At 37.9% G+C, this 141,963-nt stretch overlaps 6 protein-coding genes and 1 non-coding gene across 8 annotated transcripts; 1 reads left to right on the plus strand and 6 right to left on the minus strand.

Annotated features, from left to right (window-relative positions):
- Positions 1-1,397: 1,397 nt before the first annotated feature.
- LOC133526213 (myeloid leukemia factor) lies at positions 1,398-38,315 on the plus strand. Its single transcript, XM_061862740.1, has 9 exons — positions 1,398-1,607; positions 4,453-4,634; positions 5,819-5,907; positions 10,896-10,998; positions 16,658-16,778; positions 17,895-17,914; positions 17,972-18,041; positions 34,004-34,099; positions 37,739-38,315. The coding sequence occupies exons 1-9, from the start codon at positions 1,555-1,557 to the stop codon at positions 37,830-37,832; spliced, it is 828 nt and encodes a 275-aa protein (XP_061718724.1). The 5' UTR covers positions 1,398-1,554; the 3' UTR covers positions 37,833-38,315.
- Positions 38,316-42,233: 3,918 nt separating this feature from the next.
- LOC133526215 (uncharacterized) lies at positions 42,234-77,783 on the minus strand. The gene is made up of 5 exons (XM_061862742.1): positions 77,649-77,783; positions 45,734-46,468; positions 45,195-45,396; positions 44,056-44,215; positions 42,234-42,704 (listed from the first exon to the last, which is right to left on the minus strand). The coding sequence occupies exons 2-5, from the start codon at positions 45,981-45,983 to the stop codon at positions 42,537-42,539; spliced, it is 780 nt and encodes a 259-aa protein (XP_061718726.1). The 5' UTR covers positions 45,984-46,468; positions 77,649-77,783; the 3' UTR covers positions 42,234-42,536.
- A 14,871-nt stretch (positions 77,784-92,654) lies between these two features.
- Positions 92,655-98,812, minus strand: LOC133526724 (uncharacterized). Its single transcript, XM_061863448.1, has 5 exons — positions 98,713-98,812; positions 95,587-96,333; positions 94,893-95,097; positions 94,559-94,712; positions 92,655-93,374 (listed from the first exon to the last, which is right to left on the minus strand). Exons 2-5 carry the CDS (start codon positions 95,954-95,956, stop codon positions 93,201-93,203), a joined length of 903 nt encoding a protein of 300 aa, XP_061719432.1. The 5' UTR covers positions 95,957-96,333; positions 98,713-98,812; the 3' UTR covers positions 92,655-93,200.
- Positions 98,813-113,684: 14,872 nt separating this feature from the next.
- Positions 113,685-113,768, minus strand: Trnal-uaa (transfer RNA leucine (anticodon UAA)). Its single transcript has one exon. It is a non-coding gene; the product is annotated as a tRNA-Leu (tRNA).
- Positions 113,769-118,585: 4,817 nt separating this feature from the next.
- LOC133526317 (uncharacterized) lies at positions 118,586-121,193 on the minus strand. The gene is made up of 3 exons (XM_061862872.1): positions 120,661-121,193; positions 119,544-119,708; positions 118,586-118,808 (listed from the first exon to the last, which is right to left on the minus strand). The coding sequence occupies exons 1-3, from the start codon at positions 120,710-120,712 to the stop codon at positions 118,591-118,593; spliced, it is 435 nt and encodes a 144-aa protein (XP_061718856.1). The 5' UTR covers positions 120,713-121,193; the 3' UTR covers positions 118,586-118,590.
- A 731-nt stretch (positions 121,194-121,924) lies between these two features.
- On the minus strand, positions 121,925-127,895 carry LOC133526318 (uncharacterized). 2 transcript variants are annotated; one of them, XM_061862873.1, is made up of 3 exons: positions 127,687-127,895; positions 126,235-126,393; positions 121,925-122,142 (listed from the first exon to the last, which is right to left on the minus strand). In XM_061862873.1, exons 1-3 carry the CDS (start codon positions 127,736-127,738, stop codon positions 121,931-121,933), a joined length of 423 nt encoding a protein of 140 aa, XP_061718857.1. In that variant the 5' UTR covers positions 127,739-127,895; the 3' UTR covers positions 121,925-121,930. The 2 variants fall into 2 exon arrangements, with proteins under 2 accessions (XP_061718857.1, XP_061718858.1); XM_061862874.1 differs by lacking the exon at positions 127,687-127,895 and adding an exon at positions 127,281-127,429.
- Positions 127,896-128,961: 1,066 nt separating this feature from the next.
- LOC133526569 (uncharacterized) lies at positions 128,962-133,438 on the minus strand. Its single transcript, XM_061863248.1, has 3 exons — positions 133,157-133,438; positions 132,105-132,266; positions 128,962-129,306 (listed from the first exon to the last, which is right to left on the minus strand). Exons 1-3 carry the CDS (start codon positions 133,215-133,217, stop codon positions 129,083-129,085), a joined length of 447 nt encoding a protein of 148 aa, XP_061719232.1. The 5' UTR covers positions 133,218-133,438; the 3' UTR covers positions 128,962-129,082.
- Positions 133,439-141,963: the final 8,525 nt, after the last annotated feature.

Below are 141,963 nucleotides of genomic sequence, written 5' to 3' on the forward strand. Positions count from 1 at the left end.
TACTATCAGAAACATGTTCCGAAACTGTGGTAGTAAATGCTTATTACGGAAGTGTGTATCCACTACTTACATATGGAGTTATTATCTATTGGGGCAATTCTGTCGATGTGCACAAAACATTTAAACTACAAAAAAGATGCTTAAAAACTATATATCGTATGCACACCGAGGAATCGCTTCGTAACGTATTTAGAGAAAAACGTTTTTTAACTTTAACCTGTATTTACATCCTAGAACTATGTATTTTTATTAAACGTCAATCTGCATTTTTTGTTAATAAGTCATCATTAAAAAACAACATACGTGACCAGTACAAATATGATATTTACCTTCCAAAGGTAAACAACTCTTTGTACAAAAAAAACACTTTTATTATGGCTATCCGCATTTTCAACCATCTTCCTCTAGATTTAAAAGCGCTAGATGGAATTATGTTCAAACGGAGGCTCAAGAACTGGCTAATCGATAAAGTATTTTATGATATTAATGAATTCTTTGCCAATTAATATGTAACAGTCTGTCAAGCCATTTCCGTCGGTGGAGAGGGGCGGCGGGTTTAGAAAATGTGCGCAGGCTAATAGAATATTTGGATTTCGCGCCTTTTTCTACTGGCACAGTGGTTTTACCGGCTATACCATGTACTTAAGTTTAAGCTTAGTTTTAGGATAGGTAGGTTACCTACCATAAAAAAATTGTACGCCCTAGCAGGCAACTGTTGACACGTATAATGTAAAAATAGACCACCTTTGTATGTACACAGTTATACAATAAAATTCTATTCTATTCTATTCTATTCATCAACTCTCAAATAGTCCTTACACCCTGGTGGGTGCTGCCTCTGCGTGCGTCCCATGACACGGGCAAGGGCAACATAATTCATAATTCATAATTGATTTATTTTAACATCCGCTAGGTGTACCCCTTACATTTCATTAAAGTGTCAAAAGGGACTCTACGTGTTGGCTTCGGCTCCGCGCACGCCTCCCAAAGGTCCGGAACACCATTGTTCCGTGATGGGAAAGACATACAAATAATTTCACAAAAGGATCGTCAAAAACCAAAATTGTATAAAAATACTCGTCTAGAAACTTTCTAGAATGAAATCTAAATGTAAAAAAAAACGGTATATATACATTGTATTATCAATTTTCATCATTATTAACATAGTAATAAATAATTCCTTATTTACGATCACATTCATGGTGTTTCATCATTCATGTAATCTTGTGTGCTATAATAGGCTTTAGAGATAAGCTTACGTTCGCCCCCTATAGGTGGATTTTTCCATAACGATGCAAGTTGGAATCGATTTTGTAATCGTCCGGAATCGAAGCGTAGCAATCGTCATTCCAACCAAAGATCCCAACAATATTGTATGTCTATGTCCCAACACTATTTGAGTTTGACATTTACTTGTGCGTGTTTGGAGACTCGCGAATTACCAGAGATTTCGATTTTCTGAGACGTGAATTTGGCGTGATCACCTGTTAAATACCACGTTAGAAGTGTTTTTATTAAATTAAGATTATTACTGTGACTTGAAGAAGTCGAAACATGTCTCTCTTTGGGTCTCTGATGGGGGATGTTGAAGATGATCCGTTTTTCGGGTAAGTTGATAATTTTGTTACTCAAATTTTCCACAATTTGGCAATTAAAATAGCGATTGATTTGATCCTCTATTAACTTTATCAAGTCGAGGATTGTAACCACGTAATGGTTGCTAATTGAATGTGAAGTTTTTTGTCCTTTTTTGCATATAGGCTGACGTGACATACGTTTTTTTTTTTGTCAGGGATGAAGCAATCTTTTCGAAAGCATGGTTGTATGAATATGTTGAAATAATTGTAGTTTTCCAGTTCTAATTCCAATTATTGATCTTCTAATTCCTATAGGTATTTGTATTTTATTATTCATCTTTTATGATTTTACCCCTGTTTGCAATCTACATTTTTTAAATGTTATTGCAATCTACCTACAGAAAAAAAATTGTTTTAGATTAAACTGTAGTAAAGTTCGGAATTTTTCTGTATTTTATTAGAGAATTGGTTACTGGTCTTTATAAACAATATCTCTTCAAGTGAAATATGTTGTTTTTGAGTTGATGGAATTTTGATTATATTTCAATTAATGAAATTTGAAATTTAACCCTTTAACGGCCAAACTTCAATTTTATATGGCAAAAATGACCACCTTATAATGATTTTAAACTTTATTTCAAAATTACAGGGTTCAATTTTTCGTAATTTCTGATACTTGTCTCACAGCTAAAGGGTTAAATGATGTAATTTCATTCATTCATATGTTCATTCTTCCTACATTCATTCATTCAATCGGTTGGGAGCCGACGGCCTACCACTCCAAGGGATAAGTTATACTGACAGTTAATGAATTGTTGTTTTTTTTAAATAGCATATCCCACTGCTGGGCAAAGGCCCTCTCTTTCTTCTGGCACTCGTTACAGTTTGGTGCAGCTTCTGCCAGTTGCTGCGAAATATGTTGAGGTCTTAACTACAAAACTTCTGTGAGACTCGAACATATTAAAATTATTTTAAACATATTAATAACTCACATATTCTTTAGTCAAATAAGTGCTTGACATGTTTCAATCCAATTTCCAAGGATCTTTGAGGAACAACGGATGTAAATATTTTAGAATGAATTATTTTATATTGTATTGTAGGAAAACCTTTACAGTTATATAACAATCTTACACAAATCAACATACTGCCATCAGCTCGCACAGGTTTGAAGGTCTTTTTGATTTATATCCATTCCTTTAGTTACTGTTGCTTCAACTTTTAAAAAGATTCTGGCTTTTATTTATTTACACTTAATTGCACAAAATATATACAACAATGTACAAATGGGTAATACCAAATGGCTTGTTATTAGCTTTTGCCCGCAACTTTGTCTGTGTGAAAGTAGTAATTTGGGTAGCTTATTTTTTGTCCAATCTACTTTTTTATTCCTCATACAAACTTCCACCCCCTTTTCACCCCCTAAAGTGATGCTCATTGGTCAAAAATGCATAAACATTCTTTATTTCTCATAAAAAGGTAAATGATGAAAATTTTATAGTGCTTTAAAGAAGTTATTGATACCCGTCACAAACTTTCACCTTTTTACACCCTTACGGATGATTCGGGAATAATAACTTTTTATATAGAATAGCTATAGTTTGAGTTGTGGGGAAGGCCCCACAACTATGCATATAGCAAACAATCAATAGATGTACACAAAAGATAATGTAGTGAGAATAAAGCGTCACGAAATGGCCTCATCTCAGCAGCTGGCTGGTATTTGTTTCCCTATACAAACTTCCACCCCCTCAAGGGATGACTTCTGGGATAACACTATCCTATGTCCTTCCCCAGGACTCATCTATACCAAATTTCAATTACAAATTGGTGTGAGAGTCAGAATAGTGGGGGTACCTAAATAAAATTAAATGAAAACCGTACCATATTTTTGTACCTAATTTGTACTATTTACTACCTCCTTTGAAAAAAATTGTACCTCACGGTACTTAAAGTTATCACCAAAAAACAGTACACCCGTCATCCTGACAGTCAAAATGGCGGGTATCTTATACCTTTAAACGAGCAATTCTTGTATATATATATATATATGTATGTATATTTCTGTGATCTCGGAAACGGCTCTAACGATTTCGCAGAAATTTGGTATATGGGGGTTTTTGGGGGTATACAATCTATCTAGATTAGTCTTATGTTTGGGAATACGCGTGTTTTCGAGTTTTCATGCGTTTTTCTTTCGACGCAGAAAATGGTCGCTAATTTTGTGCTATCGGCCACTGTCCGTCTGGTCCAGCGGGTTAAGACGCGGACTGCTAAACGAGTGGTACGGGTTCGAATCTCGCCCGGTGACTAACATTTGTTTTTTTTATGTGTTCAAGTTTATATATAATTTTTTAATTTTTATTGTTTTAGACAAGTTTAATTTAGTAAAAAAATGTAGTTAAGATTATCACCTATAAACCACCATATTACAATAAATAGTTATAACCGAGCAAAGCTCGGTCGCCCAGGTACTACTTTATTATGCTATATTCCCGTGGTTATTGGTAAATACTATAAAAGCCAAATTTTTGTACCTTTTATGTACCTTCATATTTAATTATAATATGAGCCATTTTATTTGTGGTTTCCAAGTTTTACTCATTTATATTTTGCTTGCTATTACACTTTTGCAGGCGTTTAGTATTTAGTACCTTTAATGTTTAATCTGTTAAGTTCAAATAACTCAGAAAATCATGTCATGTCATGGATTTATAATGTTTTTCAAATATTGTTTTTTGTAGATTTAAATTAAACAACCGTGATTACCTTTTATATTGTTTTTAAATATCGGGAGCTCAAAAATCCTCCCAGTCGATTTAAGTCTAGTGAAACTAATCATGAATCATTCAAAACTGTTAGTTTTTTTCTACAGCTCGCACATGCGTCACATGCGTCAAATGAACAACATGATGAACTCTCTCTTCTCGGACCCATTCGGCATGCTGGGCGGCCCGCTGTCCCTCATGCCGCGGTCCAACATGGGCATGGCCATGGGCGGCATGAGCATGATGCCATTCATGCCGCAGATGCCTCAGATGAACAGATTGTTTACTGGTAAGTTAATAGTCCTAACTAATTTGGCATGCAAATTATAGACAGGTGAATGAAGGTTTACTTACAATGTTTTATTTTACTAACAAGCACCATAATTTACGACCATGAATGACGTCAGGCACTTATCATAAGAGTCATTTATACTCTTGAAAGACCAATAATATCTACTTTAACGGAAATAGTTTAAGTTTAAGAGGAAAGTATAGGATAGGAAGCATATGATCGTCCAAACAAAAAGAGAAAATGATTTTCCATTTCTAAATATTTTCCATTCTACATGATTTTTTGTCTGTTATTGACACAATTAATTAGGTTTAAAGGTATCACTTTTTATCAAAATTTGCAAAAAATAAAAATGGTTTTTCAAAAAGCGAAACCTATTAACCTAGAATATATTGTGGTGAAGCGATCAACATCAAAATCAAAGTGATTTGTTAAGATTAAGTTAGTGGACATGGAAAAAGAACGGTTGTTTTGTTAGGATCGCAATTCTTCCCTCTTAAGAGCCACTACAAAGCACTTCATATAAGGAGACGGCAAGCATCTTCGGACCACGCGCATACATTTTTGGTATGTATTCCAAAATGTAGCTTTATTTGACGTTCATAAGCGCATTGTAATGTCTAATCTGCCTACTTGAACAATAAACTATCTTTATCTTATCTTTATATTGTATATTTATTGAGTGACTAAGAAACCTTATTATTATTTATTATTATTTATTTTTCAAATATTTACACGGCATTACAGCATATGCCAATACACCGAATAATTAGACTATACAAATACAAAACATATATAAAATAAAAAACAGATATTCATTAATAATCACATGCAAGTGCTGGAAAGCCTATTATCCATCATCTCACAGAACCTCAGACACGCCTGGCACACATTATGACTTAGAGGCCGAGCTCTCTCATGCATCCGAGGAGGCCTGTGCCCAGCAGTGGGATGTATTTTTTTTTAATTTCAAGGGTGCATTGCTGAGCTTAAATTAAGTTACTTTCTCAAAGACACTTGTATTCTAATTGACTCCATTTCGGAGATAATCAATAAATATTTTTATTTGGTAAGGCCCCTACGAACCTACTGGCCTTAGGGCCTGTTTACACATTTATACATTTGCTGCTTTGGTGCTCTGAGTGCAATAGTAAATATTTGGTATGTTTTGAATATCACAGCAGACCTGGACGGCCCGATGGCCGCCGGCAGCTCCTTCAGCAGCAGTACCGTGGTCATGTCTTCTGGTGGACCCAATGGAAAACCTCAGGTATCTTTACAAGCTTTTATTTAACTTGCCCTGTTAGTGTGTGTTTTTTTGGGTCAAATCTTGGTAGCTAAATTTGACCCGCTTCCCGGTTTCCAATTGAGCTGATTGGATACATAAGTCGGGTGACAGTGCAATATTATGGTACCATCGAGCTGATCTGATGATGGAGAGAGGAGGTGGCTATGGGTACTCTGGTGATAAAACAACGCAAACTATTTGTGTTAGGGGTTTTTAGAATTGTCTCGATGAGTATTAGTTGCCTGTGGAAATAAAAGTACAGTCAACGATAAAAGCTTGTACCAAAAACGTATTTTTTTTGCTAAAAACTTATTTGCCTATTTTCTTATGTAACTTCTAAACTATTTATCTATTTTAGTATTTACGTTCTCACAATGAGCCCTTTCATATCATAGGTATTGAACACGATATGGTATGCAAAGTTATTTTTCTAACGTTTTCACTGCCAACGTTTTCTCGCTTTCTTGAGGAAAGCGACTACGAACAGAGAACTCGCCGAGCGGGTTCCCTACACTTTTCTCATTTATACGCCAAAAGTGACCCCTATGTTTAAAATTCATTTATTTACGTTACATGCCCGCTTTTGGGTCACAGACTTTCATATGTCTACCAAATTGTAACTTCTTTGGTCCAGCAGATAGGTTGTGACACGCACGAGTGATGCTGTAAGGGTCCCCTTTCGAGGTACGGTACCCTAAAAAATCCATTATAACTTGGAGCAAACTTGGAGAAATATTCTTACATTTTATGGTTGCTTGGATTGGAAGCCCCACTACGTTTGAAGTTTCGAAACGGGTCGTCTAAAGAGTATTTCTTTTAGAAATTATTTACTGACTTTCGTAACTTTAAAAAATAAGCTGTGATTTTTGCACACGTTCTACGTGTTTTTAATAGAACATCCTTTTTGGAAGTCATTTGGAAATGTTATTGCTGAAAATCGGCACGATTCATCACCCGATCTCGTTGAACAATATATGTATTCACGCAAATTTCGTTTAAAATTAACCTAAGTATATTATATGCAGTTTGTTCTGTACTCTGTAAGTACCTACTATAAGGCTCAGAGTACTTATAATACTCTAACTGAGAGCGCACTATTCGCCAACAAACTGTCTTCAGTTTGGCGAAACTTTTCTACAGTCACGTTTGAAAATATCGATACGGACAAAGTGCCAAAAATATGTATACGCGATCTTATTGCCCATATATTAAGGTAGTGTATACAATATTTTTGGCACCTTGTCCGTATTGATATTTTAGGACGTGACTGTATACAGTCATTTTTTTGATGTAAAAAAATCGGCACGTCTCATTAGAAGAGAGAATAAACAAAACACACTCAAAGGAATGAATATTTAGGTATAAGTATCTGCCTCTGAGACGATGACGGCCGAGTGGATCTGACGTCCGACTTTCAATCCGGAGGTGGCGGATTCAAATCCTGGCTCGTACCGATGAGTTTTTCGGAACTTATGTATGGAATATCATTTGATATTAGATTTTCGGTGAAGGAAAACATCGTAAGAAAACTTGCATACATCTGCACAGAAATTCAAGGTGTATGTGAAGTCCCCAACCCGCTTGGCCCGACATTTGGACTATAACCCAAGTCTTCTCACGCTTGAGAGGAGTCCTGTGTCTAGCAGTGGAACGTGTAGAGAGTAACCCCCTTATTCATAAACGTCTACTAAAGATAACAAGCCGCTAATAATCGTTTGTCCCTTTCCATTATACTAGTACGTCGGAAAGGATTATTAGCGGCTATAAAAAACCTTACCATGAGTGCCGCCAGCAGCGAGGCAGGGCGCAAGCTGCCGGTGGTCAGGGCCGCAGAGAGAGGAACCGACGTACTATACGCGCCGTGTCCAAGATCACCGCCTTCTGCATCTGACCCTTGATCCAACCACCTAGCGAGTCTCTAGGTGTTGGTCGAGACTCTTCACTATGAGACCCTTCGCTGACACGACTACCGGGACAATGATCGTCGAGCCAACATCCCTGACGGTTATCTCGTGAGCCAGATACTTTATTATTATTATTTGTCTGTCTTTATCGCTCGAATGTGCAAGAACGATAGAAAAAAAAATATTATAGGACATTATTATACAAATTGACTAAGTCCCACAGTAAGCTCAATAAGGCTTGTGTTGAGGGTACTTAGACAACGATATATATAATATATAAATATTTATAAATACTTAAATAGATAGAAAACACCCATGACTCAGGAACAAATATCCATGCTCATCACACGAATAAATGCCCTTACCAGGATTTGAACCTGGGACCATCGGCTTCATAGGCAGGGTCACTACCCACTAGGCCAGACCGGTCGTCTAATATATAGATAGAGGGCCAGGTAACGAAATTTCGACTTAGGTACGATATTTGCAGTAGACGCCGAAATTAGAAATTATTTATTTGCGTCGATACAGTATAGGGATGTTGCAATACATTGTGTTACAGTTCATTATAAAAAAGTTTTGTCTTTTCCGTAGTAGCGTATCTAAGTTTTCGGAATTAATCGGACCACGCTAAGTTTTCATGCCAACTGCTACGTCAAGTATTTCTATCAAACCATTACAAATATTACAATGGCTGGTTTGTAAATAACTTACAAGGAGACACAGGAGGAGTATGCATGCATAGTTACTGCCAAGTTCGTGCAAAGTTACCGTGGTCAGAGTCTACAAAATAGCGATTTGAGCACAAAACACAAGCACTAGGCATGTCTAATATGAATTATGTAGTTGTGCTAATGAGTTGTGTTATACGTACGGGCATGAACCGGGGTCACGGCCGGTCAGCAGCGTAGGCACTTTGCCAATGCCGTGTGTTTGGTTTTGAATCTAATGATAAATGACGATCATTTTACTGATAAAACTTCATATAGTACATTACGATACAAGTGCGAAAAATAGGAAATTCGAAACGAGTGGCGATAAATTAAAACACGACCGAAGGGAGTGTTTTAAATCGACACGAGTTGCGAATTACCTATTCGCACATGTATCGTACAACGTTTTACAGTACATATGGCCCTTTAAATGTTCGACACAGTAACGTAATATGCTACTTCTCGCACTAGTGCTATAAAGTAGCCCCATATGTACTGTAAAGTATATACTATGTATGTACTAGTAACTACAGCACAATGGGCTTTCAAGTGTTTGTTGCTACGCAGTTTGCTAAACTTCATGTCATCCACGATGACGCGTAGATTTGTCGAATATAACCTTTAATTACATGACAATACGAGTCAAGGCACGCGTCTTCGTGAATGATACGATCTATACGGTGATTGTTCAAAAATATCATGTAAACAATGATTGTCATCATCATCACGCCCATATTATATTACATACTTACGTCCCACTGCACGTGGCAAAGTGGGCAGCCACGCTAGCCCAATGCGGATTGGGGACTTCACAAACACCAATGAATGTATAAATATAGATTTTTTTTATTTGATATTAAAATACTCAAAAGTGAATTCTACTAACAATACAAGATGCCCGCGAGGAAACTGGAAAAAATTAACCACGTATTCCTGAGGACTTAAGAAGGTAAAAATCTTATACATTTTTTTTTTACTTTTTGTATATTTTTAAACATACGTCACGGTAGACCTCGTCGGAGATGGCGGGACGAACTTGATGCCATCGACAGAGACTGGTGGGAGACTTCCGAGGATAGGGACACGTGGAAGAATAAGAGGGAGGCCTTTGCCCAGCAGTGGGACAGTATGGGCTCATAATAATAATAATTTAAACATAAGTACATGTTCTTGGAAAATTTATGGATTTTTTTCGTATTTCTAGTTTATTCAAAGGGTTCCTTGTCACTTTAATATCTGTCAATAAGGCAGTCTAGACTAGGTCCCATAGGGAGCGTGCATGAACTGTAGGAGGCAGCACAGGAGCCGTCAGATTTTTGGCGCGAGGCGTAAATGTGATGTTTATTGTTCCGATGTAGCCCACAAGATGGCAGAACCTACTATGCACAAGAAAACACGTGACGTGTAAATGTACATGTTTATGGTTCCGATTCAGGCCACACGATAGCAGACCTATAGTGGCGACATAGCCATCAAAAAGGCGTTATGCACTAAAACATAATAAAATAAAGTTTTTTAAAATTGGTATTTACTCTGAGACTAGGTCAAAATCAATTAATCAATCAATCAGGCGAATAAAAAAAAAGTTAATATGACATTTTTGTCTCTAAATACGATCTGGAATATACTGTTAAAATATTTCCGTTTCCTTGCGGGCACCATGTATAACCTCGTTAGTCTCTGGGTCATTTCATTACTTTACATTTTAATACCCACCGGGCTGCCGCGAAAACTTGGGTAAACTAATTATTTAAAACCGGCCAAAAGCATTTCGGGCCATGCTCAGAGTAGGGTTCCGTAGTTACTTTTCCATCACAATAAGCTAAAATGGAGCTTAAAGTATGGTAGATTGTTAACCAAGGGATGAACTGTGGATGTACGTCTTTTTACTATGAAGAGTAAACTTTTTGTAATAACTCAAAAACAGCTAGTTTTCATATAATGTCTTTCTTAAGCTCTACTTCCACGATTTTTTTCATATTTTTTGGATCTATGGTTCAAAAGTTAGGGGGGGGGGGACACATTTTTTTTCTTTCGGAGCGATTATCTCCGCACATATTCATTTTATCCAAAAATGTTTGTTGAAGACCCCTATTAGTTTTGAAAGACCTTTCCAACGATACCCCACGCAGTAATGCTGAAGCAAAAAAAAAAAAAAATCACCCCCACTTTACGTAAAGGGGAGGTACCGTACAAAAAATATTTATATTATAATTATAGGTTGAAAAATGCGATGTTTTTCGACAAAAAATTTTTTTGACCAGGCTCAAATGGAGATCCTCCTCTCGATTAATAAAAAAAGCAGCAATAGCAGTCGGAGATTAAATGTAATAAATATGAAACTTGACTTCAGGTATTCAGCTCGACCAGCAGCACGAAGATCGGCCCCAACGGCATCAAGGAGACCCGCAAGACGTTGCAAGACTCGCGCACCGGCACCAAGAAGATGTCCATCGGTAAGTTAAATATGTTTAAAATTCTTTATATGTATAGATAGTAAGGTACAATAAGTGTATTGAAAGTGAGTGCATTAATCGCCAGTAAACACTATGTTTGGCGAAACAAATGTAAAAACCATGTACCAGACTTATTTTAGGAAAATAAATTAAATAAAAAAAAGTAACCGCTCATGTCATGTCGGTTTCGCAACGATAATATTTTTCCGTGGGAGGGGTGTTAACCCGCCGCACACCTACGGATGCGAAGCATGGACACTAACACTCAAGGTAGAAAACATGCTGCTAGTTGCCGAGAGGAAAATCCTCCGTAAAATACTGGGCCCCAAACGAAGACCGGATGGAAGTTGGACGGTCCTTAAGAACCGTGAGATTGAAGACCTAGTGGCTGAACCTAACATCATGGGAGAAAGTAAAGCCCACAGACTCCGTTGGTTGGGCCACCTTGAGAGAATGGACGAAGATCGGAACGTAAAAAGAGCGTACCTGGGTCGCCTAGCAGGAGGACGTCCTATCGGACGCCCTAGGTATCGCTGGAGCGACATGGTGGAGGCGGATCTGCGCGAGCTTCGAGTCGACAATTGGCGAGAGGTCGCACAGGACCGAGAAAAGTGGCGCTGTCTTGTGTCGGAGGCCAAGTCTCATTTTGGGTCGCTGAGCCAACGGAGTGAGTAAGTAAGTAAGTCATGTCATGTAATCGCAAGATGCGTTACGAAGTAGTGCTGGTTAAGACATAGGAGGCCCGCTAGATGCTGCAAGACTCGCGCACCGGCACCAAGATGTCCATCGGTGAGTAACCGTTCATATGATGTATTTGCATAAGGGAATATCGAGTACCGTCGCAGCGCTTTGTACGTCTTTTTACTTAGAAGAGAAGACTTTTTGGAATAACTCAAAAACGGCTGGACCGATCAGGTTTACTATAGTTTTCATTAAATAAATGAAATAAACTTTATTTAGTACCATAAAAGTAACAACTGCTTACATTTAGACAACGCTAATTTAGGTATACATATATTATATATGCACTAAAGGCTAAAGGTACACATCATTTAATTTGGGAGTAGGTAAGCGTCTTCTGTTCCCCGTACTAGTTATATAACTGTATCACGGTGGAACAGCATTCGCCGTTCTATTAGTTTTCTCTAGATGTAATCTGTAAGTGTTTGACAAAAAATAATAATATTATTATTTTTCTCAGACCGTGGGGACCTTATACATCTCCAAACTTAATGTATTAACCGTGGAGACTATACGTCTCTGTCATATTGTATAATATACTTGACTTGGTACATACTAGTTATGTACAGAATGTAGCATTAGTTTATGAGACTGCTAGTTTAACAGTCCAGACGCGGTTTATTTATTTAGTATAGATTTTATTTTGACACTTGGAGAGACTTTACACCTCCAAATTTTATTAGCATTAGTACTCTGACATTGGGGACCTTTTACATCTCCAGATTTAATGTGTTTTTAACCATAGAGACTATACATCTCTATTGTATTGTAGTAATTATTTATTTTAAGATTATTATACTTAATCTAATGTTTACCCAGGTATTGGCTGTTGTATTTATAAAATGTTGTTATGTATTTTTCATGTCACTATATGATGTTACTATAAATGTTGTATTGACTTGTAAAAGAGCCCTTGAGGCCTACTTGCAGAATATTTTATTTTTATTTTTTTATTTTATATAAAACAAATATAATTCATTTCTAATAACGATTACCCAAACACGGGTGATCCTAACTTAATGAGTTCATAACAAAAAAGAGGGTTACTTAACAACCATGTGCGCTTGCAATGCAGTAGGACATTGAAAGTAGTTATTACGTTTATGTTTTACGTTTTACACCATTGGCTTAAAAAAATTCTAAATATATATATATATACACTCGGCGTCACGGAAATCGCACACCCACCGATTTTTGTTTCAAGCGAATATAGCTCTTATAATATGTATTATACTGTATCAATATTAATATCATTTAAAAGCACAATTAATAAGCTTTAAAACATGAATAAAGCATTTTCTGAAAAAATTATAATAATCACGAAATTATGGCGTTCTGAAAGAACACCTAGAATACGCGTTGTAAGGGTCGCTAGTTGGGTTACCTTGGGTAGGTATAAAAGGGGGGGTAAAAGTGAAATATGGGTCACCGTTACCGCGCAGAAGATCGAGCGGAGATTTTCGCTGACCACCTGGAGACGCAGTTCAGACCGAATCCGTCCGACGACACCGAGCACGAAGCAGCTGTAAAGCAGCACCTGGCGGACTACTTCGCCACGTCCATAGCTCCAGACGAAGATCCCATCATCCTCACACCGGGCCAAGTCCAGAGGATGATAAGACGCATCCCGCTGAAGAAGGCACCCGGCCCCGACCGCATACCGAACGAGGCGCTGCGCCACCTGCCCCCGCGAGCCATCGCCACGTTGGCGCGGCTCTTCACCGGAGTCCTGCGGACCGGCCACTTCCCGCGCCCCTGGAAGCAGGGTCGCGTCATCATGATTCCCAAGCCCGGGAAGAATATTCTTCGTCCTGAGAGCTATCGACCCATCACGCTGCTGCCTACTATCTCGAAAGTTTTCGAGAAGCTGCTTCTGCCTCACCTGACGCCCCACATTCAGCCACGCGACGAACAGTTCGGCTTCCGCCCGGAACACTCGACGACGCTCCAGCTTGCCCGCGTGCTGCACCTCGCTGCAGCAGCTTACAACAAGAGGGAGCACACGGTCGCTGTTCTTCTGGACATGGAGAAGGCGTTCGATCGCGTATGGCACCCCGGCCTCCTCTACAAGCTGTCCACGTCTACTACTCCGCGTCGAGTAGTCAAGACTGTGGCCACCTTCCTGGAAGACCGCCGCTTCCACGTGGCGGTAGAAGACGCCGTATCATCCGACCGCACCATCCTTGCCGGAGTGCCCCAAGGGAGCTGCCTCTCGCCCGTGTGTTATGGGCGCTACACCGATGACATCCCGGTCAGCGAGGGCGTTACGCTCGCGCTATATGCCGACGACGCTGCCTACATCACGTCATCCATCCGCCTATCACACGCAGCGCACAAAGCCCAGTGCGCCCTAGAGGCTCTCCCTCAATGGCTGAAGAAGTGGAGACTATCAGTCAACGTGTCGAAGACCCAGGCGATTGCTATATCCCGTAAGGTGCTGATGCCGCCGCGTCTCACACTCCTGGGGCAGGCCATCGAGTGGTCCCCGATGGTGAAATACCTGGGGGTGACCATAGACCGCCACCTCACCATGGCCCCTCACGTCAAGAACGTGATCGCCCAGACGCGTGCCGCTCGCATCTTACTTGCCCCGGTTCTGAAGTCCCGGCTATCGCTACGCGTGAAGCTAGGCGTGTACAAGACTTACGTCCGAACACGCCTAACATATGCAGCCCCCGCGTGGTACGCGCTAGTGGGAGAGTGCAACAGGAAGCGACTGGACGCTCAGCAGTCGCTCTCTCTACGCACCATCGTCGAAGCCCCTCGCTATGTGAGGAACGACGTTATAGCCCGGGACCTGAGAGCAGAACCGCTACGTGATTTCGTAGCTCGCCTGGCGGGTCGGATGTTCGAGCGCGCGGACCAGTCGCGCTGGAGCCACCTCCGTGGCATAGCGCCGTACCACGCGCGCCCGCCCGACCACAGGGGTCTGCCGCGCGAGCTCGCGCCTGCAACCCCTGCCACACCGGACTGACCACACCACAGACTGACACCACCCTGACACCGGTTGACGATCGCTGGCTGGGCCTCCCCCAACGGGTTCCCACCTGGCTGGCTTGATCTCGCCGGTGTGAGAAGACCCGGACACGACCACTGGGGCCTCACCCGAGGCCCCACCCCGACGACCCAGCCATATTCATGGCTGGCGGTTTGACACCGCTGCAGGGGGCCAACGCCCCGAACAGCATCCCCAATCCCCTGAGGGGGAATTGAGAAGACGTCCACTGCTGAATATGGGTCATTCGGTATCCAAAGTTGACACAGGTCACACCGGAACAACTGGAGAAAGAAAACACCCCAAGAAATGGATACCACGGAAGCAGTAGCAGCTCAAGCAGTAGCCCTGGTGGAATCAGGAATGACGAAGTCTGCGGTTGCTCGGCAGCTCAACATAAGCCGTTTCCGAGTTCTCCGAGCAGTTCATCGATTCCAGAGAACTGGAAACTTCACCAGGAAGCCCGGATCCGGAGGACAGCGCTGCACTTCCGAGAGAGACGACCGCTTTGTGTCGTCTTCTTTGCGGAACCGTTTCTCCAACGCTGTTCAGCTGCAGCAGCAGCTACGAGCAGTTCGGAGAACCGTTGTGAGCGTCTCTACAGTAAGAAAAAGGTTGCGGGAGAAGAAGATCATGCCCCATAGAGCAGCTATGGGTCCCAAATTGACAGCAGAGCATCGGCGAATCAGACGTGAGTTTGCTCGCGAACACAAGGATTGGACGGTCGACCAGTGGAAGGCTGTCCTCTTCTCCGATGAGACCAGGGTGTGTCTTTTCTGCAACGATAGGCGCAGAAGAGTGTACAGGAGGCAAGGGGAACATTATTCACGGGCATGTCTTGAAGAAACCGTCGGATACGGAGGAGGATCCTGCATGTTCTGGGGTGGCATTTCCCTCGCCGGCAAAACCGAGCTCGTCTGTGTCTCCCGCACTGGTGGTGGTCGAGGCCAGGGATCCATGACTGCTCATCGGTACATCACGGAGATCCTGGAGGACCATGTGGTTCCATACGCCGCATTTGTCGGTTCTGGCTTCACATTCATGCAGGATAACGCCCGCTCCCACACAGCGTTGATTGTTCGGGACTACCTTGATCAGGTTGGGATCACCGTTATGCAGTGGCCAGCAAGGAGTCCGGACCTGAATCCCATCGAACACCTTTGGAATCAGCTAAAACGGAAGGTGCGGTCACGTGATCCTGCACCGGCGACCCTGGAACAGCTTCGAGATGCCGTCATTGAGGAGTGGGAAGCTATTCCTCAAGAGCACATCGTAACGCTCGTGAAGTCCATGAGGGCTCGCATGGTGGCAGTAATTAAGGCCAAAGGAGGGAACACTAGGTTTTAAGTTTAGTTTTAGCCATTTGTGTTCCAATATTTGTTGATTTTATTGTGTTTTAATTTGTTGATTTTTTTGCATGAATATACGATTTTTGTTTCTGATTAAAAAGTTTTTTTTTTTTAACTCTTTAGTAACTTTTGATTTTTTTTTAAATGAAGGGTTAAATTATCTTTAAAATGAACCCACACACTCATACTTTACCTTCAACAACATAAGGTCTATAACGGCTTGAATCAAAAACCCGTGGGTGTGCGATTTCCGTGACGCCGAGTGTATTTTGTAGTTTTTTTTATTTTACCGTTCTGTCGCTATACTTAATAAATAATAAATAAATAAATATTATAGGACATTATTACATAAATTGACTAAGTCCCACAGTAAGCTCAATAAGTATCCATACCAAATTGCATCTTTCTAGCACTAACGATCACGGAGCAAAGCCGCGGACGGACAGACGGACATGGCGAAACTATAAGGGTTCCTAATTGACTACGGAACCCTAAAAATGATATCAATATGTTTAATATTACATATCCAAAACTAGTACATATTTAGTAATACGTGTGTTCTTTGTGTTTATAGGCCATCATATCGGCGAGCGAGCTCACGTGGTTGAAAAAGAACAGAATGTGTATTCAGGGGACCAGGAGGAAAGGCAGGAGTTCATCAATCTGGATGAAGACGAGGCGGAGGATTTCGACAGGTAAGGTTGTATTTATTTAACCCTTTACCAGGCTAAGGGAGATATATTTCCCACATACTGCAATCCCGTATTTAGAGGTCTGGAGGCCTTAAACTACGTCCAAAAGAGAGGTATGGGCATTGTGAATTTCATCTCGCTTTGTGTGGTAGGGCACAGCCAGTGGATGTCATTCCAGATCTAGAGCAGAGCCCAACTGGGGAAGTACCTTCACCTTACAGAAAACAGCAGCCAAATAACACTAGACCCTGCTCATAGTGTTGTGTTCCTGTCGGTGAGTAAGGTTGCCAGAGCTCAACGAGGGGGGGGCGGGGTTACGGTCGGCAACGCGCATGTAACTCCTCTGGAGTTACAGGCGTACATAGGCTACGGAGACTGCTTACCATCAGGCGGGCCGTATGCTTGTTTGCCACCGACGTAGTATAAAAAAAAAAATAGCCCCCTGGCCCCAAATTTTTTTCAAATAAAATGGTAAATTTTTCGAATTCTCTATTGTGGGGGTCCCTCTTTTGTGGAGGCCCCGGTTGCCCTCCCCTAAATCCGGCCCTCGGCACTTCAAACTTGTGTTCTATTTTCGATGAGTAAGACTGACATTCGATTTTCATTTTTGGACTGTCAGCCTGATAAAGGGTTTTTTTTTTTTTTTAATGGCTTCGCGCTCTTGGCGCATTCATCCAGAGATAAAGGGTTAATGCTATGTATTTATCCAGTGTTTTCCGGTTATTTGGGTAATCTGTTTCTGTTTCTTTATTTGCTTTTATAAGATACAAGTGTAATATTTTTATTTTATTTATTTAAATATATTAAAACGGGTTTAAAACATACCAAGTTTGAGCTTCTCCAGATACGATACCGTTGATTTATTTTTTGTAAAATATACCTCAAGTAATACCTAATATCCTCATATTTAACCCCAACACTATATTTTTTTACTTTCATATTTCAAGTCGAAAAACGCTTGATAAAAAAATTTCCATACAAAAAAGATGACGTCATATTCATATCTCAAAAAAAAAAATCTTTTTGGTGGCCTCGGGCCGATTTTTATGTTTTTAACACAATTTGCAGCGTTTTTAGACGTATCGCTAGCACTACTATACGTGTAACGTTGTCCGACAGAGAGTTCCAACAGAAGGCCGGCGCGTACAGCGGCGCGCGCGCCGCGCTGGCCGCCGCCGCCGGGCCCGCGCCCGCGCGCGCGCCGCGCCTCGCCATCGAGCCCGCGCCCGCGCACGCGCACGCGCACGAGCCCGCCACACTACCCAAGTCAGTATACTTTTTTTTTAATACCACGATCCGGGGTTTGAACCCGCTTTTTTTTAAATAGGTGGTAAAGTAAAAACTAAAATAGGTGGCGCCACAAATTTTTGTATTTGATAAAATAAAACAAATCACTGACAGCGCACTTCACTCCGTCAATAACGTCTAAATTTATATAATGTCCTTGTGCTACCCTAGCGCCACCAAAGAGATTTCGAACTATTATTTATAACAATTCTCCCATAAGAGATTGTTCTCCTTACCTCTACCCTCCATATTCCTACTCTTAGAGGTACCCCACACTAGCGTCTTGAGCGTCGGCGTCTAGTCGGCGCTAAGTAAAATGGCGTCGTTGTGCAGTTGCGCCAACATGAAGCAGCAGCCATAGAGTTGACTAGACGCCGACGCTCGGGAGACGCTAGTGTGGAGTGGCTCCTAACCGATGTTGATTACTTGAACACGATATATTTGTCGAGGTAATTTTAAACTTACTACAAAATTTATAAAACTATTGTTAAATGTAAATTTTTCTACTCGTCGACTTTAATAATTGAATTAAGACTTCGTATCCCAAACTGTAATCGCATACTTTTCAATATGAACTTCCGGACTCGACTATAATGACTCTTTTTCAACGCTTTAATCAACTGTAATGAATTCAACCAATTACGTGTCTCCGCAATTAAAAGGAAATTAATAATAATTAATAATCTTAATAATCTTACCTAAACCTACTTTACAATTTCATAGAAGTGAAACCAAATTGTATAAGTCTGGGCCCTTATTCGACATGCTAAAAGTGACGTTTCGTGTTGATTTCCATTTGATGTGAGAAATATTGTGACTTGTCGAATTGCTATTATCACCACCTGTCAGTGAACAATATCCACACTAGAGGCGGGGCGTTGTACCGGAATAGTTTTTGGAACAGGTTATTTGTAATAGACTACTTTTAGCTTGTCGAGTATTTAAAAGTACGGACTTTGATTTCTGAAATAAAACAAATATGAAACTTTTATCACCTCGTACCTCCATTCTTACCGTTACTTTAGGTAAAATAAAATTTTGTTAACAGATGGTCGTCTGGGTGTCTGTTGTATCTAAAAATAATGTAATAATATATAACAAAAATATGACAATAGATTCATAGCCTTCACTCAAAACGTCACCATATTTCCGACCCTTACCGAAATAATAAGTCGATATTTGTATAAATAATCCTTATTTGTAAGACGCCTAAGCACGGCAAATACGTAAACTGCCTATTGGGGGTCATACTCGTAAAACTGGTATATTAGACGTACTTTTGGTACGAGTAACAGAGACGTACTTTTGGTACGCAGTCCCAGCTCTAGTCAGGATTCTAGTTGTCAAATATAAGCGTGTCGAATACGTATTAGTTAACTGTCAAATGAAATTAGATCAACGGTAGACTTTTTTGTCGATGGGTATGGCTGCCATGTTTGGATTTATGACATTTAAAAGGGGATCCTAAGGCAAAGAGTAGTTTTACCTGTACGATTTTGATTCTTCTACTGGACGCAAGATGGAGTTAGCTGCCAAATTCCGATCAGGCTGACGCAACTAGGAAGAAAAAAGTTTTGTATGGAATTTGTTTCGCAAATCATTGCCAAGAAAAAGAAAACGTCAGTGCTATTTATTCTGTCAAGTTTACATCAAGTCTACTGTCAGCCTAATTGCTTTGTTTGTTTTGAAGGCTTCAATGTTTTGTTCGGGTATTTCGTGTAATTTCTTTATTATTTAGTGCAAAAATCGAAAATAGTCAACCGTGATCAGAGTAAAGAGCGAGTTTGTTACAATGCCAGCGAGAAAACGGTTTACTAAGTGTGAAATATGTGGCAAGCGAGCCACTCGAGAAAATCACGAAAAAAGGGATTTTATGGCGAAATTTCCCTTGGATGAAGACTGGTAAGTATTGCTTTAGATACTTTTGACCTTATTTTGGGTCAGCAGGCTATAAACACATCGAAAATTAGATATTTTACATTATTTTTTGTTGTGAACTAGGGATGTACTATAACTATCGATAACTGTAGTTTTATTTGTATATCAGTGTAAATAATTAAATTAAATATGTGAAATTTCCTTAGAACTAGCATGCAATATGACCATAATTAATTCGTCGAAGATTAATAATGCATAAATTATCTATTACTTATGCATTAATGGTCATTAGTTAACATATTTTTTTATCTAGCGATTATTTAATATATTAACCTAAAATGTAAGAAAATTAATCTTTGTTTTTATGATAAATAAAGAAATATTATAGGACATTATTACACAAACTGACTTAGTACTAAAGTATGAGTGGCATGTGTTGTGGGTACTTAGACAACGATATATATATATATATACCCACAACACATGCTATTCATACTTTAGTACTAAGTCAGTTTCAGATTTCAGATTTCAGATGATTTATTGATAAATGTACATCTCATTTACATGTCCAACAAAAATACAATATATTAAAAATTAAATAAAAAATTAGATTAAATTATTAAGCTAAGTATACATCACGTGAATTTTAATACACATTATTATATTATTTTTATTTACAGAGTTTGAATACTCGTAGTGCTAGGATCAATGATCTTTTTGCCGAAACTCGTTTACATCGTAGCACGCAAGGTCAGTAAGGAGTGCCTTTAGTCCTTTTGTAAATGAGGCAATACTATCCTGTCTCTTTATGTGTTCAGGAACACAGTTGTACAAATGGATCCCCGCAACGCTGAGAGCCGCGCGAGCCTTAGCTAGACGTCTGCGTGGGGGCATCAGCAGGTGCCGACTGCGTGTAGGTCTTTGGGTAGATTGCCCGTATGTTTTATAGTTATGTAGGTTGCTACGAATGTATGTACAAGCAGTCAGTATGTAAACACTTGGTAAGGTAAGGATTTTATGAAGTCTGAAAATGTCTTTAGCGGGATGGTCTACCGGTTTTCGGCCTATGATGCGCAAAGCTCGCTTTTGGATTTTAAAAACCCTGTCACGATTAGCAGACGTTGCCCATAAATCAACCCCTTGAATTAAAATTGAGTGAAAGTAGCCAAAGTATGCTTTCCTCAAGTTGCTGGGAGACAAGGTAGGTGCGAGCCTAGACAGTGCATAGCAAGCGGCGGAGAGTTTATCGCACATATAGTCAATGTGTGACGACCATGTCAGCCCCGAATCTATTACGAAGCCCAGGTACCTAGCCGAGTCAACCTGAGGTACAATGGTGTTATTGGTGGTTACATTTAGAGGGCTGTATTTCTTTTTTAAACTAAAATGTAAAATGTTTGTTTTTTCCACATTTAATAACATGCCGTTGGAAGAGAACCACCGAGACATGTGTTCCATGACTAGGTGAAGCTTCAATTTCAAAGCTTCCAGTTCGTCAGCATGAACTATGATGCAAGTATCGTCAGCAAATATCACATATTCCGGCTCATTACAGGCAGTCGTAATGTCATTAATTAAAATCAAAAACAGGTTATTTCCCATAACCGATCCTTGGGGCACGGCGCAGTCACCAATCGGTTCCAGATCTGACCCCGTATTGAGGACGTAGGTGCGCTGCTTTCGATTTTCCAGGAACGACGCAATTGCTTTGTGGAAACTACCTGTAAAGCCGTAACGTGCGAGCTTGGTAAGAAGAAGCGAATGGTCGATCATCTCGAAGGCGCGCGACAAGTCGCAGAATACCGCTGCGACCTGCCGCCCGCCCTCCAGGTGCGCCGTCACTCGCTCCACTACTTCACGCGCCGCGTCTGTGGTAGAACGTCCCGGCTGGTACGCAAATTGCTGGCGATTTAAAAGATTTTTTGACATGATATGTTTCATTATTCTATCACTAATTAAGCGTTCGAAGATTTTTGATAATATAGGTATTAATGATATTGGCCTATAATTTTTTGGCAAGTGCATTTCCCCTTTCTTTTTATAAATAGGCTGAACTTTAATTTGTTTCAATACGTCAGGATAAATCCCAATATGCATGCAATTATTTAACAGTAAAAGTAACAGTGAAATAACGGTCGGGGGCAGGCAATCTATGATCCGAGTAGACATGTCATTGATATCTTTCGATTCCTTTCTTTTAATCCGTTTGCACGCAATGATCATTTCCTTAAGGGTAAACGGCTCGAAATGATACGGAAGTGGGGCAACAGGTAAATATAGCGAGAGATAAGCTAGCGCTGCGCTAGCGCACGGCGGCTCGTTGTTTACATTCGTATCTATGTAGTACCGGTTAAGCTGAGCGGCTGCGTGCGCGGCGCGGGCGGCAGGGGAATCGCCAGCTGATTTACTGACAAGTACATCTAGTGCACTGCATTTTTTATTTTTGCATGTCTCAGCGGAGATAACGCGCCATACGCTCCTACACATATCATCACTGCTGTTTGATATCATATTATTAATAAAACTACTTCGAACTTCCTTTAATTTAGACCAGTATTGTGATTCTAAGCTGAGCAAATCGGCACGACACTCAGCGTTATCGGGGCTCGAAGATAAAATACATTTAGTTTTATAAATAAGTTTACGGAGTTTCTTAATGGAATCATTGACCCACACACTTACATTATTTTTGACATGTTGTTTTTTCAATGGAAAATATATTTCATAATAATGTTTTATGACATTCATGACTAGTTCAGTTTGTTTACCGGGACATATTGTCTTCTTTAGAATTGAATTCCAGTCATATGATTCTAAACATTGGATAAAGTTTTGTTTTCGTTGCACAGTAACAGTTCTTTTTAGCACATGACTACTTTGGGTGATATTAGGTTTCATGTTAATGTTAACGCTCAAGTGAATACATAAATGATCAGATAGATGCATATTATATGAGGACACAGATTTAATGTAAGATTTATTTATATTGGAGTAGGCATGATCTATACAAGTGGCCGAGCTATCGGTTAATCTGGTAGGTGTATTTACTAGATGCCTGAGGCCACATTGTTTAAGAATATTTAATAAATATTTTGAATTACAATTTTTTATTAGTATGTCAATATTTATATCACCAATTACTATAACATTATAATTTTGAATGGAATTAAGATTTAATAATTTACTCAACATATCTAAATAAAATAATATGTCACCACTTGGCGGTCTGTAAACACATACCACTATAAGATCCAGTCCTATGCACTCAACACCACATACCTCGAACTGGGATTCTACTGACAAGTCCGTTATTTCTTTCCTTTCCATGCAGGGGATGTCGGATTTAACATATATGCAGCTTCCTCCTCCAGTCTTGGACGGCCGGCAAAAGTGAGCACGGAGATGGTAGTTACATATGTTGACGGTAGGTATTTGGTTGTTTTGTAGCCAGTGTTCGGTTAGGCACAGTACATCAATTTGGTCACGTAACTGGAGTTCCGATTCTAACCTGTAGGTTTTGTTTGCTAGTCTGTTGATATTTTGGTGTAAAATACCTATCGACACAGGTTCATGGGAGATTTTATTTTCCTGTACTGTTGGTGTCTTGTTTGTTTTGGCTGGTTCTGGGAGACCTGGTCTCCCGGGGCCGGAGAAACGGCTGCCATTCAGTAATACAGGTGTTCAAGGGCCATGCAGTCGTTGTTAGAAAATCATCATAAACACTGAGAGGTATGCCTATTTTGTACGATTTGTAAGTATTCCTTTTTGCAGGTATTAGTTCGGCTGTGTAGTGGTAACCGTCACGAATACTTTTTAAGTGGCTGATTACATTTTCTGGAGTTGAGTCGTTTTTAAAGAAACACCCGTGGAGGTACTTGAGTATCTCGACTCCTCCAACCTCTGTATTTTTGGCGGACCCTTTGATTGATGTAGGGATAATTTTGCGGCTACGGCGGCGCTGTTGACGACTGGTTACAGTCTCCCATTCTTGATTAGCTGTCTGATCGGTCAGGGAAGTTGTTTTGAGCTCAAACTGGTCGTTGTCAGTTGTGTCGTTTACAATATTGTTTTGTGTCTCTTCGTGTGTTTTCTGCAGGTTTATAATCCCGTTGTCAGTATTTAAATTGTTTTCGTTTGAAACACATATTTCTGATTTGGCGGTCGGTATTTACGGGAGCACTTTCTTAGCTGGCAAACGTTTGAATTTCGACGGTTGCTTGGTCATCGCTGCGAGCTTCTCTTTCGTGCGCACGGCAGCGGCGCGCTGTTTGCGCGGCGCTGAGGCGGTCGCGGGAGCAGGACGGCTAGATGGTGTGGAGTGTCTACTGGCGGGCGTAGACGTTGCACTATTGTTTACCGCGTTTTGCGTCACTTTGGTTGAGTTATCGGTTTTGTTTGTCATTATAACAGATTTTATTTCACGCATTTCGTTACATATTTCTTGTAATTTGGCACTTAAATCACTCACTTTTTGCTCGAGTGGATGTAAGAGGTCTATGAGTAGGTTTTTCACTGCACTGCTGTCTATTTGTACCATTTTCACAAGCGAAACTTGTTTTTACCGAGGAGCAACCATTAGTGACGTGTGGCCGACCGCCGACGACTGACGACGAGTTAGTGCAATAATGTATATATATATGTACATAGACCTAATTTATAAGTATTTATAAATACATAGAAAATACCCATGTCTCAGGAACAAATATTCATGCTCATCACACTAATAAATGCCCGTTCCAGGATTTGAACCTGGGACTATCGGCTTCATAGGCAGGGTCGCTGCCAACAAGGCCAGACTCGTTCTCATGATTAACAGACATATAAATACATAAAAAGTTAAAGCATTGATAAAGGGTTGTTGATAATTGGATGCTGAAAAACATGATTTATAGATGCATATTATATTAGCGCGAAATAATCAGTTGATCATCTCATTAGCAAACACATGGAACATAAACTGTAGATAAAGTCATGTTTTTCCAAGGCTGTATGTTTTCAGATGCAGGCAGTGGGCCAAATTTGTTGGGAACGAAGACCTGATACATCTTCCCATAGAAAAGTTACATTTATTCAAACATGTATGTGCACATCATTATGAAAATCAAGCATTTAATAAAAAAAAAAAAACACGACTTAAAAACTGTATTAAAATAATTCGGGTCCACATTAAGCCCGACCAGATAGTAGTCCAATTAAGAACTATCCACTATATAACATACAATTTAAATGTGGACTCGATGCTAACCTGATTTCGAGTACAAAATTTGTAGACAGGAGCCTATGTTTCAACCCTCCCCATTTTATCGATATCGATAAGAATCGTAAGCGTGTAGCGTACTACACTATTTAAATCGCTTATGTTGGTACTATGGTTCTTTGACAGTTCTTTGTCGTACATTTTGGTAATGATTTGCGAAACAAACTGATTCCACTCGCTAGTATGGAAGTCCCGTCTCTTAAAACGTAGTGATTATATGCTCTTTGACAATGACATGCAGTTGCGTCGATGTAGATCTATCATAAAAACGTACATGTGACGCATGTGACAATTGTCCAGGATGAAAGAAATATCTTGACAATTAACATAAAGCAATACAATACCACAAAATGTCAACAAGAAAACAGATTTATTATAAAAATACAAATTATATACAAAGCTTCATTTTGAAACCGGTCGTGGGTTCTAACCCCGGATCTTAACAATGTGCATCTTGTAACATGTACCGATTGCTTTTCAGTAAAGTAAAATATATTATCATGAGGAAGATGGAGTAGCCCCAATAAGGTATATTTTCCCCTCTGGGTTAGAAGGTCAGATAGTAGTGAGACAGGGAGATATAGTGAAGAATGCGGAAAAACAAGCATTTATTGTGTTGTTAGGCTAGTTCTTTTTTTTTTCAAAATTTGAAAACGAACGAAACAACATGCTCAAAGCCCCCTGTGAGTCAGAATCTGTTAAATTCAGGCTTAAGACGAAACAGGAGCTGAGCCCGTACACAAATTTGAGATTTTTAAGTAAAAGGTAAAAAATATTGACGTCGCGCTGACGAGTGTGGCACCCCGTACCTAGCTAGAGACTATCCCTTGTGTGTGTACCAACAAACCAAATTTTAGACAAATATGATACGTCTTCTTCTTCTTTGTCGTTGTACTCTTTGCAGAGCGTTGTGGTCAACTGCTGATATCAGGCGCAGATGTTGCTTGCCGTACGATTTCTCGCCATTTTTCGCGGTTGGAGGCCATTCTGGCAAATGCGTTCAGGGGACCCTTCATGGCAGATTTAATTTGGTCAGTCCATCGCATAGGTGGCCTTTTGCGCGGTCTTTTTTCGTTTGCTCTACCCTGCACCACTAAACGCTCTATGGAGTAGTTGTTCCTCCTCGAGACGTGACCGAAAAAACTGAGTATGCGGGTCTTTACGAGAGTCGAAAGGCGCTGCTTGATACGGAGTTCTTTAAGGATGGAGACATTAGTCCGAAACTCGGTCCAGGATATCCCCAGCATTTTCCTCCAGCACCATTTTTCTAGGGCGTCTATCGTCTTCTCCTCTGTCTTTCGGATAGTCCAGGTCTCCGCAACGTATAAGAATATAGGAAAAACGAGGGCCCGTACAAGCCGAACCTTCGTGGTGTTTGTGACGTTTCGGTGATACGTAGCCTATACGTAAAAACTAGCCAAGACAAATCCTTTATAATTTCAGGATTTTCTACACAGCACAGAACATGGCACCCATATAGATCTCAATTCCGTTGTCGGCGAGTCAACAACGACACATATTCTTAATATTGAACTTAATTGGCTCTCATTTCACATTTATGTTTTAAATTAATTATAGGCATAGACATACCATGTCCTATTGTAAGTACAAAGTTTCAGAGCAATCTAGCAAGTCATTTTAAAATGAGAGCGTAACTACATTTGTATGGAGAACCGAATTTGCTGCGGACGCACAATGTAGCATAATCGGATTAGGACCAACCTCGAAATCTCTGTAACAGTCATGAAATTTATTATGTATATAAATTAAAGGCCCCTTTTTCATGCCCAAACCATTTAACATTTGGGGACCTCGAGGAATCCGAGCCATCTTGGAAAATGTGTACCATCAACACAACAGTCAACATTAAAACTTATTAAATTCTACACAAATAAGTTCTCGATATCTTTGCAGAACAATACATCTTGTTATAGAGAATACTTGCTGAATCTAAGTTTAACGCTTATACACTTCCAGGGGACATTCTCTTAAAAGGAAACTCGGAGGAATATGAATTCTATTTTGTAACTATACATTTGTACGTGGTCTACCCCAATATTAACATTTTACTCTACTGTGACTAAACCAGAAAGAAGGGTTATGGGTGTAAGTACTGATGATTCAGTACACCCAGTAGCTAGGTATTAGGATACTGGACGGATTTTTTTAAATGACGTATCGTTAGATTCCTCTTGCCATTCACAACCTACTTTTACTTGTTCTATTAAAGAAAAATCAATACAGCCGCCTTGAGAGGACTCCGAATATTAAATCATATTTCTTCTTCTAGCGCCTAAACTATTGAGCGGAGTACAGTAAAACAGACATCAGTAGATCCACAGTTAGTATACAAGTGCTATGCAATACAAAGTTACTGAAATTAACGGAAGAAAAAAGTTTAGGGCTAAATAAAAGTCATTTAAAAAATCCGTCCAGTATCCTAAGCTACAGGGTGTCCTGAATCCTCAGTACTTATACCCATAACCCTACTTTCTGGTTAAGTTGCAGTCAAGTAAAATATTGATATTGGGGTAGATTATGTACAAATGTATAGTTAAAAGGGGAATTTTTATTCTTCCAAGTTTCCTATTAAGAGAATATCCCATGAAAGGGTATAAGGGCTAAATCTGGGTTTAGCAAGTATTTTTTAAAGCAAGATCATTTTTTTTTCGCAAACATGTCTAAAACTATTTTATGTAGAATTTTATAAGCTTGAATGTTGCCTTACACGATTATTGAATAAAGAACGTAGATTTAGAGTAAAACGCGAATTTCTCCTGGATGGTCCACATTTTCCAAGATGGCTGCGGTTCCTCGAGGTCCCCAAATAGTTAAATGGTGTGGGCATGAAAAAGGGGCCTTTAAGGGGCGTATATACATACCAAATTTCATGACTGTTCAGACATTTCGAGTTTGGTCCTAATCCGACTGTGCTAATGCCACTATGTACGTAAACTGTAACTGTACTGCGGACTCAACCTTCACGTTATAATTTTTTAAGTATTAACGTTGACATAGTAACGAAAATAATAAACACGTCAATTGAAGTAAACAATATTATTATATGCAAGAAAATTTTGCAAAATAGGTACATTAATGATTAATATGTAAAACACCATTAATTATTGAATTAAAATTATGATTTTGTGTTAAAAAATATGAGACCAATTATACAGCCCGATTACACGGGCTACATATTAAAAATGATTATCATGGAAACAGTAAATATACACAGGTGAACAAAGTTATAGTAAAATAGGTGCATAATTTCAGAGCTTGCCTGGCCCACCTGTACCACCTACCATGACCACGGCCGTCTCCTACTATTATTTTTTTCTAATACCTATGGCCTTACTAGCGAATAGTATTCCATGTTCTTGATCCAGAATTTAAACCCTTAACTACATATTTGTGCCACTTGGGGTTGAATTTGAAACTCTATGGCACTAGCGTGGCTCTATGAGAGCGCCTTATATAGGCTTCTGGTGACCAGAGGATCAGCATTGTTAACCAGCGCGGAAATGCACCCAGCCTTCTGGGCACCCTACCGAGCGACCAGAATATAGGGCAAATATTTTATGTATACGTTTTTGACTTAAGTGTTTTTATCATGTTTTATATTTAAACTTACAGATGTCGAACTACCAGCAAAGTTTTTGAAGAGGTGTAGTTTTTATATTTCCTGGTACCAAACTGATACAGGAAATTGGAACATCAGTAAATAATCTACACCGAAGACAATGAAATATAGTCACATAATACTTTAATGTTTTATTTTATTAAAGAAATCGGTAAAAAAATGTGTTAACTGAAAAAGATAAATTTTATTTTATTTGTAGTTGAATAACAAAATATGTATTTAATCTCCTTTTAACATAGGAATTCTCTTTGTGTAGGTCTAGTCACATAATAATAGGTACTTAGGTCTTGGTAAGTAATATAGACAGTACAGTAGGTCTTATCTTAATAATTTGAGATCTCATACATGCGTTCCGATATATCTGATGGCGACTGTACATACAATGGGGTCGCGTATACGAGTACAAAGAGCATTAAAATAGTTGTTGATAGACCAAGTGAGCGAGCTACTATGGTACCTATCTTTATATCAATTTTATGCATTATGTAATAGCGCAATACAGAATTTTTTTTTGACAAATGTAGTATTATTTTTATAGTAATAAAGGTTATTCATGAACCATCTCGTAATTTAATAAAAACGGACTTTATCTCTAAATCATATGCCTTATATTTACAGATGTGTTAGGTTACAACTTGGTTCGTGACGTGAACGTGGTTTAGAAGCAACTTGAGACTGGGTGGGGAGTAAATTGCATCAATTTTTTTTACAATTTTGAGCGTTTATAGGAGAATATGTGGAGCGAGCATTATTCGACGTGTAGGTGTGGGTTCAACAAAAAGATCGCATGTCAATAGTTCTTTATTGTCGTTAAAATTCAATTAATAATCGCCTTTATCGACCATCAACTGTGTGGTCACTTTTTAATTGATTGACGTTGTCAGGTACAGTTTCACTACTCGCCGCCGCATTGTTCATAGCGCATTACTTATCCTATCGAATACAAGATGTCGCTGATTCCTGTAAACTTATGTTTTAAAAAAAAAGACGCTTTACTCTATGCCATATATTGTAGGAAAGGAAGGGTATTCCCTGTCGTACGTCAAAAAATCCAAGATGGTGCCCAAGCCCATGGACAAAAAAGTCTAGCAATAAAATCAACACTTGTCAAAATTTGACATTAGCAATCCACAGTCAGGTGACAATCAAATCAAACCGAACCACTTCGAGTTCAGAGCCATTTCAAACTATATAGTAGTAATAAACAAAGTTGATTTTTGTTTGATTATTTTTTCTATGAATGAGTTTTGATTTTTCCAAATGATAATATCCACAGTTGATAGAATCAACACTTGATACAATCAACATGCGATAGAATCAAGTGTTGATTTGATGTGGACGCGAAATTTGACAGTTGTGCATCTCGAATAAGGCCCCTGGTTTGAGCAGCAAAGAATGTTATTATTCTATAAGTGGAAACTGTTATGGCTTGTGTGTATTCTATATTTGTTTAAACATATGTATTATTTTTCGCTGTTTGTTTCCCAATAAAGAATAAAAAAAAATAAAAAAAAAAAAAAAAAGACACCAACAAATAAGAAATGCGTCTTTTGTACTATCTAAAACTTCTTAGAAAAAGTATTGTATACAAAAATGATAAAATCAAACTGTTCAATCTCGTACCTACTTACCAGCAAGCTTAGTGGCCTAATTACAGTACTTGACTGAAAAGCTCTCTACTACACATATCGCGATTGTATTAAATACAATTTTCTAATAATTTTTATTTACTTTATTCTATAAAAATGATTTATCCATTATATAAAACAAACATTCATGTTAAGTGTGGTATGAGCACCAAATGCTCCCCACGCGAGCACTCGCGTTTCACGGAAAGGCACGACTACTCAAGGATTAAGGCCGATTAAAACTTACATTCCGATCAAAATGATATCATTTTATTATCATTCACGCGCATTTCGCTCGTACTATGGCTCCGTAAATGTAGATCCGATGCATAGCACAAGCAAAACGCATAAGTTAATTGACCAAAAATGCCTTCTTATATTCGGACGACCGGTTTGGTCTAGTGGGTAGTGACCCTGCCTACGAAACTGATGGTCCCGGGTTCAAATCCTGGTAAGGGCATGTATTTGTGTGATGAGCATGGATATTTGTTCCTGAGTCATGGGTGTTTTCTATGTATTTAAGTATTTATAAATATTTATATATTATATATATCGTTGTCTAAGTACCCTCAACACAAGCCTTATTGAGCTTACTGTGGGACTTAGTCAATTTGTGTACTAATGTCCTATATTATTTATTTTATTATATTATTTATTATTCGGATGTTCTCTACAGGTCGCAATTCTTAATTTTATGAGCGAATTCGGTAGTTAGATAGAATATTAAGTATTTTGTTAATATTTTTAGGGTTCCGTACCCAAAGGGTCAAACGGCACCCTATTACTGAGACTCCGCTGTCTGTCTGTCTGTCTGAAAAAAAAAATAAAAAAAAAAAAAAAAAATAAAAAAAAAAAGTTAGCTAGTTGAAAATTCTACAGATTATGTATTTCTGTTGCCGCTATAACAACAAATACTAAAAACAGAATAAAATAAATCACTCACAGAGCCGCTAGTAATGACAAAATTACATCGTTTTCATATCGGAATGTAATTCAGATTGACTGTCTTGTTTTATTACACCACACACACCTTTATCTGTAAATGTACTGCCATCTTTCCACATATAATTAAAACTTTTAGAACGCCATTTGACTTAGATCCTTATTCTTTCACTGATATGTGTTAAATATCAAAAAGTGGCGCCATCTTACCGGGAATAGGCCAAAGGTTGTGGCGCCTTCGCTCGGAACGATGCCGCCTACCTTTACATATATCTTTGATCTATTAGATGGCACCACTTTTTGATATTTAACAAATTTAAATTTGCATATCAGTAAAAAAATAAGGATCATAGTCAAAAGGCGTTCTAAAAGTTTTAATCACGTGTCGAAAGAAAGCAGTAAATTTACGGCTTTTTTTTCATTTATTCTCATTGTATAGGTGACAGCTCAGGTAAGAAAGCACATCAAATATTTTTTTGTAGGTATAGCAATCTGTCAGATTTATATAATGTATATTCTCATTTCTTTATTCATTTTATTTTTCTTTTCCTTTTGTAAGAATTCGATATGTTTTCTGAAAGAGCTACGTATTTGTATGGTTTGATATGACATATATCAAATTTCTATAAAGAAAAGTAGCTACTGTATGTAATTGCATGTTTTCTATAGTAATCTGTATTTTTTTTTCTTATTTAATGCATGTTAATTATAAGATGTAATGTTTTGAAAAGATGTGTCCCGCCGAGTTTCTTGCCGGTCCATATTGGGATACCCTCCTCCAATTGAGGGGGGATTTAAATCTTCTCGGGTCAGAGGTGTAGGGTTAGCTTTATTTGACGTTCATAAGCGCATTGTAATATGCCTACTTGAATAATAAACGTCGGTGCAAAGTTTTCTTTAACAATACACCTCTGTTTCAAATTGTCTTTGCTCAGAATAAGCTATATTTTCGTAAAGTAAAAAATATTTGTACATAACCTACAAATCTAGAATTTAGTTTTAGTATTTTGCTCTATTCTTCATATGTATTTCGTATAATAATATCTCTATTATCTTGATTAGAAACTCATGATTTAAGGGAAAAATACAATATTAAATAGCGGTCTCGAAATGTATTAAAAAAATAAGACGAATATTGAGACTAATTCCTTTTTACTATATTTATAGACATACTAATAATGAATACTGTATTTTCACAAGCTTTTATTCAACTTGACCTGTTAGTGTGTGTGTATGTGTGGGTCAAATCTTGTAAGCTAATTTTGACCCACGTCCCGATATCTTCCCGATGAAGCTGAAAATTTGCAAATATATGTAAGTCTATACCATCCAGCTGATCTGAAGATGGACTTGATGGAGTCAGGAAGTGGCCATAGGAACTCTGATGAAACAACGCAATCAGTCAGTAGCGATAAAAGCTTGTACCAAAAATGAACTTATTGCTAAAATAGTACATTTCGATGCTAGTGCGGAAAGTATGTCATTACTTCACGAGTACCGAGATATTGATTATGTTGATTATGACTTAAAGGAAACTAACATTAACACTCAGCAATAAGTAGTCATGAATTGGAACAAGTGGAAAAGTAAAAAGCACTAGTTCGCGAAATGCAACTTTCCGCACGCTAAACAGCTACGTAAAGTAGCACTTTTTGAGCAACTGTATTAAGAACTTATTTTTAATTAATATTATTGCCTCAAGTAATGAGTTTCTAATTAGAATATAGGACGTAGCTGGCATGTGTGGTGGTGTTGATTCTCGCCTTTTGCACTGATTACTGTATATTTATGTTGGCACTATCTACACTGATTATATTTTTATCTATGTATGTGGCTGTATGTTTGTAACATAAGGCATTTTACAAAACACAATTTTTTTTACAAGCTTTTTATCAAAATCAAATCTTGCAAGTTAATTTTGACCCACCTTCGGGTTTCCGATGAAGCTAAAAATTTGCATACATATGTAAGTTGGGTGACAATGCAATATTACGGTACCATTGAGCTGATCTGATGATGGAGACAGCGGCACAGGAGGTTGCCACAGGGACTTTGTGAAACAACGCAGTGTTTGGGGTTTTTGGAATTGTCTCCATGAGTATTACAAAAAGTAATGGTGTGGTTTAATTAAAAGCGTCCATATTATCAGTTGACAATAAGGAAATATGGTATAATGATTCAATTAGAAACCGACCTTATTGACAACCATCATTATGGTGCCTTTTATGTTCCAAATGTTTTACGTTACAAAAACCTCAGCCATCGAAAAAGTTTGTATCAATTTAAACACAATCTTAATCTCTTGAATTTAAGGTTGAATTTTCGTGGTAATGGATACAAGCTTGTTCTAAGTTGTTAGAGCCGCCATCTTGTAAAATAAAGTAGGAAAAATGGACAAGACAGATATAAAACTAAGTGTCCTGTAAATTCCCCATTTCATTTAAAACAATCGTTAAAAACATTTCAAAAACTTAATTACACTTTTAATTAAAATGGATCACTTTGCATGGAATTATTAATCCATCTTTTATGTTTTAAAAATCTAGTAAAAAACCAAGATGGCGGCCCTTATCTGTAGCTAGCGCATGTATTTCAGTTCGAATAGCGAACGAGTCGAAAGACGCGCCGTTCGGCCCGCGCCGCGCCGCCCGCTGAGAACTACTGCCAGCCCGCTCGCGCAGGGCGCCAACAGGTGAGCCAAAGCGAGATGACTGATAACCTCAGGCACTGGGTTGATTAGTTAGGACAGGGATCGGCAAACTTTTCTTATCGCAGTACAAATCACCAATTTTGGGAATCTCAAAGAGTCAAACTTTGTGTTAGACCTCGGACCAGGGCCATATTTCGTCAGTCGTCGCCTTCCGGCTGATACTTCATCAGATGATAATTTAGATGAGAATTTTAAATTTAAAAAAAAGTCAGGCGGTTGTATCGCGGCGGAAAGACCGTCAGCTGTAAAATTAACATGTAAAAAGTACGCGCCTTATGACTTTATGTCCGCAAAGTATTCGTAATGTGTAAATTGCGTAAAACGTTTTTGGCCTTTCAGGCGTTTCACCTGACGAAATGTCACATACAAAGATTCATTATTTGTTAATGCTATTATAAAAAGGTCGAGGTCTCGACCTAAGCCGTCCTACGCATACACGTATTATGACCAAGGGCAGCTTTTTTGTGCACAGTGCGACCGGACATTTAAGACTTAAGTTCGGTTTTGCGAGCCATATACGTGCACATCAGAGATTAAAAAAATATATATTTCTGAACTCTCATCTGCCAAAGTATCAGACAGGAGGCGATGACAATTTTTTTTACGTGTTTCGGTGGCTGCCGTTCCTCAACCCGCCAACGGAGCGGCAACTGACGTCCACGAGGGTTCATCATACATAACCGTTAACCACTATACGAGTTTTCGCCCGGGAGGCGATTGGTCATAGAAATCTGTTCCTGGCTCGCGTTCTATGAGTGGTCTATGAATTCTACATGTTAATTTTATAGGTGACTTGAAGAGTCACTACTGTACGTCTAAAGAGCTGCAACTGTATATCTTAACCTCTGACTAAGAGACCCAAGGACAATTAGTCGTCTTATAATTGACCAAAAATTTGAGTTACTAAAATTGCGGCGAAAAAATTTACGGTCAACTTTTCTGTCTAGAATTTTTGTATTTGTCCCTTTTCGAGGTAAAAAAAAATGGTGGGCCAGATTAACTTAATTTACAACACGTAACTATATCGAAAATTTAAACTGTAAAACGTACGATACATGTGCGAATAGGTAATTCGCAACTCGTGTCGATTTAAACACTCCCATCGGTCGTGTTTTAATTTATCGCACTTGTATCGCTATTAAAACCTGAACATTAGGGCGCATTTTGACGTATGGCGGCCATCTTCATAGACCGCGAGCCAGGAACAGATTTCCATGATCATTCGCCCTCCCTCGTGGACGTCAGCTGCCGCTCCGTTGGTGGGTTGACGAATGGCAGCCACCGAAACACTTACAACATTTTCGTCATCGCCTCCCATTTGATACGTTGTCAGAGGATAGTTTAGATTCTATTGTGAAATAAAAAATCGCCAGCCGGCTGTATCGCGGTGGAAAGAACGTCAGCTGGTCGCATGAACATGTAAAAAATAAGCGCTTTACATTTTTATGATAGTTATAACTAATTCAATCAGGCGTTTTTAACAAACGGATTACGCATTACGAATACTTTGCGGACATAAGTGGTATCTAAGGCACGTATTTTTTATGTTTATGTGACCAGCTGACGGTCTTTCCACCGCGATACATTGGCTGACGGTTTTTTTATTCATGTTAGCATCTAAACTATCATCTGACTATAAGCCGGGATGCGATGACTGACGATATATGCTCCTGGTCCGCGGTCTATCAGTTTAGCCATAAAAGTGTGACTCGAAATTTTCCTTGAATCCCTACTTCTACAAAACCCAGTGTTCTGTGATAAAAACTCACCTCCGATACTAATGGGCATCAAGTAAAAATTCTAAAATATCTACATCATTCACTAAAAAACACATGAAATTATATAAAATCATTATTTGATTTCATTTTATGCAGCTAAACGTTTATTTGAATCATGCAGTAAAATAATAAATTGCTTGTTTAATTAAAAAACATTTACAAAAGTCACTAACCAAATTCAAAGCATCTTTAACCATTTATAAAAATCAATAATTATTTACTTGTACTTGCTATTACTAACTATCTTAATTTTATTAGAAACAATCCCCAAAAACCCCCAAACAACAAATTTTATTGAAAACTTCACAATAATATTATTTCTCTTTCGCTTTCAGATCCCAAAAGAGACGTCACTATTAGATGTATCGTAATAAATAATTATTTTATTACGTTGTACATACGTTTGCTATGTTAGTTTTTTGTACAGTTAGTTTAAACGTCTTCCAAAATTGAGAAATGGTTGGCAGAGAAAACAACTGAAATACAATAATTTTACACTAGCATGTGTCCATGTCATTATATAAGTATGCTAACATAATACTTGCACGCAATTTCATATTACAATTTATTATTGCTTTATATTTGTAGTTATGTTTAAGCTTCATGGCATGAGGATCAACTGCACGTGTTTTTGCATCCATGGTTATGTTTCTTCCAAACCACAAGTCATACATGATTTAATTTTGTGTATGACAAAACCAAAGTCTTCGGCTTTCGATAACGCTATAATTCCTAGCCCACCCGCCTCCGAGAGTCATCAGCTTGGGATATGCGAACAGTCAGTTAGATCTATCTAGATTATCTATTAGCAGATGTATCTCGCATTCAAATCTGTCAACGCATGGCAGGGTAAAGCACGGATGTGTCTTTGGACAGATATCCGCCAGGTACATCTGTGACTAATCCGACATTAGAGATCTCCGATATTTGAGATAGGATAATCTTCAATTCAATTCAATTCAATGCATTTATTTGTCGAAAAGCAGGTAGTGTTACAAACAGGTGTTACATACAGATAATTAAGTGCTCCACTTTTGGCCATATTATGAGGCATACAAATATTTAACGTGAGTGGCGGTGTAGCTCATGATCTTCAGACAGATCTGACGGTATGTACGTATATTACTAGCTATTTGTTATTCTTAAGTATGTGGGTGGATCACAATTTCTTCTTATTTTGTTAACAGTGACAGTTTATTTGAAGAAGTGTTGTATTTACAACGTATCCTACTAAAAAACTTAGTACGTAAGAACTTATAATTTCCTTGAAAAATCATGTCTAGCTAATTTAAACAAAATTAACTTATCGTCTTGATTCCCCAATTCTGCGTTTTATCCCTGGCTTAGCAATATAACAAGCTTATTATAATAATAGTACATTACTATAGAGGCCGGCAACCCCGTTTCTCGCCGAGATATGTATAGTGCTTTTCTCAACTTGCAATTAAAACAAAAAATTGTAGTCAATTTGTTTTGTGGCGCCCTACTTGGCTCGCCACTCTACCAGCGGTGTACAACCTTACGCGCGTAAGTCCGTGCGCCAGCTCGATGCGACACCGCCGTTGCTTAGCAACGAATATGCACAACAGATCACCGTACCAAGCTAACTGATGGTAGAAGCTAGTTGATGATGGTTGGATGCCAAGACTTTGTGTCACAATTTGACGTTAAAAAACTGAAGAAGGTTGCTTTACAGTCCTAGGTTACACACCAGGCAGTATGAAATTCCTTTACATATCATCTTCACTCATCGCACCTGATATGTAGTATTTCCGGACCTAATTTGAAGTAAGTCATGTCATCATTTCATAACAAGTTTGAGAAAACGTAATTTCCATTCCAGTTCGTCCGTACGCTCCGTGTACGGCGGCTCGCACCCGCAGCGGCACCGGCACGAGCGCCCGCGCAACAAGCGGCACTCCCCCGCTGAGCAATAGCGCCACCACTAGAAACCACAGGAACTGACGGACGGTAACATCTGGTATTATGCCAACGAATAAGACATATGGCACGATATTTTGGGGAAACATTGACATGTATGACGAATGCGGCTGTTCGCACGTCACCGCCACGACCGTCCCGAGACTACAGGCAGTAACCTCTGGTATTATGCTAACTTAACATTAAATAACGTATATGGCGCGGGTTTATGGAGAAACAGTTTATATATAATTCTTCAAATCTTCCTCTAGTGAGGTATACGCATAATAACAGTCAAAAGATGCCGGAACCAACAAGCGACGGCAAAATCATTCTTTTTATGCGAATAATATATATGGCGCGATATTTTGGGAATGTTTTTTTAGGTCTTCTTATACGTCACTTGATAATAATAACTATAAGCGATATAACGCCGGGACCGACAGACAGTAACATCAATATTACGGTAACGTCACTTTGAATAAGGTACACGGCGCTATGTTGTGTTGCGCTATGGGAAACATTGGATACGTTTTGAAGACCAATAGACTACGAGATACTAACGATATATCAGATAAAGACAAATTTATCTGGCTATTATCTCACTTTTTAATTGGCGTATCTAACAAAACCACAAATAAATGAATGTAACAGTGCAAATAAATGAATGTGACAAATGAGTGTACAGCTGCGTTCGTGACCCACAAATGGTCTCGCCGGAAGATCAGCGCTGACTTTTGAGTTAGCATTAATGCTGAGGCGGGACCATTTCAGTGGTAAACTATTTATTTATTCTATGTTTCTTTCTTTTGTTATGTTGTTATACTTTTGTATGTCATAGTTTATCACGAATAAATGCTATGATTTCTGATTTCTAATGCGCGCCATTATAATTGTTATCATAAAAGAGATTTTATCCTTACAGTAAGGACATACATGTGGTCACTTGTATTATTTGGCGTAAAAATAATAACAAGCCAAAATATAAGAGACCGTGTAAAAATTGAATATAGTAATATTCTGTGTTCAAATTAAGACAAAATTCCCAATTAAAAATATTTCCTTAGAATTAAATGATTGCTTGTCTAGAATTTAAATATGTTTTTATTTTGTCGTTTTTTAAAGTATAATAGAAGCGAAGCGAATGCAAGCGAGAAATAAACATGAATCATATAAATAAATATTTGAGGACAGCTTTCCTGTTGAAATATTTTGACAACTTTTCCATCCGGTAATAGATTACTTCTAACCGATAAGACCAACTATTTATCGTTGCTTGTCAAGTCGCGCTTCTGTTGTACAATCGAGAGTAATAAAATGGGTCGTCATGTATAAATATTCCATACAAAGAGACGCGTTTTAATTGCTCTTGACTGTATTTAGTATACTAGTGTCCAATACTCGTATCGACCGTCAGCAACAGAAGTAGTTAAATGGGTAAGTAGCTCAAATAAGTTCCTACCAGAGATGTGCGAGAATGCGTGGCGAGGGATGTGTTTGTTAAGGAGCTACCAGGCCAAATTATCTGTTTTTACGTCGCTATAGCATGCTTGAACGTTGTATAAACAATTAAGACACATTATTTGATAATTGTTCTTTAATTATGTGTACCTACTGATATTTCAAAAAACAGACCGTATCACAAGTAAATAATTTTTCCGTGAACCTTTTTCTCAAGTTAAAATTCGTATAAACTCCCTTATTCTGCAACGCCTTATTATGTCTTAAATGAAACTTTAACCAATAGTGAATAATGACGTACACTTCAATTATATAAATAGTTTCTGAAAAATTGATACAATTCAACCCTCTCGCAGGCGACGCGGAGAGGAGCCTCTCGGCCGTCGGACGGGGACCTGTGTCACTCGATGCGACGCGCAATTATTCTCTGTGAATTGATCGTCCGATTTTGAGTGATAGGATACTGTTTATTTAAATTTCAAGCGAGTGAGTGAGTTTTAAGTGAGCGAACGGATGCAATAATTTGTTTGCTTGTGCAAATTCAAGTTGTCACGGTGAAACACGAAGGTCGAGGGAGTTGGAACGCACGAGGTCAGATAGGAGACGACCTTAAGAGCGAATATAATCACTTCATTTACCTATACTCGCTCAGCGCAGCTTAATAGACAATATTCTGTCGGTTCATTCTCGCACATCTCTGGTGGAAATGCAGCCTTAATCTTTGAACAATGCAATTATGTTCATATCTTTTTGAACACCTCACCTGCTTAGCTACTTTTGCTGTTACTTATCTGACCGTAGGTATCCATAGTAACGCAGTTAGGTTAGTTATTCCATGTCATGGATCGTTATTTTTGTATGGATTCGGTGTAATTTATAGAATATGTGTATGATAGACGATTAGATTTCATGACCATAAGTGTGTTGATATGTATTATTGTAATATTGTACTATGGGGCGGTAGCATGGTCGCATTATTATCGCCTATCATCATGCCGTCACGTTCTAACAAGTATGTAAGTGCGAAAGTGACGGGTATATGTACAGGGGATAAAAGTGGAACCATGCTGCCATCGCTGATTTACATAAGTGGCGCTTAAAAATGCCACTCAAGGCTTCGTAACCTTTTTTCTTACCCACTATCTTAGTTAAGGGGTAGATATTTTGATTTTCGGAAAAAACGAGTAGACCTATTCGTATTCCAATTAAAAAAGTGTGAGACTAGACTGTGAGCCTTCATTTTAATTGTATTTACCCAGGCCGGACTTGGGTAGAATTGTATGTTTCTAATGTTACAATTTAATTTTTCCGTACCTTTTCTTTATTGCTCGAAAAAGTGAGTTTGCCCCTAGCAAAGATACATTGATTAACATGTGTAACATCTAAGACAATTTCGTGCTTCGAATTTGACAGACAAACGAGATGGTACTGTATGTACAGCTACATACATTTTGGTAACTTTTGGTTTCGGTAACTCCGACTGTCAAAGGTTGACGTTTGACAATTCAGTGAACGCAGAAAATATGGCGCAGTATGACCATCCGCTTTGGACGTCAAAATATATTGATTGTAATATAGAGGATATCTCTCTATTACAATCAATTTTCTTTGTCCCTAGCAAGTCTAAAAAGCCACCAAACAAGAAATGGCGTATTCCAATGCTTTTGGTATGATATGAAGAAATTATTGCGGTTTGTGAGACTATAGTTTGACTTTTGAGAGCAAATAATGACGAGAAAGTGATCTGGGGCAATCTGGGTAATCCCCCAGAAGTGGGACGGTTGCGAACTACACACGCACAAGTCTACGGTAATATATATTTACGGGGATAAGAATATTGCAAATTCGGGTCTTTAATTCCACTCCCGTTTCCAAAATTTCACTTACCGCCCTCGTTGGCGCCACCAGGGATTGTTTTTCACATAAATATGGTCGTAATGTGTTGTAAGATGATTGGGGACTACAAATTCTACAGATTTCCAAAAGTATGGTGGACGAAATAAGTGGAATTGCCGCAAGAAGAAAAAGTGAGTAAGTCTCCTAACCTTTTGAAAAATAAACAAGCAAGTTAATTTTAAGCAGTAAACAACAATGTTAATGTAATTGCCAACGCTACCATCGTGCAAAATTGTCTTAGATAGTATGATATGACATAGATAGTTACGCTTGACAGTTGTAACAAAATATGCCTTAACCGGTCTGTCTTTTTATGCCCCAGTTCACGTTCTTGGCATTTATTTTTCCAAACCTAAAAAAAGACGGTTTCTAATGAGAACCATAAACTTACTGTTTATTTTAACAGCAGTTAAAATAAATGTTATTTTCTCCTACCGATCACGATTAATATTCATATACAGTTGGTGGGAGTGAACACGGCTAATATTACCCCGTGTCTGGAATGTTCTTAAAGACGGTTTTGTCCCAAGTTTATTCCCAACTGATCTAAAACGGGTAAACTAACCCAATCTCATTTGTAAGTTCACAAATAAGTATAAGTTAAGTAATTAGAAATACTTAAGACTAGATTATTTATATGTATATGTTAACTGAACACTTCGTTTTTCTTTAAATTCTCATTTTAAAACATTAAATTCGCACAAAACCGATCATCAGCTAGCACGGTCGCATTTTATCGGCTATCACGTTCTAACATACTAAGCGCAAAAGTGACAGGCATAGTGACTAACGATAAAAATGCAACCATGCTGCCACCTGTATTGACGTGTTCAGTAAAGTACTTTAATTTATTTAATAGTTGTTTATTCAGCTCTTATCTTATTATAAAATTCCATTTAATGTAATACAGGAACGGTAAAAATATTTTTAGATGTATTATTGATGTTAGGTTTAATTTTCATCTTTGTGTGATCACTAGGATTAAATAGTAAATTATATACCATAAATAGTGTCTTTTATTTATGCGATTATATAGGTAAGCGTCAAATGAAACAAAAATATGTCCGTCAAATAAATTGTATTGCTAAAGCAAGTAAAACATTCACCAATCCCAATAAATAATATAAATTTTAATCTACAAAGTATAAGTAAGAATTTAAAATTGTAAAATAATCCCATCACCAAAATTCTACATTAAATTTAAATGAATCTTTAAAATACAATAATAAATATACCTATAAATATAGAGGAACTAATCTAAAAAGAAGCGGGGGATATAGTTTGGCGTCCGCCATCTTGCGGACGCCATGTTGGCTGCATATTTAGTCTGTGGCGTCGGCCATCTTGCGGACGCCATATTGTCGTCAGAGGCTCATGCGGCAGATGTCCTCGTTGATCTCGAGCATCTGCTCGATGAAGGGCTGGTGGGAGACGACCTTGGCGAGCTTGGTAAGGATGCGACGGAGTTCGCCTTGAGGGTAGTTCATTTGGCTGTTGCAGAGCTCGATCTCGTCGGACAGGGTTTGTGAGATCTGGAAATAATCGTTAGAGTTATGCTTCTGATGGTTTGTTTCTGTATGTGATTGCTTGCGTATGATTAGAAACTGACCTATATTGTTTAGAACAGGTCTCTACTTGTTTATCTAGAATCAGTAATTTTGTAGGTTTAGTACCTATTCAGGTATAAAACACAAGAGTAAAAAAACCCTTTGAACTCCTCTCCTCATACTTAACTTTGTCGTAGAAATAATGAACAAAAAGATGTAAGAAAGTAGTCGGCTATTCCGTGAAAGGAATTGAAATAACGAATAATGTAATCAATTATAATGTTGTATTTTCAGAGGGAAATTTCAGTAAAATACAATGTCTTAATAGTTTATTCAAACTCAGCATACGTTATTTCTGTAATTTAGACACAAAGGCCACAAATTATGTATTGAATAGACAGTACAATTTAAAAATCGTCGATCAATTATTCTGTTCTTCTGTCTGGCTATGTAAAATTAAATAGTTACCACGTTTAGGTAAATTGACAGTAATGGACAGTAAAATGTAGAGGACCGTTTGTTCAGGTAAAAATAAGTACAGGGTAATTTGAAATACTAATGAATAAATAGTTTCAAACGGACATTCCGTTTGTAGCTATGTTATTAATTATTAGCGACCATTGTCCGTTATCGTTTGCTTCTGGCTTTGTTAGCGGAAACTACTAAAATTTTTGGCTAGATAGTAATTGTGACAAATAATTTATAAAATATAACAAAATTTAGTTAAATGTATAGAAAATGTGCCATCCGTTATAAAAAAGTGGAATTTAAAAAATTATATTGAGATTATAAAAAAAATACAAGGCTCCGAAATCCCAAAAAAAAAAAAATTTTTTTGTCTTTCAAAAATAGAAAAGAAAATGGTACCATTCGATTTCTTACATTTTATTGAAAAATAAATTGTATGACAACTATACACATAAACGCAATATTTCAGGGTCAAAATGGCAATTTCCAAACGATCTTGATTTTCCTGAGGATCAAATGTCTATATAGGACTCATGGCATTTAAGCAACACAAAGATCAGAAATGAGAGCTAAAGTCTGACGCTCGCACTCGACGATTGAAACGTCTCTAACAAAATGATAAGGTGATGTGACGTCACATCATATAAGTCTGTTCTAAATGCATGGAAGATCAAATGATCTTCCATGCATTTAGGACAGTACAATTTAAGTGTAAGTACAGTGTTGTCTTCCTCTTCTCGGCCCCGATGTCGAAGAACAGTGTGAAGGAGGCTTCCTTTCCTTGTCGTGCCGACGGGAGTACAGCCCTACTACCTAGCCTGTTGTCTCTGTCTAGCACAGCCATACTAGCTTGCCTGATCTGTCTTACCTCAATCTCGTCAGTGAACAAGCTGAACTTGTGTTTAGTCTTCCTCTTCTCAGCCCCGGTGTCGAAGAACAGTGTGAAGGAGGCGTCCTTGCCGCGCGCGCCGACGGGGAAGTACAGGCCGGCCACGAGCTGGCCTTTCTGGTCGCGGGCTAGGAGGCTCCTGGAAATAGTAGATTTCGATTATGAAAATGTCAAGTACAAGACAGCTTGATCAACGAGTCGTGATACATTTTTAAAATTACTCAGTGGACATTTCATTACAAAAGTAGGTAGTTACTTTATAGCCAGGTAAGGCTGTGTCAGTTTGTATTAGGTAATGTACGTCATAATTGATTTATTGTGAGAACTAGTAATATGTAAGTAGTAGTTCTTCATTATTTAATTATAACGTAGAAATCGCACCTTTGGATCCTTTGGTCTTTAAGATTATTTTTACCATAATTTGAATCTGAGTCGGATAGCGAGTCGTAAATGGTTCCAAAAGACTTGACTAGCTTTAGGTACAAGGGAAGTTTTTATCATAGACAAGCTTAGCAAGGCAACAGAAGGCTTATGGTCAGGGGCGTAGCTACCGCCGTATCTGCCGTATCGATTATACGGGGCCCCCGGGCCACGGGGGCCCCCAACGTGCGGTTTTGTGAGAAATCTTTACCCTTCCTAAGGGCCCCCAAACAAATTTTTATACGGGGCCCCGCCAAGGCACGCTACGCCACTGCTTATGGTTAATGGCTGTCTCACTCATTTTGGGTATATTCTTACAGGCTGTGAGCAAACTCCACGGAACGTTATAGCTATACCATTCCAACTAAAGTTTAATTTACTTGTCTCACCTGAAATTGCAGACCAGGTTTTTCTTTTCGATAACATTGACACCATCCAAATACGGGCTCGGGGTCTAAACTAGCGATGTCTGGAGCTTCGCGTTGCCTTCTCGAGTGGTCCGCTCCCGCCATTCGACATGGTTGGAATGAACTGAACTTATCTAAAGTTGTAGACCAGGTTCCTCCTTTCGGTAACATTGACGCCATCCAGATGTGGTCTCGCGGTGTAAACTAGCGATGTCTGGCGCGGCGATTCACGTTGCCGTCTCGAGTGGTCCGCTCTCGCCATTCGACATAGTTGGAGTTAACTGAACTAACCTAAAGTTGTAGACCAGGTTCCTCCTTTCGGTAACATTGACGCCATCCAGATACGGCCTCGAGGTGTAAACTAGTGAGGTCTGGCGCTTCACATTGCCGTCCCGAGTGGTCCGCTCCCGCCATTCGACGTAGTTGGAGTTGTGGGGGCTAAACGCGTAGCTGTACTCTTTGAGGAACTGATCGTCGGTTTGTGTGAACCAGCCTGTGGGTAAAAATGAAATGTTGAGTCTTTTTAACAGTAGTAACCTTGAACTGCTTATTAACCTACCGTAAACTGAGGTAGTTTGAATTGCCGAATGGTCTATTGCAGCAGGCCTGTTGATTATGGAGAATAGAAATAATTGATTCTTTTTGGAGGGGACGAGATTTTACATTTCGGACTCTGAAAGAGAGCGTATAAAATATATATAGAAGAGATCAAGAAGTAGAAGGTGAGTACTGCCTGTTGTCTTCGACCCATAAGATAAGACTTAATGCTTTATGAGATTCAGGTATAATTATTGGCCAGTGGCTACCTGTGAGTAGGCGAGTAGACTTACCGGTGTGAGGATAAAGTCCATCCTGCATGACAGTGACAACCCTAGGCACGTGGTACCCCGGATCGGCTAGCAGCAGCCCCGGTCTTCCATCCACCCGGATCTGGACTCCCACCATAACGTGTTCCTTCTCGGCCTCCACTACCGCCGTCGGACAGTCTCCACTGGTGACATAACCCCGGACATCCACCACTGCCTCTTCGCAGGAGAGTAAAGCGGTCGCTATAGCCAAGCCAGGGAATTCAGGGTCCATGGCGCGCCAACGCCTGATCAACTCGAAGCCTAAGCCCACACATGTGTGTTTCTTCGCTCTTATCGGCGGCTTGTAGCTCTCATAGACGTCGTACAGCGGTTCCCTCCGCTTCTCAAATGCATCGAACAGCGAAATGAAGTTGCTGACGGAGTCATAGTTGTCAGTGACGAGGAGGCGGCGGAGCTCGGCCTCGGCGACCGTGACTAGCTCCTCATGGGTCGAGGAGGTTAGTTCCAGCGGGTTCCGCTGGAGGCCCCACCGCGCGGGCGGCAGGGGCAGGCGGGTCACATCGCGGGCCGGGGCCCGCGGCTCCGAAGCGAGTCAACTCGGCCACTCGGCGCCCCAGCGGCCCACGGCCGGCTCGGCGGGCTCGGCCTCGGCGCCGTGCTCCTCATCGCGCCGCACAGAGAAGCCATCGACGCTCTGCGCGTGCGCGAGCGCCTCACGCTGCCTCTCTAGCACGAATGGTGACAATTGTTCAAGCTCTAGAAAAAAGAAGGTCTTATTTAGCATGACGTACATCGATATAGTATATATATTAGATCGATGATACCCTGTTAGTAAGTTTATTAGTACAATAAACAATACCTAATGCTTAACTTATAAAATACCTAGACCCGGGCCAAGCTAACTCTGCATGACATCTACAATGACAAAATATGGGAATGTTATTGTTAATGTCAAATTTCTATGAAAATATGACGTTCATAATGACACTACCAATTTTGCTTTGTTTAAGTCGGTGCAAAGTCGATGGACTCTACGTATTGTACAGTCGCCATCAGATATATCGGAGCTGCCAAGGTGCTCACAAATATCTGAACACGCCTCTATTGTCAAGGCGTTAGGTGCGTGTTCAGATATTTTTGACCACCTCTGCCGCTCCGATATATCTGATGGCGACTGTACTTACGTCACAAGTTATATAAAATATAGTACCTACAATGATGATTAACAATATGGTTTGATGGAGTTCACAAAGAGCGATGTTATATGTATAAGTTATGTAATTAGTTTAATAATTGATGAATTAGTTCAAAGTGGAGTAATAATCAGTGTAAACGCGTAATGATATATTATGTCGATAACAAACTACAAACAAACAATATTATGCTCTTCCTAGAACAAATCATTACCTAACTCGCTAATTATTTCAATCTAAACTAAACCGCTTCAAACTACATATGTACCAAGAAGCTACGTTCAATGCGTTCAAAGTAAATTAGGCAATTTACATTTCACAACGCTTCGCTGTGATCCTGAACCAATAACAGAAAGGTTGTAAGTTGTAAGGGCATAAAGGTAAAAGGCCAATAGGGTTGTTTCCAATTTTTTGAAACGCTTGTATTACGTTCTATATTAACTAAAAGTTGGCCTAAAATTCAACTTTTATACTAAAAACTGCTTTAAATATGTTAAATTAACAAAATATATTTTGACAGATGCTTTCGCGCCCAAAACGCTCTTTGAAAATTGTGTGACGTCACAGTTTACGTTTTGACACATAACTACATACACACGTAGAAGATAGGAACTGTCAACTGACATTTGTCATTTGTTGTTTATCGCCTAACTGTCAACAGTGTCAATCCGAGATTTGTGACGTCATCAGAATCTTCAATGACGTTTCAAGTTTGGTAACGTGACGTGTGCCAAAAGATATTTTAAATTAATTATTTACAAAAATATGGTCATTACAGGTCCCCTAAAAGTAGTTTAATATGTTCTTATAATCCAAAAGAATTTATTGGGATACAATGCTGCCCTAAGATTTGTAGATGGAATTTTAAAGACCATCCGTCATTTAACATTTTACTGCTAAGATAGTCTAATGATCTCACTCCAAAGATATTTGTTCGCTATCAGTTCGTATCTTCAGGAAGACGTTTCAAGGCTTCTTTACCTACTCATGTTTACGATACCGTACTTTGGAGTAAAACGTCTTATTTAGGCCTGATAAAATCGCTCCTAACAGAATGCGCAAACGTGAAGACACGGGACAGGCTTAGCCTGTGACCTACTATAAAAATAAAACTTTACTTTAAGATACTTTACCTATTTGATTAATTCAAAAACGTGGAAATTCGCTAATTTCTTTTATTATAGCTTAGCATTAGTGCAACACTGACACAACTAAATTGTGGCGAATTAAAATGAGGTCCAGTTCAATTTGGGGTTCTATGAGTCGCTTCTTCAGTTTTAACTTTTCTAGCAGAATAATATGGAAAACCAATATTAAATAACACATTTTTCATGAGATTTGCCATTTGCTTTTAAATCTTCAGGTACAGCGTGATATTAAATAGTAGAAAATAAATAAGGGCGCCACTTTTTTTCCTAACTCACATTTTTGACGTAAAATGCTTAAACGTGGCAACAATTTTGTATGGAAATTGTTTTTTTTTTCTGTTCTTTCATGTCGCACTGTACGTGTCCATGTTCTACTTTCAAACATTTTTATATTCACTGCAGGTACGCCGGCAGTACCGGCACCGTAAAGTACATCTTCGATACGAGTGGCATCTTGAATTTATAGCCGCACCTCGAGTAGGATGGATTGCACTGGAAAAGGTTTTTTATGGAGCGGGTAAAACACTAGGTTACGTCCATTCGATTCGGTAAAGTGACAGTGATAGGCTACAGCCTTGATCTAGGTACTCTAAAATATAGGTACTTTGTAGAGTTAACTTTATGTATCTGTCATTCTGTCAAGTCAAATAAGCCACTTGATAAAAATAATGAAAGTACTAGCGCATAAAATATTTTGGAACGAGTTACTCACGTAATTTGAATCGGTTGATAATTCAAACTCGACATGTTTTTTGGCGTGAGTGACTCGTTTTAAAATTAGTTTGATATCTATGTTTAAATGTCACGCGGGTTTTACGGATACAAAAACTGATATAGATGTAGGTAACCAGAATTAACAATCTTAAGAACTTATAAGTTCGTATTCAACAAATCGGTAAGTACAAGTTGCAGTTTTCATAGGTATAACCTCAAAAATCCAAAATACATATATTATGTCGTTGCTTTAAAATATTCAATATGTAAGTGCATTCCAATAATCAATTTGGCATCAGCTGAAAGTACTCTGCTGTATGTAAAACGTGTCTCTGATTCCACACAATCAAAATAACTGACGTTTAAAATAGTGATGAGTAGACGAATTGGTTTGGGTTTGGCATGCGGCCTGACGGACAGACGAACTATTTTTATGGATTCTAGGTCATTGAAATTGAGACAAGTGAGCTAAGGAATAGGTATCTTGTTGGACGAAAAAGATGTTCAACTTACTTTGATTGGTGCTTTAAAGGTCATTTTCAGCACTTAAATATTGCTAGTGGCTATAGTTGAAATGGGCAATTATTTTATATATATAGAAAACAACCCGTTGTTATGCAAGAATTTATTGGAATTGTCTTAAATATTTCAGAAAACGACCGCTTTAATTGAATGGAACTTTTTTCATTCATAATTCGAGCGTAGGTTCAGTAGATAAGTAAGTAGTAATTCCACGAAATTATTCCAGAACAGGTATGTCTTTCTAGAACACAGAAAATCGACAATAAATACGCTTTCGGGGAATATCCTCATTTAAACGAATTAAGTACTAAGCTATGTCCTTTTTAGCACGCTAACAATAATTCGTCTTAACGGAAATGCAGCCATTCTAACACAGTAATTTAGCGATAAGCAGTAAGTGGGTCAGGTCAGTGGGTTTGTGGGTGGTGATGGCTTAACCCTGGACAGGTCTTATGGCCTGAAAAATTGTCTTAGCACACGTAGGCGCCGTGTAATCAACTGCCAAGTTAAATAGATATTATACTTAATTTCAAAAGTTTTCAGATACTAATACACTTGGAGGCGGAAAGCATTAGGTACCTAATATCTTCTGCCATGCGCTATGTTTTAGAAGAAATATATATCTACTTAAGAGATATCTAGAGTAATAAAAAATACATTTAATTTCTTACATACTTAGGTATGCCGAATTCAAAAAGAAGTTAAAATTAGCCTAGTTCCTAAATAGCAGGCACATTTTGGAGATGCCGTCAGTTTCATTTGGATTGGCAGATGTCTGCCTTATACGAATCGTGATAATACACACCCAACATTATACTCAGGCAAATATTCTATTTATTAGGCTGATTTCATGCGAGAACCGGGCCAATGTTAACTCGAGGTGCCTCGCACTGATGCGAGCCAGATACGGCAGGATTTGGCTTCGAGTTCGGAGAAAGGACATTATTTAGATTCACATTTCAATTGTACATTTTCAAAGCCTATTTTATATTTTGAATTGAGTAAGATTCATATTTAGAACTTTACCTCAATTATACAACCATGAGAGACCTTTTTTCTACATTTTTAATAATGTATACCTAGAAATTTTCGCATTCACGGTACAACAAATTTAAATTTACGCCTCTAGCTGTAGCATTATTTTTAACATTAACTAAAACTGCACAGTAATTATTTTGCGTTACGAATATGCAAGGTAAAGCAAACCGTCAACATAATTCACAGACCTAATTAAAATAGTGTTGGCAACGCAGCAAGGCTACCATTACTATCATTACAGGGCACGATTAGAAAGGCAAGGCTGCTGAGTTAGGGCCGATTTAGACGGCACGCGAACTCGCATGCGATTTTAGTTACATTGCGGACTATTGAGATTACAACTAATTCGGCGACCGATCAAATACCGCAATGTAATGAAACTCGCATGCGAGTTCTCGCACCGTGTAAATAAGCCCTTATACCGGGTGTTTCCTGTAACACGAGCAAATAATTAAACCATATATTGTACTCCTAAAACGATATAACTTGATTAACACCTTTTAAAAATTATGAAATCTTTAGATTTTATCTTTTTCATACAAAGGACAATGGGCACTTTTGTATGGGGAGTGTCCCATGGATGTATACTGTTGAGACATATGTCGTTTTAAAGCTCTTAATCGTAGTATTATTTTATTGTATGGCACCAACCTTGGACCACTTGCAGGGACCGAGCTATATAAAAAAAGAAGTTGCGCATATAAGCAGTTATATTTCCTTATACGCGGGATATAAAAAGTTTTAGCGTATTTTATTCGAAAGAATATAAAAAATGCTTTATGTTTTTTGTATCAACACCAATGATAAAGTATTTAAAGGGACACAATGAACAGTTTTAAAAAATCGTCATTCTAAAAATTACTTGATACACAGCGAAATAAGAGTGTATACAAATGCCATGTATATCATGTGAAAAGTATTTTTATAAGCTATTTTTCGTATAATATAACTGGGGTCAAATCGTTGCAGGGACCAAAATAAAACAATTTAATGAGTTAATTAATTGTAGTTAATTACGCCTTAACTTTTCTACTCAACGCCAGATGTCGCTCTAAAGCAAAATTCTTCTTGACGTAAAACATTTATACATCGCGGTAATCTCGTCAGTCTTACTCCATCATTTTAAAAAGTATAGACTAGTTTATGGATTTCTAAAGTTATGTCAAGATGACTCTGAATGTAATATTGTCAACAATAATTGTCAAAACACGCAATTTAAAATATTCAACATTGTAATTACAAAATAGTATATTTCTAATACGCTATAATTTTCTCCAATCGAAAGGCACTCCATTCCATTGATCTCAGAGAGTATGCTCCTTGATCATCTTCACTATTCATGGGGTAGGTAAGATCAAAGTATTATTTTTTCTCGTATAGCTGCTATATAGCGTTCGACTTCATGGAAAATAAAGGCTCCAAATTATATAAAAAATGTAGCATATATACAAAGTGTAATTTAGATAGTATTCCAGAAAAAAATGCGCCAATGTAAATGCTGAAAAGTTTCCTATCGTATTGTCGAACAAATTCATATCTACTTCTGATCTACGCGACCTTAGAAGTTTGGATTGTCCTACCTAATCATTTTACATTTTATTGTTTTCAGAACAAGAATTATTTTACTTCCCACTGTCTATGTAAGGGGACTTAGAGCGGATTCATACTTTACTATACGTGTCGTGTCGAATGAGAGTCCCTATGTCAGTTTCTCCAATTCTATTTTGCGTAGGATAAGTTAAAAAAATAATTAAAAATATGTGTTACCGTATTTTTATTCGTGAAATGTTACCTATATTTATAAGTTAATGATTATACTATACTTCCAAAAATATGTCTGACAAACATTTTATATGAAAGCCATTTTTCCATGTAAAAATGAACTGTTATAGGGACCATCTTTTGAATTTATGATAATTTATTCATATTTTAATGTACTCGGGTAGGTAATATTGCAGGCATTATATCAGCACCAAATAAATGCTGTGAACCAGATATATATTAAGTGGCGAATAACGTTTCCAAATCGCATTTTCTTTTGACATATTTTTCTTTTTTTTTGCTCTTTTTTCACGACCGGTTTGGCCTAGTAAGTCGATGATCCTGGGTTTGAATCCCAGTAAGGGCATTTATTTGTGTGATGAGCACAGATATTTGTTCCTGAGTCATGGATGTTTTCTATGTATTTAAGTATTTGTATATTATATATTATTATGTCGTTGTATGAGTACCCACAAAACAAGCCTTCTCGGCTTGCCGTGGGACTCAGTTAATTTGTGTAAGAATGTCCCTATAATATTTATTTATTGTTATTATTATTGTATGTCCGGTAACAGAACTCCCCAGGAGCACTCGGGTGTGTAAGGTCGCTACTCCCCAACTTATTATAATTGTTATTACTTTCAGCATTTTTAAGTTGTTCATCGGACACTGAGGCCATTGAAGTTTCAAGCTGGCGGCATCAAAATGGAGTACCTAGGTACTGTTTTAAATAAATGGGTGGTAAGTAAGTACATTTGGTGAAGTGGAACTGCTGATGTTGATCAGAAACAGAACTCTTCCACGCGCGTGATTTGTCTTCTTTGTTAAGTTTGTAGCGAGTAAGTTTCAAGTACCAAGGTTTTTAGGAACCTTTGTGTCAAGGTAAAGGTCTGACGATGGGTTCCATGAGGAAGCGAGGGAACACCTCAAATCTTATAGGCATATAGTCATTTTGGATTTTCATCAATACCTTAAGCTTTTTCATTCCCACTAGTGGCATTTAATGAAGTGGAACTACTGATGTTGACCAAAACGGAACTCTTGAACGCGCGAGATTTTTCTTCTTTGTTTTTTTTTTATGATATAAGAGGCAAACGAGCAGACGTCACACCTGATGGTAAGCGATTACCGCCGCCCATGGACACCTGCTAAACCATAGGGGTTGTAAGTTCGGTGCTGGCCTTTAAGATTGGAAAACGCTGTTTTCTTAAAGTTTTAAATGTCGTATTGGTCCGGAAATACCGCAGGCGACAGATCATTTCATAGTTTAGCTGTATGAGGCAGGAAGTTTCTAGAGAAATGCACAGTTGAGGACTGCCAACCATCTAAGTGGTGAAAATAAAAATGTTGTAGCGTAGAGCGATGACGAAAAGAGGCGGCAAGGATTAATCCGAGCAATTCGATGGAACACTCGCCGTAATAGATTTGTCCTGATAAGTTTGTAGAAAGTAAGGTTGTTAAGAAACATCTGTGTCTAGATCCAGGTCTGATAGATACCTCAAACCTTATAGAAATACATATAGTTTTTTTTGGATTTACATCAATATCTTTGGGCGTTTTATTAAAAAAAAGCTACATTTAATCAAGTGGAACTGCTGATATGTTCCAGAACGGAACTTTTCAACGCACACGTTTTGTATTCTTTATTAAGCTTGTAGTGAGTAAGGTTCTTAAGGTGTACTTAATACATCAATGTCCAGTTCTGATGATGGGTTTCATGAAGAATCGAGGGAATTCCTAAAATCTTTTAGGCATACATGTAATAATTTCTGGGATTTTATTTACATATCAAACATTATTATTAAAAAAGTGTCATTTGACTAAAAGTAACAGCTGATGTTGACCAGAATGGAACACACCAACTCGCGCGCGATTTGTTTTATTAGTTAAGTTTGTAGCAAGTAAGTTTTAAGTATTAAGGTTTTTAGGAACATTTGTGTCAAGGTAAAGGTCTGATGATGGGTCCCATGAAGAATCGAGGGAATTTCTTAAATGCTATAGGCATATATGTAGTACTTATGGGATTTTCATCACAAAAGTGACATATGATGATGTGGAACTACTGATGTTGACCAGAATGGAACTCCAACGCGTGCAATTTTTCTTCGTCAAGTTTGTAGCAAGTAAGGTTCTTAAGAAACATTTTTGTCAAAGTACAGTTCTGATGATGGGTTTCATGAAGAATCGAGGGAATTCCTAAAATCTTATAGGCATACATGTAATAATTTCTGGGATTTTATTTACATATCAAGCATTTTTATTAAAAAATTGTCATTTGACTAAGTGTAACAGCTGATGTTGACCCGAATGGAACTCGCCAACTCGTGCGCGATTTGTTTTATTAGTTAAGTTTGTAGCAAGTAAGTTTTAAGTACTAAGGTTTTTAGGAACATTCGTGTCAAGGTAAAGGTCTGATGATGGGTCCCATGAAGAATCGAGGGAATTTCTTAAATGTTATAGGTATATATATATAGTACTTATTGGATTTTCATCAACATATTATCAAGTCTTATTCACAAAAGTGACATTTGATGATGTGGAACTACTGATGTTGACCAAAACGGAACTCCAACGCGCGCAATTTTTCTTCGTTGTTAAGTTTGTAGCGAGTAAGATTCTCAAGAAACATTTTTGTCGAAGTACAGTTCTGATGATGTGTTTCATGAGAAAGCGAGGGAACTCCTCATTCTCCTCAATTCTTATAGGCATATAGTCATTTTGGATTTTCATCAATATCTTTAGCTTTTTTTATTCACATTAGTGGCATTTGATGAAGTGGAACTAGTGATGTTGACTAAAACGGAACTCTTCAACGCGTGAGATTTTTTCTTTTTTTGTTTGTTGTGATATAAGAGGCAAACTAGCAGACGAATCAACTGATGGTAAGCAATTACCGCTGGCCATGGACATCTGTTACACCATAGGGATTGTAAGTGCGGTGCTGGCATTTAAGATAGGAACACGCTCTTTCCTTAAAGTTTGAAAGATCGTATTGGGCCGGAAATACCGCATGCGACAGATCATTTCATAGTTTAGCTGTATGAGGCAGGAAGTTTCTAGAGAAATGCACAGTTGAGGATTGCCAACCATCTAAGTGGTGAAGATATAAATGATGTAGCGTAAAGCGGTGACGGAAAGAGGCGGCAGAGATTAATCCGAACAATTCCTCGGAACTTTTAAGTTTGTAGAAAGTAAGGTTCTTAAGAAATATCTGTGCTAGACACCAGTGTCTAGTGTCTAGGTCTGATGATGGACACCTCAAACTTTATAGAAATACATATAGTTTTTTTTTCATCAATATCTCTAGGTGTTTTATTTAAAAAAAAGTTATATTTGATCAAGTGGAACTGCTGATGTTGTCCAGAACGTAACTTTTTAACGCACGCGTTTTGTATTCTTTATTAAGCTTGTAGCGAGTAACGTTCTTAAGGTGTATTTATATCAATGTTCAGTTCTGATGATGGGTTTCATAAATAATCGAGGGAATTCCTGACATCTTATAATTTCTGGATTTTTATTTACATATCAAGCATTTTTATTAAAAAGTGACATTTGACGAAATGCAACAGCTGATGCTGGCCAAAATGGAACTCGCCAATTCGCGCGCGATATGTTTTATTTGTTTATTTTGTAGCAAGTAAAGTTCTTGAAGACATTTGTGTCATAAGGTCTAGTTCTGAGGATGGGTTCCATGAGAAATCGAAGAAATTCCTCAAATCTTATAGGCATACAATACATACAGTAATGTTTGGATTCTCGTCAACATATCAAGCATTTTTATTTAAACAAGTTAGTGATATTGACCAGAACGGAACTCTTCAACGCGCGCGATTCTTATTCTTTGTTAAGTTTGTAGCAAGCTAGGTTCTTAGGAAACATTTGTGTCAAGGTCCAGTTATGTTGATGGATTCAATGAGGAATTGAGGATTTTAAATCGATTTGAATTCACAATTGGGAGGAATTGAGGATTTTCGTCAACATATCAAGTTTTTTTTATTTGAACAAGTGACATTTGATGAAGTGAAACTGCTGATATTGAGCAAAATGGAACTCTTCAACGACAAGTATTTTACCTTAGGCGTGTTTTTTATTTTATTTCGTTTATAGCATGTAAGGCTTTTAAGGAACATTTGTGTCAAGGTCTAGTTCTGATGATAGGTTCTATGAGAAACCGAAGGAGCTTCTTATATTGTATAGGATAGGCATACATATAGTCATTTTAGGATTTTCATCAATATTACAAGCAATTTTACTCAATAAAGTGACATTTGTTGAAGTAGAATTGCTGATGAAGAACGGAACACCTCAACGACTTCCAGATTCTTTATTTTTATTACTCTTCTTTCTTTTTCATTATTCTTAGAACAGGTATTTCTACTAAGTGAACCGAACTGCTACTATTAAAAGTAGGTAGGTAGGTAGGTTAAATAGGTTAAAACTGTAAGGATTATTATGTATAAGTAGTCTTTCTTTTAATTAAACATAGGTAAGTAATTCTATTAAAGTATAAGTGTCTTTAAAAAAAACATCAATCGACTCTTATCTGTCACTAGTTCCAGTTTCAGAGTATAAAATCCGGGTACACAGCCACGGCCAGCCGGGTAGCCAGACAGTTCGAATACGGACAAGTTATTGTGAATAAAAAATCTTATCGTCTTGCAAAAGTTATTGTCATAAATGTATAGGTTTCGAATACATGAATATAAAGTTAAAATGCTGGTAAAAGTATTAGTTTTTATCATTAACCATTTTATATCCCAACAAAACTGTTACCCTTACAAAAATAAAATGCTTTCATTACCTAATGTAGGTTACGTTAGGTAATAAATAAATAAATAGGTAGGGACAATCTTACACAGATTGGCCCCAAACTAATCAAAGCTTGTACTATGGGTACTAGGCGACGTTAAACATACTTATTTAGATAAATATATATTTACGTATATACATAGAAAACACGCATGCCTTAGGAACAAATATCTGTATTCATCACACAAAGAAATGCCCTAACGCGATTCAAACTCGGGACCATCGGCTTCATACTTCATAGGCAGGGTCACTACCCACTAGGCCAAACCGGTCGGCAAAAGGTAAAGATAATTAGGTAAAGACAATGAATAATTAAACGTATTATAAATTGACACCAATATCCATCAAATAGTATAACTAGGCATACCTAGTACTCTTAGCATACTAAGAGCGGGCTTCAGGCCATTACGTCGCACCTTTAGAATTAAACTAATTTGACTCAAAAAGTACGACTACTTTATATATGTAGTTTGGTAGAACAGTAAGAACTCACTATATGTGTCTCTTTTTCATGCGGTGAAATCCCCCCCACCCGGAAAGGGTAGCGACGCCCATTTTATCGACTCTCGAGTCGACTCCAATCTGATACTAATAGTAAGTAAGTAGTTACTTAGTAAGCAAATTGTAGTAGTCATCCCTTCTTAGTAAAAGGAAAGTATTGTAAAGATACTACTTTTTAACCGACTTCAAAAACTTTCTGAACCAATGTTGAAAATTAGTTATCGTTTGAAAGTGGGTATATAGTTCCAAGATGGTCCTATTTTTGACAAAACCACGAGGAATTAAGGGAACTCCCCAAATCTTATAGGCGTTTTTTAGTTTCATCAACAGACCAGGCATTGCCATTCAAAAAAGTGCTATTTGAAGAAGTGGAACTTCTGATCAGGACCAGAAAATAACTCTTTAACGATGCGTATTTCACGCTAGACGATTTGTCTTCTTTGTTATGTTTGTAAAGAAGCTAATTGCTTAACGAGGTTTAAGGAATATTTGTGTAAAGGTCTAGCTTACATCATGGGTTCCATGAGGAATTGAGGCAACCTCTCAATTCTTGATGGAACGTAAAACTGTTTATTGACATAATTGTCGATAGGTATCCCATCTGCTCTAATTTACCCCACTTGACGGTACTTACATGAAAAAAAAAACTTCTCTTAAAAATAGGAAACCGACTTCAAACATAGGTATTAGAAAACAATACAAAAACTGTTATTGTATTTTCAGAAACCATACGGAAATAATGAGGATGCATCGACATAAGAAGAATCGAACATGGGCAAGATAAAGTTCAAGAAAAAAGCAAATATAATGTGTACTTGTGTGTAGTCAAAGAAAGTTGAAAAATAAAGCATAATTAATGGCCATAGAATACAGAACCGATACACGAACATTAAGACTATTAAAAATAGACATATAGGTTGATCGTAATAGTCGTACTAATGTATTTCTTTTGTTCAATTATATTATTGCATTAAAGTTAGATTCTCTAGATATATATTATTCATAGGTTCTGTATTCTATACGAATTGTTTCAGTGTAATTATTGTACTAAATACCGTTGACCGCCTGTCAACAGTATTTATTTCTACATTACTATCACAGAAGATTTTAGGCCCTACAGTAGTTTTTGAATTAGTATTTACTATGGACAAATATAGCGAAATGTGAGTTTTTACCTAAAATATCAATCTTTTGTGAACGTGGTGTAGATTATATACCGCCTAAGACTGAAGTAGCTACGCGGGCAACGTTTTCAAAACAGAATCGTGTTCATGGTCGGCCCATGGTAAAAATAATTTGGTACCCGTAGACCCGCTAAATAAACCCCGTGGACCCACCAGGAGGACATATTGGAGAGACTAGAGATAATACACCGCTTTAAGGGCGGTCGCACTCGGCATTGACATCTGGCGTCTAGATGGCGGGTGGACCTCAGCGAATTTCAAAGAAATATTTATAAACATCCAATGACGTCCGGCTCGGACACCAGATCTTCAATCTCCTGATTCCTGTGGAGTCTCCAGGTTCCATCCTCTCCACGCGTGAGTCCTAGGATTTTTCGCGCTGCCAGACTCCGATGGCTCAGGCACGTAGTCCAGATGGGTGAGGATCGTGCAGCCTGGAGGGCGTACTCTGAAGTTCCAAATGGCCAAAGACCGTCTAGACATCCTAGGTAGGTCCCGCTGGAGAGATAAAATGCAAAAAGACCTTAGCGAACTCGGCGCCGTCGACTACATGGAAACGGTTTTGGACAGAGAAGCATGGCGGTCTTTGGTGTCGGAGGCCAAGATCCACTTCGGGTCGCTGCGCCATAGCAGTAAGTATGTATTTATAAACATACTGTACCTTCTGTGTACCTAACCCAAAACGAGATATTTAAGAAAAAGTCCACCCGCCATTCTGACGTCAGGATTGCGGTTGGACCTATGAAATCTTGCATTATACCGCACTAAAAGTATGCAGTTATATGGTACAGTCGCCATCAGATATATCGGAGTGGCCGAGGTGCTCAAAGATCTCTAAACACGCACTCTAACCTCTTGACAGTAGAGGCATGTTCAGATATTCGTGGGTACCTTGGCCGCTCCGATATATATGATGGTGACTGTACCTTCAGTGTACCTCTGTAAATAGAAATAGAAACCGGTGTACCTCTCCCCAAAACAAGCTAGGCTAAGCTCATGCACAATATAACTGCATACTTTTAGTGCGGTATAATGCAAGATTTCATAGGTCCACCCGCCATCCTGACGTCAAGTTGGCGGGTGGAACGTTTTGTAAAATATCTCGTTTTGGGGAAAGGTACACTGGTTTATATTAAAGGTACACAGAAGGTACAATATGTTTATAAATATTTCTTTGAAATTCGCTGAGGTCCACCGCCATCCTGACGCTTACCATATATCTAACGACCGACCTTAGGGGCAATAACGATAGTGCTAGTTCAGTTGTGTCATTCACAAATTCGAGCCAATCGTGCTGTCTAACGCAACTAGATGCGATCAATCGCGTGCATAATGCGAACTCATCAACCAATCACGTTGTGGTACTTGTGGCGTTAGACTGCACGATTGGCTCAAACTCGTGTGCGTAACACCGCTGTACTGGCCCCATTCTTATTGCCCGTAAGGCCCGTCCTCAGATATATTATGTCAACGACACAGTCGCGATTTTAAAAAATCACATCGCTTCTGCTACCAAATTGTTGAGCATAACGTTTTCCTATCCATAGGTTCCATCTGTCCAGTAGGATCCACCATCTCGATCCACCAGATTGAAGAGATTGTTACTTAACTGATGGATCGAGATAATGAAACCTACTGAATAGAGCGGGTCGATTGGATATAACAAAGTACGCTTATATGAAACGCTACTCCGGTGTGCGAGTGAGACAGTCAGGCCAATTTGAACTTGCATTTGACAGAAAACTGTCTCCATCAAACGCTACCAGTTCCATTGCCGGCCTCTTCGCTGCCTTCTATAGTGGTTCAATTCAATCTTACCTTGCTTATGAATACGAGTAAAAAGGGGCGTGCACACCGATATTAGAGTAATATTGGAATCATATCAGTTAGTTGCGGGCGTCTCGCTCGCACAAATACATGCGTATAAGTGCGAAATGAACACACGAATGACAGCTAACTGGTATCATTCCAATATTATTCTAAAATTGGTTTAATGTCAGTTGCACTTTCGAATTGGCCTACATAGCGATTTCCTTAGCCTGCACACCGGATCGGCGTGTGGGCCGGCATCTAGCTAATGTAAAGCCACCTCATTAGGTGCTTTTAGCCTTTTGAACGGCAAGAACACCTAAAGATGTGGTGAGAGAAAGCCGCGCGTCCCTCATGCACTGCACTAGCTTTACAGCTTGCATTGCGACCAATGTATGCCGCTCACCGCCCCGCCGGTCGCGTGGGTCCAATCCACGGCCCTAGAAGACATACTTTACATATAAACAAGAGCACGCGAGCATTTTGCGAGTTGTGTATGTGTACTTGTGTTATCTAGGCGCACAAACGGTTACAATAACAAGAAGTGTACACCGCGTGTGCAGTCCAACACGGGAGCACGGGTGCGATTCGAAAATAACGCGCTAGCGACGCATTACGACATTGATATTTTACCCTTTGAACGCCATAACAAAAACGTTACTCACATGCCAAGGTCACGGGCGCAAGTGAGCTTCAAAGTGCATGAGTATTACATTAGGGACTTTGACAGCGATTATAACAGCTATAATCATTAATGTGTTCATGGCCCTTAAATCATGTCTAGTGACGGCGCCTTTAGGTGTTCTTGACGTTCAAAAGGTTAAGGGCGTTTGCTAGCTGGCGCTAGACGGAGCGGGCAAACTCGCGCAGGTGCCTTTGTAAGTAAAATCAGTCGCACGCGTCCGCGCCAGTTAGCGTTGCTCATACTGTAAGAGCTCGTTCCCACTATGTCGGATGTCGTGGCGATTTTTAATCGTACGTTCCACTGGCAGAACATTTTATATGAAGCTGTTCACACTCGTCCGACAACGATTTTGTGTCGGATACGACATAAAATGTCGTGCGTTTTGCCAGCCCTCCCAGCCCGGAAAAAAATCGTGTCGTGTCTCGCTCGCGTACGAGTGAATATAGCGCTGTTCACATTTTGTCGGATGTCGGAACGATTTCGCCCGCGCCGCCCGCGGCACCCCCTCACACACCCGCGCGTCGCTGCCGCGTCGTTGCGATCGCTTCTTAATTCAGCTATCAAATTCTGAAATATTCATAAGGTAAATCTTTCCCTGAGAATTGGGTGTACCCAATATCTCCTTTTTTTAACTGCCTCTAATCGTTTCTTTCGCAAATAATACAAAACCACAAACATTTCGTCGACGTTCATCTTGTACTAAGCCTCGCTACCCACTCGAAAAATACACGCCAGCTGCGATCGTGCACGACAGACGACTAGTGGGAACAGTACCGCCGACACCCGATTGAAATCCGGATCCGACATCCGACATAGTGAGAACAGCGGCAACGACACACGATTAAAAATCGCCACGACATCCGACATAGTGGGAACGAGCTCTAAGCCGCACGCCCGCTCCATGCACACGCGCGACGTTGCGGACGCCCTATGCCCTAAACCTTACTTGAAAGTGTGAAGGTTACTCTGACAGCGGCTATATCAGCTATAATGTATTTATGACGCTTTGAGCATAGCTAGTTACGACGCCTTAAGGTATTCTTGGCGTTCAAAAGGTTAACCCTTTACCAGGCCCCGAAGAACCAGCGTGTCTTAATACGTACTTTATATTCTGTTGCAACAGTATTGAACGCCTTGTAAAAAATGTATTTATGAACGTCGGAGATCTTCCTTTAAACCAGAAATAAAAATGTGGGTTAAGGTTATCCCATCGCCTGTCTAAGTAATGAACTGTCATACTAGATTTTGTCTTATTATATTCTTGATCAGGCCAAGGGATATATTCCACCCACATCTTATATCGGTTATAATAGTCAAGGTTTAACTCCAAATCTCCTACGAAACATTATATCAATCACTGAAAAAAAAATCACTTACTTACGTGAGTTTTTATGACATGACAAGACAATTTACCGGGCCATGGGAAATATAGCTCCCACACAGTTAAACTCTAATAAGGCCATGGGATAATGTCAACCCACATCCTAATTCTGGTCATACATAATAATGCATGAATATTTAGCAATGTTTCCGATTACATTAGCTTTCAACACTCAAAATCTACAAAATATCAAAAAATTGTTCGACCTATGTACTTCTGTTTCATAGAAATTATGAAAAGTGATCGAATTTCTCCGTAGTTTACTGAAATTAGCGTTCAAGTGAATTTAAACGGCTGCCAAAGATATATTACGCAATTTAGAAGCGTGTTGTGAATGAAGATCATAAAATAATATTTTCAGGGATTGACAAAATATTTTGTAGGTGGTTTGGAGTTAAAACCTGACTACGGTAACCGATATAAGATGTGGGTGAAATATATCCCTTGGCCTGGTAAAGGGTTAAGGGCGTTTGCTAGCTGGCGCGAGTGCACGTGCCCGGGTGCCTTTGTAGGTAAAATTCGTCGCACGCGTCCGCGCCAGCTAGCGTCGCCAGTTACTGTTTTTCGTTAACCCGCTTCAGCTAGCAAACTAATCGCAAACGGTCCGAGATTGGCGCAATAACCATGCATTCCCTTATCTGGATCTGGATGCACCTATTCACCAATGCTTGCTTTAAAGTAACTTGTCGACTCGTCCTGATAATATTTGTGCGACCGTGAAGAAAATCTATGCCGTCACTTATTTTTCAATTTATATGAAATAAAGATGTTAAATGTATTCAAAAGTGTTTATTTAATAAAGTATGTATAAGTGCTCTGTGCATCCGCACCAGCTAGCGGTGCCCTTAGCAAACCAATCGCAAATGGTCCGAGATTGGCGCAATAACCATGCATTCTCTTATCTGGATCTGGATGCACCTATTCACCAATGCTTGCTTTAAATTAACTTGTCGACTTATCCTGCTAATATTTGTGCGACCGTGAAGAAAATGTATGCCGTCAGTTATTTTTCAATTTATATGAAATAAAGGTGTTAAATGTATTCAAAAGTTTTTATTTCATATGTATATATAATGGAACGAAATACAGCTACTATCTTAGCTTGGCAAGCAGTTAAGAGTCGCTGATGCTTTTAATGTATTCACTGCGTTAATTTTAGGTTTAAGATTCTTTATTCTCACTAAGAATTTGACAATTCACTTACATGAGAACTTAAAACTACACAATTTAATCCTGCTTCATATGGCAAACGAAGGAAACGTTGCTTTGAACCGCGACGCAATCTCAAATGTTTCACTTTTACACAATTTTCCTGCAGAGAGACAAAACAAGTATGTACATAGTACCTTTTTACGATTTATTTTATCGTAACATATAAACTTAGATTTATTTTCTTGCTGCTAATTATGGTACTCCAACTACTCCATAAATACATTTACTTACCTACTTATTGCTTAGGAATCTTATTTCATGTTTAATAATAAGTTTATATAACGTTTCTAGCGGGACATAACGCGAACTTTAAAAAATGTAATGCTTTTTCTACCTTTATCCCTCGAATATGTAAGAGCAAGAGAGATAAATAGACGAAACTTACTAGTTCAAGGTAACCACTCGTTTTATTGTCAAAGTTCCGAATTAAACAAACTTATTCTTCGGTGACGTTTTTTAGCGTTTATAAGCGACTATACGGATCCAGCATTTGCCGCTCATTCGGTTCTCCTATTGCACGCAAGATGTCAGTACTAGAGAGGATTTGAAAAATCATAATTAAGTAGTTTAGTGCCATTTATTGAGCAGTAATAATTTAAGAAAATATATAAATTACTTTTTCATTATATTTCAGGCATGCAAAGTGATGTAAATGGTTACAAAAGTAACTCTATATGAATGACATTTTTTAGTTCCAGTTTACGCCGCAGCGCATGATCAAAATTATTAATATCATCTTCCCTGGACACTTTCGGTCTTTGGTGTCATATAAGTAATTAATGCTTAATTGAAGACCTTCCAAATAGGATATGACTCAATTGTATATACCAATAGTAAAAATTACTCAAACTGCTACCAAGGCTCCATCTAGTGCCAGGTAGAACAAACAAAGCGGCATTTACCACAATTAATTAACGAAAAAAACTCGTTTTATTACCGCCCCTGCAAGCATTTGAGTGCAAGTATATATATATTAAAATACCTTATAAAAATGTCTTTTAAATGATATATATGGCTTGAGTATACAAGCAAGTTTCAGTGTTTAATAGCAGTATTTTTAATTCAAGCATATGTTACATCAACTAATTCCAGCCCTGTACGTACTTAAACGTAAGTAGTGGTAAACAGAAATCTAGAATTTCTCATATTCTTTCATACAAAACACCTAACAACCGGCTACGTAACAAGTACTTTGTAAAACAACAGTTTATATTCGCCACTCTTTTTTTTAAATTGCTCAGTCCCTGCACGTTATCCAAAGTTGGTGTCATACAATAAAATAATGCTAAGAGTAAACCCTTTCAAACGAGATATGTCTCAACAGTATACATCCATGGGACAAATTGCCCATTCTCCTTTAATATTATTTTCATTGTACGCTGACATCAGTGTGTTTGACGTTGATTTGTCACGATTTAAACGTTACAAAATTCGCAATACATTGCGTCTTAGAGTTAACTTCAATGTGTAATAAAAATTAAAACCTAAGTTATTTTTAAAAGTTGCTGAACAAATATTGGTGAGTTTGAGGAGTTCAGCCTACAGTTTAATTTATTGCTACCCGGTATGTTTAAGGTGGGGTCTTGTAATTGCAACTATTCGGTAAATGCAACTAACTTCAATAACTCCCTCTAGGGTTACTTTATTGTAAAACGACAGACTCGTTCAATTTAATACTAAAAGTTCTACCTCAAAAATGTAGATGGCGCTGCAAGCTCAAGAATTGTGGGAGTTATAAAGCTTTTTGTCATCCGCCATTTTGAGTCTGCTGGCGTCGGATGGACACGGTGCGCATTTTTATTCTAAAAAATAGTTTTTAGTGGTTCCTCGCAAGTTTTTTCACAAGAAAAGTTGTAACTAATCACGGTAAGTCATTTTGTTTGTATTTGTTTTATTCTACGATGAATATTTTCCGAGTTTTCTCTGTAGTTACATTTACCAGACAAAAAATGCAAAGTCTGGTAAATGCAACTATTTTGCAATTTTTAGGTTAGTTACAATTAGCTGCCAATTTTTGTATGAAATTTGAAAAAGCTAGTGATGTGGCAGTGAACACGAATATATCGGTACAATCACTAATAACATAACACACCGGCACATTTAGCGTAACTTAAGAAAAGGGTGGTTACAAGATAATTACGTTTATTTTTCATGAAAATGTTATCAGATACAACGTACCAAATTAATATGTCCATGGTTTAATATTAAATTTGTTGTATGATTTTGCTTATTTTTATTAAAAGCATGGAAATTTAAAAATATGCAATTATTATTAATTATGCTGATATGAACAGTTTCACAAAAAAAAGATCCAAAATTGGTAATATTGTTAAATTTTGTTCTTCTTACCCACGACGGACCGGGTGTACATTATTTTGGGGTACAAAGATTCCGCTAATTGTGCCGGTATGTATACATATTTATCCGCCTTTTTATTTGTATCCGCGTATCTTTTATTGCCTTTTCACTTACTTAGTTCTGCTGTAACAGGTTTTTTTGTAGAAATAAGCAGGGCCTGCTGTGTCGTTTTTCTACATGTAGTTTTTGTTCATAAGTTTATTGTGTACAACGAATGGTTAAATAAATAAATAAGTATCGCCTGTTTGCTATTTTCTATGTTTCTACCGCTTAATGATCGAATGGAATTTGATGAAACTAGGCACTATACTTACTTGATTCATACAACTGGTTTTTAATATATTATAAAAAATATTTTTTTAGATGTCAACACGTAAAAAAAAAGCAAAATATTCTCTTAATGACTTAATGGAAGCAATCGAAAATGTACAAAACAAAAAAATGAACAGCTATCAAGCTTCAGAAAGATATAATATACCAAGATCAACTATAATTCACCGTGTATACGGAACGCGTGGTGCCAAAAAAACGACGCCTGGCAGGCCTACTGAATTATCTACAGCTTGGGAAAGCAGAGTGGCTGCTCTTATAATCTGCATAAAAAACTTTTTTCTTGGCATTAATTAAAGCTAGGAAACGTAACTTTGCAACCTTACTAATTAGTAAATAGTTTGATAAAAGTTAAAAAAGGCTGTTTGATTAAGTTACTTATTTAGATTAATAAAGATAAAGCTAGATAAAATAGTTTAAGTATGCATAAAATACTTATTTCTTGTCATTAGTTGAAGCTAGGAAACGTAACTACGTAACATTACTAATTATTTAGTAGTCTGATAAAAGTAAAAAGGCTGTTTGATTAAGCATAAGTAAACTATTTTATGATTATTAATAAAAATATAGCTATTATTTTTTAGTCTGTTTAACAACTAAAAAACATTGCATAAAAAATATATGATTTTAAAAATAACAGTTTATCCCTGAGTTTTATTTCTGCTACCATGGTCTTCTTGGCGTGTCGATGGCAGACACTACATGACTGTCGATAAAATTGCGGTAAGGTTCCCATCACTATTTTTGAGAAATTAGTTGCAATTACCAGACCCACGGCAAAAAAGTATGTTTATGCGAAATTGGTCGTAGTTACAAGGAGATATGTGTCACAATCCTATGAAGATTCTCTTAGTCTTTGTGTTTAAAATACACACATAGACAATACACATAGAAAAATGTGGAGATAAAACGATTAGTTGCAATTACTGGTCAGGAGGGGTAATTGCAACTATTGCTGCCTTTGTCAGAACTATTGGCAATAGCTCTTTATTCTTCAGAGTTTTTCTTTGTTATGACAGTAGAATAAAATCTACATAAAATTTGACTTATGCATAATTTTACAGAAAAACATATTTCCCTATATATATATAGAATTATCAGATGATGAAGTTATGACTTCAATATTTTTAGTTGCAATTACAAGACCCCACCTTAAACCCAAGAGAAATGATAATGGGAGGCCACGTGAGTACGACACGAGGTAGCGTGGGACGGCTGATCGGAATTCTCTTTGAAATCAGATACAATCAATTAAAATGAAGGTTGGTTATGTAGAAACACTGCGTTAAATATATTCGTATTTAATGTATTTTCTCTCATAGCCATAATAATTGCCTTTAACTGTTTATAATGCCCGTGCAGTTTGGTGGATTTCATCTCTTAAAAAACAGAGAGACAACAGAGAGAACCTTTTCTTTTGGACTCCGTCACACCTTCTCAACTCCTTTAAATTTGATCAGAATCCCTTGAGGTTGGTAATATTATGTGAGCTAAGTAATTGTACTATGGAAAAGATCTTTTGTTTTGGTTCTGCGAAGTATACAGAACAGATATTCAAATTATTGCCGCGCATATATTTTAGTCTAATTGTAAATGTGCAGCATATACCCGACGTCCTTAGTTCAATATTCAATAGCGAACAAGTATCTGAAGTATCGACACACAATGTTATTATAATTAATATTGTACTCGTATTAATGAATGTATGCGACACGTTTATGCTAATCAAATGACACGCACGAGCGGTTGAATCGAACATTGTTTAAGTGTTATATCGATTATATCAAATCATAAATCTATCGGTGCAACCGACTAAGATTAAGATGAAGTTGTTAATATCGAACTGGTCTCCTCTTAGTTAAATTTAGCTACGTCTAAAGGCTTCAGGAACAGCAATCGTCCATCAGTCGCAATCGAATTGAAGTAAATATTTGATCTAACATTTTCTGTTATTTTTAACACAATAATTTTACCACCAGGGGTCTAACCTAACCTCAAATATTAACTGACAATTCGTAGACTTAACTGAAAAGGTCACCATTGATCAGATGGATGGTGGGACTCTATACTAGATCCTTATCAAAAATTAGGGATTATCTACAAATGGTTTATAAGTGATGAATAAGATTCCCGATAATAATAGGTAAAGTTGTTTCAGATAGATTTTAAAGAAAAAGTGAATTATAATTATTTTCTTGTTCAAGTTATCATGTTTCAGTAGCTGCCGATTTATAGAATAGAATAGAAGCGTTTATTTGCAAGAATACGTAGGTATAAGGTGTTACATTACATGCAAATGTTAAAATGTACTAACAATCTAATTATTCCAATCCCTATATATATTATAATAAACCCAAAACGCAACTATTATCACCTCTAATATTGCTCTTGCGAGTTGCGATAAACGGGGAACAATTCGAGTAGTCTAGAAAAAACTTGAAACGAAGCTCAAGCTTTCAAAGCATTGTTTGAAGGGATACTCGACCCGACGGCCCGTGGCTTGAGATATTCTTCAGCTTTTACAATCAACTTTCATTGTTACCTTAAGTTGATAATTATTCTGTACTTTTGTGAAGCGCGGGAAAAAAGAGCAAGCAGCAAGACTTATTTAGGAGCATAGCTTTGACTTTTTGAGGCGTAACGATAATGTCTGGGGACCAAGCTTTGCACAAAAATTACTTGTTATAGAACAAGTAATTTTAGACCTTTATTACTTTCTGTTTAAAAACACGGAATAACGAATATCTAAAAAAATTTGATGAACGAATGACCGAACCTTTGTACACCTAGATTTTTGTTGATAAACCTAATTAAATCGGGAGCCGTTTCGGAAACCTGTAGGTTACTCTTAATTACCTACCTATCAACTCATGTAATTCGATAACATATTACAAGACCTGGCGAAGCGCACATAATTATTCTTACACTTTCATACATTGCTCATTTAAAAGTGTAGAATAGTTATAAGTTATCTTAATACCTAGTTCATCTTAGAAAATATCAAATGTTTACTAAATTGCCAAAATCAACTGCAGTGCGGCGTTTGTCGCATCGCCGCCATGTTTAACGAGTAAACGAGTAGGGATCAGCCCCAGCATCCCTCACCCTCCGACTGGACCCTCTTTAGCTATCTATGTTCAGTAATTTAGACCAAATTTTACTGTCTCAATTAGTGTGCCCTCTCACAGCTGAAATTTTGTAGACTTGGTTATACATTTTTAACCGGCTTTAAAAATACGAAAATACGAATACTGAAATATGAAAAAACCAAAACCATTCAAGTTTCTCATATGCCTTACACAAAAAACTGTCAGTATGAACTTTCTGTCTGTCACATTTATTTGAATGACAATTTTTCCTTTTCGTTTACCTACGTCCAAATATATAGCGGGTCACTCCAGTTGTAAATAACCGTGAGTGACCCGTATAAATATATTAATTCTCCAAGTCTATTTTTTGTAACTTATTTTCATGTTTAACTTCGTTTAGTTATTTTTATGAACGATTTGAATGTCGTATCATATACGAAACTAGTAAGATAATAAATAACTGACCTTGTAATTACTTCAAGTGCTATTCATTATCAATTCACTTTCATTATTAAACCTATCTTATCTTTTTAATTACCTTTCGATGAAAGACCTTGCTGTTGCCAATTGAATCGAGTGTCATTTGCCTTATCTTATCGGAACTCCAAGTAATATTTTGAATACGTTTCTTTGATAGATGTTTTTAAATAACGTCGAAAATTTAAAGAGCCATAGGTACCGTAAAACGTAGTACGATACATGTGCGAATAGGTAATTTGCAACTCCTGTCGATTTAAGTACACTCCCTTCGGTCATTTTTTAATTTATCGCCACCCATTCGGAATTTCCTATTGTCTCTTAGGAGAGTATAGATTCATACGTTGAGGAACTAGAAACCTACCGAGAATAAACAACAAGGAATGTATAATAGGAACAAATATTTATGACACATCCATAATGTATTGATACGTGCAAGTGACGTCTGGTAGTTTACGCATAATTTTATTATTGAACTGAATATAACAAAGGAAATAATAATTGCGTAGCTTAGTCCATTGCTCATTCTCTAATAACCGAACAAAAAGAGATATAGTAAACGCCCCTATGCTGGAACTGGCACCAGTAATGGGATGGTATAGACAAATCCTGTAAAACGAGTATTTAAAATCAGATTTTAAACGCTGGCAACATTTTACCATAAACAAGAGCCAAAGAGCTGCTTAGTTTTATTTTTCATTGATATTTGTTAGTTTGAATATTAATGGCGCCATACATCCCATGACTGGAGCAAAAACGATAGTTTTAATTTGTTAGTAATATTGAAACAAAATGCAGTAGCTTTCATTAAATACAATGAAAGCAAAGGATGAATAGGACATTGAACGTTTAGTAGTAGTAAACACTTTATTGCACAAACAAGTACATAACACAGAGAGAATACAATAAGTGTGTACAAAGGCGAACTTATTCTAAAGCTGTAGAAATTTTACAGGTGTTGGTGAAATACCAAAAATACTCCAAATTTTTTTTTTTTGGTGTCGTTACCATATGTCTCTATAAGTAGAACAATTAAACTGTGACAAATACTTTTGAACACGAACTGTAGATTTATGTCTCTATTTGGAAGAGTACTCCAGGGTAGCAGACACTTTTGGTCTGTTGTTTCATCCGCCACTATTTTGATGCTGACTGTACTACCACAAAATAAATAATAGAGACCTGGGGGCCTAGCCAAGATGACAATCTTTGATAGAAATGCTAATCGAAACTTAAAAAGTCGCGGGACTTTTCGTAGTATCTGTCATCTCGATACATTTTTACTTTTCGCTTTGCGTTTGTCGATGATTGTTATCTGGGCTTGGCCCCCTGACATGTTAGACCTAACTAATTAGGTGACACCTGTATTTGTAGTAGCACAATGTAAAATGCAGAGTAACACGCCGGAACATAGCGATCAACAGAGCTGTAATCAGATCTAGTAAATTATAGCCAGTGTACGTACATTCCATGATTCACTCCACAAGTACGAGGATCGGCTGTCGTCATGCCTACGAGCCATTTCCTCTAACTAACTGACTCATGACATTGGAACTGTTTCAGTCATGTGAGGGTATTGTTACTGTACTAGGTTACCTAATTCATGCCTTTTCATTGCATTTATGAGAATTGCGAGGCAGCTGAAGGATGATATTGATCCAAAACCTAAATCTACATAGTCATTGGCAGAATCTACCTTGTTAAAATCGGTAAGAAATAAACAAACAAATTCAGGAAGAAAAATGATAAAAAAAATTATCTAAAACTATCGATTATCAGGACCACTACGTAAATTATGAATACATAGTACATTATTAATGATGACCACTTCTTGCGTTTTGTACTAAGGATTATACATAGGTATAGTAACGTGCCCAAAGTGGTGATAATTGTAGCATTATTTGTCAACGCAATATTATATCTAATCTGATTGCATATTCTTTTTGATTGATTAAAAATCATGATGATAATGTGCGTTTGCTAAAATACTACATGTCCTAAAATAGACGCAGTGATTTAAAATAACTCTTTCAAAGAACCATCTAATCCGCATCCACCTTCAAATTGCATCATAGAGTGATCTTATTGTCGTTGATAAAATGATTAAACACCCGTCAAGCGTGATATGTTAGTGCGGCAGTTAAGATTATCAATAGCGATAACGATAACGATAAAACGCGATTATTTTTGATCCGGAGATTCTTGTCAATCTGCCAAGCGTTAAGTCGAGATAATTGCTAGTCAATCTATCGAATGACTGAGAGTTCATGCTATGATATGATATTACGAAACTACAACTTGTCATGTTCTTTGAGAAATACAGAATACTTATTAATTTTCTTGTCATTTTCAGAATTGACTTTTCCATTCAGTATCAGTACTATCGGTCACTATCACTGCCTACGTATAAATAGTACTGTGTTGTATACTCTGACAAACCCACTTGTCTGTAGACAAAGGCGCAAAATTAAAAATTTCTATGGGGGGCTCGCCCTTGACGCCCACATTTTTTAATTTTGGTGCCTTTTTGTACTGACTTGCAATACTATAATTTTTTTTTCTGGAAATTAATTTCAGGTACTATACCGTGTATTATTACAAAATGATTTTCCAAATCTTGTAGATATGGAACTTAAAACAGTACAGAAGTGATTTGAAAACGATATGAAATTCCTAAATACCATTCGTCTAACAATACGAATACTATTAAAAATGTTTAGATATTGGTAAACAATATATCTGTCAACTACGTCATTAGTCACATAACGATTAAACAGCTGATTGCCTAACCAACTGCCCTTCAATGGCCGTTCTAATGTAGTCGCCGTTTCCGGACGAAACCACGAAACGTGACTTTTAGGCCACGCACGTGACTGCTAAGTGGATCATACACGACACGTGTTTTTGTGAACTGCTGTTGTAATACTCAAAATAATGTAATAAACAAATAAACAAATAATATATATTAGCTGTCAAATTCGTAGCACGACAGTCTTCAACTTTTTCATATATAAATCATCTTATATTGGCAAGGTGCTAAGTCGGTGGATGGAGCAGGGCCGCTGATTGTCACAAACACACGTAATCTTATGTTATGTCAAACGTTAATGCTATCGGCATCTGTTGGAACTAATTTTACCCCATAATATTTTACTTAGAAAAGCCAACAAAATGGGGGCAGTAACAGTCGTGCACCTAGCGAATAGACAATGAATTAGGATCATATCAAGATGGAATAACCTCAGCTGTTGTACAGTCAGCGTCAAATACTTTTTAGCAACCAAAGTAGCCAAATAGTTCGGTACACCATATATTTAGTATGGTGTACCGAACTATTTGGCCACTTTGACTGCTACAAAGTATTTGACGCTGACTGTACTTACAACAACACTTTTAACTTATCATCAGTGGCATCGATGGACCTTATATCTTTGCAAGAAGGTTTATAAATGTTACTTAATAGTGTGGACGATGATACAATAGACTGAACTAGCGCGAACTGATTTGGATGAGTAATTTCAAATATACGCACACCGTGACAAGTTTTGGGCCTATGATGACCTCATCTACGTAATAATTCTACTTATTCTCACCTACTTCTTATAATTTGATGGATTGGTTGGTTGTTTTATGTAAGGAAAGCAACATGATAATGTCAAGAAATAGGTCTTTTAAAAATCTTATATATGTATACTGCTTTAAAATAATGACCCGCATAAATTATTCAGTCCTACGAGGTCTTGACTCAGCTAGCTACGTATGTAGGTACAATCTATTTCAGTGGCCTTAGGTTGGTATATAGAAAATTCTCTTAATATTAAAGTATGTCTGGGAAATCTAGTGTACCTGAATAATTTTAGGTAAAGTCTAAATTTTTGATGAAACCTCGCGTTGCGGAGGTCGGAATTGAGGTTTTAAGGAAACAAAACTCTGGTAAATGACTTTCTAAAAAACTTAGCTAGGCACAGGCACGCGTTCGCTTCCATACTGCGTTGGTACTTTGGTACAGTAACAGGATTTTATTTTCTTTTATAAAAAGTTTGGTCAGAATAAAGTATCCTGGTAGCCCTTTAGCTTATTGGTAACAAGAAATCGAAGTGAAATCTGACTAAACTTACATTTTTTCCCTTTTCGACAAGTAAATAGTTATCTCAGAAACTATGTTATAAACATTATCACTTAGTCTAATGATGATGTCAGATGTAAAGGCTTTCTTCAATTAATTGATACATAAATAAAATATTTTAATAATAAAACTTTCTTGAGACTCAAGTACATTAAATAGGTATATTAAAACAATTTAACACGAGTCACTCACGTTCAAGAAGCTAGACTCGTGAGTGACCCGTACATTCAATAATAGTACAAGCTACGTATAGATAGAAAGTAATATGACGCGGAAGGGTTTGCACGTTAGCTGCTCTATTTGCGTACGTATGTGAGACATCACCTAAACCAAAAGGTCATAACTCAAGTCCAATTTAATATGAAAACGGTCTTTTAGTTTCAGAATGCGTCGGCTCGTGTCGTGTCGGTATGAGGCCATTGTTCCGCTGTGGATCAATTTCCATGACGATAATTGGCAACGGGTGTGATTTTAGATGTTAATTCGATCTTAACGTTCTGTTTATGTAGAACAGAACACAGAATTACAATTCTGAGCCCCTAGTGTAAATTTCTTCGATTTTGTGACGTGACGAACGCGTTTGCGTTAAGTCTCATTTAGTATGGGATTTAGAAACAGCGCGCCAAGCGGAACGTTTTGGAAACTCAAAATCTCATACAAAATGAGACTTAACGCAAACGCGTACGTTGCGTTTCGCTATCGAATAAATTTACACTAGAGATACTGACCTGTTTTCCTGTCCTTGTACTTTGATTGCATGCATGACTTTTTGATAATAATGCATAGCTGCAACACTAAAGCCAACTGTAAAACATCCAGGCAGTTACCTATTGCAATTTTCACCATAAAACGGCAACTGGATTTGCTAACAGAAATAATCAGAAAACATTAAATATAAATGAGTTTTACTTTTAAAATACTGACGTTCATAATTTATTTTTATTGTTTAGGTATGTTAAAAAATATTTCATTGGATTAATTTAATAGCCGTTTCAAATATTTTAACAACATTTTATATCATGGCTGAATGCCGGATAGGTCTGTGCCTACGAATATGGTGGACGAATGTTTTAAATGTACTTAAGAATTATTTCGCTTAAAATATAGTTTTTTTCGCAAGTATGATGAAAAACATTGCGTTTAACTCCGGGGGTAAGAATATTGCAAACTTATTTCACTTACCGCCCCATTCTTACATTGCATAGGCCTATTTTATTCAACTTGTGTTCGTGACGTGGCCCATATGGCCACCAATAATTAGGATAAGGACTTTTTACTTTATTTTATCTTCCGGCTATTTCTGCTAATAGAGACAGAGAGAAATCTTATAGGTGTATCTTTCTCTGTTCCTCTCAGCAGAAAGTGTCCTTGACAATACCTAGAATCCTGTAGGACGACGTGGCAAGTAATTTCTCGGCGTCGGTGAAAGTCCTTGAAACTTTGATTAGGTTGTGTCTCGTCATATCTCAGGTGACCGATAATAAGTTGGTTGACGACAGGCTCTATCTTAAATACATTAACTAAACTAATTTCAAGTTTTCTTAATTTGGAGAAAAATGTTTAACCTGTTAAGTTCATAAAGCGATTAGTTTTGAAACATGTGAACGAAATTTTGACCTTTCCGCCAGAAACGGGTCCTTTTACACATGGAGCATAAGCATAAGGACATTAAGGACCCTTTTCTGTTGGAAAGTTCAAAATTTTGTTCATATGCCTCAAAAATAATACTGTAGTGCACCAATTTGTCAAGAGATGGCGCCACCTCCGAGATAGAACGCGCTAACAATGTGTCGACGTAGAAACATGACCTCCGAGATGCAAATTACCGATCGATGTCAAAAGCTAGGAGCGGATTAGTGCTTGGTTGGCTGCATTCAAGCCATTGAACACCTTCTAACATTAATCTTGCGAACTATTCCGATAGCAGCACGGCGGTGTCTCGGTCGAAACGCCTGCTGCCGTCACGATAGTTTCGTCAGTCTTAAGTTATATTAGTAGTTCTTGTAATTAAACCGACTAGGATAATTACGTTGTTTCGTCCGCGGAGCGTAACCCTCACTACAATACTAATATAGTGAATAATTATGTTCTTTTTTTAAATGTATTTTACTCAACGTAATTTCAAGGATAGCGATATTGAAAAGAAATTAACACTGATAGTTTCCCAATAGCCTACATTATTTTACACAAAACAAAAACCTACTTACTTTACCTACTAAGGAACAACATAATTCTCAAAACATCCACTAACGTTTAAAAATTATATTGAACTAATATTGCCTGCGATATTTGTATTGATGTTTCGTTTCCGAATTCGGTCCCTGATCACCCCCAATAAATGAAGTCACTCACGCGTCACTTTCACCCAATTTTCCATGGGTAAGTGGGCGTGTGACCTTTGCACCCACACCTAAGATGACAACGTCACTACACGTCACAATTGTCTTAGCTTAGTTGGCTTTTGGCTGTGTGACGTCAAGCTTTGTGTTGGGACGCTTTTTGAAAGTTTATTTAATGTATACGTCGGCGGCTGATCGTAAGATCAGGTAGATTGTAATGTTCCTGTGTAATGTTTTGACGGTAGCCACATTTAACCAATAGATAGGTAGAATAGGTTCCTTGGATTTAGATGCCCCAAGGGCAAACTGTCCAGGAACGAAAACGTGAAAATCTTTGTCTCAGGGAACGAGATAAAGATTTCCACGTTTCATGGACTACGGCAATGCCTAGGATTTTCACGATCTGCCCGATCTTACGTTTGGCAGTTGAAGACGTGTTAAAACTAAAGATTAGCTCAAGAAGGTGGCCAGGTGGGATTATATTAGACAATACGTTGTATAAAAAAATTAAACAATAATAATTTAGGTACAGGTACCTAACTAAAGTAGGTAACTACATTAAAAATAAGGCAATCATTAATATTACCTATAATATTTTTGTCAAGCGAATCATTCTGGACATTTTATAACACCTAATTATCTAAGTACCTACATATATTAATTATTCTTGTCGCTTTAAATCTGCAAAACGTTATTTAACGTTAACGAGTTTTGAAGGAAATAAATTAATAACACGTTGGTTAATTATTACGTTATTGCGTCTCATTACGAAATCTTTATAATTTTAAATAGGTAGTTACTATTTAACTATTGGGAAAGAATGAATAAGCACTAAAATAAATAATAATTATTAAAGTAGCCGATGAACGTAGTGAAAACAATCAATACTTACTTTTACTTTTCCTAATCTGGTAATAGAAATCACCCCCTATCCACCTTCAAGACAACATACGCACAAAATACACGCACAGCCGTAACGTACCGCATTGTGCTCAAAATGATTACGATAAAATACTTAAACATTCCATGAATATACTGAATAAAGCGCACTGTGTTTCTTGCTAATGTATTTAAGGGAGGAATCCGCAACAGATGACTAACATTTTCACAAAGAAATAAACATGGCTTTGTTTACGTGTCAAGTCGAGTCAAACATTTCGTTTTACGGATCATTACGCATGTACACTGCTTTTATTAACAAAACCATGTGTTAATATTTATTTACACATGTAATACTAATTATAAATGAGTATGACTTACCCATACAACGGCTAGAAGCCAAATAAAAAAGAAAAATAGATCGACTGCGCTGTCGTTCGCTATCCAAGCGTCTGTACTCTAGCCCGACTCCGATACAAACTGATCGTTGTTCAGCGTTGTGCACGTGCGTTTATATTTGCGGCGCGTTAGGGCTGCGGATAACGAGGTCGTTACTAATTATTTGATAACGTCGTTTTTTGTAACCGTTAAATTAATTTAAAATCTCTATTATTCTAAATTACTATTTGCACCGACTTAAATAGAACAAAGTGTAATATAAATATGTAAAGCCTGACCAGTAATTGCGCCATATTGCGAAATTTCAATGGAACTAAATTTTTCATACTAAAATGAACTGTCACCCTATACATGAGAATAAAAGCGCCCTCTTGACAATGATCATATATTTCTGGTCGGGCTTTAACGTTCAATAGTAATAACAAATATGTAAAGTAAACAAATATGACAGATTTTGTTAGCATTTCACCTAAAAGTTTTGCGATCGCTGCTTTCATTGAAATATTAATATTTAATAATTAACATATATTTTATAGTTATAAATAAACATAGTAATTGATATAAATAAAATATTTAAGTATATAAATGGTTGATAAATTCATAGTTGTCCACAAAAAGTGCAAGATTACGAAGAAATGAAGGTAAATTGTTTACATTATTTGCAAAGTTTGAACTTCATCTATATGTTTATTAAATTCTTGTGTGTTTAGTTTTGAGTTGGTCTTAGGCTGCACCGTACAAGTTACGAATGTTTCCGTGGTATCACTGTAGGTATGGGCAGATGTATTAAATTATCCAAAAATGCAGGTTTTAATATTGTATTGACCACCTACCATAATAAGTAGATTCGAATTAAACGGCTCTGAATAGTTACCATAAAACGTTATTTTCCCACTACCAATAACGGTACCTTCCCGTTATCGTTTCGTTATCGACAAGGCGTCATGCCTTGTGCGCATGACAGAAGCCCGCGTCGTCCCCTCTCCACCACCGCCATCTTTACTGGTAAAACAAAACGAATTTTAGTAGTTGAGACGTTCATCTTTTGAATTGTACAATCAGCTGACGCGTCCGTCATATTGAAATACCGTGGCGAGTGTTTGCCGAACTAAACGGAACCAGTAAAGCTGAGTATCATATCACATGTCTTCCTAAAGCTTGTTAGTATCTCATTTAGTCTGGTTTTATCTATATGCTTTGGGTCTTGAAACGTTCGGAATAACTGAATATTGTGACACTGGATATTTTTTTATCTGTGGCAGTGAATCACGCACAGCTAAAGTACAATATGCGACGCATAAATGACCCGTAATGAGTCTTAATCTCGTTGCAATAAGATTGAAGAATGTTCAATAAGTTGTGTCGATAGTGTTACTGAATAGGTCAGTGGCACGACATATCCGCATAGGGCAATCACGAGTCGACGTTTACCCTACAGTACAGAGTACAATGTAGCTGAGAAACCATGCAGGGCTATTTCGTCTACCTCCTTCTCTGTGCAAGAGCAACAAAGTGGCAAATAGATGAAAATATGATGTTCGCGTTGAATTTGCCACTGGAAAAACATTCGCTAACTTTTCGCGCACTACACGCGCGTTGCAAATCGTAGACTTCGTAGAGGTTCCTACTTATTACACGTTCACTACCTACATGTACGCGGGCAGTTAGTGATGCTTTCGTATATTTTCTAGTGTTCGACCGAAACATGTTTTTTCCGAAACCGAAACGGAAGGTTCGGCTTTAGCTCTACTTTCGGTCGGAACCGAAACTTCTGTAGACTTGTTGAAATCGTTGATTTTTTTACACATATTTAGACCGTCGACCCTCCAGTGGCGGCCTCATTAGGGAAATTGTGTTTTCTAATAAACCAATTAATTTGCTGTAGAAACTATGAGTCCTTGGTCGTCCGACACCAACATTTTTGTTAAAAAGGTGTCTCGGGGGACTACAGAGCGAGCTCCTTTGCTCAGAGGTTGAGTCCGGCGGTGCAAAGAGGTAACGCCTCCAGCGTTAGGGTCTATGCCGGAAGCAGGGGATTTGGAGGAGGTATTTTATATTTAGTGGTAGTCGTAGTTTTAGTTTAGTTACTTAGTTTTTAAGGTATAGTTTTAAGTTTTCTCACTTAAGAATTCTTGAATAATTAAATTAAATTTTTTATTGTTACTTATTACTTAGAGAAGTACTTAAACTATAGATTCTATAGAAGATACCTACCTCCTTAAGTAGGTACGAATATAAGTTTTAATTGTCAAACTAGTATTAGAACTTGCCATTAGGTGTATAAAAGGATAGCGTAAAATAAGTATGAGCTAATTTGTCGTAAAAATATTACATCCTTAAATAAATTCAATACCACCTACGTAGCTTGCAAGTAAGTATGGTAATTAAAAATAATAATAATAACAATGGATGTTCTTATATTGAGAATGTCTACTTACTTTTCCTATCTATCGGAAGAGCTAAAACGATATTTTTTATTAGTTATGTTGTTGTTGCATCCATCCACACTACAAACTATATTATTTGTTCGTGACGAAGACATTGCTTTCGCATACATTTTGGCATATTCGAGCGCGCGGCGACGCGACGTGCGTACGCGAGCGCGTGTGACAACCAACTGGCTTGCTTTTGTTTTTGTACCGTGAACGGGACGAGATTCGTAGGTATAAATATAAATCCGAGCTCGCGCGGAGAGTTCCATAGGCCTGCCCATAGTACAAGCTCTGCTTAGTTTGGGGCTTGGATCTGTATCAGATTGTCCCCAAATATTTTACTATTTCCTTAGCTTAAGTCTCGATCTCGTCTCGACGCATTTAACCATGCAATTACTTAATACGTATCCACCATTTCGCTGAAACTATTTCCTTGGAGAATAACCTATATTAGCCTATATAGCCACACACCCACTGCGTCCACCTACGCGAATGCGTGCTGCAAACTTGTCAATGTCACCACACAATTCTGTAAAGTGCTATTTACTCGTAGCACCTTCATTTATTTATGTGTGCGTGGGTGATACTAGGAAAAAGATGATGTAATAGCTGTGTATTAGGTAAGAGGACAGTGAAGGACCCGCGCGAAATCACCTTTTCATACAAACGTAGTCCTCATTTTCCTCTCTGGATACGAATATTAATGAAAATATTTTGACGTAATTTGATGTACATCAACCACAGCTATGCTCCTACGTTTGATTTTTTCGAATTTTCAATATTTATGACAGTTAGAAGCATTTAAAAAAATGTATGAAATCTGTTTATCGCTCCTAACTTTCAAAAAATTTAAAAAAGTCAAACACAAAGGCTATGGTTAATGTACATTAAATTATGTAGAAATATTTTCTATAACTGTTTCTAGCAGGCGATAGTGACCACCGACTACGCTCTAGCACCGATCTTTCCCTCTCTATCCCGATTCATAAACAACGATCATATCACAAATCATTCACCGTAAATTCTGTTAAACTTTGGAACGCGCTTTCTATAATGTCAATCCAGAGAGGAGAATGGGGGCTACGTTTAAACGGCCGTCCCCTTTCCTCTTAAAGGCACCGCGATATAGCCTCTGCCCTAGGGGGTAGCAGCCCAACTCAATTTTCCTCATAATAACCAACTTCCCAGGAACCTCTTGCGTGGTTTAAAGTTTTTACATAAAACATATTAGTAAAAGTAACGATCAAGTTCTAGGTCACAATCACAAATACAACTTAATAAAAACGTGGGTGGGTGTGTCTGTGATACGATAACACCAAAGGATATCGCGTGATTTCATAATCATCGATGAAATTATATAAAGACACATTCATGCCAAAAAAACATTCAGTTGAATTGAGAATCTTTTTTATTTTATTTCAATGGGTGAACTCGATTAAACCAAGACAAGCAGGCAGGAGCGTATTTATTTACCAAAAGGGTCCATAATGGCCCGGCCCAGGAAATGAAAATTTGCTATTCTAATTTGGCCATTAGTTTAACATACTTAAATGGGAAGAATAGCTTTTCGAATCTAACGAAATAACGGTAATTTTTCTATGAAATTTCATATCAGGAGAAAACTGTTTCCACCAACTACCTAAATCTTAACAAATCACTTTGATTTTGATGTCAATACCTTCAGCATAATATATTCTAGGTTTGTAGGTTTTGCCTTAAAAAGTTTTTTGTTTTGTTTTTTAAATTTTGAAAAAAGAAGGAAAACCTATAAACCTAGTTTTTAATTGTGTCGGTAGCGTCCCACACCAACGCACGGCCCATCCTCCAGGGGATCAACGACATCCCGTTTTTTTTGTGTCATCCATGATGACGCGCAGAATTGTGAAATGTAACCTTTAATAACATAACATTACGTGTCAAGGCAGGCGTCTTCGTGAATGACACGATGTATAAAGACACCCATAGTTACCTGCTGTACTCTCAAACACCTATTCAAACAGGTAGAATTCAGGGGAAATATGGTTTTTGTTATATTATATTTTACAACGTAATACTTTATAGAATCAAAACATTATTTTTTATACAATTTCGCTGTTCTAACCTAACCTAACCCACCTTTTCTGAATATTTATTTGTGTGGGATCACAGTTTTAACCTAACTTAACCCACTTTTCTAGGAGCCTTTTATTTCTATTGAGACCTACATATAATTATATAATATCACTAATTGTGACAAATATGTTTTAGAGTATGTAATAATTTTGGCAGTGTATATTAGTCGAAGTATTAATGTACCCTATAATCATTATACCAAGAATAACATTATGTATGTCGTTGATTAGATAATATAGTAGTATGCCTTTTATTTCGTTATTCAAAATGACGATATATCAAACTATAATATATGCAAAGTAATTATAAAAAACGTAGTGCACCCCTAGCCAAGATTACTCATACTCATAATCTTTATTGCATATCACATTGTATCTAAACCTATGACATAGAATTGTATACAACATGACACCCTGTAGGGCGCAGCAAACAGTTTATTCAAGAGGAGATCGAGTTTTTTGTACAATATATTATATAATTATTATTTATTGTATAGATTACAATCATTCGCTTCGTAGCGAAGGATAATCTTACGTCTTTTGACGCACTCTTATGTAAGAGGAATAGAGAGATACCGTTTCGTTCGCTACGGCGCAAATGATAGTCATCTTGGCTAAGCCCCCTGAGCAGAGTTGAACCAGGTACAGCCTGATAACAAATCACGTGGCTTGCAAACGTGACAGCTATCGTCATATGATTGCCGTGTGGATTCAACCTGCGGGTAATCGGGCCGTTTCGGATATTTTAGCGGGCAGTGAGTCAATGACTGGACTCATTGAGATTGAACAAAGTTAAAAGTTAAATTTAAGGTTATTATAAAAAAAAAAAATTTGGCACGTTTGGATCAGGTGACAGTCGGAACGGGACATAGGGCTTTTGATATACAGTTAGTTTGTTATAATTTAATTTTTAGGTATATTTCTAGTTTTAATTTTTTATCAGAATGCATTTTGGACCTACGTTTACAATGAAATTATAATACTTTATATTGTTAATATATACTATTACATTAAAAGTATATTGTTACTTTTATCGCTGATTTTATGTACTTTGCTTTTAAAAAGCAGCTTAGTATTAACTAGATAATTCTAACATAAACCAAACGCAAATTAGCTTGCGTTGTTTTATCACAGAGTTCCCGTGGCCACCTCCTGTGTCCGTCATCGCATCAGCTCGATGGTACCATAATTGCATTATCAACTCACAGATGCATGTGAAGTTTCAGCTCAAACAAGTAATGGGAAGTGGGTCTAATTCAGCTTGCGAGATTTGGCCGAATTGGGTCGACTGAAATAGTGTGATAAACACGAGTGTTTCCGAGAAAATACGACGGAAAATTATTTCTCTCCAATATGCTCGGCAATGTTCACCTTATTGTAGCAAAAATAGTACGGGAAGTTCTTCGTTATGGTCAAACAAAAATTTTAAAAATTCAAACCATTATTGTCGTGTTTTAGCGGACGGGAAAGTTATTATTGTATTGATTTTTACTTTTTAAAAACATGTATCCATTAAGTAAAACGCATACAACCAATTAATATAATAGCGGGCTACGTCTACACATCATTTCAAGCTATAGGATAGAGTCGTGTAAGACCGACGTGTAAGATCGTGCGAATACTGCTTAATAAAATCAAAGACTATATAACTTTTATATTTTTTTAAGGATCTCACGCGTGCAAATACAGCTTATATTGCACAATTATATTGAATGAGCGAATATTGAATGGTACTGAATGGCAGAATAGTTGTGCCTTTAACTTTTAAAAAATAATTAAAGAGGGAAATTGTTTTTGACGTTTTTGATGTGAAGGTTCGATTTGAGTGCTGTACCCCTAGTGTAAATAAATTCGATTTCCAAACGTGACGTACGCGTTTGCGTTTAGTCTCATTTTGTATTGAATTTCGAAAGAGCGCGCCAAGCGGGACGTTTTGGAAACTCAAAATCCTATACAAAATGACACTTAACGCAAACGCGTTCGTCACGTTATGATGTCGATCACAGTTACACTAGGGGTACTGGTTCATGTTTAAATTATAATTATTTTACCTGATTTCCTAGCATGTTTGGAGAAAAGCACTATATATGCCTCGGCAGGAACAGCAATTCGTGCATTCGTCTTAAATCGAAACTCATCCACAAATTGCCCTTTCCCGGCCTCTGCAATAATATACTAATGTACATGTTATTAAAGAGAATTGAGTATAGAGGTATATCGTCAAAGTACATTTTGTAGTCCACTAAAACTGCCATCTTTTGACACAAGACTAAAACTCTTAGAATGACATGGCTATTTGACCCATGTTCTTTCACTGATGTGTTAAATATCAAACGGTGTCGCCATCTACTCTAGTATAGGCCAAAGATATACCGCCATCTATTCCAGCATATTTTTTTCTTATACACTTTATTTATCTTATACGGAGTATAAGATATAATCTTTGATGTTATTCATTCAGAAACCCCAAAACATAAATTAAAACAATTGATCGTTGATTGCATATCATTTTATTATTGTAGCTGGAAAAGTACAATTTGTGGTAATGGCATGACGTCAATTGTATTACAATACATGATCATCTATTTTCCTGCCTGGTTACTTGGTACATAAGCATTGACGTAGTTATGTATGAAACAAGTACACCTCGGATCTATAAGATTTGTAATTACACGTATTGATGTGGACAAATAAGTACATTTTTCTACTCGTTGACTGTAATGGTTGAATTAACATTTCGTATAACAAACTGTAATTGAGTCCTTTTCATGTATGGGCTCCCAACTCAACTATAATATTCATTTCGAAACGGTTTAGTCAACTATAATGAAATGGACCAAGCTCAAATTAATTATTTATTTTAGTTTGTATAGTAGAAACAATTGCTTCATACGTCATAAACGCACATGTGACACCCTTAATATAGCAACATCCATAGACTACGAAAACCGCTTACCATTGCTTGTTAGTCTCCATAGGCTGCGGTGGCCAAAATCGAGAAGAAACTGTCTAAAAATTGAATTAAGCAAGGAGCAAGTACCAGGGCCTCATGAGTTACGAGAAGGTGTCGCTGACCACCCAGCCGGATCCCGGCGGCCGGGGTGCGTACGAGTATGAAGGTATCGCGGCTGGTCGCGTATCTTAAACAGCTGTATACTATTGGCTTGTTTGCCTGTATGATTTCATTAGTTTAAAGTATTATTTTTATTGACTCGTAAAAAAAGTATTATATACAATAGTGATATAATCAAGCTTTTCAATCTCGTACTTCACTTCGGCAACTCAGCAAGCTTCGTTGCCAAAACACGGTACTCGACTGAAAAGCTCTCTTTTATATCATGATTATACTATTATTTATTAATCAAAACAGAACAAAAGACATGAACGAGCGTCTAGCCTGCGTATCTGAACTTCGTTTAGGCAAGATATAGACTTCAATAGATAGGTATCTAGTTTAATTATTTCGGTGAACTTGTAGGAAAACTATTGTGCTATAGTACCTACAACTGGCATTAACTTCAAACTTATCAGTTGCTAGCGCATGTAAAACGAGATGATATTTTATTTTAGCCTTTTTGAAGTTGGTTTTTTATTTTCTATCTCGAATGACTCTGAAAATATACATCTGTTAAAATTGTTGCTCGTCGGATATATCACTAGCTATTTTGTTCTAAAATGACTGCTATGGTATACAGAGTAACGATGTTCAAATGAAAATACATACATACATACATATAATCACGCCTATTTCCCGGAGGGGTAGGCAGAGACCACGGATTTCCACAAGGCCGGAGCCAGGTCAAGAGCACCCTAAACCGACGAGCGTGTATGAGGAATGTCATGAAAGTGAAGGAAGCGAAAGAGGTATGTCAGGATCGTAGCAAGTGGAAATCCGTGGGAAAATAAATGACCATTATAATTATTTTAGTGATACTTTCTATCAATCCAACTTTCGGCCCGATTCGAAGAATGATTAAGACACGTTCAAGATCTTTAAAAGATCGATGACTAAACGACATGTCTAAATTGATGTTTGTTTCGATTCCGCTGCGATCCCAATAAGATCTATCTACGATATTTCTAACGTCAAAGTGACATTGGTTGCCCGAATCGAGATGCTTTTGTCAATTATACGACATACAAACGATATCTAAATGAGAACTTATCTAAACCAGAACTTATCGTTATCGTTTCTCATTTTTCGAATCGGGCCGTTTAAGTTTTAAGGTTTTGATTGGAGTATACCCTTGCAAATATTGCGGATATTTCGCACGGAACCTAGGTTATAAAATGGGTCTTTTCTTAGGGGGCAACTACACAAAATATCCCTATGGGTCGAAGTGTATCCGCAAGGGCCCCCGGTAATTAGAAGATAAGATAAGATAGGTTATAAAACATCCAACTCTGTCGCTTGTCTTGTCGGATGCCTTAACTGGTTATTCGAGTAAAGATATAAGCAAATCTCGTCCTTATGGCAAGCGACAAAGTGGGACGTTTTGCCGGCCGCGGTCACATATAAACTATTATAAACCTAGTTTCCGTGCGAAATGTCCGTGTGTTCAATATAAACTAGATTTCTCTCCCTCATAATTTACCATCACTGGCGCTTTCCTATATTTATACCTAGGTGATATTTCACACTATAAATAAACTTTATACGGTTTATAAAACAAAATCCCCCGCCGCGTCTGACTGTGTACGTTCGCAATAAACTCAAAAACTACTGAACGGATTGTCATGCTGTTTTTATTCACCAATAGAGTGACTCTTGATGAATGTTTGGATGTATAATTTGTTAAGGTTTTGTGTAAATTGGTTGAGTTATGATACTATCCGCGCGAAGCCGGGGCGGGTCGCCAATACCTATATCATAAAGTAAACAAAGACCATTGTTAGAGTGCTTAGGTATGACACGTGCATCGATTAAGGTTTGTTATTAATATATTAGCCTGAAACAGTAAATGGACACGTTTAACATGGAACCAATGATAACATAGTTATTCAACAGTTTCAATATGGTTTCAAGTGTTCCGGATTTTAAATTAAGAGTCCCCGGCAAGCTCGGCCGAATTGTACAGTCAGCATCAAAATTAACAGCATTCTCTAACAGCTTAACAAAAAGTGATGGTTCTATATCTAGAACAATTGACATTATAAAATACATAAGTAAGTAAAGTAAGTAAGTAAATATTCTTTATTGCACCACAAAGAAAACAAATTTAAAAAAGTGGCGGTGACATAATCGGACAGACAGACGGACATGACGAATCTATAAGGGTTCCGTTTTTTGCCATTTGGCTACGGAACCCTAAAAACAGATTTACAATGTAAAGAAAGGTAGCAACAGGCGGTCTGTAATAAGGTAGAAGTACTACTGCTCGACGCTGCACTTAGTCACCGACATGGGCACTTTATTTCATGGAAATTTAGGTTAAATTTGAACAACAAAGATTTTTCTGTATTCGAACTTAATCCTTGTCAATTTGACATAAAGTGCCCATGTCGAGTACTAGTGCAGCGTCGAGCACTAGTTAGGGGTCACAAAACCGGTTTCACCGAAACCGAAAAAACCGGAAAACCGGGTTTTTCGTCGATTGAGAAAACCGGCTTTCAAATTTGAAAAAACCGGTTTTTCGAGTTTTTCGGTTTTACACTTAAATACTTGATAGTTGTAAGTATTACTTTGATTATCAGTTTATTACTACTTATAACTTCTTCTTCTATTTGTAATTTCTACTTTTTAGTTTATCAGTAAATATAGAACATATAATTGAATTAATAAAAATTAGCTAATTGCCATACCCTACGTATAGTGATGATACATTAGACATTCTCTCTATCCTAAGATCCCATTATCAATTCGTAAAGAAAAACCAAAAATAATCGCTTGCCTTGATAGTTGATTTAGCCTACCAATTAGTAAAGTTATTAGCAATAGTCTAATACTAGCAGTCGAACTTTTTATTATACGAACCACAAGGTAAATGCAAACTATGAAAAATTGAAAATTATATGTGTGCAAACAAATCTGAACTTATCCCTGCAACGAATATCTCTATATGTGGGTTATTATAATGATTTATTCTTAATTGCCTGGCTGAAAGAAGGCGAGAAGAGGGATTATAATTACATTATTTTTTTCACTGATCTCCAATTTAGTAACTTAACCTATGAAAACAATTAATATTGATCTCAAATGTTAAGTGTATTTAATAAGTATTTACTTTCGTAAAAGAAATATACGATGTTTTGCGTTTTGTCTTATTATGATAACTATTTGTAGTTAATTTTGCGTTCCAGAAGTGCATGGAGGTTATTAGTTGTTATTTTGTTTTTAATTTTTGTTCCTAATAATTATAAGATACAAAAAAGGTTTTATATCCATTGTTAAATGACTGAATATTAAAGTTTAAATTCATAAAATGCAGTTTTTTCACTTTTTATATGTAAAACCGAAAAATCACCGAAAAACCGGAAAACCCGGTTTTGTAATATACAAAAACCGGTTTTCAAAAATACTAGCGGTTTTGTGACCACTAGTACGAACCACAAGGTAAATGCAAACTATGAACAATTGAAAATTATATGTGTGCAAACAAATGTGAACTTATCCCTGCAACGAATATCTCTATATGTGGGTTATTATAATGATTTATTCTTAATTGCCTGGCTGAAAGAAGGCGAGAAGAGGGATTATAATTACATTATTTTTTTCACTGTCTCTCCATTTTATTAACTTAACCTATGAAAGAAATTAATATTGATCTCAAATGTTAAGTGTATTTAATAAGTATTTACTTTCGTAAAAGGAATATACGATGTTTTGTGTTTTGTGTTATAATGATAACTATTTGTAGTTAATTTTGCGTTCCAGAAGTGAATGGAGGTTATTATTTTAGTTATTTTTTTTAATTTTTGTTCCCAATAATTATAAGATATAAAAAAGGTTTTATATCCATTGTTAAATGACTGAATATTAAAGTATAAATTCATAAAATGCAGTTTGTTTCACTTTTTATATGTAAAACCGAAAAATCACCGAAAAACCGGAAAACCCGGTTTTGTAATGTACAAAAACCGAAAAACCGGTTTTCAAAAATACTAGCGGTTTTGTGACCCCTAGCACTAGTACTTCTACCTTACTTTTGAACGTGAATTTTAGAGATTTATGTACATTTGGAAAAGTTATCAGATAGGTACTTTTGGCGCGTTGTTTCATCCGTTACTATTGATGCTGAGTAGTCTTTCTCATACAAACGGAGTTTTGAGTCTTGGGTTGTAATGAAACTGCACATACAACGACATGAAGTATATCTAGTCCTGTGATTAGTTTATATAGCTCCAGTTTATAAAACAAACACAATAGAGCAAAAACAAGTTTTGTATGAAAAATTTAAATTCGCTGTATTTTTTTAACTATGGTATCTGAAGCTACATAAAATAAGTACAGGATTAGATATATCATATCTCAATATAAGTACAAGCAGAGTTCAGAGCAACCTTTTTGTGTTTTTGTTTCACACAATGTTTTTCATCACACTTGTGAAGAAAAAACTAAATTTTAAGCGAAATAATTCATAAATACGGTGACATATCAAACATTCGTCCGCCATTTTGTAATTTCTTGACATCGTTAGGCATCGAAGGCACAGACCTATTCGGCATTCAGCCACGACTGAAAATTATGTAAAAATATTTTAAACGGCTGTTAAATTAATCAAATTAAATAATTTTAAATATAAACAAAATTATTAAATTATAAACGTCAGTATTTTAAAAGTAATTCATGCTACTTGGTTTGTATGAATAAGTGGCATAATAAAATAAAACCTGTAACTCCCTAGGGAGTTGTAGCTTTTTTTTCACAATCCGTAACGCCGTTCCCGCGGGAACAATATAGGACTTTATCCTCCAGTACACCTGCATAAAATAAGATCTTTTTCGAGCAAGTGTGATGAAAAAGTCATTATCTCATAAAATACACGCCTGCAATCGGCAGCCTGTCTAATTCTAGAAGAGACAATATCCAAATAAATTTTCGTACCCGCCTGTTGCTATCTCTATTGCACTCGCATATTTATTGACGACCGGTTTGGCCTAGTGGGTAGTGACCCTGCCTACGAAGCTGACGGTCCCGGGTCCAAATCCTGGTAAGGGTATTTATTCGTGTGATGATATGTTTGTTCCTGCGTCATGGGTGTTTTCTATGTATTTAAGTATTTTTAAACATTTATATATTATATATATCGTTGTCTAAGTACCCTCAACGCAAGCCTTATTGAGCTTACTGAGGGACTTTTGTAATAATGTCCTATAATATTTATTTATTTGTTATATTTATTTTGTTATATTGCTGTCAAACTCGCACAGTGACAACCGGCATCATGGGCGGGACAGCAATATAACTATGCGCGTGTAATAGAGATAGCAACAGGCAGCTCGGTAGGTCAATGTACGGAAATCTATCTGGAAAGCGTCTCTGCTTTTTGTAGTCTTCTGGAAGTCTATTTTAGGACTAGGTATACGTGCGTACATAATAGAAGTGTATACGGATTATGTATAGGTATCATAATACTATACTGTGGTACCTATAGGAAGTACCTATGTGAGGATGGCTCGCTGTTAAATAAATAATGCTTATGACAGGACTGCTTTTACCTAGTATCGATTGTGATAATTGTGGATTGCCTGCCTAGGACTAAGTTACACGTGCGTATACAAAACTTAGCTAAATGGATGGACAATGAGCCATCCATTATAAAGAAGTGGAATTTAAAAAGACATATTGACATTATAAAAAATACAAGGCTCCAAAACCTCCAAAAAAGATTTTTTTTTTATCTTTCAAAAAGTAAATGGTTCCATTCGATTCCTTACAGTTTATTGAAAAATAAATTGTATGTTAACTATATACAGAAACGCAATATTTCAGGGTCAAAATGATCTTCCTTTGCTTAGGATAGACTAATGTGATGTGCCGACAATATCATTTTGTTAGAGGCGTTTCAATCGTCGAGTCGAGCGTCAGACTTTAACTCTCATTTCTGACCTTTGTGTTGCTTAAATGCCATGAGTCCTATCCTATATAGAGATTTGATCAGTTTGATCCTCAGGAAAATTAAGATTGATTAACATTTTTTTCAAAAAACTGTCAGGTAGCCAATTTTAGCATGTCCGAATCAGTGGCAGAAATAACTACGGAATATTAAATTCAACAACCAGGAGGCAGATTCTAATTGAACAACTTGTTATGGTGTTGAATTGGTTTTGACATGACCTTGACGATTTTGGTGGTTGGTGAAAAAGGAATATGACACTATTAGGTCATTGACAGTTGAAACGTATGGTGGCGCCATCTGTTAAGTACTTCAACCTCATCTGTTCTACCGATCTGTCAATTTTACAATATTAGTACAAAAGCTAGATTATTGGACTGTAAATTGCCCTATTTTGTAGTATCTGTGATATAAAAAAAAGAAAGCGTTATATTTTACCGGTTAATAGGGAATATTATGCAAAATTCTGCGTAGAGGGCGCCATTACCACAATCCATCATAATAGCTTAAGTCTAAATGTCTTACTGTACTTATATTGTTCATCCTAAGATACTGGAATAAGCTGTGGTTACCTATAATTGGACAAACATCTACCCTTAATGTTATGTAAGCTACAGATTATTTTTTCTCTGATGTATTGTCTGTTGGTGATCCTAAATAAATAAAAAAAAAAAAAACACAATCTGAGGGTCTACCGCAAAACAAGAAAATCGAAATTTCGTTATCTAATCTCTCTATCACTCTTGCATATTCGAGCGATAAAGAGGCATAATAACTAAATTTAGATTTTCGCGTTTCTCGGTAGGCCCTTTGTAAACAAGCCGCCTTGATGCATTAATGCCATATTTTATTATCTGTGGAAACTTTTCAAAATACAGTTTAAGACACAGTATGTATAAGTTACTCTATAGCTTACGATAGGTGCTAGTGCTGCACTCTGGCGGCAGAACATTGCAGTAAAAGTCCCTATTGTTTTTGTAATAAGGTAAGATAAGACTAACCTTTTTACAAGCTTTTATTTACTTTCACCTGACCGTTCTCTGCTTGTAATCAAATCTTGCAAGTTAAATTTGATCCACTTCCCGGTTTCCGATGAAGCTGAAAATTTGCATACATATGTAAGTCGAGTGACAATGCAATATTATGGTACCGTCGAGCTGATCTGATGATGGAGACAAGAGGTGGACATAGGAACTCTGTGATAAAACAACGCAACCTAATTGTCTTTGGGGTTTTTAGAATTGTCTCGATGAGTATTAGTTGCCTGTGGAAAGAAAAGTACAGTCAGCGATAAAAGCTTGTACCAAAAATGAAATTTTTGCCAAAAACTTATTCATTATAAGATATATAGTAAGAAAAGTGTGTATGTAAAATAAAACAAAACAGATATTAAATTTTTTATAATTTTATTTTCCGATAAGCCTTATCGTTTTACACGTCTCACTACTAAACACTAGTAACTACATACCCCTAATGGTCTCTAAATGAATAAGAATCTAATGAAACTAATGAACATTAGTACATATCTAATAAAATATTGAATTTAGAGAATCTCTCTACAACATTGGTATTGCTATAAGGCCGCTGATATAATTGACATATACTAAATTTTGTTTTTAAAATGTTCGCAATGTGGAAGCATAAATATTCGAAAATTTTGTGGTAAAATGGAAGCATAGCTTTTCCGGACGGAGCAGATTTCAAACTTCTTGATGACTGACTTCAGATGTTCTTTCTGCAGTTTATGTTGCAAACAACGGCTCAAGAAAAACAAAACATGTTGGTAATACCGCACGTTCTTAATTTTCCAACCAGTGATTTTACTGTTCAGATCTCTTCCTACTTGTAGTCGGTTATTTTTTTTTAATTTCTTGACGGCCAGCGCATTGAGACTTGTGACCAGATGTTCTTTTTTTTTCTAAACGGCCAGTATGTTTACTGTCCAGCAGACAGCTGTACGATCTTGTTGTTAACAGCCAGGACTTCAGCCATGTACTCCTCGTCGGTGACGACGGTGGCCAGTCGTTTGAGGATGGAAAGGAGCTCACCGTCCTTGAGACGGAGCTGCTCGTTGCACTCGTCCACTTCTTCTACCACTTCGTCGGGGATCTGTGGAAGAATAGAAACGTTAGTGGTATGTTTAGAAGGAAGTTTTGGTTTCAGATGTTACAAATGTAAACAGTTAGGACTAGTGACGTATGATGTCTTGTCGCATCGAACGGTATCGAGTAAGTATTAAATTATTTGGAATACATTTTCAATTTCAAAAGATGTTAAATATATGTTTAGAAATTTTTGTACATCTACTTTACAACCTAGCGCATCTAAACATAAGACAAAAACCTGACTTGTGACCTGTAATCCGTGTTATAAGTGATAACACAGTCTATAAACATGTTTGTTATGTCAAGTAGCTTGAAGAAAAAAGGTGTGTGAGATTTCGATCGAATTGGATTCGGTCAGAGCTTTGTGTTTTTTGTGGCCTATGGGATGACTAGTGTTTTTATATTTAAATCAGAAGTGCAGGTAAGAAAAAGGTTCTCATTCCTTAAGATGCTGCGAAAAAATAACCTAGGTACTAGGGAGTATTAAATTTCCAAATATTTACAGATATAGGTGGGTTTCTTTTCTATAATAAACTCGTATTTTGCGATTATTTTTGGGAGACCCGGTACCAAACTGATTAAAACCAGATTATTACAAAGATAGTCCAGACAGCATTGACGTCATACCGCCCGAATTGGGATTCCATCCGTTTTGGATGTGCGCCAGAGATTTATCGCAATTTATAATCCCACTTCCAGATCCCATTCCATTTAATATTTTTCATGATTAACAGCTCGATCCTGTTGCCATCCGCATGTTAAATGTTCCAGTAATTGACACTGACCCAACTGTTGCCACATAATATATATTATTATTTCTAGCAATCGTCAACTATTACAAACAGGCTGTCAAATACCTTGTATATATTGTGTATCTCATATAGCTGTCTTCGATGCGAACTATATTGATATTTCTGCTAATACGTCTATCATACGGTATGTAAAGAAAATTCCAGTCATCAAGACGATGAAAAATAGCCTTTTCGTACGTTTCTATTGGTAGATCTTTGAGACTAATTAGAGCGTGTGAGACTATAGTACTTATTTAAGTGGCGAAAAAATTGCGGTACTGTATAAAATGTAAAGCTCAATATTAAATGTAACGTTTTCCAGTGTAACTCTTTTGTAAAGACTATTTATACCAAAATCACGACAAAAAAGTTTCGGTAAAAAACAAGAATGAATTACCTTCTGAAGCTCCAAGAAGGTTTGGAATTTGAGCTTCTTCCTCTGCTTGCCGTTGTTGCTATCGAAGAACATGGTGAACTCCTGGGTCTTGGGCTTCAGAGGGAAGTAGATACCGGCGGTCAGACGGCCCTTGGGATCCCTGGCTAGAAGACTCCTAAAACGTACAGATTAAGGTTTTAAAAATACGTCATAAATATTCTTTGAAGTTTTTACAAGTTGACCAGTATAGAAAGAGTTAGAAAAGAGATTTTCTCTAGGTTGACAAGGAATTTAATAAGTATGAGGATGAAGAAATGCTATTTTACTTCATGACGAGATCATAATTTCCTCTTACCTAAGATCCCACACCAAGTTCCTCTTCTCCGTGACCTCAACAGCCGTCAGATACGGCTTGGCGACATACATGAGCGACACCTGGGCCTTGGTCTTGTCGCCCCTGGTCTCCCGCTCGTGCCACTCCACATAGTTGGGGTTCTGCAGGTTGAACTGGTAGTTGTAGTCCTTGCGGCAATGGGGCTCGTCCGACTGCGTGAACCAGCCTGGAAAGAAGAACAGAAAGATTGTAGGAAGAATCTTTAAGAACAATCCTGCTAACATGAATTATTTAACCTTTTAGAACGTAAAAAATAGGCGAGGTAGTGAGTCCTCTACGACCCTCGATTGTACTAATTATTCTGGTTAGGCGGAAATGCAAAAAGAGGATCAAAAGTTATGTCAATTCAAATTTGCATTCCGAATTAAACTGTTATTGCTACAACGCCAGAGTGAGAAAGTAATATAATATAGGTGTAGGGATCTTCTCACTTTCAGTAGAAAGCCGTTGTCTCATGCAGGACTCAAGCAAGATATTAATTTAGTTATCTACCAATAGCAGATTGAAGACACCGGAGAGAGGTTTCATGACATTTATGATGACGTTTATAAAGAAATGGGTCTCACTATATATCGATCACGTCTTCATGGACTGTATTATGAGCTCCTAGGAAGTTAAAATAGAGAAAAATCGATATAAGAAATAACACACTTACCAGTATGTGGATAGCAACGATCAGCCATAGCAGTGACGACACGGGAGATGTGGTAACCCAGATCTGACAGGAATATACCCGGTCTGCCGTCGATCTTCACGTGGATAGCGGCCATCACGTGGTCCTTCTCAGTCTCGATCAGGAACCCTTGAGGTCCAGGGAACGAGGTGGTGTAGTCCACCAAGTCCTGGATATTCTCATCGCAAGATATCAACATCATAGACTTGCTGATACCGGGGAAGTCCTTCTCTAAAACTTTCAAACGCTTGATGACTTCCATCCCGAGACCGACACAAGTATGCTTATGCGCTCTGATCGGAGGATTGTACTTCGGGAAGAACTCTTCAAGATACTGATCCGGAGCAGCCATATAGGCGTCGTAAAGAGACAGGAAATTATTAACGGAGTCATAGTTTTCTGAGACGACGATTCGGCTTATCAGCGCCTCGGCCTTCGCCACCAGGTCCTCGTATTGGTGGAGGGTGAGGTGGAGCGCCGGGCGCGCGGCCCCCCAGCGCGGCGGCGGCAGGGGGTGTTCGGCCGGCCATTGTGGACCGGCGTTCTTAGGCCCTGTGCCGAGTCAGCTCAACCACTCGGCGCCCCAGCGGCCCACGACGCGGCGCAGGAGGCGCTCCTCGGACGAGGTGGACGCGACGAGGCCCGCCTCGCGGACCTCGGTGGTCTCCGCTCCCTGCGCATCCGGAGACCACTCTTGACACTTACTTAACGGTTTTAAATTTAACGTTTCTGAAAAGGAAAACGATTTGTTAGCACGGAAGAAAATTAGAGCTGAACGTATGCTATCAATTAACTTGTGACGAAAGAGATATTGAACATTGAGTGGTAATTATAATTATGAGGAAAAACTAAATTGAATAACGTAACAAACTATTTTGTGACAATGAGTTATTTTGCTATTATTACTTTATCCTTCAATGAAATGGGAAAACCGAACAGTAGGTAAGCAGTTGGTATGAACGTGTCAGATTATTAATTCTATTGGGTTATTTATTTTAATGTTGGTATTAATATCCTTATCAAATGTTGACTGGGAAATAGTCAGCATATAAAATTATTTCCTATTATTCCTTTATTCGAAATCAATCTACACACGAAGTCGCGGGCATAAGTTAAACGTTTATAAAAACCGATCGAAATTTAAATACCCATATTCTATTGAAATAATAACTTGACCTTCCTTTCATATTTTTCAGATACATGTTTATTTTTGGCGTTAGTCTTTAAACGATTGGTATGTCTGTATGGTATGGATTGTCTGATAACGTCACATAGAGTAGTCGACTAGTCACATTAGTCAACACGTGAGGCATTGGCGGTTGGTGACAAATTATGCAGACACGTGTTTGCCGTCGCCAGACATGCTTGGCACGCGTGACGCGCGAGGATAAACCGTTGCTTTATTTCGGAAATTGCGTACGTCATTATGAATTTGTTTGGCGTAGTGTCCGAGTTAGGTTTTTATTGAGAATACCTATAAAAGTAGGTAGGTTTTGGTTTCTTTTTTCCGAGTTAAGTGTAGTTATAGCAATTTTACTTTATAAATTATATATTTTTTATAAATTAAATTAGTGACTAATAATGTTCTTTTAGGTTTACAAAGCATAACGGATTTGGTTTTGAAGACAATCAAAAAATAATTTTACTTTAAGGCTGCACGATATTAAATTAAGAATCTGATATCTGAATATATTTAATTATTTAATTTTGAGACTGAAAATAAACGTTTTGATTAGGTACTGTAAGTTAAGTACGAGTATGTACCTTCTAATAAATTAAGGTAACCATCCAGCCAACAATACCTTACTACAAAGGATTTCTAGTATGTCCCTGTTAATACGTTCGTGACACGCATGCCCCTGAGTAACCAACCACTTAACAAATTATCTTAGTCACGGTCGTCAGGAGACCTATCCACTTAGTTACTTACTAGAAACAACTAGTTACTATGGCTCATATTACTCTATAACATTACAAGAAATCAGTGCAAATTGGATCTGAACTGCGCAGTAATTGAATTAACTGAAGGAAGAACGTGACGCAATGACGCTCCCGGTGAACTAATTACTCAAATCGACGGCAAGGTCATAGCGATCCTTTAGGCGGGGCAAGACGGGTTCGTATTAAACCAGTTGAGTTTTAGGCCAAAATCTGAGTAAGTATGACTCTAATGTTGCCAGTTTCTATTTAATTCTGATTCTGAGTAAGTTCGATAATGTATAGAGCATTTTATTAGTTATCCAAGTTCCTAAGATGTCAGGTTATTAAGATCTCAAATTCCTAGCTCTTCAGATTCTCATAATGCCGGATTCTGAGTAGGTCAGAAAATCACATAACCATTGTGACATTGTCATTAAGAACTATCTATTAATTAATTTATCATATTTAATCTTAAAGTGGCCAGTCTCTCAGATATCTGCTGATTGTACCTGGCCTTTTCGAAATTAAATATACATAAAATCTGTCCTAATAAGAAAGCGTTATTTCCAGAATTCATCATTAAAAGAATCTGCTTAATATTTTAATCGAATCGTTGCTAATCGGATGAGATAAGAAACTGCATAAATCCGATCCCAACTTATTACCAATCAGACGTATTACTGTCATGTCACGGGACCATATACGAATCTGACCTACTCAGAAATTGTTTTAAAAAGAAAGTGACTTCTATATCATAAGTCGTATGTCGATATTGTTTTGTTCAGAAAGATACCTATGGCGAATCTGGCCTCTACAGAGTCGGGCTTACTCAGATTCGGGCCCAAAAACGAAACTGTCTCAATACGAATCTGCCCTGGCCCGCCTAAAGGAGTCAAAAAATGTTGTTAGTACTAAATAAAGTTAGAAACAAAAATTTATATTATAACTGCGTCATATCTATGTCGCAAAAATACACATCCTAACGTTCTTAAAGTCATTTCTAGCAATCCTGATCACAAAGTAAATGGGGTATAGTTTAAATATTATTAAAAAATTACTTAACAGAAATATCATGTAAAAATCCTTAAAATTACCTAAAATCTCTTATCGAAAGTGAATTAAAAATTATCAGCTACGTAAACAGGTCAAGGATAAAATCCTTGTTTACAAACAGCTGGTGCAACGTACCCATGGCGTACGCCGACGAAGATCCTTGCTTGTACTCTAAGAGGTTGTTTTCTGGTTCCCCACTTGTGTGAAACTGGCGGCGGAGGGCGCGCGCGGGGTATTTAAAGATGGCGGGCTGGCGGCGTGCGTCATCGCACACAAGCTTGGTGCATGTGTGCACGCACACATAGGTGGTTTGTTTACTGATGATATAGGTTGTATTGTTGACGCACACATTGGTAATGTTTTTGTTTATGTACAGTTGAAAAGAGTTTTGTATTGTTTGTTTCCTATATTCATTTAAGAGGTAATACGGGACACTGGAAATTTCCATTTCATTCATGCCCGAGTCCGATCTCGACTGTGAATTTCTTTGAATATTCTGTGGTGTGGATGTTTCCCAAATTTTCAGGAATTTCAGGTCTTCGCCTTTTTTCCCACACTACCCCAAGTTTTTGAAACCTTTCAAAAGCTCATCTTTTAATTTTTACATGAAATAAGCACTATCACTATAAAAGATTTGAAAAGTTTAAGATTTCAGGAAGAAAATGTTTTCAAATGTTCATGATAATTTGCGCAAATATTGGTAACGACACTTTTAAACTGATTGAAAAGCGTAGGTATCTACCAAATGACGTCATTGCTAAAATTAGCGCCTGAAAAGAAACTAATGATCATTAGACGAGGTGATTGAACTCTATTCGTAGAACCTTTTTTAGGGTTCCGTAGTCAACTAGGAACCCTTATAGTTTCGCCATGTCCGTCTGTCTGTCTGTCTGTCTGTCTGTCCGAGGCTTTGCTCCGTGGTCGTTAGTGCTAGAAAGCTGCAATTTGGCATGGATATATAAATCAATAAAGCCGACAAAGTCGTACAATAAAATCTAAAAATTTAATTTTTTTTAGGGTACCTCCCCTACACGTAAAGTGGGGGTGAATTTTTTTTTTCGCTTCAACCCTAGAGTGTGGGGTATCGTTGGAAAGGTCTTTCAAAACTAATAGGGGTTTTCAAGAAACATTTTTTGATAAAGTGAATATATTCGGAGATAATCGCTCCGAAAGAAAAAAAAATTGTGTCCCCCCCCCTCTAACTTTTGAACCATAGGTCCAAAAAATATGAAAAAAATTGTGGAAGTAGAGCTTAAGAAAGACATTAAATGAAAACTATAGCGGATATGATCAGTTTAGCTGTTTTTGAGTTATCGCAAAAAGTTTTCCCTTCATAGTAAAAAGACTTACTTTAATTAGGTACTGATTATGCAAATTTGTCTATTTGTTTAATTCGGGTGAAAGGTACCGTTTCACCCCTTGGTTAACAATTTACTATACTTTAGGCTCCAGTTTAGCTTATTGTGACGGAAGAGTAACTACGGAACCCTACACTGAGCGTGGCCCGACATGCTCTTGGCCGGTTTTTATTGTATATTTCAGCTCTATTGTTACCTAGATACACAGAAACATTATTTGAACCATTGAACACTGAAAAAGAGTATAATGATAGCCGTTTTGAAACATTGTTGACTATATTCCTCATATATAAGTGAACAAATGAGTCAAATGACCTTCCAACGACCATTACGTTTTTCACCTTTATTCATACCCTAGTGAATAGGTTAATTTTCAGTTCTACGCTCCCTCCTCGTCTGCCTCTTATATCATAAAAAAACGTTTCTTTTCCACTGCCATTTTACTTTAAAATAGCTGGAATAATAGTTATTTAAAACTACTTACTGGTGTGCCGTGGGAATGTTTCCAAAATTACGAAATTTCCACTTCTAAATAAATCAGGAAAATTGATGACAAAGTTTTCTTACCTGTGTAATTTTCCAGAAATTTCCAATCAATAAATCAATCAATTCTTTATTTCGAGATTACAGTGATCCCATTTTTTGTTAGTATTACATAAGATAAGACTTAAAAACTAATGTTAATATTTAAAAGTTATATTAGACTTAATTAATTTAATTAGACTTATCATTATGGGACTACAAACGTGATCCGCAATCATCTTCAGAATGCTGTTTGTGCTATCCCTGGTTCTACGTAGTAAGGAGGCCGCTTTCTTGCGTATAATTGCTGCGAAGCCGTCGGTTCGAGCCTCCGCAAACATGGCGGAGGCGCTGCAGAACCTAGGCAGCCCAACCAGCACCCTGAAGGCATTGTTGTACACCACTCGCAGAGCATTATACGATTTTTGGGTATAGCTGACCCAAAGGCTGCCTGTGTAAAAAGATGAACAACCAATGAACTTGAAAACTTTTCAGAAACTTTCCGCAACATGGGCCTACTGAACACGGAAGTTCGCAGTTTGGTTCATGCCGCAGCAGATGGTTCTGGGTTCGAATCCCGATAAGTGCATTTATTCATGTGATGAGCACGGATATTTGTTCCTCAGTACCCACAACACAAGTCTTCGTGAGCTTATACTGTAGGGATTAGTCAATTTGTGTAAGAATGCCCAATTTATTTATCTATTTGTTAACTGCTGAAAAGACTCTTTTCCCTTTAAGGTGGTTCATTGTTCGATCTCACTACTGATATTTGTTTGTGAACGAGTTATAGTATATGTGTAGATTAGCTATTGACAGTTGACACCGGCTTCAGCTCATGTGTCTGTACCTACTAGACGAGACATAATGCGGCATTTGGTGAAGAGGAACTGCTGAAAAGACCATACTATGATGGCGTACCATTTTGTAAATCTGTTTTTTTTTTCCGCTAAAGTGGTTCAATTGTTTGTTATTCCAAGTATAGTATCTATTTACCCCATGCTGACTTCACGATGTCTTGTATTCGGGTCGGCTAAAACTTTCCCGTCTCTCCTACTACCCTGACTGCAAACCCTACACTCCAGTCCTATCTACTGGGTGCTCCGGTGTCTCGGGCAGGCTGGGTTGTTGCCTAATGAGCCGGTGTGCGAGCGTACTTTGTTTGATTGATGATGATGATGATGAAACAAATAACTTACTTCTTAATGCGAAAAAGACGAAATGTGTCAAATTTTCGCTGCCGAATGTAAGAAAATCTGAAACTATCATCACATTAAATGGCGAAGCGCTGGACCTTGTCGAGAATACGGTTTTTCTGGGCCTTACTTTAGATAATAAACTGCAATGGGCCCCTCACATATCTGCCCTGGCGAAAAGGTTGAGCTCTGCCGCGTATGCAGTAAGAACTAACTAACTGACTAACTGCTTTGGCTCAGCGATCCAAAAAGAATCTTGGCCTCCGAAACGAGAGAACGCCACCTGTCCCGATCCAGCGCGGTTTCCTGCCATGAATTGGCATTCAGCCGACGCAGGTCCGCCTCCACGACATCACACCAGCGGTGCCTGGGGTGCAGTAAGAAGAATCAGGCAATTTACTGACGTGGAGACAGCTCGCCTAGTTTACTTCAGTTACTTTCACAGTATTATGTCTTATGGCATACTGGCGTGGGGCAAAGCAGCTGACATAGAAACCATCTTCGTTCTTCAGAAGAGGGCAATCAGATCTATTTATAACATGGCTTCTCGTGACTCACTGAGAGAACGATTCAAGGAAATAGATATTCTCACAGTAGCTTCACAATACATACTAGATGTGATAATGTATACGCATAAGAATATAAAGTCCTTTAAGATTTAACAATTTTTTATTTTTTTTCTTCTTTGACATTTGGAGAACCTTTACACCTCCAAACCTTATTATTGTGTATTATTATTTTTCTCAGACCGTGGGGACCTTATACATCTCCAAACTTAATGTATTTACCGTGGAGACTATACGTCTCTGTCATATTGTATAATATACTTGACTTGGTACATACTAGTTATGTACAGAATGTAGCATTAGTTTATGAGACTGCTAGTTTAACAGTCCAGACGCGGTTTATTTATTTAGTATAAATTTTATTTTGACACTTGGAGAGACTTTACACCTCCAAATTTTATTAGTATTAGTACTCTGACATTGGGGACCTTTTACATCTCCAGATTTAATGTGTTTTTAACTATAGAGACTATATATCTCTATTGTATTGTATTAATTATTTATTTTAAGATTATTATTATGTAATGTTTACCCAGGTATTAGCTGTTGTATTTATAAATGTTGTTATGTATTTTTCATGTCACTATATGATGTTACTATAAATGCTGTATTGACTTGTAAAAGAGCCCTTGAGGCCTACTTGCAGAATAAATTTTTGAATTTTGAATTTTGAATTTTTGAATTTTGAATTTTGATTTCGCGGTTGAGGCTTAGCCGGTGTGATGTGAAGCTGACATACTCCACCGACTCGCTGCCTCTTAGGTCGAATCAGTGCTATTTTGTATCAACATCGCCTCCTCCTTGTAGTCTCCCCTTCCTAGTCCTTGCTGCAGGAAGTGCTGGCTGGAGTTACCCCGAGCATTCATTAAGGTGGTCCAATTATTTGTTATTCGTTATTATTATTCGATCTCGTTACTGTTATCTCTTTGTGAAGTGTTATGGCCTACGTGGAGATTACCTATTGACATAGGCTTCAGCTCATGTGTCTGTACTAGATAACACACATCCGTACACAACACGTGTGTGGACAGCACGCGCGCCCCACGTTGTCTTATCATATCAGTTTCAGGTTGTGGTTCACATTGTTATGCACGAGTGCGAGTTTTATACTATAATAAAGTATGGACGCTAATCCGCAAGAGTTTTGTACATTGACCCACCCGCCATCTCTATCGTACTCGCGTAATTGGGTACTTGACACATGTTGAATATTATAACAAAATTTAGCTAAAGTGATAGAAAATGGGCCATTCATTATAAAAAAGTGGAATTTAAAAAGACATATTGAGAATGAGATAAAAAATACAAGGCTTCGAAGCCTCAATTTTTTTTATTACTTTCAAATATAAAAAAGAAAATTATACCATTCGATTCCTTAAGTGTTCTTGAGAAATAAATTGCATGACAACTATATACATAAACGCAATATTTCACGGTCAAAATAGCAATTTTCTTGATCTTCCCTACAATCCCTACATTTAGGACAGACGAATGTAATGTGACGTCACATTACATTATCATTTTGTTAGAGGCGTTTCAATCGTCGAGTGCGAGCGTCAGACTAACTCTCATTTCTGACCTTTGTGTTGCTTAAATGCCATGAGTCCTAAGATCGATTGACATTATTTACAATAACCGGTCAAGAGCATGTCGGGCCACGCTCAGTGTAGGGTTCCGTAGTTACTCTTCCGTCACAATTAGCTAAACTGGAGCTTAAATTATAGTAAATTGTTAACCAAGGGATGAAACGGTACCTTTCATCCGAGTTAAACAAATAGGCAAATTTGCATAATCAGTACCTAATTAAAGTAAGTCTTTTTACTATGAAGGGGAAACTTTTTGCGATAACTCAAAAACAGCTAAACTGATCATGTCTGCTATAGTTTTCATTTAATTTCTTTCTTAAGCTCTACTTTCACGATTTTTTTCATATTTTTTTGACCTATGGTTCAAAAGTTAGAGGGGGGGGGACACATTTTTTTTTTCGTTCGGAGCGATTATCTCCGAATATATTCACTTTATCAAAAAATGTTTCTTGAAAACCCCTATTAGTTTTGAAAGACCTTTCTAACGATACCCCACACTCTAGGGTTGAAGCGAAAAAAAAATTTCACCCCCACTTTACGTGTAGGGGAGGTACCCTAAAAAAAATTAAATTTTTAGATTTTATTGTACCACTTTGTCGGCTTTATTGATTTATATGTCCATGCCAAATTTCAGCTTTCTAGCACTAACGACCACGGAGCAAAGCCTCGGACAGACAGACAGACAGACAGACAGACGGACATGGCGAAACTATAAGGGTTCCTAGTTGACTACGGAACCCTAAAAAACTGTCAAGTAGCCAATTATATTTTTGTCCCGCCGCTAACGATAAATACTACTGTGCGAGCGTGAGCGGGACAGCAATACAAATATGCGCATGAGATCGAATAGAGGCAGGATATGACGGGCAATACACGAAGATCTTCGCGCTTAGAGTCCTTACTTTGTGTTCAGTTACGCCTTAATAATATACTTTCTGTATTCACTGTGGCAACACCATGTCACAGTTGACATTCAAATATTCAAAAGACAAACTGTTGCCCTGTCATACAGTTGACAGAGCCAGTGTGTCACGAACCTACCACGAGATCACATCGTTCCGCTATTCTCGTTATTATTTTCGCGTTGACCCAAAGCACTACTACCAGTAACATTATTAGCACATATTTAGTATCAGTGTTGTGTAGCCGAAGGACGCCGTGCACATCCGTGAAGTGGAAAATCCGAGGTCTAAGTTGGATGACTCAAGGTAACGGTTCTAAGCTTACTTCTAGCTTGCGACAAAGGACAGCCGGAATCGCCACCAGCGGTCTTCAGCGGCGACCGACGATTTCACTCCACAACTCCCGGACTGGAAGGTAACTTCGCCCTACACTGTTCTTTTACACTCAAGCTCAACTCAGTAATTTATTTCATCGCAACACAACTTTCTTGCTCAACCGACCCCTAAATTTCATTCCCTATCGCCCCCCTTTTTCGAATTACAGTCCACTCTCTCGCTATTGAACACTTTGCAAGACTATGGTTTTCACCTGTTTAAGGAAGAGGGATTATTTTTTACTAGTGTAAAGCAAGGCTTTTTTGGTAAACGAGCAGCAATATACATGCTTTGTTTTTAAACCTCTATTGCAGAATAGAATGTTCAATTGCCCCAATCTGTAGTTCGAATTCCCAAAAGTGTAGAATATTAGTGAAAAAAATGCCCGTAATGTAAGTTTTGGGTTTCGGGAACAAAAAAAAAACAACTTATATTTTTCTGTGTAATCAGTATCAACTAGAATTAGATATCAGAATATGCTAAAGAAAAGCTTGAGTGGCATGGGCGTAGGCAGGTTCAGGCAGGGGAGGGCAGCTCAAATTTTAAGTACAATACAATGTATGCCCCTTTGCGGCGTTTCTATTCATTAAGTCTCCAATATAGATAGGTAGGCTAGGGATCACCTAAGGTCATGCCCAAAACCAATTGACGTCACCAGGGCGAGGCTCGTCGCACCCACAGCAAATGAACCCCCGGCATACGACCTTGGGGGAACCATTATCTTTTGTCTAAGACACACATAGGTCTCTATAGGTGGAGTCGTTAAAATAGGTCTTTAGTTTTTTTGTTATAGAACAGAGGCTCCCATTTTGCTTTTGGGCACAGACCCCAGTAAATAATAATTATAATCATGTTAAAAATAAAAGGTGTAACAAATAAATGAATACATTGTATATTATAGGACATATTATTATGAAAAAAATACTAAGTCCCACAGTAAGCTCAATAAGGCTTGTGTTGTGGGAGACAAAAATCAAAAATAGTGAGGAGTTACATGCGCTTTGCCGATCCTAACCCCCCCCTCGTTGAGCTCTGGCAACCTTACTGACCGGCAGGAACACAACACTATGAGTAGGGTCTAGTTGGCTGCGGTTTTCTGTAAGGTGGAGGTACTTCCCCAGTTGGGCTCTGCTCTAGATCTGGAATGACATCCGCTGTGCTGTGCCTTACCACGTAAAGCGAGATGACATTCACAATGCCATCTCTCTTTTGGACGTAGTTTAAGGACGTACCCGGGTCCAGGTGTTTCTTGCGAGAACACCATATTCGGAGAATTTGTGAGTCATGTCGGTATGTGTTGTTTGTATACCAGTAAGTAGGTACCCGTACTTAGGTAGCAAGCTCATGTAAAAGAAATTAGCAGGTTATTAACACATAGTTACGTAACACCATGCTATAATATGGTGCAATTTTAGAAGTATCTTAGAATTGTAATGTTTGAAGATGGTACTTATCTGTCTATCATTGTTATCGAGTTGTCATGCCTAGATCATCATCATCCCGTCCCATCCGGTTTCGGTCTCGGGCGACTGATTTTGTACTGGCTAGTGAGAGCGACGATCAAGAGCTCTCAGGTGGCTGTCAATGTGTACGGCCACACTCACCGCAAGTCAGCACCCCTCCGACAAAATTGTAGCTTATGACCGCAGGTGGCTTCGCGTCGAGTTCCACTCGTCTCTGATGGCCTACCGCGAACCACGTTCAACGTGTTACCTCCCTATCACGCTTACGTACGAATTTACAAGTGCGACAGAGAGGCAACACGTCGAACGTGGTTCGCGGTAGGCCTCCGGCTCTTCAAAGGCTTGCACTTTTGTAAGTATCCTAGATATCGTTTATAAGTCGTATAATTGATAGAAGCAGCTCGATTCGGACAACCAATGTCACTTTGACGCTAGAAATATTGTAGATAGATCTTATTGGGATCATAGCGGAATCAAAATAAACGTCAATTATGTCGTTTAGTTATCGATCTTTTAAATATATTTCCAAGATCTTAAACATGTGTTAATCATTCATCGAATCGGGCCGTCTTCCAAATGTAGGCCAAAATGGACTCGAATGAGTATTTTGTCTAGATGCGACTATTATTCAAATGTAATTGACAAAATATGTTTAAACAAACTGGCCAAGAGCATGTCGGGCCATGCTCAGTGTAGGGTTCCGTAGTTACCCTTCCGTCACTGTCACACAGCACAAAAGTTCCTACATACCTACTGGGTGGGTAAAGCCTGACCAGTAATATATGATCACGCGCCATATTGCATAATTTCATTGGAACTAATTTTTTCATACTAAACTGAACTGTCACCCTATACATGAGAATGACAGCGCCCCCTTGACAATGATCATATATTCCTGGTCAGGCTTTACTTAGGTAAACTAAACTTTTGCAGCTCGCTCTTTCTTTGTGTTAACTTTAATAATTTAAACAATTTATAGGTATTATGTATGTTAAGTTCCAATTAGTACTAGTATCTACGAATTCTCCTTGCTGAACCAAAAAAAAATTCAACCAACCTAAAAAAACTCGAACCTGAAATTTCCACACCTGAAAAAAATACTGCGTCACAACAAACATGTTTGTCTGCTAATTTATCGTTCTAAACATTATGAATAAACGCATTCTATATTTGAAAGTGCGCGTGTGTGCGTATCGTATGTGTACACGCACTTCATTCAATATTTACTATGCATGTGTGCGTGTACGACTGATACAGTTATTATAGAATGTAGCTAATGTACACGGCGATTTGAACTTTATGCCTAATTTTATAAGGTTGTTTTAATAGTAAATAAAATTTGGTCGAGTCAGGAAGATAACTAGGGACGCAATCTGGTACTTTTCCGATATTATTTATGTTTGTATACAGAAATTGCGCAGTTGATTAGATTCAGATGAGAGGATTCGATAATGTTGACAATTTGATGACTTTTTTTGATTGATTATGATAATTTCGTCATTGGTTTGATGAGAAAATTATGTTATTGATCATCGCAAAAAAAATACTTTTGTCTCAATTTGTTCATACCTATCTTATTTCTGTCTGCCAGAAGTAAAAGTGTAGTTTTTTAGGCAGTCTGGCTGTTAGCACGGCATTTCCTTGCACCCACCCAGTGTTAATGCAATTGACAATTAACCATTAGTCCATCACAAATTGAACCGTAAACTGTAGCCGTCCGTTGCGGTTTCTGGTTCAATTTCGGGTTAAAGAATATTTTTATTTTCTCAAAAAGAACATTAACATTTCACTTATATGAGGAACATTTTTCTATAAAATTTGATGAATAGGTACATACATTTCGTAATTATTATTTATACATTGCGTAGATAAAGTATTTAAGTTTTACAAATGTTTGGTTCAACAAACATGCATTAATATAATACGATAAACGTAAACAATAATATTACAGATTTATTTCTAAGTACTAAAGCATGCAGTATCACTAAAATTACATGGTTTGTAATTAAAGTAATTATCATAATGACAAAATATAAGTTCGAGAGATCCAGAAATTACACATTAAAAATTAAAAAAAATTAAAAATTAAAAAAAGCGGCCAAGTGCGATTCGGACTCGCCCATGAAGGGTTCCGTACCATTTATGACGTATTAAAAAAAATCTACTTACTAGATGTTGTTCAACATTTTACCACTTTGGACACACATTTGACCACTTTGGAAGTGTCTCTCGCCCAAACTATTCATTTTAGAAAAAAATGATATTAGAAACCTTAATATCATTTTTGAAGACCTATCCATAGATACCCCACATGTATGGGTTTGATGAAAAAAGATTTTTTGAGTTTCAGTTCTAAGTATGGGGAACCCCCAAAATTTATTGTTATTTTTTTTCTATTTTTGTGTGAACATCTTAATGCGGTTCATAGAATAGATCCACTTACTTAGTTTGAACAGTATAGCTCTTATAGTTTCGGAAAAAAGTGGTTGTGACATAATCGGACAGACAGACGGACATGACGAATCTATAAGGGTTCCGTTTTTTGCCATTTGGCTACGGAACCCTAAAAATGAGGTAGACGTAGAATTTCAACGGGCAAGTTGCACAAACAAGGTTTACATAGTGAAACAGTAGGTAACTCAGTAGACTTTCGTCATTTAGGATATAGTGTTTTAATTTATTTTTAAATATTTTAAAATTGCGTGCAATTTTATAGTATCAGGTAATTTATTATATAACTGTACTCCTGCAAAAGTTACTATTGCGCTTTTTATTTGTGATGGTTATTCAATTTGTAGTGGTTAATAGTCAATTCAACATGCTTATACCTTGGCAATGCTGGCAGGGCTGTCTAGGTAACATATGGCACGGGTCAGACACGGGTACGGGCAGCATCCGGTCGCTGTACCCTAGATTCCATGAAATAGTTGAAACGGCCTCTAAAAGTCGCACAAAGCTTCCCAAATGTTCGGGACACCATTGTGCCGTGTACGGGAAAGACAGAGAACGTACCTACTTATAGAGGAGCGATAGCAGAAATTTTCGATTTAAACTTTTTAGGGTTCCGTACCCAAATTGGAAAACGGGACCCTATTACTAAGACTCCGCTGTCCGTCCGCCTGTCTGTCTGTCACCAGACTGTTTCTCATGAACCGTGATAACTAGACACATGGTATTATGTCAGTGACTAGACAGTTGAAATTTTCACAAATGATGTATTTCTGTTGCCGCTATAACAACAAATACTATAAAGTACGGAACCCTCGGTGGGCGAGTCCGTCTCGCACTAGTCCGGTTTTTTAACCACCAACGCAAGAAGAGGGGTTTTATAAGTTTGACGTCAATGTCTTTCTGTGACCGTAGCTCTCAAATGGATGGACCTATTTCGATGCGATTTTTTTTGCGTAAAAGCGAGTTTCCTTGCGATAGTTCTTATATAGCTATGTTTGATAAAAATGCCTTGAGTACATATTTTAGAAAGTATATAGGTATATTTATATGGTATGTAAGATGTACTTATGATGGCTTTTGTGTGCGTAGGGGTTTTATTAATTTAAAATTTAATAGTTATTAATTGAATTATATATATATACTTTAATTTTTTTATTAAAACTTTAATGTAGGTACAACTACGAGTATGTACAAATGGCAGACTTAATACTAATGCGGACTAAACAGCGATACATATGTACAATTGACTGCATAAAGACTCATTACCTCAAAGGTTAACTGGAAGAGATCCTATACAGGGATAAGTTCGCCTTTGTTGTATTTAATTTACTCTGTAACTGTGTTTTTCTTTTTCGTGTTATTTCTATGTACAAAAAAGTATATACATACATACATAAAGAAAAGTACCTATACATAGTTAATTGAATGACAGTTTCGCTGTAAAATTATATAGGTACATATGTCGTAACATATATAGGGTAGATTGGGGCGAATCGGATCATAGGGCTAATCGGATCAAACTAAACACATTGGTGATATTTAAAATATTACTTATGACTGCCGTCGCAGGCGAGGAGAAATTTACGGGGCTATTTTAGTGTGCTCATATCAATGCAATATTCTAATTTCAACGGATTTTTCAACCTGAGCCGTTCACCCTGTGATCCGATTCGCCTCGGTCTACCCTGTTTACCTAGGACGGGACGATATTGGATATACCTAGATTCATTGCAAACAAACCGTAATCCAAATCCCAAGAAGTCTAGCGAGTCATTTCATTGAAACATACTCCACCAGCCCACCGCATAAAAAGCGTAACAGCCATTAGATATCTCATTCAATAATGTATCGTATTCACATGTAATAAGTTCCAAATTCAAGTTTCCCTATAGCTGTGATGTCTGTTGATGCTTGTATGCAGATTGCGTAACATGATGTAGATGACGTCACATTAACCGTTACACAATTTGCACATTAGGTAAGCAATGTCCTTGGGGAAATACGCCATCGCCGCGTCAGGGTAATACCAATAATAATAGTACTATTAATAGATATAAGGTGACTGTGGGCAAGACCGGCATACTTTATTTATTTTTTACATTGGAGTATTCTAGCTCCGTTAATTATTCACTTACGTGACCGCTTGTAATCACATACGATGAAGAATTTCATATATAATAATTAAGCTATAGTGACAGATCATTTTAATCATTAATTAAGCAAAAACAATAGTATTTTTAAAAATTCGGCGAGTAGACGGACTTCCCGTGTAGTTTAAGGTAAGTCCGTCTAGTAACGTTATCAGCCATACTATGGGTGCTTATGTGTTCGTATTAGAATCCTTACAAAGAATGAAACCAGACAATGAAAAGTGTACTCTAAACTTGTTAATATAGGGTTTAGATTCGAAATAAACACAATTTTTCTTATTAAAAGGTAAGTCCGGCATATACTACGTAAATGGGGTGGTAAACCTTTTTTGGAAAATAATTATACGTACTTATTTTTTTTCTTCTCAAATAAAATACCAATAGTCATTTTAAATTTACTCGTTGTTTTAAATTTACGGAGATCAAAGAGGGTTACATAAATAAGCTCATAGTAGTAGCAAGTTTAAATCAAATAGTGATTGGCAAATCAAACTCCATAACACAAGTAGGTACCCTACATACGTAAATTTTCAGGATAAGTAAGGCGAAGAACCCACGTCACATAGCGGCGTGGCACACGCGGTACAGCGTTGGCGTGGCGCGTAACCTTGTATCACGGTGTAGGCAAATCGCCTAAATCACGATAAATACAATAAATGTTCAGAAATAAAAAATACGTATGGACTCGTATGGCTGCAGTGATTTTAATCTTCAAAACTATCAAGAAAATATGACTGTACAACCGTATTCTAAAATTCAAGAGGAGTAAAAAGGGTAATAATATGTGTCATAGGTATAATAATATAACATATGAAGGTGATGGTCATGGATTCGAATACCGGTAGGGGCATTTGCTTGTATAACCTACACAGATATTTGTTCCTTCAGTCATGTTTGTTTTTTATATATTTATCTATATGAGTTTCTATATGTCGTCGCCTAGCATCAATAGTAAAAGCTAAGCTATGATTAGCTTGCGGCCAATATTTATTCATTTATTTACTTAATAGGTATTTTCTTATTTGTATTTTCGGTTACATAGTGCTGAGGATAAAGAACACATTTCTTGACTAGTTTCGAGATTAAAATTGTTAATAAATACAAAACACAAACATCATGCGCAATGTCGTAAAGATGCGTATCTGTAGTAACCTTATAAAATCGTAATAAATAATATTGAAGCCATTTAACAGTTGGTAACCTCTGATTCAAGGAAAGTCCGGCATATGACGGACTTTCCTTGTGCATAGTAGACGGACTTTCCAACTTAGCAAAATTTTAATGTGATGAATGATGGAACGTATAATTACAAAACTAAGCCAATATCTTATAATTTAAACACATAATAAAGATTGCCGGGTCTTATATTACTTACGTAGTCGAGTTCTGGTGCAAAATCTTGTCACAAACTATTTTTAACAATTTTATTTGCAAAGACTGTCGCACTATCACTTCGAGTTCCATACACGTAATGACTTGTTTACGCGGATTGCTCTGAAGTTCGTTGTCACAGCGCCATCTGTTTTAGAGTGAGGGAACTAGCGCGAAAAACTGACTTATAAACTCGACGCCAAAGCGGCAAACGCTTTCTAATTCAAGAGTTATAATGTGTTGACGGACTTGCCTTGTAGACGGTCTTGCCCACAGTGACCTTACCTAAAATATGTATTTACCAATTATAAATTTGAAAATTCTGCGATATACAGCATGTAACAAAACGAAAGGCAAAGAAAGAGGCCCATTAAATGCCCATTAAGAGGCTGTCAATACCTAAAGCGCGCACACTGTCTATTTGTATCAGAGTAAATGAGATAGCACTGTCGCATGTTACTGGGCCTGGGCAAGGGAATAATAAGAAAAATATTTAAATAAAAAATAGTGGATTATTAGTGTAATATTTAACTCGACCAAGGTTTAGATATAAATGTTTTGAAATTGTGATTTTAATTGCAGACCCATAAGTCAAAACAATAAAGACATAAAACCGTTTAATTGTGATTTTAAGACCAATCTTTGCAATTATTTTCTATCGAGCCGATTTCGTTCAATCATGTATCGAGTACAACCACCACGGTCTTTGAAATATAATTAATATGAACATATATTTTTCTTACTTGACTAAAACAAATAGTCTTTCTTAAAAAACTGTTTAAGTAACATCAATTTCAAGGACATTGGGTGTTGACAGCCTCAGACGGAAAAATAAGAAAATGCAGAGCGAGGCCACATCTCTACGCAGCGCCAAGGAGATTCGAAATACGCTGGCAGTCGACAATTCGAGTCGCTCTTCGTTGGATGCGGTCCAGAGGGTGAAGCTGGTACTGGGGTGCCCCTGCCCATAGATGGGAACAGTATTCTATGTGTGGGCGCGACTGCGCCTTATAAAGCTATAGGCGTTCTAATTCTTATTCAATGGAATGTAGGAGTTCTAATCACAGTAACATTAATAAATATAAAAGATGGGAAAAAAAGAAGATATTTTGTAAACAATCATAAATCAGTTAAAAATATAAAAAAATAAAAACCACAATAAAGATTTGTCAGGTGTGGGGTTCGAACCCACGCTCCCTCTCGGGAACCAGAGCTTAAATCTGGCGCCTTAGACCACTCGGCCAACCTGACTTGTTTGGAGCGGCCAAAAATAACAACATGTTTGGCTTGTATACACGATAACTAACTTTTTAACTTTATTGCTAATGCTGTATCGAATTGTGATTTATTTTTTACACTTTACGTCACTTAGCTCATGATTAGAATTAAATTATCAGAAAAACATGATTAATTAACGTTCTTAATAAGGTATAAGTTTTCATATGACTTTGAAAATACGGCTAATTCGATCTGTTGATTCGTATAACAAACAATAATAATGAACAGGAAACTTTTTTAACTTTACGATTATACCGCCATCTGTGATCTTTGTATACAAGCAGTTCATTTACGTCTGGGCTTATGTTAGTTCAGTAGCGCATGGGTAGATGGCGTAAAAATCAAACCTCGTATTTGTAATAAAAGTTACGTACATTTTTCTTAATTCGCCTTCTTAGTGCTAACAATTAATTTTGTATTTATTCATTAATCATATTAATGTGAATGTAGTATCTAAACAACTGTTAATGTATATGACCACCATTTTAAATTACGTATGTATTTATAGTATCGATTATCGTGATAAGAGCTGTACAGACAAATGTGTTACCCCATAAATGAATACCAAAAAAATATTTTATTTTTTGTAAAAGGCAATAATCATAACCAAAGGAAATATACTAGGCGGTAGCGAATATATACTATTTGTACTTAAAACTATAAAATTTACAGTGTTTTATAATTATTTACTATTTTTTCTTGGCACGGACACGAGAGCATTACTACGATTAATACTAACTTCGTCCATGGCACAGTTTTGCAAAATTCACACCCGACACACCTACTCCCATTCGCTTCCCAACATCCTTATTTCAACGCCTTACGACTCATTTTCCAACGAGCTAGTGCCCGTGTAACTTTGCGCGGGGCCCATTGCCCTACGCACACAATTTATGCCGGAGGCGCGTTTCCGTCTTTTTGTGTGGAATGGACACAACATGTCGTATTGTCGGATGATTGTACCTAATGATTTAGGAGATTGTGAGTATTGACTGCCATTCGCGACTCAATAATAAATGGAATAGTACCTCTAGACTACGTATTCGTGTCGAATCCCCGATAGTTCCAAAGTGCAAAGTCGTGCGCGGCATAACCTATCTTAAGGCGGTGGTGCCATCTGCGAAGTACCATCTTATACCTACCAGCGGCAAAAAAAATATTTTGATTTTTTAAATTATTATAGCAGTCTAGAGGTGTGCGCCGCGCCGCCGCCGACAATTTTTCCACGCCGCCGCCGCCGATAAATTTGACCGGCGTACAATCGGCGTGGAAATTATTGATACTCATTGTGACTTATTGCATGTTACGTAGTGAGTAGATAGTGTCCAAGGTATAATTTAAAGATCATCATCATTCTCCTGGCGCATTCCCTATTTGGGGTCGGCCCTCCTGATACATGATCGCCACTTGTTGCGATCTTTAGTCTTTGCTGGCGTTAGGCCTAGCGCCGTCATGTCCTTGGAGGTGGTTCTAGTCCAGTTGGTTGGTGGGTGGCCTCTGCCTCTCTTGCCCTCGTCTATATCCATCACTCGTCTCGTCATGTGGTGTTCGTTTCTGCGCATTACATGACCATACCAGCGTAATCTGCCTTCCTGCATCTTATGGTGTATATCTGCAACTTTAAAAGTACCTCGGATATACTCATTCCGAATTTTATCTAACCGAGTAACACCTCCAGACCAGCGCAGCATTTTCATTTTAGTGACATGTATTTTCTGTTGGTCACACTTTCTCATTCCCCAACATTTAGATCCGTAAAGTAAAGCGGGTCTCACAGCTCGTTTGTACACGGTGCCCTTGGTTTTAATTGGCATTCTTGCGTCACAGAGAACTCCAGTAAGAGATCTCCACTTGAGCCATCCTGTTTTTATTCTATTTTCAATGTCACTTACGGTATCGGCTGTAACATTAACAACGGAACCTACGTACTTGAATTCCTCGACCTTATTCAAAGGGTTTCCATCGATTGTGGGTAGTGACTGCGTGCATATGTCGCTGTTAGAGAAATTGCAGTGCATATACTCAGTTTTCTGCCGGCTCACTCTCAGTCCATTGCCTTCCAATGATGCCCGCCATGCTTCGAGGTTCCTTTGAAGTTCCGGCAGTGATTCCTCTACTAGGACTACATCATCCGCATATAGCAGTGTCCATGGGGCCGGTTTTTGCAAGACGTTATAGTGATGTAGTCCATGACGATGTTAAAAAGCAGGGGACTCAGAGTAGATCCTTGGTGAACGCCGACTTTCACTTCGAAGGTGTTATAATTTAAAGTTAATATAATTTAATATAAGTTAATATAATTTAAAGATCCTTATACTTTTTCACTAATTATTTTCCAGTGAATTAAATTGGCATCATTTTTGTCGTTGCGATGGTAGCTGCGATAACGATTTACCATTAATTTAAAACAAGATCTAGTTTTTGGATTACATGTTATTATTTGATATTATATCTCAACTTTTTTAACATGTAAACGATGCTAGCAACAGTGTCCAGTCAGTCACGATAGTGGTTGCCCTTGCATCCATATACATAATATTCAAATTCAGACCATCTCTAGATACCTAGTCATGGTTACTAGACTTACAGGATTATTCACAAAAAAAATTGGCTATTTAAAAAAGGTAAATGGGCTTACTTACCTCATTGTACCCATCTTCAAAACATTGACAGACGGTCTCCAGATGGTCGTGGATGACTACATTATAGGAGTCGAGTCGAGATTAAAATAGAACACGGAAGTATTTATAAACAAATAACAGCGATAATTTTCATTCCATTTATTTAACATGACAATAACTGTAGCGATAGCAATCAGCAACCACCAGCATCTCCTTGGGGACAACAGCCGCACTGCATCCATCTACAAAACATTAGAACACCATCTCCCTTGTCGTGTCGTCGTGTCGTCGAGTCGAGGTCAAAATATAACACCGAAATGCCAATTGCGAGTAAAATAAAAAACACTAATGATTTTAATTCAATTTATTTAACAAGAAAACAACGCTAGTGCTAGCAGTTGCATCAGTCACCAATTTTTAGGGTTCCGTAGCCAAATGGCAAAAAACGGAACCCTTATAGATTCGTCATGTCCGTCTGTCTGTCCGATTCTGTCACAGCCACTTTTTTCCGAAACTATAAAAGCTATACTGTTCAAACTTGGTAAGTAGATGTATTCTATGAACCGCATTATGATGTTTACACAAAAATAGAAAAAAAAACAATAAATTTTGGGGGTTCCCCATACTTAGAACTGAAACTCAAAAAATCTTTTTTCATGAAACCCATACGTGTGGGGTATCTATGGATAGGTCTTTAAAAATGATATTGGGGTTTCTAATATCATTTTTTTCTAAACTGAATAGTTTGCGCGAGAGACACTACCAAAGTGGTAAAAAGTGTGTCCCCCCCCCCCCCCCCCCCGTAACTTCTAAAATATCGGAATGAAAAATCTAAAAAAAATATATGATATACATTGCCATGCAAACTTCCACCGAAAATTGGTTCGAACGAGATCTAGTAAGTAGTTTTTTTTTAATACGTCATAGAAATTAAAAAAAAAATTTTTTTTCATCAAACCCATACGTGTGGGGTATCTAAGGATAGGTCTTCAAAAATGATATTAAGGTTTCTAATATCATTTTTTTCTAAACTGAATAGTTTGCGCGAGAGACACTTCCAAAGTGAAAAAAAGTGTGTCCCCCCCCCCCTGTAACTTCTAAAATAACGGAATGAAAAATCTAAAACAAATATATGATATACATTACCATGCAAACTTCCAACGAAAATTGGTTTGAACCAGATCTAGTAAGTAGTTTTTTTAATACGTCATAAATGGTACGGAACCCTTCATGGGCGAGTCCGACTCGCACTTGGCCGCTTTTTTTAAAGTTAATATCATAGGTGCTTTCACTACAACGTCGCTACAACACAATACGCGGCAGTCATCTTCAAAACACAACCAAGCGGTCTCGAGATGGTCGTCGGTTTCCAATTTAATTGACCACAAAAACTCAGATTTATTATGAAGACCCAGAAAACCCAAAAAAATTATTCAAGATCACAAATGTACAGGCAACCAACGGCGTCCACTTGGCGACGACACTAATTGTCGTATTACAGTGACGTCTGAAAATATCGATACGAAAAAAGTGCCAAAAATATGTATACACGACTTTATTGCCCATATATTAAGGTAGTGTATACATATTTTTGGCACATTTTTGCTACCGATATTTTTAGGCACAGTTCCTAGTAGGTGAACCATTGTATCCATCATCAAAACAAAACACTTGCACACCGTCTCCGGTTACCCATATTTGTACGGATCAAAATTCCTGCTTGGCGTTTTAGGGTTTTAATTCCTAGAGCGTAGGCGTATCTACGGGCTCTTGACTACTGTATGTAATGTCTTACGGAGGAACTCGGACTGCCCCGAACTAGTTGCAGAGCTTGTATACCTGTTTGTTCTATCTGTGCCTAAGGCCCAATTTAATATCCGACTACCAAGTCGTTACCTATTATTAGCTGTGCCTAAAACACGATCTATGCTGGATAAGCGTGAATCTTCTGTCTTGTATTAGTTTGTTCTTTCTTACATTTGTTATGTTTGTCCTTTCTAGACTGTATCGTCTACCTAGTCTGTATAAATACTGTCTATTATGAATTTCATAGTGTATTACATAGTTCGCTGTAATGCTATGTAAATTTTTTGAATCAACAAATTTGAATAAAATAAATAAAATAAAATAACACCGAAAAGCCATGTCTGAGTATAGTAATAAGACTGATAATTTTAATTGTATTTATTTAATATGACAACAATGCCAGAAATAAACAGTGTCCAATTTGCGAAGTTTGAAGTTGCCCCATTACATCCATCTTCGAAACATTGGCACACCGTTTCCAGATGGTCGTGGTTGTCCGCCTTATAACAGTCGAGGTTTTGTGGAGCGCGCACCCAGCCGCAGCCGCGCGTTATGCGGAACTCGGACTCGCGGTTTGTGTGGTAGACTGAAAAACACGATCCATATATTAATATTCTGTTAACAAGGATAAATGCGCATATTTTAAATCATATATCTGAAATTATTTAAAAAACATGCCTTTAGATATGCACAACGCAAAGAAACATAAATCATAGACTAGATACCGAATTTTGTTTGGTTCCAAGTACCATTATAATTTGTGGATAATGTGGATAATTAACCTCATTTTAACACTCTTCAAGTTACATACATTAAAATCATAATTTGAATTATGATGATCTTATATATGCTATAGCCTAACTTTTATAACAAAATGGTTTTAGAGTCTGGCTGAAAAACCTGCCAATGTATTTGGCGGCTACGCATAGATTAGATATGTCTGCGGACAGATCTCCTTTGGGTTATACACATTTTATTGTATGCTTGACTCGTTCGAGTTTTTCCTGTAGACATCACAAATTTCACAAAGTACAACAAAAACATACTGACGAAACCTTTTCTGTTCATATTATAACAAAAATTTCTTGCCGGTCCCATATTGGGATACCCTCATATAATTTAGGTGAGATTTAAATCTTCTCGGGTCAGAGGTGTAGGGTTAGAGCTGGCGTAGCTTTATTCGACGTTCAGAAGCGTATAGTAATACCCCTACTTGAAAAATAAACTATATTTATCTTTATTAGGTGCTAACCGCGGAAATGCTGTTTTGTTAATACTGATCATATTGAGATTATGACTGTAATCAGTTATGATCACTTACTAGTCTGTACAATCTTCCTGCAAAAGTAGTTCTGTGGCACAATGACGCCCTGTCCACACTCTGCGTACACCAGGAATCGGCGAAGAGTCTCCTCATCATAGCTGCTCGGATCCAGGCACATCGTGTTGTTGACGCTGTTGCAGTCGTAGCAGCGGATGGCGGTGGCTAAAACATATTGACCGTCATAAACAATTATGCTATACTTGCCGCAAACCTAACTGGCCACTGAGATCATAATGCTATCTCCTTTACCCTTGTTAAGACCAACCAAGAGTGAAAGAGATGGCATTATGACCTGACCGGCCAGATAGTTTTGCGGATAGTATAATTTATATTTATGTACCCTGAGTTAAGTGTGCCTCATGATAAAACGACCCGGGTCCAGGCTGAAATCCAGGTCGTCCAACATTTCAGTTTAGCATCACGAGAACATCGATCATCCGTCATACGAAACGAAGTATATGAAGTTTCGGCCCCGGCCCGAACCGTTCAGGCATGAGTCACCCTAGCCTAAGACTAATTTTCTTGCCTCCATAAATACTCCTTTCCTAATAAAACCTAAAAAAAACCGTAACTTACAATAAGCATACAACTTTAGTCCACAGAAGTGTAAGTGCAATGTCTAATGTAAAGTAAAACCTACCATATATACATATATTGATGAGTCATACTGAACAATTTTTACCATGGGGCTAAACCCGAAATCGCGATAGCAAGCTGTTCCATAGAAAATATCGACATATTATTTGCCGAAATGTATGAAGCAACTGATATGACGTGAAATCGATTAAACTATGTCTGGAGCTGACTGTACATAGTCTAAAATGTCTTTGAAAACGACTGTATCATTAATCAGGGTTAACGAAGGTCGGGTCAGAATTATCAGACAAACACTGACAACATGTTTCAATTCAAAACACGAATCGAGATAAGACGCTCTACATCCTATCAATATTTACGTTGGTTTCTGAGACAGAGGTTTAAAAACTCTTATAATCTGAAGTAAACTTAGGTATGACGTTTAAGCTTAATTTTGTAATTGCTTGATTCACTCATTATCTCATTTATAGTATCAAATAGACTGCTCTATTACATACAAGACTTGATATCAACTTACCCAACTGAATGCCAGCTAACACCAGTACCACTTGAATAAAAAACTTCATCATTTTCTATAAGCAGAATTTACTTTATTACGGGTTATTATTAATTTATGTTATACGTGGTGATAAACTCGAGATAGACTTACAAATAAGCCAATATTCAGTCTAGTCCTCTTTTAAGATGCAATAAGTTATCAAGTCTTGTGGACGCACTTATTCGTCCGTAGAAATCTGACGAAACTGTAAATAGTAATTTAATTTACATACCTTTTGGTACTAGTAGTGAAAACATATTATTTTTTACAATTTAGGCATAAAGAGCACCCAATTTTTTAAAGTTAATATCATAGGTACTTTATCTACAACGTCGCTACAACACTATACGCGGCAGTCATCTTCAAAACACAACCAAGCGGTCTCGAGATGGTCGTCGGTTTCTAATTTAATTCACCACAAAAACTCAGATTTACTTATTGTAAAGAATAAAAAAAACCATAATTTTATTCAAAACAAATGTACAGGCAACCAACGGCGTCCACTTGGCGACGACACTAGTTGTCGTATTACAGTCACGTCTGAAAATATCGATACGAAAAAAGTGCCAAAAATATGTATACACGACTTTATTGCCCATATCTTAAGGTAGTGTATAAATATTTTTGGCACATTTTTCGTACCGATATTTTCAGACGTGACTGTACAACCGTCGACGAAACATTGACACCCAGTTTCAACCTGGTCGTTGTTGACCGTTTTGTACCAGTCTGTTTGACCACAAAAAAACAACCATATACGAGTAAGAATTTTATTATTAGGGTAAAGGTGAAATAAAAGACACAAAAATAATTAAGGGATATTTATTTACGATCGTAGGCAACCAAGATTATCCACGTCACTGGTACATAATTTACCGCATTTTTGCCATCGTGAAAACACTGGCACATGGTCTCGAGTAGTAGCAGTCTAAATTGATTACATGACTTATTATGACTTAAGGCGAAAAAACACACAAAAATATTTTAACGCCATTTATTTAAGATTACAAATATACAGGCAACCAACACCATCCATTTCGCCACAACACTGGTTGCCCCATTACAACTATCGTCAAAACATTGGCATACAGTTTGTAGTCGATTCCAGATGGCGCTCGTTGTCTGCTTTGATTGAGGATGAGGGTCTGAAGATGGAGCTCATATCAGTCTATTGTACCTCAAAAAATTGCTAAGGCGAGTATGAATTATTAATAAACGAAAGGCGAAATAAAAAAGACACAAAAACAATTTAGCGCATTTTATTCAAAATGGTAGTTACACTGGCAACCAAGATTGTCCACCCCGCTGCCACAGAATTCGCGGCGTTGCAGCCATCATCGAAACACTGGCACACTGTCTCTAGATGGTCCTCGTTGTCCGCCTTGTAGCAGTCCCTGCGCGAGCGCACCCAGCCGCAGCCGCGGTGCACACGCACCTCCGAGTCATGGCCCTTACGGAGAACTGAAACAGAAAATGTGTTCCCTCAGTTCCTCATCGAATCCATCATCAGAACTCGAGCTTGACAAAAATGTGGTTCGAAAACCTAACTTGCTTAGTAAACATAGCGAAGAGATCAAATGGTTGAAGAGTTCCGTTCTGATCATCATCAGCAGTTCCACTTCATCAAATGTCACTTTTTTAATTTTAACAAGTTTACTTTATTTGTATTGTTGATGAAAATTATAAGTTTTGTGAACCTCCTGCTTTTAAAATCTTGAAGTCGGTTTATAAAAAATGCAAACGATTTTAGGGTGACAGACGTTTGATACAACCGATCCTAAATAGATAGGTGCAATGAATTCAATCAATCGCCGCAATGTAGCGGAAATCGCATTCAATTCGTTACAAGGTGGTAAGACCTATTCCACTCGGTCTGAAATGAAACCCGGAAGGTGTACCTTTGAGGTGTACTCACGGAATAAGATCGCAGGGAGGAATTTAAGTACTCGTATTTAAAAAGATCGATTCGGAATCTATTTTGCTGCGATTTAAACGCATGACATTCAATGTTTCACACATTCATTGTTTTCAGTGACAGAAGCCACAGCAGGTATGTAGGTAGCCCTGCCCTCATCCCTCATTGATATATTTGAGCTCTGTTACCGCGCCTTACTTATTCAAATTATCCCATCCGATATCGGATGTCCTTCGAGAAATGCAGCTGCTAGAGCAGAGCTGTTTCCTTTAATATAAAAATTTGCTGCAGAGTGCCTAAAGTGCCAATTACATACATCCATACTCAGTGGCAGGGCAAGACCAAAATTTTATGTGGGCAAGGTAGATTTAGCGAGACCCTCTGGTGGCGCAAGAAATGACGAACATTTTTACGTTGTGTCCGAGATATACTTATTTGAGGCGCGAGGCCCTCGGACCGCGAGGCCGTAGGCAGAGGCCCACGTCACCCACGCCTAACGTCGCCTCTGTCCACACTATCAAGTCTTATATAAGACCCGGTTTCAGGCCCGAAAAAAGAGTAGTTTTCCGTTTCACCACATATCATCACATCGTTTACAATATTTGAAATGTAAACCAAAGACAATGTATGTAAAATGAAAAAAAATGAAAATGATTTATTTCATAAATGTTAAGTGTACATTATGACAACAAGGTTGGGTCTTCCTTGTAGGTAAGGAATACCTGTGTCAGGAAGGGGTCGGTATCAAAACGACTGGATTCTCAAAACGACCAGAACCACATAAAGACTTGATCGCAAAACGACCACATCTGCAAAAAGCCTTTATCTCGTAATGACTTTCTAGTCAAAACGACCACAAAGCATAAAGTCTGAATATCAGAACGGCTTACTATCAAAATTACTTGTTCGCAAAAAGACCACCTCGCAGAAGGTATAGATCTTAAAATGCCCTAATAGCAAAATAACTAGATCGCAAATGAACTTCCTAGTGAAACGACTACAATTTATGGTAGCAAAACGACTAGTTATAAAAAACAAAAACTAAACTATAACAAATAGTATAATTAAATACGGGATATAGTGACTTTGACAGTCGGGACCCAATAAATAACCTAGACTCATTCCTATTCCAATGTGGGTCCCGACTGTCAAAGTCGCTATATCCCGTATTTAAATATACTATTTGTTATAGTTTAGGTCAATTACTTTCTACACATTTTTCCTTCAGTTCAGATCAACCAGACTTGTTTTATTCCTTTTAGTTTATAATAAGAGTATTTTTACGCAGTCGGGTTTTTGATTTTTTTAATTTAGGTTTTATAAAGTTGAAACACGAGACTTACCTATTTATTACGATGGTATGATGCCGATGGAATGATTTCATGCTATTTTACTAACAAGACTAATTGCTACCATGCCATTCTGAGATTAAGTTCATTTGCGATCTAGTTATTTTGCTATTAGGGCATTTTAAGATCTATACCTTCTGCGAGGTGGTCTTTTTGCGAACAAGTAATTTTGATAGTAAGCCGTTCTGATATTCAGACTTTATGCTTTGTGGTCGTTTTGACTAGAAAGTCATTACGAGATAAAGGCTTTTTGCCGATGTGGTCGTTTTGCGATCAAGTCTTTATGTGGTTCTGGTCGTTTTGAGAATCCAGTCGTTTTGATACCGACCCTCAGGAAGTCCCGCTCCTCCATAATAAACAGTGGTTGTTTGTAACAATTGTAAATATTTAATTACTTATCTATAACTCGAAAACTAGAAGTACTTATTACTCATTACGACGACAGCGCAGCATGTAAACATTAAACATTTTTGGCAATTAGAGATAAAGTGATTTTTACATATCAAATTGGGAGATAACGTTTTCTACAACTAAATTCTAACAAATTACTTGTACTTATCACATACATACTTCGCTCAAACACAGTCAGAAAGGAAGAACTTCGCTCCTGCTCTACCGATCTTCTGTAAGTGCATGGAGTATGTGTACAAAGGTAAGAGTTACGGTCCTAGAACGACGAAAGGTTGTATCAGACAGACGGTCTTCTCCACATTGACTCTACATGCTTCTACCCGAAACTGCTAAGAAAAGTAATTTCCTTGATACAGGTGTAATCCTGAGCTTAAATTAAGTAGCTTTCTGAAAGAAACTGGTATTATAATTGATTCCATTTTGGAGATAATCAATGATATATTTTTATCTGATAAGGCCCCTACGAGTGTACTCGCCTTAGGGCATGTTTACATATTGATTATTGTTTAGCTTGCTACCAAGCTCAAATACAAGCTCTCGGACGATCGATATTCGAAATATCATTGATATGTCATACTCGTAGATTTCAATTGTTTGGTGGATTTAAACAAAATGTCTATTTTACAACAACGTTATTAATTACTTTTTACGAAAAAAAAAAACTGTCATTCTTCTTCTTCTTCCCAGACCTTATCCCATTTAGTTGGGGTCGGCCCTCCCTGTCCTCTTCCATTCTGCACGGTTTAGTGCCAGGTGTGCGTTATTAATCCCTTCCTCTCTCAGGCTTTTCTTCACCGCCGTCAACCAACTGGCGGTGGTCTCCCGCTTCCTCGTCCTCCATCATTCAGTTTCCTTAAATGTATTTAGCCATACCCCGAAGTTAACGTTTAACCGTATAAAGTTAGCTACAGCTACTGAACTTTGAAATGTTCCGTGGATGGCAAGATTAAGAGGCTGTCAATACCTAAAGCGCGCACACTGTCTATTTGTATCGGAGTAAATGAGATAACACTGTCGCATGTTACTGGGCCTGGGCAAGGGAATAAGAAGAAAATTATTTAAATAAAAATAAGTGGATTATTAGTATAATATTTTACTCGTTACCGGTTTAGATATAAATGTGTTGTAATTGTGATTTTAATTGCAGACCCATAAGTCAAAACAATAAAGACATAGAACCGTTTAATTGTGATTTTAAGACCAATCTTTGCAATTATTTTCTATCGAGCCGATTTCGTTCAATCATGTATCGAGTACAACCACGGTCTTTGAAATATAATTAATATGAACATATATTTTTCTTACTTGACTAAAACAAATAGTCTTTCTTAAAAAACTGTTTAAGTAACATCAATTTCAAGGACATTGGGTGTTGACAGCCCCTTAAAGTAATGGTGAGCGGAAGACTGTTATGTCTGCTATGTCTATAGAGTTTTTTTGCTGATAATGATAAGGTGCTGCCATTTAGAGGCAGGCCAAATGTCAGAGGAGCGTCACTAGCTCGGTATCACCTGAGTTGATCCAGTTAGAAGGTATGAACTATACTGTTCTACCTTAGAGATGGCTAGGGGGCGCCTAAGCCTTCAGTAAGAGATGCATATACTTGGAAAACTTCGACCAATGCCGCCGTGACCCCGGTGGCCGAGTGGCTCAGGCACCTGCCGCGATAGCAGAGAACGCTGGTTCGATTCCAGCCTGGGGCACTGGAGGCCTTGGTCACTTTTTCTTAGTATATGACATTTATTTCAGTTTATTTCAGTCAGAGGAGAGGTTAACCAAATAGAGAGTGGTCAATAGCACCGGAGATATTTTAGCGGTTGAACGAACAAAGAGCGGCTATAGTTCGAGGGTGAAATACTAACTGCAGCGTAAACTTACTGGTTTGAATGATTTTCCTGCAGAAGTACTCTTGGTTTCCATGGCGACCACAGTCGGTGAGGGCCATGAACTTCTGAAGAGTGTCCTTGTCATAGATGGTGGGGTCCAGGCACATGGAGTTGTTCACGCTGGTGCACTCGTAGCACTGAATCGCCTTGGCTGGAATAAAATCACTTTTTCATTTCACGTACTCTGAAAGTGGGTTGTTGTTCTAAAAAGTGTGCAAAAAATGATACGTTCCTGTTGCAGAGCACTGTACTTTCTAAATACGTTTTTTCTTTTTCACCTTAGCAGCTCGAACAAGCCTACTATCGTCACTCCAGGTAGTGAGACAAAGTAGCTTTTTAATTTAATGAAGGTCATGAATACAGGAATATTTCTAGAAGCTTTCATCATAATGATGATGCCTTATAGAAAGGGAAGTGAATTAGGGCTTGTGCACAAATCACGCGAGGTTTTTTCGGCTACTTTTTGACCCTGTACATGTTATTGGTAGTCAATAAAGAGCTACTCCCATAAACATTTTCATTGAAAGCGACCTTATTGACATCCACAATGTCAGGCCAAGATAAGTTGGCAGCCATTATGGCAGCCCAGATAAAGCAAAGTGCAAGCGTTATTTATGAACGTTAGTAATTTATATGAAATTATATGTAAAAATATTTGGGAAAAATCTTACATAAATCGACCTATATATACGTATATAGATAAATTACATACTTATATACCTACATAGAAAACATCCATGACTCAGGAACAAAATTCTATGTTCATCACACAAATAAATGTTCTTACCGGGATTCGAACCCAGGACCATCGGCTTCATAGGCAGGGTCACTATCCAAGTACCCACTAGGCCATACCGGTCGTCAATTGATTATGAGGCTGGGCTATCAACTTATCTTGGTCTGACTGTACGTTATGTCTGGAAACAACACATTAAACATTTTCTGCGTAGTTAATATTATTATTATTGGCCTCCAGAGGTCGACACACGTTTTGAACAAAAACAGAACTAGATAACGAATGGGAGCATTCCAACTGACCTCTAAGTATTCGTTGTAATACATGTAAACATACTTGTGTCCACATACGTATTACACCCGCTCGATATTCAGTTACCAGGGCCGTGAACAAGATGCATGGAAAGCCTGACCAGTAATATATTATCACGCGCCATGTTGCGGAATTTCACTGGAACTAATTTTTTCATACTATACTGAACCGTTGCACTATACATGAGAAACAGCGCCCTCTTGACAATGATCATATATTACTGGTCATAAACTGCGTCGAAATATCGGGAGCTCGAAAACAATACAAATTCCCTGATGCGTCGTGGTCGCGGTAGCGGGAACTATGTTCGCCTTACCCCACATAACCTTAACATTAGCGGTTAGGGTACACATATATAAGTACTAATTGTACTAAAAAATAAATGGGGACACTTACCATATTGTACACACGTCGACGCCAACAACATATAAACCAAAAATTTCAACATAACTACTAAAACTATTCACCAAATACACGCAATAATTGACAGGATACACTTCTTATTGATGTGGATAAAAGGATATATTATATTTATCGCTGGGGATAAAACAAGATAAAAGCGGGTTGTCGAAGTAACGTTGATGTGCCATTACGGCGTTAGTCATCAAATCCGCCTTTTAAGTTCATCCGATGACAATCCGCGGACCTATTCTGATGGGATGCGATTTGATGTCAGCGAGTGGAGTTGCGTCAATATCTAAATGATTCTAAGATTTATATAAATAGGTATAATATAATTCGGCCTATATACGTCCCACTGCTGGGCACAGGCCTCCTCTGATGCGCGAAAGGGCTTGGGCTATAGTCCCCACGCTGGCCCAATGCGGCTTTGGGACTTCACATACACCTTTGAATTTCTTCGCGGATGTTTATGCAGGTTTCCTGACGATGTTTTTATTCACCGAAAAGCTAGTGGTGAATATCATATGATATTTCCGTAATAAGTTCCGAAAAACTCATTGGTACGAGCCAGGATTTGAAGTCTTGAACCCGTGACCTGCGGTTGAAAGAAGATTTACATGGGAATAATATACATTTACTGGTATATTGCGGCTAATCTATGACGTAATCAATGAGTAAGTTTAATGTTTATACACCTTACCATTTTAAATGGACAATTTAAATTAACACTTAATTTCAGTGAATTGCACAGAGTGCCTAAACTGAATTAACTAATAGTAGATATAGGTAGGTGAGGTAGTTCTAAATCGTATATCTTTAAACGAGCAATTCTTGTATATACAATAGATAATACATGTTTGAGGACAATCATACACAGATCGACCCAGCCCAGCCCCCAATCTAAGCAAAGCCTGTACTATGGGTAACCCTACCCACTAGGCCAGAGAGGTCGTCAGTCATATATATATATTTCGGGGATCTCGGAAACGACTCTAGCGATTGCGATGAAAAGTTTTATATGCGGGTTTTCGGAGGGTCTTATCTCTGGGAAAGCTCGGTCTCCCAGATATTCATACTTTATATCATCGATAATTTTTTGCAGTTATAAAAAACAAAACTTTTTTCAAATTCTACTCTTCAGACAATAAGTAACGTCTGCATAATTATGGAGTATAATTAATCCGGTTCGAAAGACTAATTTAATTTTGTGATACCTGCCAATATATACACTTTTTTCTTTTCCCATATTCAGAAATTTAAACAATGTAATAACCACAACTTGTACCATTTATTTTATATGTACAATAAAACAAAAATACACTTCTTAACCGGAACATTAAGTTATACAATTCCACACACACATTCTTTATAAAAGTTCGTAGCACTTCGTTTAAACCCGCCAACTTCTGATAAAAACCAAGATGGCGGCGAGTGAGGTGACAGCTGTCAGTTTGACGTCTCGTAGGGCTGCGGCGGCGTTGCACATGTCTCCGAAGCACTGGCAGACGGTTTCGAGGTGGTCCTTGTTGTCGGCGGTGTAGCATTCGCGTTTGTGCTTCACCCAGCCGCAACCACGGGTTATTCTGACCTCTGGCGTGTGCTCGGGGTGGAGGACTGGAAAGAAATAAAGTTTTTAGCACGTGCAGACTCTAAAACCCTTGAAAAGGAGGATGACAGAAAAAGGAGAATGCTCTAAGATCGCAAGCAACTGTCGATTTAAACCAGATTTATGACTGTAATAGTTGTAGTTTTTTTGCTTTGGTCGTCTTTTTCAGGCGATATGATGAGGTCTGCAAGCCAGCCTACCTTGTAAGGATTCTAAGGCCTACTAAGACTCAGGAACGAAAATTGATTTATTTTGGCACAAACAGTCATTACTGAAAAGTTACATTGAAAAATATTACATTTCATGTTGACAATACAGTATGCAGTCCAAAAACGTTATAGGTTATAGTTGTTTTTTTATGCAACGGACCTGAACTAACTTAACTATAAGAAGATAAAATTTAAAGAAAGAAGACAAAGTGAAAAAAAAAAAAAGAATTATGCACCATCATAATCTATATTTCGCAAAATATTGGGATGTTTTTAAATAGTTCCATTGGAGTCACGCGATGATGTGTCCTGCGGGGGACAGAGGGTCAATAGGAGTATCGTGTGGCACGCACGCCTTTGTCCTTCTGATGATTCCGAAAACAAATGACTCGCAATATACACTTTTAGACTATCAGAGGCAGTAACCAAGATGAAAATCTTATGCCAACAAAAGCCGTTTGAAATGTAAAATTGCATCGAGAAGTTTCGTGATAAGTAATTTCTATACATTGGGTATTTGAATTTGGATTAGCGTTTTCTATAAACCATAGTCACTTTGATAAGTTTTTTTCTTGGCTAGGCCTCGAGGATTACCTCGATGTAGACAGAATAGGGTGGTGAAATAGGTCTGTGATGCGTAAAAGTTTCGATCAAGTTTTATTAAATTGTAGAAAATGGAATACAGACATTAAGTACCTACTTCGGAATTTACCTGATGCATATCTTCCAAATTTACCTGGATGTTATGTACGTAATTTAGATAGGTGCTAGTTTTGTTATAGACATGTGTGTGTTGTAATTGTTAGTTTTTTGGGAAATAGCTGGCCATAATCCGTGTAGAAGATAATTATTTAGCTTTTCTCTAGGGTAAAATTAGGATAGGTATTACCGCCGTCAAGACTATCACGAGGGCTTGCATTTGTTTAACAAGCCTATAAAGACTGGGATGAAGTAAGATAAAAAAAATTAAAATGCATCTGAAAATTTACGAGCATCTCTCTCATAATAATAACATTTTGACGCAGTAGACGCCGTGAGCGGAGATTATTCAGTTAAGGGCCTGCTTCACAAAGTCTGAGTATTGGATAGCTAATTTGACAAATAAATTAACTGCCAGATAAAATTCCCTACAAAAAGGCCGGATTTAGGGGAGGGCAACCGGGGCTACTGCCCCGGGCCTCCACAAAAGAGGGGCTCCACAATAGAGAATTCGGTAAATTTACCATTTTATTTGGAAAAAATTTCGGGCCAGGGGGCCTCCACTCCTTTATTGCCCGAGGCCTCCAGACCTCTAAATCCGGCATTGCCTACAAAACTTAGCACTTTATCTACCAGTTAAGCTTATTTGAAGATTGTGAAACGCCAACGATGACTTCATTCGTCAGATAAGTGGCAAGTAGCTTATTCAAGCTTTTACTTGGACATTGTGAAAGAGGCCCTAAGTATATATATATTTTTTAACATATCAGAATCTGTGCATTGCACGCACTGTTAAACCTGTATTATGTTAAGCGACAATTTGCTATTGTGTCGCCATTAACGCGCCCGCCACGCATTGCCTGCAATCTGCATTTTATCACGTGACGTGACCAGAGTGACAGATATATTACGTACATTATGTAAATATATATCACTCACCGTCGGTAGTAAAATCTAAATGGTCGCACACCATGCGGTTCCAATTTGAAGGAACGCTCCGGTTTTGGAATGAACTCCCTGCCGAGGTTTACTCGAGGGTCTGCTGAATGAGAGCCTGCCTACAATGTGACATTTCTAAAGTTACAGCCGTCAGACGTGTCACCACCAAAATGTTAGGAAACATTTGAATCTGATGCAACCATCAGCATCAGGGGCTCATTTCTCGAACTATATTAGTCTAATATTCATAGTGTGTTGCCATGGTAACCGATACGACTTGTCATGACAGTGCGTGAACTAATACTGTTTGAGAAATGCCCCCAGTCCGGGGTCGGGGCCATCACCCCAGAGACAGGACGCTACCATTCTTTATAAATGCTTAGGGCACCAAAAGTATTAATCTGGAACATCGGTACCTAACAAATTAAGATGTTATTAAAGTTCACAGCTCCTGACGTTGGCTGTATACTTAGCAAGGACTAGTTGCACCAACTACAATTGACAGACTGATCAACGTTAACCTTAACAACGTTAACCTTCCCTTACAATAAAATGTAGCGAGAGTTTTAACGGCGAAAAGCGGACGGTTCGGTGCATCCCACCCTAAGTGCACCCGGATCAAAAGAAATAAGTATACGTCTCATCGTTCTACGTGATTTTTCGGTAGAAGAACTGCTTGCTCATTGCTGGCTATTGGGGAGCACTTTAGACCAATCGACAACTGGGTTGGTTTATGCTCAGGTGCAATTCTGTGGCCCTAATGAATAAGGGTACAAATCTCGGGCAGCGCAGGTGTAAAAGGGTGTAAGTTCCACGTAATACTTATGTCCTTTTATACCTTAGCTGCGCGAGACATTTACACTTTTTCATTAGGGCTACAAAGATTAATAGGGCCGGATTTGTGCGGTCAACTAACCATGTTATATGAAGGTGCAATTGTTGGCTGTAGCAATACTTACTTGTCTGCGTGATTTTCCTGCAGAAGAACTGCTTGCTGATGCTGTTGGGTAGCGCCTTCGAGCAGTCCACCACTGGTATGATGGCGTTCATCCTGGGCAGGTGTAGGTCCAGGCACGCTGAGTTGTTCGCGCTGTTGCAGTCATAGCATTTGATGGCTTCGCCTGGAGAACATTACGTTAAGTACATTATATTTTGGAGTATGTCCTTAAACTACGTCCAAATGTGAGGTACCGTATGGGCACTGTGAATGTCATCTCGCTTTGTGTGGTAGGGTACCAGCACAGCGTACATCATTCCAGATTTAAAGCAGAGCCCAGAAAACCGCAGCCAAATAACACTAGGCCCTACTCATAGTGTTGTGTTCCTGCCGGCGAGTAAGGTTGCCAAAGTTCAACGAGGGTGCAGGGTGTTAAGGTTTGCAACGCGCATGTAACACCTCTGGAGTTGCTTACCATCAGGCGGGCCGTATGCTTGTTTGCCATCCACGTAGTAATAAAAAAGTAATGATATTTGTTGCCGAGTTAGTCCTTTCTACTGAGCCGTGGCAAAAAGCCGGGAAACACTAGGAAGATGATGAGAAACACATGTAGGTATTAAGTAGATTATATAGATGGATGATTGGTTTTAAATCTATATATTGGAAAGTATACACAAAGACCCTATGTTCAAATCCATGTTTTAATTGAGTAATAATTAAGTAGGTTATTAAATATGTAATTAAAAGACTAGCCAAGGCTAAATGACAAGTCCAATTATAGGATGCGCTCTTTATTGGGCGAGCACCTACCTATCGGGTGTAGGTAGGTACGTAGCAAACGAGAGCTGTAACTAGAATCCAATAATGCAATCCAATAACCCTTTTAATTTTATATTTCTGCTAAATTAGCGACTAGGAGAATAGATATTTATTGCATTTTATGTGGCGAGGAGACGGCTCGGCTATGTGCGTAGAAACGTGCTTAGTTTCAACGACCTCCTTTTAAATGTAAAAAAGCATTGCAGGTCAACTGCGAGTAGAAAAATGTAAAAGCTTATTCAAATGGATACTTGCATGTAGTAGAGAAGAACACAGGCAATAGAACGCTAATAATAACGTGCGCTTTGTTTGCCATGACCAACGCCTCGTGATCTCAAATACAAATTACAACTATTCAACAAATTGCCGCGTAATTTTTTTCAGGCGCTTAAAGACTTTTATAAATTCTAAGCGTAATAAAAACTGTTCGATTTTACGACTGTTTCCTTAATAAATAAATTCAGGTACAAGACATAAGTCTTAAATTAAGGAATCGTTCCGCTTCAACAGAAGCTGGTTGCGAACTGTGATGAAGACGATTGTACATCAGTTTATAAGTGTGTCACTCATTGTGCGCCATTTGTACTTACAAAGGAGCAACTGGTTTCGTTCGGATCAGATTCTAGGTGGAAAGGTATTCAGGTCTGGGAAAGGAAACATTAATAAAGTGGTGCATATATTTGCGAGAGCTACTGTGGTATTTTCTTGAGTGAACTGACGAGTCGTCAGGTGACTGGTCTGTGATTGATCGCGTCTGGGCGTCCTTTGTGATGTTTGGGTATTGTTTGTAGCAACGGCTGCAGCTACTCTGAGCAGGGCCATATATGCTCTTGGTCAATTTATTTGGATGAAATTGTTTGCGTAGGCACACCCCACTCCAATCTACCCAGTGGGTGTACCGGTGTATGCAAATCAGACAAGTAGACCTATTTGCTGATAATAATGTAAAGGTACAGTCATCATCAATGCGCCAAATACATCGAAACACATAGTTTTTTTATATACTACGTCGGTGGCAAACAAGCATACGGCCCACCTGATGGTAAGCAGTCTCCGTAGTCTATGTAGTATGTACGCCTGCAACTCCAGAGGAGTTACATGCGGGTTGCCGACCCTAACTCTCCGCACCCTCGTTGAGCTCTGGCAATCTTACTCACCGGCAGGAACAGAACACTATGAGTAGGGTCTAGTGTTATTTGGCTGCGGTTTTCTGTAAGGTGGAGGTACTTCCCCAGTTGGGCTCTGCTCTAGATCAGACATTCAGACTTTCGCTGTGCTGTGCCCAACCACACAAAGCGAGATGACATTCACAATGCCCATACCTCTCTTTTGGACATAGTTTAAGGACGTACCCGGGTCCAATGCTTATCTCTATTGAAACAAAGGTGTCTTAGGGCTTGTGCACAAATCACGCGAGGTTTTTTCGGCTACTTTTACTACCCCTACTTTTTACTATTTTTGTTTATGTTTAAAATTATTTAATTTCATTAATTAAAATGTCGTTCAAAATATTTTTACATAATTTTCAATAATGGCTGAATGCCAAATAGGTCTGTGCCTTCGATGCCTAACTTGTCGAGAAATTACAAAATGGCGGACAAAAGTTTGATATGTCACCGTATTTAAGAATTATTTCGCTTAAGAGTCCTTATTCCTACAGACGAGCGTATTTTGTAAAATGCTTCCTTTTTCATTCAAGATTACGACGTAACTATTAGTATTTATTCAAAAACTGATAACGTACTTAAATAATCGTTTCCTAAACTAGGGGCTCCAACAGTTCAAATTTTCATTTTCTCTTTTAAACCTCTTTTTTAATGAGGTTTTTTGGGAGTCTTTTCCAAATTTTGCAGTGAGATGTGGCGTTTCGGTTCTCAATTTTGCTTTAAACAAGAATCATTTGGTACATGAATGACTACAATTTGATTCAACATATCTCGTACGAGGGGCTGGAATGATTAACAATCGAAGATTCATTTGAAAAAACTGATAAAATACCTTCCGAGTTTTCTTCATTTTTTTGGCGAAAACAGGGTTTTATTATATTTTATTTCCGCAAATTGTACGCATATTTTGCTTTAAAAATAATATTATAGCAAACTGTAACTTTATGTTAACCTATAAAAAAAAAATCGTAACTATGGGACCTACATTGCCGTAAATTTATATTTTTTTTAAACACGTATAAATCACGCAGCAGCGACGCCCCGCTCTCAGTCCGCGCGGAGCGCGCTTAGAGGACGGACCTGTGCTCGATTGTCAGGCATTCGTTGCGATCGTAATCAGCTACGGAGTTCCGAGAAGTGCTATATACTGCGATTAGAAAATCTTAATAAAAGTTCATTTTTTACAGTATGCCTAACAGACTCGCTTATTGATGGATTTTCAGTGTTACTTTTTTTTAAATACTAAGTCGGTGGCAAACAAGCATACGGCCCGCATATGTACGCCTGCAACTCCAGAGGAGTTACATGCGCGTTGCCGACCCTAACCCCCTCCCGCCCCTCGTTGAGCTCTGGCAACCTTACTCACCGGCAGGAACACAACACTATGAGTAAGGTCTAGTGTTATTTGGCTGCGATTTTCTGAAAAACGCATTTTCACTTGAAATAACGTTAGGGTTTGCATTATTATTTTTGACCCGGATGAAGTCCAAGTTCTCATGATGGAGTCAGGAGTTGGTCACCAGAACACCTAATCTACTAATTATAATCCCATCGTGTTTGGGCTCAAAAGATTTGCCCTGACGAACACCATCGATCTAGATGAGGTCCAGGGTCTCATGATGGAGTCAGGAGTTGGTCACTAGAACTCCTAATCTACTCATTATAATTCCATCGTGTTTGGGCTCAACAGAGTTGCCCTGATGAGCACCTTCAATCTAGATGAGGTCCAGGGTCTCATGATGGAGTCAGGAGCTGGTCACCAGAACTCCTAATCTACTCATCATAACTCCATCGTGTTTGGGTTCAATAGAGTTGCCCTGACGAGCACCATCAATCTAGATGAGGTCCAGGGTCTCATGATGGAGTCAGGAGCTGGTCACCAGAACTCCTAATCTACTCATCATAACTCCATCGTGTTTGGGCTCAATAGATTTGCCCTGATGAACACCATCGATCTAGATGAGGCCCAGGGTCTCATGATGGAGTCAGGAGTTGGTCACCAGAACTCCTAATCTACTCATCATAACCTCATCGTGTTCGGGCTCAATAGATTTGCCCTGACGAGCATCATCAATCTAGATAAAGTCCAGGGTCTCATGATGGAGTCAGGAGTTGTTCACTAGAACTCCTAATCTACTCATTATAATTCCAACGTGTTTGGGCTCAAAAGATTTGCCCTGATGAGCACCATCGATCTAGATGAGGTCCAGGGTCTCATGATGGAGTCAGGAGTTGGTCACCAGAACTCCTAATCTACTCATCATAACTCCATCGTGTTTGGGCTCAATAGATTTGCCCTGATGAACACCATTGATCTAGATGAGGTCCAGGTACTCATGATGGAGTCAGGAGTTGGTCACCAGAACTCCTAAACTACTCATCATAACCTCATCGTGTTTGGGCTCAATAGATTTGCCCTGACGAGCATCATCAATCTAGATAAAGTCCAGGGTCTCATGATGGAGTCAGGAGTTGGTCACTAGAACTCCTAATCTATTCATTATAATTCCAACGTGTTTGGGCTCAAAAGATTTGCACTGATGAGCACCATCGATCTAGATGAGGTCCAGGGTCTCATGATGGAGTCAGGAGTTGGTCACCAGAACTCCTAATCTACTCATCATAACTCCATCGTGTTTGGGCTCAATAGATTTGCCCTGATGAACACCATTGATCTAGATGAGGTCCAGGTTCTCATGATGGAGTCAGGAGTTGGTCACCACAACTCCTAAACTACTCATCATAACCTCATCGTGTTTGGGCTCAATAGATTTGCCCTGACGAGCATCATCAATCTAGATAAAGTCCAGGGTCTCATGATGGAGTCAGGAGTTGGTCACTAGAACTCCTAATCTACTCATTATAATTCCAACGTGTTTGGGCTCAAAAGATTTGCCCTGACGAGCACCGTCGATCTAGATGAGGTCCAGGGTCTCATGATGGAGTCAGGAGTTGGTCACCAGAACTCCTAATCTACTCATCATAACTTCATCGTGTATGGGCTCAATAGAGTTGCCCTGACGAGCACCATCAATCTAGATCAGGTCCAGGGTCTCATGATGGAGTCAGGAGTTGGTCACCAGAACTCCTAATCTACTCATCATAACTCCATCGTGTTTGGGCTCAATAGATTTGCCCTGATGAACACCATTGATCTAGATGAGGTCCAGGGTCTCACGATGGAGTCAGGAGTTGGTCACCACAACTCCTAAACTACTCATCATAACCTCATCGTGTTTGGGCTCAATAGATTTGCCCTGACGAGCATCATCAATCTAGATAAAGTCCAGGGTCTCATGATGGAGTCAGGAGTTGGTCACTAGAACTCCTAATCTACTCATTATAATTCCAACGTGTTTGGGCTCAAAAGATTTGCCCTGACGAGCACCATCGATCTAGATGAGGTCCAGGGTCTCATGATGGAGTCAGGAGTTGGTCACCAGAACTCCTAATCTACTCATCATAACTTCATCGTGTATGGGCTCAATAGAGTTGCCCTGACGAGCACCATCAATCTAGATCAGGTCCAGGGTCTCATGATGGACTCAGGAGTTGATCACCAGAACTCCTAGTCTATTCATCATAACTCCATCGTGTTTGGGCTCAAAAGATTTGCCCTGACGAGTACCATCGATCTAGATTAAGTCGAGGGTCTCATGATGGACTCAGTAGTTGGTCACCAGAACTCCTAATCTATTCATCATAATGGTAATTTGATGGTGCTTGTCGGAGTAAATCTATTGAGCCCAAACACGATGGAGTTATGATAAATAGATTACGAGTTCTGGTGACCAACTCCTGACTCCATCATGAGACCCTGGACTTCATCTAGATCGATGGTACTCGTCAGGGCAAATCTTTTGAGCCCAAACACGATGGAATTATAATGAGTAGATTAGGAGTTCTAGTGACCAACTCCTGACTCCATCATGAGACCCTGAACATCATCTAGATTGATGGTGCTCGTGAGGGCAAATCTATTGAGCCCAAACACGATGGAGTTATGATGAGTAGATTAGGAATTATGGTGATCAACTCCTGACTCCATCATGAGACCCTGGACTTCATCTAGATCGATGGTACTCGTCAGGGCAAATCTTTTGAGCCCAAACACGATGGAATTATAATGAGTAGATTAGGAGTTCTAGTGACCAACTCCTGACTCCATCATGAGACCCTGAACATCATCTAGATTGATGGTGCTCGTGAGGGCAAATCTATTGAGCCCAAACACGATGGAGTTATGATGAGTAGATTAGGAATAATGGTGACCAACTCCTGACTCCATCATGAGACCCTGGACTTCATCTAGATCGATGGTACTCGTCAGGGCAAATCTTTTGAGCCCAAACACGATGGAATTATGAGTAGATTAGGAGTTCTGGTGACCAACTCCTGACTCCATCATGAGACCCTGGACTTCATTTAGATCGATGGTACTCGTCAGGGCAAATCTATTGAGCTCGAATACGATGGAATTATAATGAGTAGATTAGGAGTTCTAGTGACCTACTCCTGACTCCATCATGAGACCCTGGACTTCATCTAGATTGATGGTGCTCATCAGGGTAAATCTATTGAGCCCAAACTCGATGGAGTTATGAGTAGATTAGGAGTTCTGGGGAGTTCTGGTGACCAACTCCTGACTCCGTCATGAGACCCTGGACCTCATCTAGATCGATGGTGTTCGTCAGGGCAAATCTTTTGAGCCCAAGCACGATGGAATTATAATGAGTAGATTAGGAGTTCTGGTGACCAACTCCTGACTCCATCATAAGAACTTGGATGGACTTCATTCGGGTCAAAAATAATAATACAAACCCTAACGTGATTTCAAATAACACTGAAACTCTATAGCACTAATGTGCGCAAACGATTGGCATCTTGACTACGCAGCATGGGTGCGTAGCCACCATGCCAATCGATACGACAACGAAACACTATCTGTCTCTCTCTCGTACTAATATGCACAAACGATTGGCATCTTGGCTGGGCAGCATGGGTGCGTAGCCAACATGCCAAACGTTTACGATACGACAAGGAAACACTATCTATCTCTCTATCGCACTAATATGCGCAATCGATTGGCTTCTTGGCTTGGTATCATGGGTGCGTAGCCAACATGCCAATCGTTTACGATACGACAACGAAACACTACACTCTCTCTATCGCACTAATATACGCAAACGATTGGTATTTTGGCTAGGCACTAAGCAAGTGTGTGGCCAACATGCCAATCGTTAACGATACGACAACGAAACACTATCTGTCTCTCTATCGCACTAATATACTTTATTTATACCTGCAGTCATTTAGTAACTTCTTCATTTTCCATTGGTGTGAAAGAGACAGAATAAAGAGCAAGGGTTATAGTACACTCTGTAGTCTGTACACTTAGTAGTAGTGTACATTAAAAAAAAAACTACTGTGCATATACAATAAAATAAAGAGTGCCCATATGATATCATATGACACTAAAATTAATGTTGCTTGAAATTATATTGAAAACTATCAAGATTATTCTAGTCTGCATTGAAACGCGCGTCGCGTTGCCGGCGCTCGCGTACCGAGCGCCAACGCCATCTATCGAGCGTTATTTCGTGAAATCGGAGAACGCTCCAAGGATTAAGGGCTCTTAAAATTTAGTTTTTTTTTCACAAGTGAGATGAAAAACATTATGTCTAACTCCGGGGGTAAGAATATTGCAAACTCGGGCCTTTAATTCCCTCCAGCCTGCGGCTGTCGGGAATTACCACCCTCGTATCCAAAATTTCAGTTACCCCCTCGATGCACAATGTACTATAATTTTATGGGAGATATAGAGTGTAGGTATCTGAGAACTATATATTTTTCCGCACGTCTTCAAATTTATAAATGTTTCAACTTTAATCCATTTCGCTTATTTATTCTTTAAACACACGGCATCCTAAAAATCGGAAGTCATATTTTCCTACTAGATGTAACGTGATTCTATTAAGCAAATTATGTACTCGTGAACTTACCTAAACGTTTCTCAATTCATACTAGTACATACATCTGTGCGGTGGTCGAAAGGGGATTTGAACCCGGTACCACTTACGCGAATTACTGCGTACGTAATTATGATAATCTAATTTCCTGAGTCTGGCAGATGATTACATGTCTGCCTGTCTGGACTGATAATCAGTCTCGTGACTCAGGTCTTATTGCCTAGAAGGGTCTTTGGCCTTGGTAGCAAAGACAACAGTTATTTGTAAAAATGTATGTAGTAATAGAGATTATTACAGCAATGTTCTACCGCCAGAGTACAGCACTAGCGCCTATACTAGCGCCTATCGTAAACCATAGAGTAACTTCTTCTTCTTTTAAAATATGGCTTCCATCAAATCTATGATGATTTTGCCAATGTCAAGTTTCGTTGTAAGTTTTAAGTATGGAGTGTGGAATTAAGAGGAGTGGCATCTCTTATGGTAGAACTGTTGCAAAAGTGTCCAGCTGTCAGCTATAAATAATAGTTCCAAATCTCTCCAGAGTAGCGCTAGAGTAGCTAAGAACCTAGACGTTATTGACGGAGTGAATTGCGCTGTCTATGATTTGATTTTTTTGTTCAAGTACTATAGGTATTGTAGCGCCACCTATTTAAAGTTTTTTGAAGACACTTATTGGTACATGGAGATTTCGTTCCTTATCTCCACCTTCCGTAGTTTTAAGTGTGCTCGTAGAGCATGGCGTTGTTCGGTAGTTGCTTTTAGTAAAGAAATAGCTGGACTTTACTAAAAGCCACGATGGATTGCCGGATGTTGATTAAAACATGGTTAAACGCGTTTCAAGATTAGTTTTTCATTAACTGCACACCTCCACGATAATTCACTGCATAATAAGCTATCAATACTACACTTTGAACAACATAAATGAGCAAAACACAAAAAAATATTCTCGAGACGTCTTCGCCATCTTGAATCTCAACGACAACCTAGAGTAACTTATAAATACTGTGCCTTTAACTGTTTTTTTTAAATATGACATTGATGCATCAAGGCGGTTTGTTTACAAATGGCCTACCGGGAAACACGAAAATTGAAATTTAGTCTGCCTCTTTATCGCTCGAATATGCAAGAGTGATAGGGAGGTTAGATAACGAAATTTAGATTTTCTTGATCAGACTTATATTGGATAGTTCATAACGCTCGGTGAGGGGTCGTGAATAACACTTGCTGTTTTTTTTTAATACTACGTCGGTGGCAAACAAGCATACGGCCCGCCTGATCGTAAGCAGTCTCCGTAGCCTATGTACGCCTGCAACTCCAGAAGAGGATCTAGGTAGAATAGAAAATAATGAAGGAGCAATATTACAACACTTTTATTCATTTTGAGGAAAATACAAAAATAACTATATGTATGCCTTTCACATTTGAAGAGTTCCGTCGATTTCGAGATTAACAAAAATGTGTCTTGAAAACCTAATTTGCCTAAAAAACATAACGAAGATGACAAATCGCCAAGCGGGAACTATGCATCGTTGAAGAGTTCCATTCTGATCAGCATCAGCAGTTCCACTTAATCAAACGACACTTTTTTAAATGTGTAAATATCTATATGTATGCCTTTCAAATTTGAAGAGTTCCTTCAATTCCTCATGGATCCCATCATCAGAACTGAGTTTTGAAAAAAACGGGACTAATGTGTATGTATATTATACATTCAATCAAATAAAATAATTTTCTAAATCGGTTCAGAAATGACGGAGTTATGAAGTAACAAACATTTTAAAAAATACGTACAACCGAATTGAGAATCTCCTCCTTTTGAAATCTTGAAGTCGGTTAAAATATGTATATTATGGTCTCTATAATTATGTTAAACAATTAGAAATTCAAGACTGAGACATATAATTTTGAAAGGAGGAGGAGTAGACTA

The sequence above is a fragment of the Cydia pomonella genome, chromosome 16, assembly GCF_033807575.1.
Source record: "Cydia pomonella isolate Wapato2018A chromosome 16, ilCydPomo1, whole genome shotgun sequence".
Lineage (NCBI taxonomy): Eukaryota > Metazoa > Arthropoda > Insecta > Lepidoptera > Tortricidae > Cydia > Cydia pomonella.

What these genes read in the sequence shown, in the direction of transcription:
- LOC133526317 (XM_061862872.1), bottom strand. Translation starts at nt 120,712, where the DNA reads ATGATGAAGTTTTTTATTCAAGTGGTACTGGTGTTAGCTGGCATTCAG. An exon ending in GTTAGCTGGCATTCAGTTGG is followed by an intron (nt 119,709 to 120,660) that starts GTAAGTTGATAT and finishes AATATGTTTTAG; the next exon opens with CCACCGCCATCCGCTGCTAC. An exon ending in CAGGAAGATTGTACAGACTA is followed by an intron (nt 118,809 to 119,543) that starts GTAAGTGATCAT and finishes CGTGTTTTTCAG; the next exon opens with TCTACCACACAAACCGCGAG.
- LOC133526318 (XM_061862873.1), bottom strand. Translation starts at nt 127,738, where the DNA reads ATGTTGAAATTTTTGGTTTATATGTTGTTGGCGTCGACGTGTGTACAA. An exon ending in GTCGACGTGTGTACAATATG is followed by an intron (nt 126,394 to 127,686) that starts GTAAGTGTCCCC and finishes ATTTTATTCCAG; the next exon opens with CCAAGGCGATTCAGTGCTAC. An exon ending in CAGGAAAATCATTCAAACCA is followed by an intron (nt 122,143 to 126,234) that starts GTAAGTTTACGC and finishes TTTCTGTTTCAG; the next exon opens with TTCTCCGTAAGGGCCATGAC.
- LOC133526213 (XM_061862740.1), top strand. Translation starts at nt 1,555, where the DNA reads ATGTCTCTCTTTGGGTCTCTGATGGGGGATGTTGAAGATGATCCGTTT. An exon ending in GAAGATGATCCGTTTTTCGG is followed by an intron (nt 1,608 to 4,452) that starts GTAAGTTGATAA and finishes TTTTTTCTACAG; the next exon opens with CTCGCACATGCGTCACATGC. An exon ending in CTCGCGCAGGGCGCCAACAG is followed by an intron (nt 34,100 to 37,738) that starts GTGAGCCAAAGC and finishes TTTCCATTCCAG; the next exon opens with TTCGTCCGTACGCTCCGTGT.
- LOC133526569 (XM_061863248.1), bottom strand. Translation starts at nt 133,217, where the DNA reads ATGGCAAACAAAGCGCACGTTATTATTAGCGTTCTATTGCCTGTGTTC. An exon ending in TGTGTTCTTCTCTACTACAT is followed by an intron (nt 132,267 to 133,156) that starts GCAAGTATCCAT and finishes AATGTTCTCCAG; the next exon opens with GCGAAGCCATCAAATGCTAT. An exon ending in CAGGAAAATCACGCAGACAA is followed by an intron (nt 129,307 to 132,104) that starts GTAAGTATTGCT and finishes ATTTCTTTCCAG; the next exon opens with TCCTCCACCCCGAGCACACG.
- LOC133526215 (XM_061862742.1), bottom strand. Translation starts at nt 45,983, where the DNA reads ATGGACCCTGAATTCCCTGGCTTGGCTATAGCGACCGCTTTACTCTCC. An exon ending in TGGACTTTATCCTCACACCG is followed by an intron (nt 45,397 to 45,733) that starts GTAAGTCTACTC and finishes TTTTACCCACAG; the next exon opens with GCTGGTTCACACAAACCGAC. An exon ending in AACCTGGTCTACAACTTTAG is followed by an intron (nt 44,216 to 45,194) that starts GTTAGTTCAGTT and finishes TACTATTTCCAG; the next exon opens with GAGCCTCCTAGCCCGCGACC.
- LOC133526724 (XM_061863448.1), bottom strand. Translation starts at nt 95,956, where the DNA reads ATGGCTGCTCCGGATCAGTATCTTGAAGAGTTCTTCCCGAAGTACAAT. An exon ending in TCGTTGCTATCCACATACTG is followed by an intron (nt 95,098 to 95,586) that starts GTAAGTGTGTTA and finishes TCTTCTTTCCAG; the next exon opens with GCTGGTTCACGCAGTCGGAC. An exon ending in CCTTCTTGGAGCTTCAGAAG is followed by an intron (nt 93,375 to 94,558) that starts GTAATTCATTCT and finishes ATTCTTCCACAG; the next exon opens with ATCCCCGACGAAGTGGTAGA.